The following is a 144179-nucleotide window of genomic DNA, read 5'->3' on the forward strand; positions in this document are numbered from 1 at the left end:
AGTAGGAGGTTGGGGGTGAGTAGGAGGGGTGGGGGTGAGTAGGAGGGTGGGGGTGAGTAGGTGGGTGGGGGGTGAGTAGGACGGTGGGGGTGAGTAGGTGGGTGGGCGTGAATAGGAGGGTGGGTGAGTAGTAGGGTAGGGTGAGTAGGAGGGTGGGGGTGAGTAGGTGGGTAGGGGTGAGTAGGAGGGTGGGTAGGCGTGAGTAGGAGGGTAGGAGTGAGTAGGTGGGTAGGGGGTGAGTAGGAGGGTGGGGGTGGATAGGCGTGAGTAGGAGGGTAGGGGTGAGTTGGTCGGTACCGTGAGTAGGTGGGTGGGGGTGAGTAGGTGGGTGGGGGTGAGTAGGAAGGTGGGGGTGAGTAGGAGGGTGGGGGTGAGTAGGAGGGTGGGTAGGCGTGAGTAGGAGGGTAGGAGTGAGTAGGTGGGTAGGGGTGAGTAGGAGGGTGGGGGTGGATAGGCGTGAGTAGGAGGGTAGGGGTGAGTTGGTCGGTACCGGTGAGTAGGTGGGTGGGGGTGAGTAGGTGGGTGGGGGTGAGTAGGAGGGTGGGGGTGAGTAGGAGGGTGGGGGTGAGTAGGAGGGTGGGGGTGAGTAGGTGGGTGGGGTGAGTAGTTGGGTGGGGGTGAGTAGGAGGGTAGGGGTGAGTAGGAGGGTAGGGGTGAGTAGGTCGGTAGCAGTGAGTAGGTGGGTGGGGGTGAGTAGGTGGGTGGGGGTGAGTAGGAGGGTGGGGGTGAGTAGGAGGGTGGGGGTGAGTAGGATGGTGGGGGTGAGTAGGAGGGTAGGGGTGAGTAGGAGGCTGGGGGTGAGTTGGAGGGTGGGGTGAGTAGGTGGGTGGTGGTGAGTAGGTGGGTGGGGGTGAGTTAGGAGGGTGGGGCGTGAGTAGGAGGGTGGGGGTGAGTAGGAGGGTGGGGGGTGAGTAGGTGGGTGTGGGTGAGTAGGTGGGTGGGGGTGAGTAGGAGGGTAGGGGTGAGTAGGAGGGTGGTGGGGTGAGTTGGAGGGTGGAGGTGAGTAGGTGGGTGGGGGTGAGTAGGAGGGTGGGTGGGGGTGAGTAGGTGGGTAGGGGTGAGTAGGAGGGTAGGGGTGAGTAGGAGGGTGGGGGTGAGTAGGTTGGTGGGGGTGAGTAGGTGGGTAGGCGTGAGTAGGAGGGTAGGGGTGAGTATGTCGGTAGCGGTGAGTAGGTGGGTGGGGGTGAGAAGGAGGGTGGGGGTGAGTAGGAGGGTGGGGGTGAGTAGGTGGGTGCGGGTGAGTAGGTGGGTGGGGGTGAGTAGAAGGGTGGGGGTGAGTAGGAGGGTAGGGGTGAGTAGGAGGGTGGGGGTGAGTAGGTGGGTGGGGTTGAGTAGGTGGGTTGGGGTGAGTACGTGCGTAGGGGTGAGTAGGAGGGTGTGGGTGAGTAGGTGGGTGGGGGTGAGTAGGAGGGTGGGGTTGGAGGATGGGGTTAGAGGGTGGGGGTGAGTAGGTGGGTGGGGGTGAGTATGTAGATGGGGTTGAGTAGGTGGGTGGGGGTGAGTAGGTGGGTAGGGGTGAGTAGGAGGGTGGGGGTGAGTAGGTGGGTGGGGGTGAGTAGGAGGGTAGGGGTGAGTAGGAGGGTGGGGGTGGGTAGGCGTGAGGTAGGAGGGTAGGGGTGAGTAGGTCGGTAGCAGTGAGTTAGGTGGGTGGGGGTGAGTAGGTGGGTGGGGGCTGTGAGTAGGTGGGTGGGGGTGAGTAGGTGGGTGGGGGTGAGTAGGTGGGTGGGGGTGAGTAGGTGGGTGGGGGTGAGTAGGTAGGTAAGGGTGAGTAGGTGGGTGGGGGTGAGTAGGAGGGTGGGGGTGAGTAGGAGGGTGGGGGTGAGTAGGAGGGTGGGGGTGAGTAGGTGGGTGGGGGTGAGTAGGAGGGTGGGGTGAGTAGTAGGGTAAGGTGAGTAGGAGGGTAGGGTGAGTAGGAGGGTAGGGGTGCGTAGGAGGGTGGGGGTGAGTTGGAGGGTAGGGGTGAGTAGGTAGGTGGGGGTGAGTAGGAGGGTGGGGGTGAGTAGGTGGATGGGGGTGAGTAGGAGGGTGGGGTGAGTAGTAGGGTAGGGTGAGTAGGAGGTTGGGGGTGAGTAGGAGGGTAGGGGTGAGTAGGAGGGTGGGGGTGAGTAGGAGGGTGGGGGTGAGTAGGTGGGTGGGGGGTGAGTAGGACGGTGGGGGTGAGTAGGTGGGTGGGCGTGAATAGGAGGGTGGGTGAGTAGTAGGGTAGGGTGAGTAGGAGGGTGGGGGTGAGTAGGTGGGTAGGGGTGAGTAGGAGGGTGGGTAGGCGTGAGTAGGAGGGTAGGAGTGAGTAGGTGGGTAGGGGTGAGTAGGAGGGTGGGGGTGGATAGGCGTGAGTAGGAGGGTAGGGGTGAGTTGGTCGGTACCGGTGAGTAGGTGGGTGGGGGTGAGTAGGTGGGTGGGGGTGAGTAGGAAGGTGGGGGTGAGTAGGAGGGTGGGGGTGAGTAGGAGGGTGGGTAGGCGTGAGTAGGAGGGTAGGAGTGAGTAGGTGGGTAGGGGTGAGTAGGAGGGTGGGGGTGGATAGGCGTGAGTAGGAGGGTAGGGGTGAGTTGGTCGGTACCGGTGAGTAGGTGGGGTGGGGGTGAGTAGGTGGGTGGGGGTGAGTAGGAGGGTGGGGGTGAGTAGGAGGGTGGGGGTGAGTAGGAGGGTGGGGGTGAGTAGGTGGGTGGGGGTGAGTAGTTGGGTGGGGGTGAGTAGGAGGGTAGGAGTGAGTAGGAGGGTAGGGGTGAGTAGGTCGGTAGCAGTGAGTAGGTGGGTGGGGGTGACTAGGTGGGTGGGGGTGAGTAGGAGGGTGGGGGTGAGTAGGAGGGTGGGGGTGAGTAGGATGGTGGGGGTAAGTAGGAGGGTAGGGGTGAGTAGGAGGCTGGGGGTGAGTTGGAGGGTGGGGTGAGTAGGTGGGTGGTGGTGAGTAGGTGGGTGGGGGTGAGTAGGAGGGTGGGCGTGAGTAGGAGGGTGGGGGTGAGTAGGAGGGTGGGGGTGGTAGGTGGGTGGGGGTGAGTAGGTGGGTGGGGGTGAGTAGGAGGGTAGGGGTGAGTAGGAGGGTGGGGGTGAGTTGGAGGGTGGAGGTGAGTAGGTGGGTGGGGGTGAGTAGGAGGGTGGGTGGGGTGAGTAGGTGGGTAGGGGTGAGTAGGAGGGTAGGGGTGAGTAGGAGGGTGGGGGTGAGTAGGGAGGGTGGGGGTGAGTAGGAGGGTGGGGGTGAGTAGGAGGGTGGGGGTGAGTAGGTGGGTGGGGGTGAGTAGGAGGGTGGGGTTGGAGGGTTGGGATTAGAGGGTGGGGGTGAGTAGGTGGGTGGGGGTCAGTATGTGGATGGGGGTGCGTAGGTGGGTAGGGGTGAGTAGGAGGTTGGGGGTGAGTAGGTGGGTAAGGGTGAGTAGGAGGGTAGTGGTGAGTAGGAGGGTGGGGGTGAGTAGGTTGGTGGGGGTGAGTAGGTGGGTAGGCGTGACTAGGAGGGTAGGGGTGAGTATGTCGGTAGCGGTGAGTAGGTGGGTGGGGGTGAGTAGGTGGGTGGGGGTGAGTAGGAGGGTGGGGGTGAGTAGGAGGGTGGGGGTGAGTAGGAGGGTGGGGGTGAGTAGGAGGGTGGGGGTGAGTAGGTGGGTGGGGGTGAGTAGTTGGGTGGGGGTGAGTAGGAGGGTAGGGGTGAGTAGGAGGGTAGGGGTGAGTAGGTCGGTAGCAGTGAGTAGGTGGGTGGGGGTGAGTAGGTGGGTGGGGGTGAGTAGGAGGGTGGGGGTGAGTAGGAGCGTGGGGGTGAGTAGGATGGTGGGGGTGAGTAGGAGGGTAGGGGTGAGTAGGAGGGTGGGGGTGAGTTGGAGGGTGGGGTGAGTAGGTGGGTGGGGGTGAGTAGGTGGGTGGGGGTGAGTAGGAGGGTGGGCGTGAGTAGGAGGGTGGGGGTTAGTAGGAGGGTGGGGGTGAGTAGGTGGGTGGGGGTGAGTAGGTGGGTGGGGGTGAGTAGGAGGGTAGGGGTGAGTAGGAGGGTGGGGGTGAGTTGGAGGGTGGAGGTGAGTAGGTGGGTGGGGGTGAGTAGGAGGGTGGGTGGGGGTGAGTAGGTGGGTAGGGGTGAGTAGGAGGGTAGGGGTGAGTAGGAGGGTGGGGGTGAGTAGGAGGGTGGGGGTGAGTAGGAGGGTGGGGGTGAGTAGGAGGGTGGGGGTGAGTAGGTGGGTGGGGGTGAGTAGGAGGGTGGGGTTGGAGAATGGGATTAGAGGGTGGGGGTGAGTAGGTGGGTGGGGGTCAGTATGTGGATGGGGGTGCGTAGGTGGGTAGGGGTGAGTAGGAGGTTGGGGGTGAGTAGGTGGGTAGGGGTGAGTAGGAGGGTAGTGGTGAGTAGGAGGGTGGGGGTGAGTAGGTTGGTGGGGGTGAGTAGGTGGGTAGGCGTGAGTAGGAGGGTAGGGGTGAGTATGTCGGTAGCGGTGAGTAGGTGGGTGGGGGTGAGTAGGTGGGTGGGGTGAGTAGGAGGGTGGGGGTGAGTAGGAGGGTGGGGGTGAGTAGATGGGTGCGGGTGAGTAGGTGGGTGGGGGTGAGTAGAAGGGTGGGGGTGAGTAGGAGGGTAGGGGTGAGTAGGAGGGTGGGGGTGAGTAGGTGGGTGGGGTTGAGTAGGTGGGTTGGGGTGAGTACGTGGGTAGGGGTGAGTAGGAGGGTGTGGGTGAGTAGGTGGGTGGGGGTGAGTAGGAGGGTGGGGTTGGAGGATGGGGTTAGAGGGTGGGGGTGAGTAGGTGGGTGGGGGTGAGTATGTAGATGGGGTTGAGTAGGTGGGTGGGGGTGAGTAGGTGGGTAGGGGGTGAGTAGGAGGGTGGGGGTGAGTAGGTGGGTGGGGGTGAGTAGGAGGGTAGGGGTGAGTAGGAGGGTGGGGGTGGGTAGGCGTGAGTAGGAGGGTAGGGGTGAGTAGGTCGGTAGCAGTGAGTAGGTGGGTGGGGGTGAGTAGGTGGGTGGGGGTGAGTAGGTGGGTGGGGGTGAGTAGGTGGGTGGGGGTGAGTAGTTGGGTGGGTGTGAGTAGGTGGGTGGGGGTGAGTAGGTGGGTGGGGGTGAGTAGGTAGGTAAGGGTGAGTAGGTGGGTGGGGGTGAGTAGGAGGGTGGGGGTGAGTAGGAGGGTGGGGGTGAGTAGGAGGGTGGGGGTGAGTAGGTGGGTGGGGGTGAGTAGGAGGGTGGGGTGAGTAGTAGGGTAGGGTGAGTAGGAGGGTAGGGGTGAGTAGGAGGGTAGGGGTGCGTAGGAGGGTGGGGGTGAGTAGGAGGGTAGGGGTGAGTAGGTAGGTGGGGGTGAGTAGGAGGGTGGGGGTGAGTAGGTGGGTGGGGGTGAGTAGGAGGGTGGGGTGAGTAGTAGGGTAGGGTGAGTAGGAGGTTGGGGGTGAGTAGGAGGGTAGGGGTGAGTAGGAGGGTGGGGGTGAGTAGGAGGGTGGGGGTGAGTAGGTGGGTGGGGGGTGAGTAGGACGGTGGGGGTGAGTAGGTGGGTGGGGGTGAATAGGAGGGTGGGGTGAGTAGTAGGGTAGGGTGAGTAGGAGGGTGGGGGTGAGTAGGTGGGTAGGGGTGAGTAGGAGGGTGGGTAGGCGTGAGTAGGAGGGTAGGAGTGAGTAGGTGGGTAGGGGTGAGTAGGAGGGTGGGGGTGGATAGGCGTGAGTAGGAGGGTAGGGGTGAGTTGGTCGGTACCGGTGAGTAGGTGGGTGGGGGTGAGTAGGTGGGTGGGGGTGAGTAGGAGGGTGGGGGTGAGTAGGAGGGTGGGGGTGAGTAGGAGGGTGGGGGTGAGTAGGTGGGTGGGGGTGAGTAGTTGGGTGGGGGTGAGTAGGAGGGTGGGGGTGAGTAGGAGGGTGGGGGTGAGTAGGTGGGTGGGGGTGAGTAGGTGGGTGGGGGTGAGTAGGAGGGTGGGGGTGAGTAGGAGGGTGGGGGTGAGTAGGAGGGTGGGGGTGAGTAGGAGGGTGGGGGTGAGTAGGAGGGTGAGGGTGAGTAGGAGGGTGCGGGTGAGTAGGAGGGTGGGGGTGAGTAGGTGGGTGGGGGTGAGTAGGAGGGTGGGGTTGGAGGGTGGGGTTAGAGGGTGGAGGTGAGTATGTGGGTAGGCGTGAGTAGGAGGTTGGGGGTGAGTAGGTGGGTAGGGGTGAGTAGGAGGGTGGGGGTGAGTAGGTGGGTGGGGGGTGAGTAGGAGGGTAGGGGTGAGTAGGAGGGTAGGGGTTAGTAGGTGGGTGGGGGTGGGTAGGCGTGAGTTGGAGGGTGGGGGTGAGTAGGAGGGTGGGGGTGAGTAGGTGGGTGGGGGTGAGTAGGAGGGTGCGGTTGGAGGGTGTGGTTAGAGGGTGGGGGTGAGTAGGTGGGTGGGGGTGAGTATGTGGATGGGGGTGAGTAGGAGGGTGGGGGTGAGTAGGATGGTGCGGGTGAGTAGGAGGGTAGGGGTGAGTAGAAGGGTGGGGGTGAGTTGGAGGGTGGGGTGAGTAGGTGGGTGGGGGTGAGTAGGTGGGTGGGGGTGAGTAGGAGGGTAGGCGTGAGTAGGAGGGTGGGGGTGAGTAGGAGGGTGGGGGTGAGTAGGTGGGTGGGGGTGAGTAGGTGGGTGGGGGTGAGTAGGAGGGTAGGGGTGAGTAGAAGGGTGGGGGTGAGTTGGAGGGTGGAGGTGAGTAGGTGGGTGGGGGTGAGTAGGAGGGTGGGTGGGGGTGAGTAGGTGGGTAGGGGTGAGTAGGAGGGTAGGGGTGAGTAGGAGGGTGGGGGTGAGTAGGAGGGTGGGGGTGAGTAGGAGGGTGGGGGTGAGTAGGAGGGTGGGGGTGAGTAGGTGGGTGGGGGTGAGTAGGAGGGTGGGGTTGGAGGGTGGGATTAGAGGGTGGGGGTGAGTAGGTGGGTGGGGGTCAGTATGTGGATGGGGGTGCGTAGGTGGGTAGGGGTGAGTAGGAGGTTGGGTGTGAGTAGGTGGGTAGGGGTGAGTAGGAGGGTAGTGGTGAGTCGGAGGGTGGGGGTGAGTAGGTTGGTGGGGGTGAGTAGGTGGGTAGGCGTGAGTAGGAGGGTAGGGGTGAGTATGTCGGTAGCGGTGAGTAGGTGGGTGGGGGTGAGTAGGTGGGTGGGGGTGAGTAGGAGGGTGGGGGTGAGTAGGAGGGTGGGGGTGAGTAGGTGGGTGCGGGTGAGTAGGTGGGTGGGGGTGAGTAGAAGGGTGGGGGTGAGTAGGAGGGTAGGGGTGAGTAGGAGGGTGGGGGTGAGTAGGTGGGTGGGGTTGTGTAGGTGGGTTGGGGTGAGTACGTGGGTAGGGGTGAGTAGGAGGGTGTGGGTGAGTAGGTGGGGGTGAGTAGGAGGGTAGGGGTGACTAGGAGGGTGGGGGTGAGTAGGTGGGTAGGGTTGAGTAGGTGGGTTGGGGTGAGTACGTGGGTGGGGGTGAGTAGGTGGGTGGGGGTGAGTAGGAGGGTGGGGTTAGAGGGTGGGGGTGAGGACGAAGGTGGGGGTGAGTAGGAGCGTGGGGGTGAGTAGGTGGGTGGGGGTGAGTAAGAGGGTGGGGGTGAGTAGGTGGGTGGGGTTGAGTAGGTGGGTGGGGGTGAGTAGGAGGGTAGGGGTGAATAGGAGGGTGGGGGTGAGTAGGTGGGTAGGGGTGAGTAGGAGGGTGGGGGTGAGTAGGTGGGTGGGGGTGAGTAGGAGGGTAGGGGTGAGTAGGAGGGTGGGGGTGAGTCGGAGGGTGGGGGTGAGTAGGTGGGTGGGGGTGAGTAAGAGGGTGGGGGTGAGTAGGTGGGTAGGGGTGACTAGGAGGGTAGGGGTGAGTAGGAGGGTGGGGGTGAGTAGGAGGGTGGGGGTGAGTAGGAGGGTGGGGGTGAGTAGGTGGGTGGGGGTGAGTAGGAGGGTGGGGTTGGAGGGTGGGGTTAGAGGGTGGGGGGTGAGTAGGTGGGTGGGGGTGAGTATGTGGATGGGGGTGAGTAGGTGGGTAGGGGTGAGTAGGAGGTTGGGGGTGAGTAGGTGGGTAGGGGTGAGTAGGAGGGTAGGGGTGAGTAGGAGGGTGGGGGTGAGTAGGTTGGTGGGGGTGAGTAGGTGGGTAGGGGTGAGTAGGTGGGTGGGGGTGAGTATGTCGGTAGCGGTGAGTAGGTGGGTGGGGGTGAGTAGGTGGGTGGGGGTGAGTAGGAGGGTGGGGGTGAGTAGGAGGGTGGGCGTGAGTAGGTGGGTGTGGGTGAGTAGGAGGGTAGAGGTGAGTAGGAGGGTGGGGGTGAGTAGGTGGGTAGGGGTGAGTAGGAGGGTGGGGGTGAGTAGGTGGGTGGGGTTGAGTAGGTGGGTTGTGGTGAGTACGTGGGTAGGGGTGAGTAGGAGGGTGGGGGTGAGTAGGTGGGTGGGGGTGAGTAGGAGGGTAGGGGTGAGTAGGTGGGTGGGGGTGAGTAGGAGGGTGGGGGTGAGTAAGTGGGTGGGGTCAGAGGGTGGGGGTGAGTAGGTGGGTAGGGGTGAGTTGGAGGGTAGGGGTGAGTAGGTAGGGTGGGGGTGAGGAGGAGGGTGGGGGGGAGTAGGAGGGTGGGGGTGAGTAGGTGGGTGGGGGTGAGTAGGAGGGTGGGGGTGAGTTGGAGGGTGGGGGTGAGTAGGTGGGTGGGGGTGAGTAGGAGGGTGGGGGTGAGTAGGAGGGTGGGGGTGAGTAGGTGGGTGGGGGTGAGTAGGAGGGTGGGGTGAGTAGGTGGCCTGGGGTGAGTAGGAGGGTGGGGGTGAGTAGGAGGGTGGGGGTGAGTAGGAGGGTGGGGGTGAGTAGGTGGGTGGGGGTGAGTAGGTGGGTGGGGGTGAGTAGGAGGGTGGGGGTGAGTAGGAGGGTGGGGGTGAGTAGGAGGGTGGGGGTGAGTAGGTGGGTGGGGGTGAGTAGGAGGGTGGGGGTGAGTAGGTGGGTGGGGGTGAGTAGGAGGGTGGGGGTGAGTTGGAGGGTGGGGTTAGAGGGTGGGGGTGTGGAGGAGGGTGGGGGTGAGCAGGAGGGTGGGGGTGAGTAGGTGGGTGGGGTCAGAGAGTGGGGGTGAGTAGGTGGGTAGGGGTGAGTTGGAGGGTAGGGGTGAGTAGGAGGGTGGGGGTGAGTAGGTGGGTGGGGCTCGAGGGTGGGGGTGAGTAGGAGTGTGGGGGTGAGTAGGTGGGTAGGGGTGAGTAGGAGGGTGGGGGTGAGTAGGAGGGTGGGGGTGAGTAGGAGGGTGGGGGTGAGTAGGAGGGTGGGGGTGAGTAGGAGGGTGGGGGTGAGTAGGAGGGTGGGGGTGAGTAGGAGGGTGGGGGTGAGTAGGAGGGTGGGGGTGAGTAGGTGGGTGGGGGTGAGTAGGTGGGTGGGGCTAGAGGGTGGGGGACGTCATCACACAGCGACGCTGTGTGATGACGTCTGAGGCGAGACGGGAAAGGCGGTAGAGTGAGGGGAGAGAGTGAGTGGTGGTGAGTGTGTGGTGAGTTGGTGGTGAGTTGGTGGTGAGTGAGTGAGTGGTGAGTGAGTGGTGAGTTGGTGGTGAGTGAGTGGTGAGTGAGTGGTGGTGAGTGAGTGAGTGGTGAGTTGGTGGTGAGTGAGTGGTGAGTGAGTGGTGAGTGAGTGAGTGGTGGTGGTGAGTGAGTGAGTGGTGAGTTGGTGGTGAGTGAGTGGTGAGTTGGTGGTGAGTTGGTGGTGAGTGAGTGGTGGTGAGTTGGTGGTGAGTTGGTGGTGAGTGAGTGGTGGTGAGTTGGTGGTGAGTTGGTGGTGAGTGAGTGGTGAGGTGGTGGTGAGTGGTGAGTTGGTGGTGAGTTGGTGGTGAGTGAGTGGTGAGTTGGTGGTGAGTGAGTGGTGAGTTGGTGGTGAGTTGGTGGTGAGTGAGTGGTGAGTTGGTGGTGAGTGGTGGTGAGTGAGTGAGTGGTGAGTTGGTGGTGAGTGGTGAGTGAGTGGTGAGTTGGTGGTGAGTTGGTGGTGAGTTGGTGGTGAGTTGGTGGTGAGTGGTGAGTGAGTGGTGAGTTGGTGGTGAGTGAGAGGGCCATGGGCCGCAAGGTGACGCTGGCGAGCTGTGCGCTCTCGCAATGGGCGCTCGACTTCCAGGGCAACACGGAGCGCGTGCTCACCAGTAAGATTCCTCACCACTCCTCACCACTCACTCCTCACCGCTACCTCATCACCAGTGAGACTCCTCACCAGTGAGACTCCTCACCAGTGAGACTCCTCACGACTCCTCACCACTCCTCACCACTCACTGCTCACCGCTACCTCATCACCAGTGAGTCTCCTCACCAGTGAGATTCCTCACCACTCCTCACCACTCACTCCTCACCGCTACCTCATCACCAGTGAGACTCCTCACCAGTGAGATTCCTCACCACTCCTCACCAGTGAGACTCCTCACCACTCATCACCAATTACTCCTCACCACTCATCACCACTCACCACTCATCACCAATCACTCCTCACCACTCATCACCACTCATCACCAATTACTCCTCACCACTCATCACCACTCCTCACCAATCTCTTTACCACTCCCTCACCAATCACTCTTCACTACGCCCTTCTCACCACGCCCTCCTCACCACTCCTCACCAATGACTAATTATCGCTCCCTCATCACCAATCACTCCTCACCACTTCTTACGACTCCTCACCAATCTCTCCGGTTAACGCCACAGTGGCTGAGATGTTGACTACCTCGCCTGGTGTACAGGAGGTCGTGGGTTCAATCCCAACCCCTGACGATGCCTGCTGCTGCTGTAGATTTGGAGTTTGCTCCTCTCGACATCATAGTGGCTGAGATGTTGACTACCTCGCCTGGTATACAGGAGGTCGTGGATTCAATCCCAACCCCTGACGATGCCTGCTGCCTGCTGCTGCTGTAGATTTGGAGTTTGCTCCTCTCATCATCACAGTGGCTGAGATGTTGACTACTTCGCCTGGTGTACAGGAGGTCGTGGGTTCGACCACGACTCAGACGCCTGCTGCTGCTGTAGATTTGGAGTTTGCTCCTCTCAACATCACAGTGGCTGAGATGTTGACAACCTCGCCTGGTATACAGGAGGTCGTGGATTCAATCCCAACCCCTGACGATGCCTGCTGCTGTAGATTTGGAGTTTGCTCCTCTCATCATCACAGTGGCTGAGATGTTGACTACTTCGCCTGGTGTACAGGAGGTCGTGGGTTCAACCACGACTCAGACGCCTGCTGCTGCTGTAGATTTGGAGTTTTCGTGTCTCTCTCTAACCCATGGTCGCGTGGATTTTTCTCCGGGCCCTCGGCTCCGTGTTTCAAATCAACGTCGCGAGCTTAGAGAATTTGGTTGCTGCTATAAATGTCGACGTGTTGACGATGAGCCACTTTTTTCTCATTGGTTCTTTCGGTAGAAGTTATTTATTTCTACCTACGAAAGCTTCAAATCAAGATTAATGATGAGCCACTTTGTTGAGCTGTCATTTGTGATATAGCCAGGATCGCTTTTGACAAAGAGCTACACAGCTCAGTGAGGCCTTACCTGGTCAAATAAAAATTAGTTTTAGTGAACCTAAATCGCGCAAATTAGACGCAATCAAGGAAATGTGGTTATAGGAAGCACGCAATCTTACGTCTGCACATTTCAACGGTTACAATAACACATTTACAATACTTCCATCCGTTTATTAGAGATGGTGACAGCCTATTTAAGGAAAGAAAATGAAAAAATTAAGTAAAACAACAGCTATTTGAAACACGTTAGTGAGACACTTGAGTGTGGCTACAACGTGCTAGGGCTGGTGGAGAGTGGCACGCCAGGAGATGCCGACTGATGATGCTGCTGCCCGTCCATGCGGTGGTTGTGGTTAGTACAGGGACTCCTCTACTTACCAACGAGATAGGTTCCGGAGGTTTGTTCGCAAGTCGATTTGTACGCAAGTTCAACTTTACTCCTGTCGATTCCAAACGTGTTGTACGGCATCTACACTAAATACTTCAAAAGCCGTACAATCTACTGTAGGTGTAGATGCCACTGGTTCTTCATGTTCTGTAGATGTAGATGCCACTGGTTCTTCATGTTCTGTAGATGTAGATGCCACTGGTTCTTCACGTTCTGTAGATGTAGATGCCACTGGTTCTTCACGTTCTGTCAACGTAGATGCCACTGGTTCTTCACGTTCTGTAGATGTAGATGCCACTGGTTCTTCACGTTCTGTCAACGTAGATGCCACTGGTTCTTCACGTTCTGTAGATGCCACTGGTTCTTTACGTTCTGTAGATGTAGATGCCACTGGTTCTTCACGTTCTGTAGATGTAGTTGCCACTGGTTCTTCATGTTCTGTAGATGTAGATGCCACTGGTTCTTCACGTTCTGTAGATGTAAATGCCACAGGTTCTTCACGTTCTGTAGATGTAGATGCCACTGGTTCTTCACATTCTGTAGATGGAGATGCCACTGGTTCTTCACGTTCTGTAGATGTAGATGCCACTAGTTCTTCATGTTCTGTAGATGTAGAGGCCACTGGTTCTTCACGTTTTGTCGATGCAGATGCCACTGGTTCTTCATGTTCTGTCAACGTAGATTCCACTGGTTCTTCACGTTCTGTAGATGTAGATGCCACTGGTTCTTCACGTTCTGTAGATGTAGATGCCACTGGTTCTTCACGTTCTGTAGATGTAGATGCCACTGGTTCTTCACGTTCTGTAGATGTAGATGCCACAGGTTCTTCATGTTCTGCAGATGTAGATGCCACAGGTTTTCACGTTCTGTAGATGTAGATGCCACTGGTTCTTCACGTTCTGTAGATGTAGATGCCACTAGTTCTTCATGTTCTGTAGATGTAGAGGCCACTGGTTCTTCACGTTTTGTTGATGCAGATGCCACTGGTTCTTCACGTTTTGTCAACGTAGATGCCACTGGTTCTTCACGTTCTGTAGATGTAGATGCCACTGGTTCTTCACGTTCTGTAGATGTAGATGCCGCTGGTTCTTCACGTTCTGTCAGCGTAGATGCCACTGGTTCTTCACGTTATGTCAACGTAGATGCCACTGGTTCTTCACGTTCTGTAGATGTAGATGCCACTGGTTCTTCACGTTCTGCAGATGTAGATGCCACTGGTTCTTCACGTTCTGTAGATGTAGATGCCACTGGTTCTTCACGTTCTGTAGATGTAGATGCCACTGGTTCTTCACGTTCTGCAAATGTAGATGCCACTGGTTCTTCACGTTAAGGAGATGTAGATGCCACTGGTTCTTCACGTTCTGCAGATGCAGATGCCACTGGTTCTTCACGTTCTGCAGATGTAGATGCCACTGGTTCTTCACGTTCTGCAGATGTAGATGCCACTAGTTCTTCACGTTCTGTAGATGTAGATGCCACTGGTTCTTCACGTTCTGTAGATGTAGATGCCACTGGTTCTTCACGTTCTGTAGATGTAGATGCCACAGGTTCTTCACGTTCTGTAGATGTAGATGCCACTGGTTCTTCACGTTCTGTAGATGCCACTGGTTCTTCACGTTCTGTAGATGTAGATGCCACTGGTTCTTCACGTTCTGTAGATGTATATTCCACTGGTTCTTCACGTTCTGTAGATGTAGATGCCACAGAGCAGCAGACCATGCATGGTCTGCTGCTCTTTCCCACCTGATTTTGGACGCTTGTGTTGCACCCGAAACGTCGTGATTTATTTTATTTTCAACCTATGTGACTTTACCGAAAGAACCAAAGAGTATGGATCTTTGCCTTTGTTTTTTTGTGATGGGGATCGATAGTGCAGTGGTTTGTGCGCTGCGCTACCGACACCTGGATACCTGAGTTTGATTTCCGGTTCATGGCCACCAAAACCAGTGATGATTATCTGAACTGTTCCTGGGCCTCTCCCTAGGTCGACTCAGCCTAAAATTAGTACCTGGTGTGGAGTGTAAACATCGCCACTGGGGATGCAAAGGCAGCCGGGCATGGTGCTAGCCACGCACCCCCTCGTGTGCAGTGTCGGCCGTCATCGGCGCTACTCGCTAACAGCACTTGCCCCAACAGTCTGTTACAGGCTATACGGGGGATATTTGTGTTGTGCTCTATATCTGTGTGTCTGTCTGTGTGCTGTCAGGCATTGAGGCTGCCAAGGCCAAGGGAGCTCGCTATCGTCTGGGATCAGAGTTGGAAATTTGGTAATTATCCGCATGATTCCCCTGCTTTAACCCAGTTAAGCTAAACTATAAATGCAACAATTTTTTTTTTCCTTACGAGGTAAGGCTCAATGAGCTGTGTAGCTGCTTATCAGAAGTGGCCTGGCTATCGCAAATGATAGCCCAACAAAAAGTGGCTTATCACGTGGCAATTTATATCGGCCACATACTTGGAATGCCTGACGTTGATTCTGAATGTGGAGGGGAAAACCGGTGGACCTGAAAAAAAGTCCACACGAACCACGGGGAGAGAGAGAGAAACACGCAAACTCCAAATTTTACAGCAGGTGTCAGGGTCGGGATCGAACCACGACGTCCTCCACATACGAGGCGAGGTAGTTACCATCTCCTGGCAACCGCGGCACCCCAAAGCCTCGCTGAGTCTCAAGACTCATTTTGAGGAGGGTCCTGCAAAGTTTTACGCAGTCGGTTGGGGAAGCGATGTTGCTGCTGCTACTGCTGTTTCGTGATCCTGATGGATTTAACTGGGCAGGGTATTCCTCAGCGTTGTTGGGAATGTGGTTTTGGCCGATAGCAGTTGCACTGTGAGTGTTGGTTTAGCTACGGGGAGGAGGAAACCGGAGAAGCCGGAGGGAACCCCACACAGAGAAGGGGGGAGATCATACAGACTCACGGTAGAGAAGGCACCCGAATCGGGAAATCAACCCATGGGTTCTCACTGCAGCCCTGTGTTGACTGTAGTGACTGTAGTGACTACGGCTGTGTGTGTGGTTCGATCCCGACCCTGACACCTGCTGTGTGTTATCTGTAGTGACTACGGCTGTGTGTGTTATCTGTAGTGACTACGGCTGTGTGTGTTGTCTGTAGTGACTACGGCTGTGTGTGTTGCCTGTAGTGACCACAGCTATGTGTTGTCTGTAGTGACCACGGCTGTGTGTGTTGTCTATAGTGACTATGGCTGTGTGTGTTGCCTGTAGTGACCACAGCTGTGTGTTATCTGTAGTGACTACGGCTGTGTGTGTTATCTGTAGTGACTACGGCTGTGTGTGTTGTCTGTAGTGACTACGGCTGTGTGTGTTGTCTGTAGTGACTACGGCTTTGTGTGTTGTCTGTAGCGACTACGGCTGTGTGTATTGTCTATAGTGACTATGGCTGTGTGTGTTGTCTGTAGTGCCCACGGCTGTGTGTGTTGTCTGTAGTGACTATGGCTGTGTGTGTTGCCTGTAGTGACCACAGCTGTGTGTTGTCTGTAGTGACCACGGCTGTGTGTGTTGTCTGTAGTGACTATGGCTGTGTGTGTTGTCTGTAGTGACTACGGCTGTGTGTGTTGTCTGTAGTGGCTACGGCTGTGTGTGTTGTCTGTAGTGACTACGGCTGTGTGTGTTGTCTATAGTGACTACGGCTGTTTGTGTTGTCTGTAGTGACTACGGCTGTGTGTGTTGTCTGTAGTGACCACGGCTGTGCGTGTTGTCTGTAGTGACTATGGCTGTGTGTGTTGTCTGTAGTGACCACGGCTGTGTGTGTTGTCTGTAGTGACTATGGCTGTGTGTGTTGTCTGTAGTGACCACGGCTGTGCGTGTTGTCTGTAGTGACTACGGCTGTGTGTGTTGTCTGTAGTGACTACGGCTGTGTGTGTTGTTTGTAGTGACTATGGCTGTGTGTGTTATCTGTAGTGACTACGGCTGTGTGTGTTGTCTGTAGTGACTACGGCTGTGTGTGTTGTCTGTAGTGACTACGGCTGTGTGTGTTGCCTGTAGTGACCAGAGCTGTGTGTGTTGTCTGTAGTGACTGGCTGTGTGTGTTATCTGTAGCGACTACGGCTGTGTGTGTTATCTGTAGTGACTACGGCTGCGTGTGTTGTCTGAAGTGACTACGGCTGTGTGTGTTGTCTGTAGTGGCTACGGCTGTGTGTGTTGTCTGTAGTGACCACGGCTGTGCGTGTTGTCTGTAGTGACTACGGCTGTGTGTGTTGTCTGTAGTGACTACGGCTGTGTGTGTTATCTGTAGTGACTACGGCTGTGTGTGTTGTCTGTAGTTACTACTGCTGTGAGTGTTGTCTGTAGTGACTATGGCTGTGTGTGTTGTCTGTAGTGACTACGGCTGCGTGTGTTGTCTGTAGTGGCTACGGCTGTGCGGATCACTTTCTGGAGGGCGACACACTACTGCACTCGTGGGAGGCCTTGGGGCAGCTGCTGGTGGCGCCGGCCACGAGCGACATCATCTGTGACGTGGGCATGTGAGGCCGCGAGTGCGGACACACACACATACACACACACACAACACATACACACACAACCCATACACACACACAACCCATACACACACACAACCCATACACACACACACACAACCCATACACACACACACAACCCATACACACACACACACACAACACATACACACAACACTTACACACACACACACAACCCACACACACACACACAACCCATACACACACACACAACACATACACACACAACACATACACACACACACACGCGACCCTGACACACACACAACCCATACACACACACGCAACACATATACACACACACAACCCATACACACACACACGCGACCCTGACACACACACACAACCCATACACACACACACACAACAACAACCGCCATTACCACTGAGTGGCGGTGACGTCACCACGACGCTTGTGCCAGGCTATGTGCACCCTGAGGCCACGTGAAGTGTCGAACGCCCGCTGGCAGGAGGTCACGGGGCAGACCCAGGTGCCACGGGTCGACTGACTGAGATGACCTGCTGATGCACCACCTGTGCCCCCTATTGTGCCAACCTGCTGTGCATTAGCCACCCGGCGCTCCGCTTGCTGTTGTGAGCGTCGTTCCTCCGCCCTCCGTTGTTGTTGGAGGGCGACTGCCTCCAACTGCCCAGTAGCGTCCTTCACGATCCTCCTCCACAGAGGCCGATCTTGACACCGCTGGTACCAGTCATCGGCAAGTCCACTCAGCTCCACGTCCTTCTGTACCACATCACTCCATCTCTTCTCTAGCACAACCCATACACACGCGACCCTGACACACACACACACAACAACAACAACAACCGCCATTCGCCACTAAGTGGCGGTGACGTCACCACGGCGCTTGTGCCAGGCTTTGTGCACATTAAGGTCACGTGAAGTGTCGAACGCCCGCTGGCAGGAGGTCACGGGACAGACCCAGGTGCCATGGATTGCTGACTGAGATGACTGGCTGATGCGCCACCTGTGCCCCCTACTGTGCCAACCTGCTGTGCTTTAGCCACCCGGCGCTTCGCTCGTTGTGAGCGTCGCTCCTCTGCCCTCCATTGTTGCTGGATGGCGACTGCCTCAAATTGCCCAGTAGCGTCCTTCACGAGCCTCCTCCACAGAGGCCGATTTTGACACCGCTGGTACCAGTCATCGGCAAGTACACTCAGCTCAACATTCTGCTGTACCACATCGCTCCATGTCTTCTCTAGCCCATGTCGCGCCTGTTTAGCCCCCTCTATCCAGCCGAACAAAAGTTGTTGAGGCATGCGGTGGCCAAGCATGCAGGCTACATGACCCAGATGTCCAGATCTTTCAAGGTTTTGTGAGCTACTCGCACAATCCAACCTGGTTAAACCCAGGATGGATCATAGGCAGGCCAGGCAGCCTCTAAATGTTTATAATCGGTGAAAATGTTCCATTAGGGGAGTCCACGTTTCACAAGCATAGAGAAGGAACGGAATGACTGGCCGAGAAAACCTGAAGCTTTGTGTGGAGCAACAGGCCAGGTAGCTTCCACACAGCGTTATGCAGCCGATTAAAAGATAATGCCGCTCAGCTGATTCAGAGTAAGACCTCTGCTGTTAAACCGGAGCCAAACATGAGCACACTGCCCAGTAATGGAAAACGCTCCACTCTCTCCAATACTGCCCCATCACCAATTGGGAGCTGAGGGGGTGGAGTGTTTCATGGCACAAAATACCCAGGCAGGTGCTTAGGTTTGGCAGGGCTGATGGTAAGGCCCCATTTCTTAGTGGCAAGCTCCAGGATCAGCAGCAGCGCCTCCAACTCCTCCTCTTAGTTAGCAATTACCAGATCATAGGCGTACATAACATGGTTGACCAATAGGGAGCCATCCCTTAACCGCACCCAGGCATCGATCAGCCTCCCAATGTATCTGTACCAGATCTAAATTCCACTGGTACACCCATCAAAGGTTTCACCAACTACGTGGTTGAAATCGATGTTAAATAATGTGGGAGCCAGAGGACATCCCTGTCGCATCCCAAGGTTAACAGGAAATGGCTCCGACACCTGGCCACGTAGTTTTACCCGGGCCTGCCATCATTATGAAGGTCCTTAATGATTGTGAGCAGAGTCAGGGACTCCGAAAGCACCAAGAACAACCCATAGCTCAGCCGACTGATGCTATCATAGGCCTTGACCAGATCAATGAAACAGAGGTGTAGGTCCTTTTGGAATTCCCTACACCTCTGCTGTAGCAGACAGACAGAAACTATGACATATGTGCAGGACCGCCCTCTCCTGAAACCGCATTAGGGCTCCGCAAGCCTCTCCTCAGCGTGCCTGGCAAGGCGATGTTAAGTAAAACAAATGCGAAGTATTCGGGAGACATCAACATTAAATATTGACAAGCTTTGCAGCCAGTCGCTCTCAAAACGAACATGAAAGGGGCGCGAGGGCTGCTGAATCTCCACTGAAGGGAGCGCTCCGATTGGCCGAAATTTGCGGCTCCGTGTGATATTGTAAAACAGAATTTATTCGAAACATGTATCTTTTAATAAACACGATCGGGAGAGGACCCTACGGGTAGGCAGATCGTTCATTGAAATATCGTTAATCAATGGCATCGTAAACCGAGGGACTGTCGTATTTTCCCCGGGAACGTCCTCGGCAAAAGGAAGTGGATTCTTGATGGATTGTTGGGTTCACCTCCGACGTCGCGTTGTGGTAGACTGGGAGCGTGACGGGACGCACGCACGCTCACGCACGCACGCGCACACACACGGACGCACCCATGTGCACGTACACACACGCACGTACACGCACGTACACACACGCACGCGAGTTGTGTACCCGCAGAGTCATGCTGTAGGGAGCTGTGTGGTGAGTTTCTGCCTTATCCACATTACCAGGCCGGTGATGCACAAGAACGTGCGCTACAACTGCCGCGTCATCTTCCTTAACCGGTGAGGCCACGCGTGTGCATGTGTGAGGCCACACGTGTGCATGTGTGAGTCCGTGTGTGTGCATGTGTGAGTCCGTGTGTGTGCGTGTGTGAGTCCGTGTGTGAGTCCGTGTGTGTGCATGTGTGAGTCCGTGTGTGAGTCCCTGTGTGAGTCCCTGTGTGGGCGTGTGTGAGTCTGTGTGTGAGTCCGTGTGTGTGCATGTGTGAGTCCGTGTGTGAGTCCCTGTGTGAGTCCCTGTGTGGGCTTGTGTGAGTCTGTGTGTGAGTCCGTATGTGTGCGTGTGTGTGTGAGTCCCTGTATGAGTCCGTGTGTGTGCATGTGTGAGTCCGTGTGTGAGTCCCTGTGTGAGTCCGTGTGTGTGCGAGTGAGTTTATGGTCGTGTAGTGGTTAGCGCTACGCTACGCTACAAACCCGGAGTCCCGAGTTCGATTCCCGCTCACGGCCAACACCAGTGACGATTATCTGAACTGGTCCTGGGCCTCCCCTAGGTCGACTCAGCCTCAAATGAGTACCTGGTGTGGTGTGTAAACATCGCCACTAGGGAGACAAAGGCGGCCGGGCGTGGTGCTGGCCACCCACCCCCTCGTGTGCCGCGTTGCCTTTCATAGGTGCTCGCGAACAGCTCTTGCCCTAACAGTCTGTTTAGGCTATACGGGGGATCTTTGTCTTTTTGGTGCGTGTGTGAGTCCGCGTGTGTGCGGGTGTGTGGGTGTGAGTCCGTGTGTGGGCGTGTGAGTCCGTGTGTGTGCGTGTGTGAGTCCGTGTGTGTGAGTCCGCGTGTGTGCGTTTGTGAGTCCGTGTGGGTGCGTGTGTGAGTCTGTGTGAGTCCGTGTGTGTGAGTCCGTGTGTGTGAGTCCGCGTGTGTGTGTGTGAGTCCGTGTGGGTGCGTGTGTGAGTCCGCGTGTGTGTGCGTGTGTGAGTCCGCGTGTGTGCGTGTGTGAGTCCGCGTGTGTGCGTGTGTGAGTCCGCGTGTGTGCGTGTGTGAGTCTGTGTGAGTCCGTGTGTGGGCGTGTGAGTCCGTGTGTGTGTGTGGGGAAGGTAGTCCAGCAGTTCGCGTGCTTTGATGACTATGTCTGATGAATTAATTAATCTTGAGCTGGAGTTGAACTCGGGTTGCAACGGAGCTGCCCGTGCCTGACTCTGACTCTCACTGCCACGCAGGAAGATTCTGCTGATCCGACCCAAGATGGTGCTGTGCAACCACGGCAATTACCGCGAGCTGCGCTGGTTCACTCCGTGGGCTCGCGAGCGGTGAGCCATGCCGACTCACACCATTGTCCTCGTCACCATCATCATTACCATCATCACCGTCAGCAACATCACCATCACCGTCGTCATCAGCAACGATGGTGATGATGTTGTGTGAGGGATTGATGTGAGTGGTTATTAACACTGTTGTGTGAGTGGTTAGTTACACTGTGGTGTGAGTGGTTAGTAACACTGTGGTGTGAGTGGTTAGTAACACTGTGGTGTGAGTGGTTAGTGACACTGTGCTGTGAGTGGTTAGTGACACTGTGGTGTGAGTGGTTAGTGACACTCTGGTGTGAGTGGTTAGTGACACTGTGCTGTGAGTGGTTAGTAACACTGTGCTGTGAGTGGTTAGTGACACTGTGGTGTGAGTGGTTAGTAACACTGTGGTGTGAGTGGTTAGTAACACTGTGGTGTGATTAGTTAGTAACACTGTGGTGTGAGTAGTTAGGGACACTGTGTTGTGAGTGGTTAGTAACGCTGTGGTGTGAGTGGTTAGTGACACTGTGGTGTGAGTGGTTAGTGACACTGTGGTGTGAGTGGTTAGTAACACTGTGGTGTGAGTGGTTAGTAACACTGTGGTGTGAGTGGTTAGTAACGCTGTGGTGTGAGTGGTTAGTAACACTGTGGTGTGAGTGGTTAGTAACACTGTGGTGTGAGTGGTTAGTAACGCTGTGGTGTGAGTGGTTAGTAACGCTGTGGTGTGAGTGGTTAGTAACGCTGTGGTGTGAGTGGTTAGTAACACTGTGGTGTGAGTGGTTAGTAACACTGTGGTGTGAGTGGTTAGTAACACTGTGGTGTGAGTGGTTAGTAACACTGTGGTGTGAGTGGTTAGTGACACTGTGCTGTGAGTGGTTAGTGACACTGTGGTGTGAGTGGTTAGTAACGCTGTGGTGTAATTGGTTTGTAACACTGTGGTGTGAGTGGTTAGTGACACTCTGGTGTGAGTGGTTAGTGACACTGTGCTGTGAGTGGTTAGTGACACTGTGGTGTGAGTGGTGAGTAACGCTGTGGTGTGAGTGGTTAGTAATGCTGTGGTGTGAGTGGTTAGTAACGCTGTAGTGTAAGTGGTTAGTAACACTGTGGTTTGAGTGGTTAGTAACACTGTGGTGTGAGTGGTTAGTAACACTGTGGTGTGAGTGGTTAGTAACACTGTGGTGTGAGTGGTTAGTAACACTGTGGTGTGAGTGGTTAGTAACGCTGTGGTGTGAGTGGTTAGTAACGCTGTGGTGTGAGTGGTTAGTAATGCTGTGGTGTGAGTGGTTAGTAACACTGTGGTGTGAGTGGTTAGTAACACTGTGGTGTGAGTGGTTAGTGACACTGTGGTGTGAGTGGTTAGTAACACTGTGGTGTGAGTGGTTAGTGACACTGTGGTATGAGTGTTTAGTAACGCTGTGGTGTTAGTGGTTAGTAACACTGTGGTGTGAGTGGTTAGTAACACTGTGCTGTGAGTGGTTAGTAACACTGTGGTGTGAGTGGTTAGTAACACTGTGGTGTAAGTGGTTAGTAACACTGTGGTGTGAGTGGTTAGTAACACTGTGGTGTGAGTGGTTAGTAACGCTGTAGTGTTAGTGGTTAGTAATGCTGTGGTGTGAGTGGTTAGTAACGCTGTGGTGTGAGTGGTTAGTAACACTGTGGTGTGAGTGGTTAGTGACGCTGTGGTGTGAGTGGTTAGTAACACTGTGGTGTGAGTGGTTAGTAACACTGTGGTGTGAGTGGTTAGTAACACTGTGGTGTGAGTGGTTAGTGACACTGTGGTGTGAGTGGTTAGTAACACTGTGGTGTGAGTGGTTAGTAACACTGTGGTGTGAGTGGTTAGTAACACTGTGGTGTGAGTGGTTAGTAACACTGTGGTGTGAGTGGTTAGTAACACTGTGGTGTGAGTGGTTAGTGACACTGTGCTGTGAGTGGTTAGTGACACTGTGGTGTGAGTGGTTAGTAACGCTGTGGTGTAATTGGTTTGTAACACTGTGGTGTGAGTGGTTAGTGACACTCTGGTGTGAGTGGTTAGTGACACTGTGCTGTGAGTGGTTAGTGACACTGGTGTGAGTGGTGAGTAACGCTGTGGTGTGAGTGGTTAGTAACCTTGTGGTGTGAGTGGTTAGTAACGCTGTAGTGTAAGTGGTTAGTAACGCTGTGGTGTGAGTGGTTAGTAACGCTGTAGTGTAAGTGGTTAGTAACGCTGTGGTGTGAGTGGTTAGTAACACTGTGGTGTGAGTGGTTAGTGACGCTGTGGTGTGAGTGGTTAGTAACACTGTGGTGTGAGTGGTTAGTAACACTGTGGTGTGAGTGGTTAGTAACACTGTGCTGTGAGTGGTTAGTGACACTGTGGTGTGAGTGGTTAGTAACACTGTGGTGTGAGTGGTTAGTAACACTGTGGTGTGAGTGGTTAGTAACGCTGTGGTGTGAGTGGTTAGTGACACTGTGGTGTGAGTGGTTAGTAATGCTGTGGTGTGAGTGGTTAGTAACGCTGTGGTGTGAGTGGTTAGTAACACTGTGGTGTGAGTGGTTAGTAACACTGTGGTGTGAGTGGTTAGTAACACTGTGGTGTGAGTGGTTAGTAACGCTGTGGTGTGAGTGGTTAGTAACGCTGTGGTGTGAGTGGTTAGTGACACTGGTGTGAGTGGTTAGTAACGCTGTGGTGTGAGTGGTTAGTAACGCTGTGGTGTGAGTGGTTAGTAACGCTGTGGTGTGAGTGGTTAGTAACGCTGTGGTGTGAGTGGTTAGTAACACTTTGGTGTGAGTAGTTAGTGACACTCTGGTGTGAGTGGTTAGTAACACTGTGGTGTGAGTGGTTAGTAACACTGTGGTGTGAGTGGTTAGTAACACTGTGGTGTGAGTGGTTAGTAACGCTGTGGTGTGAGTGGTTAGTAACGCTGTGGTGTGAGTGGTTAGTAACGCTGTGGTGTGAGTGGTTAGTAACGCTGTGGTGTGAGTGGTTAGTAACGCTGTGGTGTGAGTGGTTAGTAACGCTGTGGTGTGAGTGGTTAGTAGCACTGTGGTGTGAGTGGTTAGTAACACTGTGGTGTGAGTGGTTAGTAACACTGTGGTGTGAGTGGTTAGTAACGCTGTGGTGTGAGTGGTTAGTAACGCTGTGGTATGAGTGGTTAGTAACGCTGTGGTGTGAGTGGTTATTAACACTGTGGTGTGAGTGGTTAGTAACGCTGTGGTGTGAGTGGTTAGTGACACTGTGGTGTGAGTGGTTAGTGACACTGTGGTGTGAGTGGTTAGTGACACTGTGGTGTGAGTGGTTAGTGACACTGTGCTGTGAGTGGTTAGTGACACTGTGGTGTGAGTGGTTAGTAACACTGTGGTGTGAGTGGTTAGTAACGCTGTGGTGTGAGTGGTTAGTGACACTGTGGTGTAATTGGTTTGTAACACTGTGGTGTGAGTGGTTAGTGACACTGTGGTGTGAGTGGTTAGTAACGCTGTGGTGTGAGGGGTTAGTAACGCTGTGGTGTGAGTGGTTAGTAATGCTGTGGTATGAGTGGTTAGTAACACTGGTGTGAGTGGTTAGTAACGCTGTGGTGTGAGTGGTTAGTAACGCTGTGGTGTGAGTGGTTAGTAACGCTGTGGTGTGAGGGGTTAGTAACGCTGTGGTGTGAGTGGTTAGTAATGCTGTGGTATGAGTGGTTAGTAACACTGTGGTGTGAGTGGTTAGTAACACTGGTGTGAGTGGTTAGTAACGCTGTGGTGTGAGTGGTTAGTAACACTGTGGTGTGAGTGGTTAGTAACGCTGTGGTGTGCACTGCTGTGGTTCACGCAGGGAGGTAGAGGATCATTATCTGCCACGCATCATCCAGGAGATCACTGAGCAGGTAACCCATGGAGGGGCGGGGTGCCAGCATTGTCGTCTGCTGCGCCTACCTCGGTACTTTAGTGCTGCTGTCATGTTTGTGTGTCACTAGACGTGACACTAGTGGTAACACAGTGACACTTATGGTGACGCTAGCAGTGACACAGTGACACTCATGTTGACAATCACAGTGACACTCACAGTGACACGGTGACACTCACGGTGACACTCAACGGTGACACTCACGGTGACACTCACGGTGACACTCACAGTGACACTCACAGTGACACGGTGACACTCACGGTGACGCTAGCGGTGACACTCACGGTGACACTAGCGGTGACACTCATGGTGACACTAGCTGTGACACTAGCGGTGACACTCACGGTGACACTCACGGTGACACTCACGGTGACACTAGCGGTGACACTCACGGTGACACTCACGGTGACACTAGCGGTGACACTCACAGTGATACTCACGGTGACACTCACGGTGACACTCACAGTGACACTAGCGGTGACACTAGCGGTGACACTCACGGTGACACTAGCGGTGACACTCAGAGTGACACTCACGGTGACACTCACGGTGACACTAGCGGTGACACTCACTGTGACACTCACGGTGACACTCACGGTGACACTCACAGTGACACTCACAGTGACACTGTGACACTCACGGTGACGCTAGCGGTGACACTCACGGTGACACTAGCGGTGACACTCACAGTGATACTCACGGTGACACTCACGGTGACACTCACAGTGACACTAGCGGTGACACTAGCGGTGACACTCACGGTGACACTAGCGGTGACACTCAGAGTGACACTCACGGTGACACTCACGGTGACACTAGCGGTGACACTCACTGTGACACTCACGGTGACACTCACGGTGACACTAGCGGTGACACTCATGGTGACACTAGCTGTGACACTAGCGGTGACACTCACGGTGACACGGTGACACTCACGGTGACACTAGCGGTGACACTCACGGTGACACTCACGGTGACACTAGCGGTGACACTCACAGTGATACTCACGGTGACACTCACGGTGACACTCACAGTGACACTAGCGGTGACACTAGCGGTGACACTCACGGTGACACTAGCGGTGACACTCAGAGTGACACTCACGGTGACACTCACGGTGACACTAGCGGTGACACTCACTGTGACACTCACGGTGACACTCACGGTGACACTCACAGTGACACTCACAGTGACACTGTGACACTCACGGTGACGCTAGCGGTGACACTCACGGTGACACTAGCGGTGACACTCACAGTGATACTCACGGTGACACTCACGGTGACACTCACAGTGACACTAGCGGTGACACTAGCGGTGACACTCACGGTGACACTAGCGGTGACACTCAGAGTGACACTCACGGTGACACTCACGGTGACACTAGCGGTGACACTCACTGTGACACTCACGGTGACACTCACGGTGACACTCACAGTGACACTCACAGTGACACTGTGACACTCACGGTGACGCTAGCGGTGACACTCACGGTGACACTAGCGGTGACACTCATGGTGACACTAGCTGTGACACTAGCGGTGAGACTCACGGTGACACACACGGTGACACTCACGGTGACACTAGCGGTGACACTCACGGTGACACTCACGGTGACACTAGCGGTGACACTCACAGTGATACTCACGGTGACACTCACGGTGACACTCACAGTGACACTCACAGTGACACTAGCGGTGACACTAGCGGTGACACTCACGGTGACACTAGCGGTGACACTCAGAGTGACACTCACGGTGACACTCACGGTGACACTAGCGGTGACACTCACTGTGACACTCACTGTGACACTAGCGGTGACACTAGCGGTGACACTCACGATGACACTAGCGGTGACACTCACTGTGACACTAGCGGTGACACTCACGGTGACACTAGCGGTGACACTCACAGTGACACTCACGGTGACACTCACAGTGACACTCACAGTAACACTCACGGTGACACTAGCGGTGACACTCACGGTGACACTCACGGTGACACTCACAGTGACACTAGCGGTGACACTCACAGTGACACTCACGGTGACACTAGCGGTAACACTCACGGTGACACAGTGACACTAGCGGTGACACTCACGGTGACACTCACGGTGACACTCACGGTGACACTAGCGGTGACACTAGCGGTGACACTAGCGGTGACACTCACAGTGACACTAGCGGTGACACTCACGGTGACACTCACGGTGACACTCACGGTGACACTAGCGGTGACACTCACAGTGACACTCACGGTGACACTCACGGTGACACTCACGGTGACACTAGCGGTGACACTCACGGTGACACTCACGGTGACGCTAGCGGTGACACTCACAGTGACACTAGCGGTGACACTCACGGTGACACTAGCGGCGACACTCACGGTGACGCTAGCGGTGACACTCATAGTGACACTAGCGGTGACACTCACGGTGACACTCACGGTGACGCTAGCGGTGACACTCACAGTGACACTAGCGGTGACACTCACGGTGACACTAGCGGCTACACTCACGGTGACACTAGCGGCGACACTCACGGTGACACTCACGGTGACGCTAGCGGTGACACTCACAGTGACACTAGCGGTGACACGTTGACACTCACGGTGACACTAGTGGTGACACTCACGGTGACACTCGCGGTGACACTAGCGGTGACACTTGCGGTGACACTCACGGTGACACTCACGGTGACGCTAGCGGTGACACTCACGGTGACGCTAGCGGTGACGCTAGTGGTGACACTAGCGGTGACACGCACGGTGACACTAGCAGGTACACACATACTACACACCACACACACACTACACACCATACACACACCATACACACACCACACACACACACACCACACACACCACACACACCACACATACCACACACCATACACACACCATACACACACCACACACACACCACACACCACACACACACTGCACATCATACACACACCACACACACCAAACACACACATCATACACACACCACACACACCAAACACACACACACCACACACACACACCACACACACTACACACCACACACACCAAACACACACACCACACACACACACTACACACCACACACACCAAACACGCACAGCGCAACTTGCTATCGGCCAAAACCACATCCCCCAACAATGCTGACAAATCAACTGCAGAACCACCCGATCTGGATCACGCAGTGGCCGCAGTAACAGCAGCAGCAGCAGCGACATGCCCCCCCCTCCGCCTGCTGCGACTAAACCTAGCGTGAGCCTCTTGAGTGAGATTCTGGAGGCTCAGCCCGCCGGTGACGATCGTTCTCGGTGGCTGTGGGGTTTCACCGCGCCAGGTGACGGTGCCGATGGGTGACGCCGTGCTCGCCACGCTGGACACCTGCATTGGGAGCGAGAGCTGTGAGGAGCTCTGGGCCCCCCAAAGGTAGCAAAACAAAGGGGGGGGGAGGGGCGCGTTATCAGTGGTGGTGGTGGTGATGTCGGTAGTTGTGGTGGTCGTTGTGGTGGTGGTAGTGGTATTGGTGGTGGTGGCGGTGGTGGTGGTAGCGCTGTTGGTGGTGGTGGGAGTTGTGGTGGTGATACCGGTGGGAGTTGTGGTGGTGGTGGGAGTTGTGGTTGTGGTGGGAGTTGTGGTGGTGATATCGGTGGGAGTTGTGGTGGTGGTGGGAGTTGTGGTGGTGGTGGGAGTTGTGGTGGGAGTTGTGGTGGTGATATCGGTGGTTGTGGTGGTGGTGGGAGTTGTGTTGGTGGTAGTGGTATTGGTGGTGGTGAGGGTGGTGGTGGTAGCGCTGTTGGTGGTGGTGGGAGTTGTGGTGGTGATACCGGTGGGAGTTGTGGTGGTGGGAGTTGTGGTTGTGGTGGGAGTTGTGGTGGTGATATCGGTGGGAGTTGTGGTGGTGGTGGGAGTTGTGGTTGTGGTGGGAGTTGTGGTGGTGATATCGGTGGTTGTGGTGGTGGTGGGAGTTGTGGTGGTGGTAGTGGTATTGGTGGTGGTGAGGGTGGTGGTGGTAGCGCTGTTGGTGGTGGTGGGAGTTGTGGTGGTGGTGGGAGTTGTGGTTGTGGTGGAAGTTGTGGTGGTGATATCGGTGGGAGTTGTGGTGGTGGTGGGAGTTGTGGTTGTGGTGGGAGTTGTGGTGGTGATATCGGTGGTTGTGGTAGTGGTGGGAGTTGTGGTGGTGGTAGTGGTATTGGTGGTGGTGAGGGTGGTGGTGGTAGCGCTGTTGGTGGTGATGGGAGTTGTGGTGGTGATACCGGTGGGAGTTGTGGTGGTGGTGGGAATTGTGGTTGTGGTGGGAGTTTTGGTGATATCGGTGGGAGTTGTGGTGTTGGTGGTGGTTGTGGTGGTGGTTGTGGTGGTGGTGGGGGTTGTGGTGGTGGTGGTGGTGGTTGTGGTGGTGGTGGTGGTGGGAGTTGTGGTGGTGGTGGTTGTGGTGGTGGTGGTGGTGGGAGTTGTGGTGGTGGTGGTTGTGGTGGTGGTGGTGGTGGGAGTTGTGGTGGTGGTGGTTGTGGTGGTGGTGGTGGTGGGAGTTGTGGTGGTGGTGGTGGTGGGAGTTGTGGTGGTGGTGGTTGTGGTGGTGGTGGTGGGAGTTCTTGGTGGTGGTCCTGTGTGCGTGTTGCAGCCCGCACGTGGCTATGGGTCTGGACGGGGTGGAGATCTTCACCAACGGCTCCGGTAGTCACCACGAGCTGCGCAAGGCTCACGTGCGAGTCGACCTCGTGAGGTCGGCCACCACCAAGGTGGCAGACTTGCACCACACACTCACCGCACACACACCACACACTCACCACACTCACCGCAGACTCACCGCAGACTCACACCGCACACTCGCACCACAGACTCGCACCACAGACTCACCACAGACTCACCACACACTCACCACACACTCACACCACAGACTCACCACAGACTCGCCACACACTCACACCACAGACTCACCGCAGACTCACCACACACTCACCACAGACTCACACCACACACTCGCACCACAGACTCACACCACAGACTCACCACAGACTCACCACAGACTCGCCGCAGACTCACCACAGACTCACACCGCACACTCACCACAGACTCACCACAGACTCACACCGCACACTCACCACAGACTCACCACAGACTCACCACAGACTCACCACACACTCACCACAGACTTGCACCACAGACTCACTGCACACTCACCACACACTCACACCACAGACTCGCACCACAGACTCACCGCAGACTCACTGCACACTCACCACACACTCACCACACACTCACACCACAGACTCACCACACACTCACCATAGACTCACCGCAGACTCACCGCAGACTCACCACAGACTCACACCACACACTCACACCACAGACTCACACCACAGACTCACCGCAGACTCACACCACAGACTCACCGCAGACTCACCACACACTCACCACAGACTCACCACAGACTCACCACACACTCACCACAGATTCACACCACAGACTCACCACACACTCACCGCAGACTTACCACAGACACACCGCAGACTCTCACAGCAGACTCACACCACACACTCACACCACAGACTCACCACAGACTCACACCACACACTCACACCACAGACACACTGCAGACTCACCACAGACTCACCGCAGACTCACCACAGACTCACACCACACACTCACACCACAGACTCACCACAGACTCACCACAGACTCACATCACAGACTCACACCACAGACTCACCGCAGACTCACCGCAGACTCACTGCAGACTCACCACAGACTCACCGCAGACTCACCACAGACTCACTGCAGACCCACCACAGACTCACCACACCCTCACAGCAGACTCACTGCAGACTCACCACAGGCTCACCGCAGACTCACCACAGACTCACCACAGACTCACACCAGACTCACACCACAGACTCACACCGCAAACTCACCACAGACTCACCGCAGACTCTCACCACAGACTCGCACCGCAGACTCACACCACAGACACACACCACAGACTCACACCGCAGACTCAAACCACAGACTCACACAAGAGACTCACACCACAGACTTCACCGCAGACTCACCACAGACTCACCACAGACTCGCACCGCAGACCCACACCACAGACTCACCCCGCAGACTCACACCGCAGACTCACACCACACACTCGCCACAGACTCACACCACAGACTCACACTGCAGACTCACACCACAGACTCACACCGCAGACTCACACTACAGACTCCCACCACAGACTCACACCGCAGACTCACCACAATTCTATACAAAGGCATTGCCAATCTAATCATGAGCTGATCAACTTTTCTGCTGAGTTTTTCAGATTTACTCCAATCTACACCCGTCCTTGGACTGGCAAACAAGCTCGTTACTACTATAATGAGCCAATAATGTGGCAATAATGTGCGTGCGTGTGTCCCGCGTGACGTCACTCCACATGCCGCACCCCTCCACTCATTAATAATCATGAGCCGGTGACGTCACTCTACATGCCGCACCCCTCCACTCATTAATAATCGTGAGCCGGTGACGTCACTCCACATGCCGCACCCCTCTACTCATTAATAATCGTGAGCCGGTGACGTCACTCCACATGCCACACCCCTCCACTCATTAATAATCATGAGCCGGTGACGTCACTCCACATGCCGCACCCCTCCCCTCATTAATAATCATGAGCCGGTGACGTCACTCCGCATGGGGCAACCCCCTCCCACCTAATTAATAATCGTGAGTTGAACAATGTTTCTATTTAATATTTAAGATTTACTGCAATCTACACCCGTCCTTGGACAGGCCAACAAGCTCGATGTCCACAAGGGTTTTTGTTTGGTGGGTGAGATGGCGTCTGTATGAATGTTGTTCAACCCGCCACTACCCAACGGCACAGCCAATTACCAGCAAGGGGCTTTGTGACGTCAACAACACGTGGGCAATTCGTTACCACTCCAGCACTAGCGGGTTGCCGTGTTTTGGAGAGTTCAACCCACAACAGCGATTACGATTCGAGTAGCTGGTGACGTTTCGCTGGTGATTAGAACAACAACAACAACCACAACAACAATCACAAACTACAACAACCACGTCAACAATCACATCAACGAGAAGCAGCCTCACTGGGCGACAGAACAGAGTGGACTTGTGCCCGTTGCGTGCAGAGCGGTGGCGTCTACGTCTTCTCCAACCAGAAAGGCTGCGATGGAGACCGCCTCTACTACGACGGCTGCGCCATGATAGCCGTCAACGGGAGGCTACTGGCGCAGGGATCACAGTTCTCACTCGACGATACGGTGAGCACAGGCGCCACTCACCACTCAACACCACCACCACCCACCACCACCCCAGCGGCGTGTGGGCTTCACGGGAACCCGTGCTTGCGTGTGCGTGCGGTGTGTGTGTGCCTGTGTGCGTGTGTGCGTGTATGCGTGTGTGTGCGTGCGTGTGTGCGGTGTGTGTGTGCGTGCGTGTGCATGCGTGTGTGTGCGGTGTGTGCGTGCATGCGTGCGTGCATGCATGTGTGGTGTGTGTGCGCGTGCGTGCGTGCATGTGCGTGCATGCGTGTGCGCGTGCGTGCATGCGTATGTGTGTGTGCGTGTGCGTGCATGCGTATGTGTGTGTGCGTGCATGCGTGTGTGGTGTGTGTGCCTGTGCGTGCATGCGTGTGTGCATGCGTGCGTGTGCGTACATGCATGTGTGTGTATTGAAGGCGATCCGGAGTCTGAGACCAGGAAAGGCAGCGGGCAGAGATGATCTCCCAAGCGAAATGCTGAGGGAGGGTGGCGTTTGTGCACAGGCTGCCCTATATGACATCATAACAACAGTCTGGACCACTGGACGGGTTCCGCAGGATTGGAAGGATGCCCTGGTGGTCCCCCTCTTTAAGAAGGGGGACCGCAAAGACTGTAACAACTACAGGGGCATCTCACTTCTCAGTGTGCCGGGAAAGGTCCTGGCAAGGATTATTCAACATCGCCTCGCCAGGCACGCTGAGGAGAGGCTTGCGGAGCCCCAATGCGGTTTCAGGAAAGGGCGGTCCTGCACAGATGCCATATTTTCTGTCCGTCTGCTACAGCAGAGGTGTAGGGAATTCCAACAAGACCTACATCTCTGCTTTATTGACCTGGTCAAGGCCTATGATACCATCAGTAGGCCTGGGCTCTGGGTCGTTCTTCGTGCTTTTGGAGTCCCTGACCATCTGCTCACGATCATTAAGGACCTTCATGATGGTGAGCGGGCCCGGGTAAAACTACGTGACCGGGAGTCAGAGCCATTCCCTGTACACCTTGGAGTGCGACAGGGATGTCCTCTGGCTCCCACATTATTTAACATCTATTTTGACCACGTAGTTCGTGAAGCCTTCAATAGCTGTAACGGGGGAATCTCCATTTGGTACAGATATAATGGGAGGCTGATCGATGCCCGGGTGCGGTCAAGGGATGGCTCCCTATTGCTCAACCACATTATGTATGCTGATGATTTGGTAATAGCTACTCATTCAGAGGAGGAGTTGTAGACGCTGCTGCTGAGACTGGAGCGTGCCACTAAGAGATGGGGCCTTACCATCAGCCCCACCAAAACTAAGCACCTGCCTGGGTATTTTGTACCATCGGACACTCCACCCCCACAACTCCCAATCGGTGATGGGGCAGTTGTGGAGAGAGTGAAGAGTTTCCCATACCTGGGCAGTGTGCTTATGACCGGCTCCAGTTTAATAGCAGAGGTCTCACTCCGAATCAGTCGAGCGGCAATATCTTTTCATTGGTTGTGTAACGCTGTGTGGAAGCTACCTGGTCTGTCGCTCCGCACTAAGCTTCAGGTCTTCTCGGCCACGGTCATTCCCTCCCTTCTCTACGCTTGCGAAACGTGAACCCCCTTATTGGAGCATCTTTGCCTGTTGGAAACATTTAGGCTGGCCTGCCTACAATCCATCCTGGGTTTAACCAGGCGGGATTGTGTGAGGAGCTCAAAAATCCTTGAAAGATCTGGGCAAGGTCCCATCGGTGAGCTCCTCCGGCAGGCAAGGCTGCGATGGCTGGGTCATGTAGCCCGCATGCCCAGCCACCGCATGCCGAAACAGCTTTTGTTTGGCCGGATCGAGGGGGCTAAACGGGCGCGGCACGGGCTAGAGAAGAGATGGAGTGATGTGGTACAGGAAGACGTGGAGCTGAGTGGACTTGCCGATGACTGGTACCAGCGGTGTCAAGATCGGCCTCTGTGGAGCAGGCTTGTGTAGGACGCTACTGGGCAGTTGGAGGAAGCCGCCCTCCAACAACAACGGAGGGCGGAGGAGCGACGCTCACAACAACGAGCGGAGTGCCGGATGGCTAAAGCACAGCAGGTTGGCACAGTAGGGGGCACAGGTGGTGCACCAGCCAGTCACATGGTGCATCAGCCAGTCACAAGGTGCACATGGCCTGGCGCAAGCGTCGTGGTGACGTCACCGCCAATTAGTGGCGAATGGCGGTAGTTGTTGTCACCTGGGTCTGTACCGTGACCTCCTGCCAGCAGGCGTTCGACACTTTTGGTGGCCATAACATGTACATAGCCTACCACAAGCACCATCGGGATGTCACCGCCACTTAGTGGCGAATAGCGGTTGTTGTTGTGTGCAAGCGTGTACGTGTATGTGTGTGGGTAGCGGTAGTGTAGCGGTTAGCACGCTGTGCTATGAACCTGGCGACCCAGGTTTGATTCACGCTCACGGCCAACACCAGTGATGATTATCTGAACCGGTCCTGGGCCTCCCCTAGGTCGACTCAGCCTCAAATGAGTACCTGGTGCGGTGGATAAAAACATTGCCACTGGGGAGACAAAGGCGGCCGGGCGTGGTGCTGGCCACCCACCCCCTCGTGTACCGTTCCGGCCTTCATAGGTGTTCGCTAACAGCGCTTGCCCCTACAGTCTGTTAAGGCTATACGGGGGATCTTTGTCTTCATCTTTGTGTGCGGTGTGTGTGTGTGTGCCTGTGCGTGCATGCGTGTGTGCGTGCGTGTGTGTGCCTGTGCATTCATGCGTGTGTGTGCTTGTGTGTGCGGTGCGTGTGCATGTGCCTGTGTGTGTGGGTGTGTGTGTGTGTGCGTGCAGTCCGGCAAAACAACCCCCTACCTCCTCGCGGTGCCGGACGGGCAACTCTGTCGTGGACAGTGCTGTGGGGGGAGATCCAATTTTGATTGGCTCCTCCCCTCATGGCATATGTGTCCACCACAGGGGCTAAACGGGGGCTCTGGACGGGTGCGAGGGGCTGGTAACCCCTCCACCTTTCAATTAATTACCACGAAACCACGAGTTAAACTGAAATATGTAACTAATAAGCTTGTGCCGGTGTCCCCGGGGGGGCAGGCGTCTATGACGTCTCCTGGCCAAACCCCAATTGGCGGAGCCAGGAGATTGAATACCTACCCTCGGGGCTACTCCAGAAACAACGAAAAGCCACTACGGGTGGCCACGTGGAATGTTCGAACGCTCACTGCAGAGGAGAGGCTGCCACTCCTCTGTCGGGAGCTGGACCGGTACCGCCTGGATCTATGCGGCATTCAGGAGGTCCGGTGGACCGGCTCTGGCTCCTGCCACCATGAGGGGTGGATAGTCCTCTACTCGGGGCAGCAGACTGCCAAACAACAGGGTGTGGGTCTTCTTTTGAACAAAAGAATGAAGGGGGCGTGGGAGCGTGGCGGTGAGGTGTGGGAAGCTGGAAGCCCCAGGCTACTTTGGGCTCGCCTTCCCATCAACCGGAGGCGAGGAATGGTGGTCGTGGTTACTTATGCCCCCACCGAAGATGAACATCCGTGGAGGGATGCAGGCAAAGCCGATGAGTCAGATGCCTTCTATGACCTCCTGTCACAGGTGCTGGCTAAAGTGGCCCCTCGGGATAGAGTCATCATGTTGGGTGACTTCAATGCCCGAGTTGGTCATGATACTGGCACCTGGTCTGGGGTGATTGGAGGGCATGGGCCAGATCAGCTCAATAACAATGGTAGGAGGCTGCTAGATTTTTGTGCAGCCCATGGGCTTGTAATTACCAACACGCTGTTCCGGCATCGGCGCATCCACACAACATCATGGATGCATGCCGGGTCCAAGCAAGAACATCTGCTGGACTACATAGTGACGGCCCAGCGAATGCGAGCCCATGTCCTTGACACCAGGACCTACCGTGGAGCTGATCTGCCCTCTTACCATCGACTAGTCATCTGTAAGATGCGCCTGCCATTCTTCCACTCCGGTGGTGGGTGTACACCCAGGACCCCATTCCAACATAAAGTGGCCTGGTCTCAGTTATCTGATGAAAGTTGCAAGCGAGAATTTCATCATCGCTTGCGGCTGGGATTGGCATCGTCCCCGACTCCTCCTGATGTCGAGGGTAATTGGGCGAGGTTTAGGACTGTGACTCATGCAGCTGCAATGGCTGCTTTGGGTACGCGGTCCAGACCTCCCCAGAGTCCCTGGCTGACAGAGGAGGTGTTCAGGATGGTTGAGAAAAAGCGACAGGCCCACTGTCATCGGCTACAGAATCCCACGTCAAAGAATGAGGAGGCTTACCGCAGCCTTCGCTCGGAGGTTCGGAGAGCCGTGAGGCGCTGCAAGGATGTGTGGTGGTCGCGGGTTGCTGAGGAGATGGAGTCTGCCTCAGTGGCCCGTGATCACAAATCTCTATTTAACTCCATCAAAAAAGTAACCTGCAGCGCCACACCTATTACCATCATTAGGGGAAAAAACGGTGATCCAATCTCCGACCCCCAAGAACAGGTTCGCAGATTTGCTGAGCATTTCTGTGAGGTCCTGGGGGAGGGAAAATCCCTCACAAAGTGAGTATGACCCTGCTGAGGCTGCGGTGCCTCAAATATTGGAAGAAGTCACCCCCTGTGAGTGGCTGGCTGAGGTGCCATCTGCTGAGGAAGTATTGAAGGCGATCCGGAGTCTGAGACCAGGAAAGGCAGCGGGCAGAGATGATCTCCCAAGCGAAATGCTGAGGGAGGGTGGCGTTTGTGCACAGACTGCCCTATATGACATCATAACAACAGTCTGGACCACTGGACGGGTTCCGCAGGATTGGAAGGATGCCCTGGTGGTCCCCCTTTTTAAGAAGGGGGACCGCACAGACTGTAACAACTACAGGGGCATCTCACTCCTCAGTGTGCCGGGAAAGGTCCTGGCAAGGATTATTCAGCATCGCCTTGCCAGGCACGCTGAGGAGAGGCTTGCGGAGCCCCAATGCGGTTTCAGGAAAGGGCGGTCCTGCACAGATGCCATATTTTCTGTCCGTCTGCTACAGCAGAGGTGTAGGGAATTCCAACAAGACCTACATCTCTGCTTTATTGACCTGGTCAAGGCCTATGATACCATCAGTAGGCCTGGGCTCTGGGTCGTTCTTCGTGCTTTTGGAGTACCTGACCCTCTGCTCACGATCATTAAGGACCTTCATGATGGTGAGCGGGCCCGGGTAAAACTACGTGGCCGGGAGTCAGAGCCATTCCCTGTACACCTTGGGGTGCGACAGGGATGTCCTCTGGCTCCCACATTATTTAACATCTATTTTGACCATGTAGTTCGTGAAGCCTTCAATAGCTGTACCGGGGGAATCTCCATATGGTACAGATATAATGGGAGGCTAATCGATGCCCGGGTGCGGTCAAGGGATGGCTCCCTATTGCTCAACCACGTTATGTATGCTGATGATTTGGTAATAGCTGCTCAGTCAGAGGAGGAGTTGGAGACACTGCTGCTGAGACTGGAGCGTGCCACTAAGAGGTGGGGCCTTACCATCAGCCCCACCAAAACTAAGCACCTGCCTGGGTATTTTGTACCATCGGACACTCCACCCCCACAACTCCCAATCGGTGATGGGGCAGTTGTGGAGAGAGTGGAGAGTTTCCCATACCTGGGCAGTGTGCTTATGACTGGCTCCAGTTTAACAGCAGAGGTCTCACTCCGAATCAGTCGAGCGGCAATATCTTTTCATCGGTTGCGTAACGCTGTGTGGAAGCTACCTGGTCTGTCGCTCCGCACTAAGCTTCAGGTCTTCTCGGCCACGGTCATTCCCTCCCTTCTCTACGCTTGCGAAACGTGGACCCCCCTAATGGAACATCTTCGCCGGTTAGAAACATTTAGGCTGGCCTGCCTACGATCCATCCTGGGTTTAACCAGACTGGATTATGTGAGGAGCTCACAAATCCTTGAAAGATCTGGGCAGGGTCCCATCGGTGAGCTCCTCCGGCAGGCAAGGCTGCGATGGCTGGGTCATGTAGCCCGCATGCCCAGCCACCGCATGCCGAAACAGCTTTTGTTTGGCCGGATTGAGGAGGCTAAGCGGGCGCGGCACGGGCTAGAGAAGAGATGGAGTGATGTGGTACAGGAGGACGTGGAGCTGAGTGGACTTGCCAATGACTGGTACCAGCGGTGTCAAGATCGGCCCTCCAACAACAATGGAGGGCGGAGGAGCGACGCTCAGAACAACGAGCGGAGCGCCGGGTGGCTAAAGCACACAAGGTTGGCACAGTAGGGGGCACAGGTGGTGCATCAGCCAGTCATCTCAGTCAGTCGACCCGTGGCACCTGGGTCTGCCCCGTGACCTCCTGCCAGCGGGCGTTCGACACTTCACGTGGCCTCAGGGTGCACATGGCCTGGCACAAGCGTCGTGGTGACGTCACCGCCACTTAGTGGCGAATGGCGGTTGTTGTTGTGTGCGTGTGTGTGTCTGCGCGCGTGTCTGTGTGGGTGTGTGTCTGTGTGTGTGCGTGCTTGCGTACTTGTGCGCACCACGGGAGCGCAGGAGGTGATCACGGCCACCGTGGACCTGGAGGACGTTCGCAGCTACCGCGGGGAGAGGTCCTCCAGGAACCTGGCCGTGAGTGGCGCAGCAGCGCCGACCGCCCTCACCGACACCGCTTCTCCCCCCTCCCCCGCAGCCGTGCGCCGAGGTAACGGTTTGATGGGCGGTGGCGGCGGTGGTGGTGAAAGCTTTGTCTTTGTGTGCAGGCGGCGCGGGGCGGGCGCTACCCGCGCGTCCGCGTCCCCTTTGCGCTCTCCTCGCACGATGACCTCACGGTGACCCCCAGCCCGTACCTCGAGTGGAGCTACCACTCAGCGGAGGAGGAGATCAGGTGAGGCCTACTCTGAAGCCTCCTCCTAGGCCTGAGCAGCCCCACGATTCCATCCATCAGCCCCCCACGGTTCCATCCATCATCCCCCCACGGTTCCGTCCATCAGCCCCCCACGCTTCCACCCATCAGCCCCCCACAGTTCCATCCATCAGCCGCCCACGTTTCCATCCATCAGCCCCCCACGGTTCCGTCCATCAGCCCCCCACGCTTCCATCCATCAGCCCCCCACGGTTCTATCCATCAGCCCCCCACGGTTCCATCCATCAGCCCCCCACGGTTCCATCCATCAGCCCCCCACGGTTCCATCCATCAGCCCCCCATGGTTCCATCCATCAACCCCCCACGGTTCAATCCATCAGCCCCCCACAGTTCCATGCATCAGACCCCCACGCTTCCACCCATCAGCCCCCCACAGTTCCATCCATTAGCCCCCCACGTTTCCATCCATCATCCCCCCACGGTTCCGTCCATCAGCCCCCCACGCTTCCACCCATCAGCCCCCCACAGTTCCATCCATCAGCCACCCATGTTTCCATCCATCAGCCCCCCACGGTTCCGTCCATCAGCCCCCCATGCTTCCATCCATCAGCCCCCCACGGTTCCATCCATCAGCCCCCCACGGTTCCATCCATCAGCCCCCCACAGTTCCATCCATCAGCTCCCCACGCTTCCATCCATCAGCCCCCCACAGTTCCATCCATCAGTCCCCCACAGTTCCATCCATCAGCCCCCCACGGTTCCATCCATCAGCCCCCCACGGTTCCATCCATCAGCCCCCCATGCTTCTGCAGCGAATGGGATTGTCACCGTGTGGTGCTCGGCCTGCGAGGCCACGGCGGGATGTCTCCTGCTGTGTGTACACCTCGACCACACGGGGTGTGGCACCAGCCCTAGGGGGCTTGGGTGAGCACCGGGCAAGCGCGGTGGCACCACGCACAGCGTGTGTGTGGGGGCTCCCGTTGAGAGAGAGAGCGAGAGAGCGTCAGCCTGCTGCGTTACGTTGGGGGCACGGTACTCTGGCTGACCAGTGGACACGTGACTGGATGATACTGGAGGGGGCCAATGGGTGGTCACGTGGTCCGAGAGAGATCGAGAAGGTGGGCGGGGCGAGAGGCGGAGCCGGCCCCAGCCCGGCCCGCTATAAGGGACCCGGCTCGTGGTCCGGACCGTGATAGCGGAACCGCATCTTGTTCCGCCATAGCGTGGTTAGTTGGGTGATCACCACCCGGGAGTGTGTTGTGTTAATAGCCCTAGGAGTGTGTTGTGTTAATAGCCCTAGGAGTGTGTTGTGTTAATAGCCCTAGGAGTGTGTTGTGTTAAGAGCCCTAGGAGTGTGTTGTGTTAATAGCCCTAGGATTGTGTTGTGTTAATAGCCCTAGGAGTGTATTGTGTTAATAGCCCTAGGAGTGTGTTGTGTTAATAGCCCTAGGAGTATGTTGTGTTAATAGCCCTAGGAGTGTGTTGTGTTAATAGCCCTAGGAGTGTGTTGTGTTAATAGCCCTAGGAGTATGTTGTGTTAATAGCCCTAGGAGTATGTTGTGTTAATAGCCCTAGGAGAATGTTGTATTAATAGCCCTAAGAGTATGTTGTGTTAATAGACATAGGAGTGTGTTGTATTAATAGCCCTAGGAGTATGTTGTGTTAATAGCCCTAGGAGTGTGTTGTGTTAATAGCCCTAGGAGTGTGTTGTGTTAATAGCCCTAGGAGTGTGTTGTGTTAATAGCCCTAGGAGTGTGTTGTGTTAATAGCCCTAGGAGTGTGTTGTGTTAATAGCCCTAGGAGTGTGTTGTGTTAATAGCCCTAGGAGTGTGTTGTGTTAATAGCCCTAGGAGTGTGTTCTGTTAATAGCCCTAGGAGTGTGTTGTGTTAATAGCCCTAGGAGTGTGTTGTGTTAATAGCCCTAGGAGTATGTTGTGTTAATAGCCCTAGGAGTGTATTGTGTTAATAGCCCTAGGATTGTGTTGTGTTAATAGCCCTAGGAGTGTGTTCTGTTAATAGCCCTAGGAGTGTGTTGTGTTAATAGCCCTAGGAGTGTGTTGTGTTAATAGCCCTAGGAGTATGTTGTGTTAATAGCCCTAGGAGTGTATTGTGTTAATAGCCCTAGGATTGTGTTGTGTTAATAGCCCTAGGAGTGTATTGTGTTAATAGCCCTAGGAGTGTGTTGTGTTAATAGCCCTAGGAGTATGTTGTGTTAATAGCCCTAGGAGTGTGTTGTGTTAATAGCCCTAGGAGTGTGTTGTGTTAATAGCCCTAGGAGTATGTTGTGTTAATAGCCCTAGGAGTGTGTTGTGTTAATAGCCCTAGGAGTGTGTTGTGTTAATAGCCCTAGGAGTGTGTTGTGTTAATAGCCCTAGGAGTATGTTGTGTTAATAGCCCTAGGAGTGTGTTGTGTTAATAGCCCTAGGAGTGTTGTGTTAATAGCCCTAGGAGTGTGTTGTGTTAATAGCCCTAGGAGTGTGTTGTGTTAATAGCCCTAGGAGTGTGTTGTGTTAATAGCCCTAGGAGTGTGTTGTGTTAATAGCCCTAGGAGTTTGTTGTGTTAATAGCCCTAGGAGTGTGTTGTGTTAATAGCCCTAGGAGTGTGTTGTGTTAATAGCCCTAGGAGTATGTTGTGTTAATAGCCCTAGGAGTGTGTTGTGTTAATAGCCCTAGGAGTGTGTTGTGTTAATAGCCCTAGGAGTGTGTTGTGCTAATAGTCCTAGGAGTGTGTTGTGTTAATAGCCCTAGGAGTGTGTTGTGTTAATAGCCCTAGGAGTGTGTTGTGTTAATAGCCCTAGGAGTGTGTTGTGTTAATAGCCCTAGGAGTATGTTGTGTTAATAGCCCTAGGAGAATGTTGTATTAATAGCCCTAGGAGTGTGTTGTGTTAATAGACATAGGAGTGTGTTGTATTAATAGCCCTAGGAGTATGTTGTGTTAATAGCCCTAGGAGTGTGTTGTGTTAATAGCCCTAGGAGTGTGTTGTGTTAATAGCCCTAGGAGTGTGTTGTGTTAATAGCCCTAGGAGTGTGTTGTGTTAATAGCCCTAGGAGTGTGTTGTGTTAATAGCCCTAGGAGTGTGTTCTGTTAATAGCCCTAGGAGTGTATTGTGTTAATAGCCCTAGGAGTGTGTTGTGTTAATAGCCCTAGGAGTGTGTTGTGTTAATAGCCCTAGGAGTGTGTTGTGTTAATAGCCCTAGGAGTGTATTGTGTTAATAGCCCTAGGAGTGTGTTGTGTTAATAGCCCTAGGAGTGTGTTGTGTTAATAGCCCTAGGAGTGTGTTGTGTTAATAGCCCTAGGAGTGTGTTGTGTTAATAGCCCTAGGAGTATGTTGTGTTAATAGCCCTAGGAGTGTGTTGTGTTAATAGCCCTAGGAGTGTGTTGTGTTAATAGCCCTAGGAGTATGTTGTGTTAATAGCCCTTGGAGTGTGTTGTGGTAAGAGCCCTAGGAGTGTGTTGTGTTAATAGCCCTAGGAGTGTGTTGTGTTAATAGCCCTAGGAGTGTGTTGTGTTAATAGCCCTAGGAGTATGTTGTGTTAATAGCCCTAGGAGTATGTTGTGTTAATAGCCCTAGGAGTATGTTGTATTAATAGCCCTAGGAGTGTGTTGTGTTAATAGCCCTAGGAGTGTGTTGTGTTAATAGCCCTAGGAGTGTGTTGTGTTAATAGCCCTAGGAGTGTGTTGTGTTAATAGCCCTAGGAGTGTGTTGTGTTAATTGCCCTAGGAGTCTGTTGTGTTAATAGCCCTAGGAGTATGTTGTGTTAATAGCCCTAGGAGTGTGTTGTGTTAATAGCCCTAGGAGTGTGTTGTGTTAATAGCCCTAGGAATGTGTTGTGTTAATAGCCTTAGGAGTGTGTTGTGTTAATAGCCCTACACTTCCATCCATCAGCCGCCCCCCCCCCACGCTTCCATCCATCTAGAGTGTTCCAGACGGCCGCGTCCTCAACATCACCACCACCATCATCATTATCACCACCACCATCACCACCACCAGCATACTGTAACGTCGACCGTCTTTCGCACCACCGTACGATAGAACAACCGTGCCAATCGGTGGTGCGGGGGGAGGTGGGGGACAAGAAACTGAATTCCAATAAGGCGGAGTGAGTCGGCTGTTGCAGGGCTGCGCCTCTACTCCACGCTCTGTCTTGCAGCCTGGGCCCCGCCTGCTGGCTCTGGGACTTCCTGCGGAGGAGCAACCAGGTGACACCGCACAGCCACTCACAGTACAGCCACTCACAGCCACACACAGCCACACACAGCACAGCCCGACACAGCCACACACAGCACAGCCACACACAGCCACACACAGCACAGCCACACACAGCCACATACAGCACAGCCACACAGCCACACACAGCCACACACAGCACAGCCAGACACAGCCACACACAGCCACACACAGCCACACACAGCCACACACAGCACAGCCACACAGCCACACACAGCACAGCCAGACACAGCCACACACAACACAGCCACACACAGCCACACACAGCCACACACAGCACAGCCACACAGCCACACACAGCACAGCCAGACACAGCCACACACAGCACAGCCACACACAGCCACACACAGCACAACCACACACAGCACAGCCACACACAACCACACACAGCACAGCCACACACAGCACAGCCACACAGCCACACACAGCACAGCCAGACACAGCCACACACAGCACAGCCACACACAGCCACACACAGCACAGCCACACACAGCCACACACAGCACAGCCACACAGCCACACACAGCACAGCCAGACACAGCCACACACAGCCACACACAGCACAGCCACACTGCCACACACAGCACAGCCAGACACAGCCACACACAGCACAGCCACACACAGCCACACACAGCACAGCCACACACAGCACAGCCACCCACAGCCACACACAGCACAGCCACACACAGCCACACACAGCCACACACAGCACAGCCAGATTCCACACAGATTCCCCTGTGCGGTAATCGTGCGGTGATCGTGTGGTGATCACGTGGTGATCATGCGGTGATCGTGTGGTGATCGCGTGGTGATCGCGTGGTGATCGCGTGGTGATTGCGCGGTGATCGTGCGGTGATCGTGCGGTGATGGTGTGGTGCTCGCGTGGCGGTTGCAGGGAGGGTTCTTCCTGCCGCTGAGCGGAGGCATCGACTCTGCGGCCACCGCCTGCATCGTCTACTCCATGTGCCGCCTCGTGTGCCGGGCCGCCCTGCAGGGCAGTGAGTGCCCTGCTCCCGCTGGCATGGCCGTTGGCGCCGGACACCCTCCCTCCGCCGCTGGATGACGGCTCGATCCAGCACTTCCCCAGGCCTCGCCCGGCGGCGTGTTCTTGCCGGAGTGAATCCGCGAGCGGAGATCCCAGCGGCGGTAACCCTTGGTAGTTAGCGGTAGACGATCGACCGGGTGAGCGAGCGCACGGGTGCCGCGGTGGCCAGGAGATGTTAACCACCTCGCCTAGTATGCAGGAGGTCGTGGGACCGATCCCGACCCTGACGATGCCTGTTGCTGCTGCCGCTGTATATTTGGAGTTTGCGTCTCTCTTTCTCTCTCTGTCCCCGTGGTGGTCACGTGGATTTTTCCGGTGTTTCCCTCCACATTAGAATCAACATCACGCGTTTAGAGTTATTTGGCCGCTGCCATAAATTTCCACGTGATGATAATAAGCCACTTCATTGAACTACGATTTGTGATAGCTCAGTGGGGCATTACCTGGTAAAATAAAAAGTGTTCACTTTAGAGTGGGTGAGCGAGTGAGCGAGTGGGTGAATGAACGAGTGAGTTAGCGAGTGAGAAAGTGGGTGAATGAACGAGTGGGTGTGTGGGTGAGCGAGTGGGCGAGTGGGTGAATGAACGAGTGGATGTGTGGGTGAGCGAGTGAGTGAATGAACGAGTGGGTGAGTGGGTTAGCGAGTGGGCGACTGGGTGAATGAACGAGTGGGCGAGTGGGTGAGCGTGTAAGCAAGTGGGTGAATGAACGAGTGGATGTGTGGGTGAGCGAGTGAGCGAGTGAGCGAGTGAGCGAGTGGGTTAATGAACGAGTGGGTATGTGGGTGAATGAACGAGTGGGCGAATTAACGAGTGGGTTAGCAAGTGGGCGAGTGGGTGAATGAACGAGTGGGTGTGTGGGTGAGCGAGTGGGCGAGTGGGTGAATGAACGAGTGGGTGTGTGGGTGAGCGAGTGAGCAAGTGGGTGAATGAACGAGTGGATGTGTGGGTGAGCGAGTGAGCGAGTGGGTGAATGAACGAGTGGGTGTGTGGGTGAGCGAGTGGGCGAGTGGGTGAATGAACGAGTGGATTAGCGAGTGGGTGAATGAACGAGTGGGTGAATGAACGAGTGGGTTAGCGAGTGGGTGAATGAACGAGTGGGTGAATGAACGAGTGGGTTAGCGAGTGGGCGAGTGGGTGAATGAACGAGTGGGTTAGCGAGTGGGTGAATGAACGAGTGGGTGAATGAACGAGTGGGTTAGCGAGTGGGCGAGTGGGTGAATGAACAAGTGGGTTAGCGAGTGGGCGAGTGGGTGAATGAACGAGTGAGTGAATGAGCGAGTGGGTGAATGAGCGAGTGGGTGTGTGGGTGAGCGAGTGAGCGAGTAGGTGAATGAACGAGTGGGTGTGTGGGTGAGCGAGTGGGCGAGTGGGTGAATGAACGAGTGGGTTACGAGTGGGTGAATGAGCGAGTGGGTGAGCGTGTGAGCAAGTGGGTGAATGAACGAGTGGGTGAATGAGCGAGTGGGTTAGCGAGTGGGCGAGTGGGTGAATGAACGACTGGGTGAATGAGCGAGTGGGTGTGTGGGTGAGGGAGTGGGCGAGTGGGTGAATGAACGAGTGGGTTAGCGAGTGGGCGAGTGGGTGAATGAACGAGTGGGTGAATGAGCGAGTGGGCGAGTGGGTGAATGAACGAGTGGGTGAATGAACGAGTGGGTGAATGAGCGAGTGGGTGTGTGGGTGAACGAGTGGGTGTGTGGGTGAGCGAGTGGGCGAGTGGGTGAATGAACAAGTGGGTTACGAGTGGGTGAATGAGCGAGTGGGTGAGCGTGTGAGCAAGTGGGTGAATGAACGAGTGGGTGAATGAGCGAGTGGGTGAATGAGCGAGTGGGTGAGCGAGTGGGCGAGTGGGTGAATGAACGACTGGGTGAATGAGCGAGTGGGTGTGTGGGTGAGGGAGTGGGCGAGTGGGTGAATGAACGAGTGGGTTAGCGAGTGGGCGAGTGGGTGAATGAACGAGTGGGTGAATGAGCGAGTGGGCGAGTGGGTGAATGAACGAGTGGGTGAATGAACGAGTGGGTGAATGAACGAGTGGGTGAATGAGCGAGTGGGTGAATGAACGAGTGGGTGTGTGGGTGAGCGAGTGGGCGAGTGGGTGAATGAACGAGTGGGTTAGCGAGTGGGCGAGTGGGTGAATGAACGAGTGGGTGAATGAACAAGTGGGTGAATGAGCGAGTGGGTGTGTGCGTGCAGACACGCAGGTGATGGGCGATGCGCGACGTCTGCTGGGCGACGCCGACTACACGGCGTGGGAGCCCGGGCGGCTGTGCGGGCTGCTCTTCACCACCTGCTACATGGGCAGCGAGAACTCCTCCGGCGCCACCAAGCGGCGTGCCTCCCAGCTCGCAGCGCAGATCGGCAGGTGAGGCCTGCACTGGCACTCCTCAATCAGCTGCTCGGTCGGCTGCTCGGTCAGAGCTCGATCAGCCACAACCTGGGTGTGTGTATTGACGTGGTGGTGCAGGCCATGTGTAGTTATGGCTGAGTGTGTGTGAGACACAGCCACCACCTGGGTGTGTGTATTGACGTGGTGGTGCATTCCATGTGTAGTGATGGCTGTGTGTGTGTGTGTGACACAGCCACCACCTGGGTGTGTGTATTGACGTGGTGGTGCAGGCCATGTGTAGTGATGGCTGTGTGTGTGTGTGTGACACAGCCACCGCCTGGGTGTGTGTATTGACGTGGTGGTGCAAGCCATGTGTAGTGATGGCTGTGTGTGTGTGTGTGACACAGCCACCACCTGGGTGTGTGTATTGACGTGGTGGTGCAGGCCATGTGTACTGATGGCTGTGTGTGTGTGTGACACAGCCACCACCTGGGTGTGTGTATTGACGTGGTGGTGCAGGCCATGTGTAGTGATGGCTGTGTGTGTGACACAGCCACCACCTGGGTGTGTGTATTGACGTGGTGGTGCAGGCCATGTGTACTGATGGCTGTGTGCATGTGTGTGACACAGCCACCACCTGGGTGTGTGTATTGACGTGGTGGTGCATGCCATGTGTAGTGATGGCTGTGTGTGTGTGTGACACAGCCACCACCTGGGTGTGTGTATTGACGTGGTGGTGCAGGCCATGTGTAGTGATGGCTGTGTGTGTGTGTGACACAGCCACCACCTGGGTGTGTGTATTGACGTGGTGGTGCAGGCCATGTGTAGTGATGACTGTGTGTGTGTGACACAGCCACCACCTGGGTGTGTGCATCGACGCGGCCGTGCAGGCTGTGGTCTCTGTGCTGCGCGTGGCCACGGGGTTGACTCCCCGTTTCCTTGCCCACGGGGGCAGCGCCCGGGAGAACCTCGCCTTGCAGAACGTCCAGGTGACTAGAGATTCACGCTGATCCCCACACGCAGACTCACACGGAGACCCACACGGCGACCGACAGACTCACACAGAGAGCCACACAAAGACCCACATGGAGACTCACACGGATACCCAGACTCGCACGGAGACCCACACGGAGACCCACACGGAGACCGACAGACTCACACGGAGAGCCACACAAAGACCCACATGGAGACTCACACAGATACCCAGACTCACATGGGAGCAAACCGGAGAACCTGGAGAAAACACATTTAGATCAGGGGAAGAACACACAACCTCCACCCACTCATTCAGAATAACACTCGCACACATACACATTCACACAAAGATCCCCCGTATAGCCTGTAACAGACTGTTGGGACAAGTGCTCTTGGTGAGCAACACCTATGAAGGCCGGCACGGCACACGAGGGGGAGGGTAGCCAACACCATGGCCGGACGCCTTTGTCTCCCCAGTGGCGATGTTTTTACGCATCACACCAGATACTCATTTGAGGCTGAATCGGGAAGGACCAGAACCAGTTCAGATAATCGTCACTGGTGTTGGCCTTGAGCGAGAATTGAACTCAGGTCACCGGGTTCGTAGCGCAACTCGCAAACCGCTACACTACCGTTCCCTATCGCACACTCACTGCAGAACAGGGGGAGGGATCACACAACCTCCACTCACTCTCAATCACATTCTCACACACACCCGCACATCAATACCAATACCCGCCTTTCGCCACTAAGTGATGGTGGCATCACCACGGCGCCTTTGCCAGGCCAGGTGCACTCTGAAGCCACGTAAAGTGTCGAAAGCTTGCTTACAGGAGGTCTCGGGACAGACCCAGGTGCCATTGGTTGACTGAATAAGATGACTGGTAGATGCACCACCTGTGTCCCCTACTGTGCCAACTTGCTGCATTTTAGCCGCCCGGCGCTCTTCTCGTTGTTGTGAGCGTCGGTCCGCTACCCTCCGTTGTTGCTGGAGGGCGACTGGTTCCCACTGCCCAGTAGCGTCCTTCACGAGCCTCGATATTGACACCGCTGGTACCAGTCTTCGGCAAGTCCACTCAGCTCCACATCCTTCCGTACCGCATCAGTCCATCTCTTCTCCAGCCCGTGTCGTGCCTGTACAGCCCCCACTATGGGGCCAAACAAGCTGCTTGGGCATTCGGTGGCTGGGCATGTGGGCTACATGACCCAGCCCAGCTCACGAGGCCTTGCCTGCTGGAGGAGCTCACTGATGGAAATGTGTCCAGATCTATTAAGGATTTGTGAGCTCCTCACACAATCCAGCCTGGTGAATCCCAGGATGGATGGTAGGCAGGCCAGCCTGAATGTTTCTAACTAGCACAGATGTTCCATTAGAGGAGTCCATGTTTCACAAGCATAGAGAAGGGAGGGCATGACTGTGGCTGACAGACTTGGTAGCATCCACACAGCATTGCGCAGCCGATGAAAAGATAATGCCGCCCGACTGATTCGGAGTGAGACCTCTGCTGTCAAATCGGTGGTGGTGATGGTTATTTACCTGGTGGTGGCTGTGGTGATGGTTGTTGACCTGGTGGTGGTGATGGTTGTTGACCTGGTGGTGGTGGTGTGACGCGCTGGCAGGCCCGTGTGCGCATGGTCCTCGCGTACCTGTTTGCCCAGCTGGGCCTGTGGGCTCGGGGACGCCCGGGAGGACTCCTCGTCCTGGGGTCGGCCAACGTGGACGAGAGGTGCCGGACTCACCCCACGCACCGCCCTGTAACCCCCAGAGTACCCCTGAGTACCCCCAAGTACCCCCATATACCCCCGAGTGCACGCAAGTACCCCAAGTACCCTCAAGCTCACCACATACCCCTGAGTGCCCTCGAGTTCCCTCGATTATCCTTGAGTACCCCCAAGTTACTCGTGAGCACCCCCAAGTACCCCCATGTCCCCCCACATACCCCCAAGTACCCCCATGTCAGAATCAGAATATTTATTTAGACTGCAGGATGAGGAATCCGAAGAGCTACAAAGCTCTTTGTCACAGATGTCCGGTAGGGGCATGGGGTCAGAACGACGCAATAACAAAACAATACAAAAACATACAAATGAAACTAAGCTATCTTTTTGGTATCTTACCAGGTATGGCCCACTGAGGTATTAACTTTATTTTCAGAAGCGACCTGGCCGCAAATGATAGCTCAAAAAAGTGCCTTATCGTGTGGAAATTTACAGCAGAAAAATAAAGCTGAGTCATCTAAAAATAATAATAATTTCAATGCCCTGTGTACCGCTATCAGCCCTCTCAGCCGCCTGTGTAGCCGTTATAAGTAATAGTGTTTAGTGATGAGAGGTTGTGTGGTACTAACCCTGTGACTTTGTGTGCGTATGTTGAGCTTCTTTCCCACCGTACGTTGCCAACCGCGCTAATCGGCGCTACAGGGGACGGGCAGCATTCTAAAGATAAAAGTTGGTTCTAAATAAATTAGTTTGCCAATGTCACGTAGATGGGTTCGAATTAATAAAAATAAAATAAAAACTACGACGTTTCGATCACAACACAACGGATCCTCATCAGGAGGAAAACGGAGGCGGAAAGCTGCTGAAGGCAGGCTGTTTTTAAAGGTTTAAAATGGGTGTAGCCCAAGGGTCATGCGCGAAGTGGGTGGGGCTAGTGATGTGGTAGTTTATTGTTTATTTGCAGTCACGAAAGCTTTAAGTCAAGATCCCCGGTGGCTTCCTAATATCGGAAGGAAGAGCGTCGCAGACGACCTCAGAAGTGCATCATGACCCTGGCAACCTGTGACCCTGTGACCCTGTGACACTCTTACACTGTGACCCTGTGACACTCTGACACTGTGACACTCTGACACTGTGACCCTGTGACCCTGTGACCCTATGACCCTGTGACCCTGTGACACAGTGACCCTGTGACACTCTGACACTGTGACCCTGTGACACTCTGACACTGTGACACTCTGACACTGTGACCATGTGACCCTGTGACCCTGTGACACTCTGACACTCTGACACTCTGACCCTGTGACCCTGTGACACTCTGACACTGACACTCTGACACTGTGACCCTGTGACACTGTAACCCTGTGACCCTGTGAAACTCTGACACTGTGACACTCTGACACTGTGAAACTGACACTGTGACCCTGTGACCCTGTGACCCTGTGACACTCTGACACTCTGACACTCTGACACTGTGACCCTGTGACACTGTGACTCTGTGACCCTGTGACCCTGTGACAATGTGACAATGTGACCCTGTGACCCTGTGACAATGTGACAATGTGACCCTGTGACCCTGTGACACCGTGACCCTGTGACACCGTGACACCGTGACCCTGTGAACCTGTGACACTGTGACCCTTGACACCATGACCCGTTGACACCGTGACACCATGACCCTGTGAACCTGTGACACTGTGACCCTGTGACACTGACCCTCTGACACTGTGACGCTGTGACACTGTGACACTGACTCTGTGACACCGTGACCATTTGCCACGGTGGCCCTTTGACGCTGTGACCCTGTGACCCTGTGACACTGTGACCCTGTGGCACTGTGGCCATGTGACCTTGTGCACTGACCCTGTGTCATTGTGACCCTGTGACCATGTGACCGTGACACTGACACTGTGACCCTGTGACACTGGACTGTGACCCTGTGACACTGTGAACCTATGACGCTGTGACCCTGTTACCTTGTGCACTGACCCTGTGTCCCTGTGACACTGACACTATGACCCTGTGACACTGTGACCCTGTGACACTTACCCTGTGACCCTGTGACACTTACCCTGTGACACTGTTACCCTGTGACCCTGTGACACTAACACTGGCACAGTGACACTGTGAACCTGTGACACTGTGACCCTGTGACATGGTGACCCTGCGACACTCTGACACTGTGACCCTGTGACACTGTGACACTGTGACCCTGTGACACTGTGACCCTGTGACACAGTTACCCTGTGACACAGTAACACTGTGACCCTGTGACGCTGTTTCACTCTGACCCTGTGACACTAACACTGTGACACTCTGACTCTGTGACACCGTGACCCTTTGCCACGGTGACCCTGTGACACTGTGACACCGTGACACTGTGACCCTGTGACCCTGTGACACTGATACTGTGCACTGATCCTGTGACACTGACCCTGTGACACTGACCCTGTGACAACTGTGACACTGACCCTGTGACCCTGTGACACTGTGACACAGTGACCCTGTGACACTGACACTGTGACCCTGTGACCCTGTGACACTGATACTGTGACCCTGTGACACTGTGACACTTGCCCTCTGACACTGACACTGTGACACTGACCCTGACACTGACACTGTGACCATGTGACCCTGTGACACTGACACTGTGACACTGTGACACTGTTGCCCTCTGACACTGTGACACTGTGACACTGACCCTGACACTGACACTGTGACCCTGTGACCCTGTCACATTGTGACACTGTGACCCTGTGACACTGTGACACTGACACTGTGACACTGACCCTGTGACACTGTGACCCTTTAACAATGTGACCCTGTGACACTGTGACCCTGTAACACTGTGACACTGTGACACAGTGACCCTGACACAGTGACCCTGTGACCCTGTGACACTGTGACCCTCTGACACTGTGACCCTGTGACACTGACACTGTGACCCTGTGACCTTGTGCACTGATCCTGTGACACTGACCCTGTGACCCTGTGACAACTGTGACACTGACCCTGTGACCCTGTGACACTATCACAGTGACCCTGTGACCCTGTGATCCTCTGACACTATGACCCTCTGACACTGACACCGTGACACTGTGACCTTGTGCACTGATCCTGTGACATTGACCCTGTGACCCTGTGACACCGTGACACTGTGACCCTGACACTGATACTGTGATACTGTGACCCTGTGACCCTGTGACGCTGTGACACTGTGACCCTGTGACACTGTGACACTGTGACCCTGTGACAATGTGCCAATGTGACCCTGACACTGATACTGTGATACTGTGACTCTGTGACCCTGTGACGCTGTGACACTGTGACCCTGTGACACTGTGACACTGTGACCCTGTTGACACTGTGACACTGACACTGTGACACTGACCATGTGATACTGTGACCCTGTTACACTGTGACTCTGTGACCCTGTGACACTGACCCTGTGACACTGACACTGTAACCATGTGACACTCTGACCCTGTGACACTGTGACCCTGTGACATTGTGACACTGTGACACTGACCCTGTGACACTGTGACTCTGTGACCCTATGACAGTGACCTTGTGACACTGCGACCCTGTGACACTGTGACCCTGTGACCCTGTGACACCGTGACACCGTGACCCTGTGAACCTGTGACACTGACACTGTGACCCTGTGACCCTCTGACACTGCCCTTGTGACACTGACCCTGTTACGTTGTGCACTGACCCTGTGACCCTGTGACACTGACCCTGTGACACTGACACCCTGTGACCCTGCGACACTGTGACACTGTGACCCTGTTACACTGACACTGTGACACTGACTCTGTGACCCTGTGACACTGTAACCCTGTGACCCTGTGAAACTCTGACACTGTGACACTCTGACACTGTGAAACTGACACTGTGACCCTGTGACCCTGTGACCCTGTGACACTCTGACACTCTGACACTCTGACACTGTGACCCTGTGACACTGTGACTCTGTGACCCTGTGACCCTGTGACAATGTGACAATGTGACCCTGTGACCCTGTGACAATGTGACAATGTGACCCTGTGACCCTGTGACACCGTGACCCTGTGACACCGTGACACCGTGACCCTGTGAACCTGTGACACTGTGACCCTTGACACCATGACCCGTTGACACCGTGACACCATGACCCTGTGAACCTGTGACACTGTGACCCTGTGACACTGACCCTCTGACACTGTGACGCTGTGACACTGTGACACTGACTCTGTGACACCGTGACCATTTGCCACGGTGGCCCTTTGACGCTGTGACCCTGTGACCCTGTGACACTGTGACCCTGTGGCACTGTGGCCATGTGACCTTGTGCACTGACCCTGTGTCATTGTGACCCTGTGACCATGTGACCGTGACACTGACACTGTGACCCTGTGACACTGGACTGTGACCCTGTGACACTGTGAACCTATGACGCTGTGACCCTGTTACCTTGTGCACTGACCCTGTGTCCCTGTGACACTGACACTATGACCCTGTGACACTGTGACCCTGTGACACTTACCCTGTGACCCTGTGACACTTACCCTGTGACACTGTTACCCTGTGACCCTGTGACACTAACACTGGCACAGTGACACTGTGAACCTGTGACACTGTGACCCTGTGACATGGTGACCCTGCGACACTCTGACACTGTGACCCTGTGACACTGTGACACTGTGACCCTGTGACACTGTGACCCTGTGACACAGTTACCCTGTGACACAGTAACACTGTGACCCTGTGACGCTGTTTCACTCTGACCCTGTGACACTAACACTGTGACACTCTGACTCTGTGACACCGTGACCCTTTGCCACGGTGACCCTGTGACACTGTGACACCGTGACACTGTGACCCTGTGACCCTGTGACACTGATACTGTGCACTGATCCTGTGACACTGACCCTGTGACACTGACCCTGTGACAACTGTGACACTGACCCTGTGACCCTGTGACACTGTGACACAGTGACCCTGTGACACTGACACTGTGACCCTGTGACCCTGTGACACTGATACTGTGACCCTGTGACACTGTGACACTTGCCCTCTGACACTGACACTGTGACACTGACCCTGACACTGACACTGTGACCATGTGACCCTGTGACACTGACACTGTGACACTGTGACACTGTTGCCCTCTGACACTGTGACACTGTGACACTGACCCTGACACTGACACTGTGACCCTGTGACCCTGTCACATTGTGACACTGTGACCCTGTGACACTGTGACACTGACACTGTGACACTGACCCTGTGACACTGTGACCCTTTAACAATGTGACCCTGTGACACTGTGACCCTGTAACACTGTGACACTGTGACACAGTGACCCTGACACAGTGACCCTGTGACCCTGTGACACTGTGACCCTCTGACACTGTGACCCTGTGACACTGACACTGTGACCCTGTGACCTTGTGCACTGATCCTGTGACACTGACCCTGTGACCCTGTGACAACTGTGACACTGACCCTGTGACCCTGTGACACTATCACAGTGACCCTGTGACCCTGTGATCCTCTGACACTATGACCCTCTGACACTGACACCGTGACACTGTGACCTTGTGCACTGATCCTGTGACACTGACCCTGTGACCCTGTGACACCGTGACACTGTGACCCTGACACTGATACTGTGATACTGTGACCCTGTGACCCTGTGACCCTGTGACGCTGTGACACTGTGACCCTGTGACACTGTGACACTGTGACCCTGTGACAATGTGACAATGTGACCCTGACACTGATACTGTGATACTGTGACTCTGTGACCCTGTGACGCTGTGATACTGTGACCCTGTGACACTGTGACACTGTGACCCTGTTGACACTGTGACACTGACACTGTGACACTGACCATGTGATACTGTGACCCTGTTACACTGTGACTCTGTGACCCTGTGACACTGACCCTGTGACACTGACACTGTAACCATGTGACACTCTGACCCTGTGACACTGTGACCCTGTGACATTGTGACACTGTGACACTGACCCTGTAACACTGTGACTCTGTGACCCTGTGACAGTGACCTTGTGACACTGCGACCCTGTGACACCGTGACCCTGTGACCCTGTGACACCGTGACACCGTGACCCTGTGAACCTGTGACACTGACACTGTGACCCTGTGACCCTCTGACACTGCCCTTGTGACACTGACCCTGTTACGTTGTGCACTGACCCTGTGACCCTGTGACACTGACCCTGTGACACTGACACCCTGTGACCCTGCGACACTGTGACACTGTGACCCTGTTACACTGACACTGTGACACTGACTCTGTGACCCTGTGACACTGTGACCCTGTGACACCATGACACCGTGAACCTGTGACACTGTGACCCTGTGACACTGACCCTGTGACTCTGTGACCCTGTGACACTGCCCTTGTGACACTGACCCTGTTACCTTGTGCACTGACCCTGTGACCCTGTGACACTGACCCTGTGACACTGACACTGTAACCATGTGACACTCTGACCCTGTGACACAGACAATGTGACCCTGTGACACTGTGACATTGTGGCACTGACACTGTGACACTGTGACCCTGTGACATTGTGGCCCTGTGACCCTGTGACATTGTGACACTGCGACCCTGTGACACCGTGACCCTGTGACCCTGTGACACCGTGACCCTGTGAACCTGTGACACTGTGACACTGTGACCCTGTGACCCTCTGACACTGCCCGTGACACTGACACTGTGACCATGTGACACTCTGACCCTGTGACACTGACAATGTGACCCTGTGACACTGATCTTGACACTGTGACCCTGTGACCTTGACACTGTGACACTGTGACACTGACCCTGTGACACTGACACTGAACCTGTGACACTGACCCTGTGACACTGTGACCCTGTGACACTGATCTTGACACTGACCCTGTGACACTGACCCTGTGACACTGTGACACTGACCCTGTGACACTGTAACCCTGTGACCATGTGACCCTGTGATACTGTTACTGTGACCCTGTGACCTTGTGCTCTGACCCTGTGAAACTGCCACTGTGACCTTGTGACCTTGTGCACTGACCCTGTGACCCTGTGAAACTGTGACACTGACTCTGACACTGTGACACTGTGGTCCTATGACCCTGTAACCCCGAGGCCTTGTGGCCTGTGACACTGTGACCGTGGGACCCCATGACCCTGGGACTCCTCTGTGACCCTGTGGCCGCCCGTGTCTGCGTGGCGCAGCCTGCGCGGGTACCTCACCAAGTACGACTGCTCCAGCGCCGACATTAACCCCATCGGTGGCATCAGCAAGAGCGACCTGCGCTCCTTCGTGCGGTACTGCGAGCGCGAGTTCGGAATCACCGCCCTCGCCAGGTGAGCTTCGGTCTTGCGTAGCAACAATCATCTCCGTCGTCTGTATTTCTGCCTGGGTCACCCGGGAAAGTCTCGTGACGAATCCGGGACATCTGTGGTAAGGCCCCACTCAGCTGCTATGTAGTAGCTGTTTTTCAGAAGCGGCCTGGCTATCACAAAAATGATAGCTCAACGAAGTGGCTTATAATCATCATCATGTGAAAATGTATTGCAGCAGACATATCTTACCTATAAAAGTAATGTTTTGACTGTTTAACACGTAGGCTTTCGCGACCAATATCATCCATAATAGAGGTTTTTGGGTTAGGTCGCGTAAATATATAAATGTGTCGTTATGAATTTTTTGTCTGTCTGTTGTCCGTCTGTCTGTGTGTGTGTGGACACACCTTGTGACACTTTTAACTCACAAACTGCTGGGTATACGTTTCAACAAAATACACACATACGGCACAATAAGCCCCCGACCGACAAATCGCGATTTGTTTTTCCCATCCGTCAAATGTAAAGTAGTTAAATTAACAATGAATGACTATTTATTATTATATTACTATGCTGAGCGAGCGCCAAAGCATGCATCTGTGCATGCACGGAAACGCTGATCCGTGGTTGCCCTAGCAATGCACACCAGACGAGATCCAACTAATACGTTAGAACGTAAGACTTCTGCAATCATTGCAAATTCATTAATCCCTAAGACTGAGCAAAACCAAATTAAACCAAGGGCCTCAAAACCACCTAGACTGTATGGGCTACCAAAGATGAATAAAATCGGCATCCCATTACGACCCGTAGTCAGTACAATTGGCTCTGCCATGTATAAATTAGCAAAATATATAACTAAACAAATACAGCCCAACATCGGTAGGACATCTTCATTCATAAGAAATTCAGAACATCTTGTGAATGGGATTAAAGATATTAAACTTAACCCTAATGATATTCTGGTGAGTTTTGATGTGATTTCTCTATTCACAAAGGTTCCAGTGAACGAGTCGCTTAAATTACTTGCTACACTAGTAAAGAATATAGGTGTGGGACACTGTCTACAAGACGAGCGCTCTGAACTCGCCAAATTGAAAAAGAGAGAGGACATAGTCATCCTCTGAGCCAACAAGGGCAATGCTACTGTAATCATGGATAAAACCACATACAGCAACAAAATCCAGGACCTTCTTAATGATGGAGTTACAGCAAAATTAACAAAGATCCTATCAACTGCCTAGCTACAAAAATCGAACCATTCAAGCGGCTCTCCCTAAAACCTTCTGCTGCTAGATCACCCAGATTCTATGGTCTTCCAAAAATCCATAAAGAAGGTACTCCACTTGGGCCCATCATTTCCACTATCAACTCGCCTACCTACAAACTGGCCCGATTTCTGTCTGAGACCTTGCTTCCATTCATGGGCAAGACTACCTCAGCAGTACATAACTCAGCTGACTTGGTTTCTCTAGTCAAGGGCATCTCACTGTCTCCAGATGATTTGCTCGTCAGCTTTGATGTAATCTCTCTGTTCACCAAGGTTCCTGTACCTGACACCTTAGCAATAATTGAAGACTTGGTCCAACATGGACTGCATCCTGATATACCAACTTTGGTTAGGCACTGCCTTACCAACACTTACTTCACCTGGAATGGTACTTTATACAAACAAAATGAAGGTACCCCCATGGGTTCTCCCTTATCACCAGCGAATGTTTTCATGGAGAAATTTGAAACGGATGCCATCCAGACATCCACCCTATGTCCATCCTTGTGGAAGAGATACATAGATGACACTTTCGTCATTTGGCCACATGGCCTGCCAGCATTGAACCAATTTCTCAACCACATCAATTCTATACACCCATTCATCAAATTCACCATGGAAGTGGAGAAGGATGGTAAGCTACCATTCCTGGATGTTTTGGTTGAGAACCTGACGGCTTGTTGGGGCACTATCTACAGAAAAACCACCCACACAGATTTCTATCTAAAACCTGATTCCCACCACCATCCGGCCCAGAAGAATTCCCTCATCAAAACACTACACCATAGGGCCCACTGCATTTCCAACCAACACCACCTAGCCATTGAACTGGAACACGTACACCAAGCCCTCAAGATGAATGGGTACTCGGACCAGATTATTCGCAAAGCTGTTTTTCCAATCATGGAGAAACAATCTCCTGAGAAGCCAATCAAAACCATCACTTTACCATACATAGCAGGTGTTACCAAAAAGATTTAAAAAATCTTAAACACAAGCTCCAGGTCTGATTCAATACAGAACACAAAATCCCATCTGTGAAGGAGGTCATTCCTGACATGCAATACCCTGGAGTCTACAAACTAAGTTGTACCTGCGGTAGCAGTTACATTGGGGAAACGAAACGACATATATCGGACCGTGTTCGCGAACACAAGGCAAATCTGAAACACGGCAGAACCAATACCTCTGCCATAGCTGACCATTGTTATAACGCTGTGGGCTCTCATGATATTGTTTTTTCCGAGACCAAGGTACTCTGCAAACCTTCGGGCAACTATCCAAGGTTTGTTCATGAAGCCATCCAGATATATAAACAGACATAGCTTCAACCGAAAAGATGGATACAAATTGAACAATCATTGGAAGGGTGTTGTTAACCAGGTAATGCCTTAACTGGTTGTGGTTGAATTTCGATTTAAAGCTTTCGTGACTGCAATGATTCATCTTCTTTGGTTCTTTCAGTAAAGTCACGTAGAATGAGAATAAAATAATAAATTGATAAAATAAAATAACACAATAATATTCTCACGACGTTTCGGCCACAACACAAGCGACCTTCATCAGGTGAAGGGACGAGACTGTCTGGTAGGACAGCGCTGGAGTGAAAGAGCCACGTTCAGATAACGACCTTTAAGCTGTGTGAGAGGAAACAAAGCACCTTGACAAAGGAATTAGCATATAATTTAGCATTGAAATGGCTGAGTGATTAGCTTGTGACTGGTCACAGAAATAGCTATGTTAAAAGTTAAAGCATACACATCTGCTAATTCCTTTATCAAGGGGTGCCTCTGCGGATGTGTATGCTTTAACTTTTAACATAGCTATTTCTGTGACCAGTCACAAGCTAATCACTCAGCCATTTCAATGCTAAATTATATGCTAATTCCTTTGTCAAGGCACTTTGTTTCCTCTCACACAGCTTAAAGGTCATGATCTGAACGTGGCTCTTTCACTCCAGCGCTGTCCTACCAGACAGTCTCGTCCCTTCACCTGATGAAGGCCGCTTGTGTTGTGGCCGAAACGTCGTGAGAATATTATTGTGTTATTTTATTTTATCAATTTATTATTTTATTCTCATTCTACGTGACTTTACCGAAAGAACCAAAGAAGATGGTTGTGGTTGTTTTCATTGTACCTGCCGGTTTACTAGTACATTTTTATTTTTTTCCCCCGTGTCCCACACTCACATTCCAACTTCTAGCCCTGCTCACTTCCCCCCCCCCCCCCAAGCCTCACATCATCTTCCCCTAGCGCTCACGCAGCCCCCTTCCCCTACCCCACACCCTCCCTCCCTCTCTCTCCCCCCTTGCCTCCGCCCTATCTTACCTATATAACTTCTTGCCACGGCAGCTCTCTCACCGACTTCAGCATTTTCTTGCTGTGGTTGTCCCACCTGATGAAGATCGCTTGTGTGGCGATCGAAATGTGATTTGTTTTATTTTATTTCTACCTACGTGACTTTACCGAAAGAACCAAAGAGTATGGATTCCTGCTGTCACAAAAGCTTCAAATCGAGAGAGAGGTGATTTCTTTAAACTAAAGGAAGGAGCTGCAATGGGCTATCCTTTATCTCCTGCTATAGCAAATCTGTACATGGAAAACTTTGAAACAAGAGCACTTGCCTCGAGTACATTAAAACCATAGTTTTGGTTGAGATATGTTGATGACACTTTGCTTGTCTGGCCACATGGTAAAGATACACTTAATGATTTTCTAACTCATCACCATGGAAATGGAGGTGAATAACAGACTCCTGTTCCTAGATATTTTGCATGGACAGCCCAGCCCCAGCCGGCCAAGGTGGCACCCTGGCCGGCTGGGCAATCTAGGCGAGCCCGGTGGCTCTCCATGGGACTAGGCCTCACTGCGGCACTGTGTATAGTTAGTAGATACTGCTATAGAGTCGATATATACTATTATAGAGTCGGTAGATACGAATATAGAGTCGGTAGATACTACTGTAGAGTAGGTAGATACTACTGTAGTGAGTATATACTACTATAGAGTTAGTATATAATACTACTATAGTCAGTATATACTACCGTAGTGATAGTAGATACTACTATAGTCAGTATATACTACTGTAGTGATAGCAAATACTGCTATAGAGTCAGTATATACTGCTACAGAGTCGGTAGATACTACAGTTAGTAGATACTACTATAGTCAGTATATAATACTGTAGTGATAGCAGATACTACTATATAGTTAGTAGATACTACTATAGTCAGTATATACTACTTTAGTGATAGTATATACTACTGTAGAGTTAGTAGATACTACTACAGAGTTGGTAGATACTGCTATAGATTTACTAGATACCACTATAGTCAGTATATACTGCTGTCAAGTTGGTAGATACTACTGTAGAGTTAGTAGATACTACTATAGTCAGTATATACTACTGTAGTGATAGCAGATACTGCTATAGAGTCAGTATATACTGCTATCAAGTTGGTAGATACTACAGTTAGTAGATACTACTATAGTCAGTATATACTACGGTAGTGATAGATGCTACTATAGAGTTAGTAGATACTACTATAGTCAGTATACACTACTGTAGTGATAGTAGATGATTCTATAGAGTTAGTAGATACTACTACAAAGTTGGTAGATACTACTATAGATTTACTAGATACCACTATAGTCAGTATATAATGCTGTCAAGTTGGTAGATACTACTGTAGAGTTAGTAGATACTACTATTGTCAGTATATACTACTGTAGTGATAGCAGATACTGCTATAGAGTCAGTATATACTGCTATCAAGTTGGTAGATACTACAGTTAGTAGATACTACTATAGTCAGTATATACTACGGTAGTGATAGATGCTACTATAGAGTTAGTAGATACTACTATAGTCAGTATACACTACTGTAGTGATAGTAGATGCTTCTATAGAGTTAGTAGATACTACTATAGTCAGTATATACTATTGTAGTGATAGCAGATACTGCTATAGAGTCAGTATATACTGCTATCAAGTGGGTAGATACTACAGTTAGTAGATACAACTATAGTCAGTATATACTACTGTAGAGTTACTAGGTATGACTCTAGTTGGTATATACTACCGTAGTGATAGTAGATACTCTATAGTCAGTATATACTACTGTAGTGATAGTAGATATTACTATTGTCAGTATATACTACTGTTGTGATAGTAGATACTACTATGGAGTTAGTAGATACTATAGAGTTAGTAATTACTACTATAAAGTCAGCAGATACTACTATAGGGTTAGTAATTACTACTATAGAGTCGATAGATACTACTGTAGAGTCAGTAGATACTACTACGGTCAATAGTTACTGCGATACAGTCAGTAGCCACTACTGTGCTCAGTAGATACTACTGTAAGTCAGTAGATACTACTATAGAGTCAATAGATGCTACTATAGAGTCAGTAGCTACTACTGCAGAGCCAGACACTATTGTAGAGTCACTAGATACTACTCTATTGTATGTAGGGTGTGTAGGTATATATGCCTACAGGGGGGTAAACATTTTTTGAGACGGGGTCGACAATTTTCGGAAACCTTTCAGATCAACTATTTACCCGCACTTTCTATTACTTTTTTGACTTCTGCAAGCCTCTTATCATTTTGTTGACGGACAAATGGACAGACAAACGGAACGCCGGGCTTTCACAATAGCTTCATATTTGTGTATGTATATGTTATGCTTTTAAGAGAAGACAAGTTTTTAAATATATTTTTCCCCCGGACAATGCCAGGTACTTACCGCAAGTACTCTGTAAACGCGAGTACTCCTCTGTAAACGCGAGTACTCCTCTGTAAACGCAAGTACTCTGTAAACGCAAGTACTCTGTAAACAAGAGTACTCTGTAAACGCGAGTACTCCTCTGTAAACGCGAGTACTCCTCTGTAAATGCGAGTACTCTGTCAACGCGAGTACTCCTCTGTAAACGCGAGTACGCCTCTGTAAACGCGAGTACTCCTCTGTAAACGCGAGTACTCCTCTGTAAATGCGAGTACTCTGTAAATGCGAGTACTCCTCTGTAAACGCGAGGACTCCTCTGTAAACGCGAGTACTCCTCTGTAAACGCGAGTACTCCTCTGTAAACGCGAGTACTCCTCTGTAAACGCGAGTACTCCTTTGTAAACGCGAGTACTCTGTAAACGCGAGTACTCCTCTGTAAACGCGAGTTCTCTGTAAACGCGAGTACTCCTCTGTAAACGCGAGTACTCCTCTCTAAACGTGAGTACTCCTCTGTAAACGCGAGTACTCCTCTGTAAATGCGAGTACTCCTCTGTAAACGCGAGTACTCCTCTGTAAACGCGAGTACTCCTCTGTAAACGCGAGTACTCCTCTGTAAACGCGAGTACTCCTCTGTAAACGCGAGTTCTCTGTACACGTGTGATGTTGAACCGGAGAAAAATCCACTCGACTACGTGGAGACAGAGACACGCAAACTCCAAATATACAAACAGGTGTCGTGGTCGGGATCGAACCCACGACCTGTTGTATATTATTTCTTATATCACAGTTAGAATGTAGGCTTAGTTTATTTCTTGAAAAGTTTCATGGTCTTGGAAAATTTGGTGTAACATAAGTATAACCCTCAGGTTAACGAAATATTTGGGTTGTGTTTCGGTGGCAAGATGTTAACTTCCTCGCCTAATATAATGAGGTCGTGGGTTCAATCCCGATCCTGACGCCTACTGCATATTTGGAGTTTGTGTGTGACTCTCTCTCTCTCTCCGTGGTCATGTGGATTTTTCTCCGGGTTCTCTGTTTTGTTCGCTCAACATTTTGAATCAACATGCATTTAGCGTATTATAAATTTCCATGCGATAAGCCACTTTGTTGACCTATCATTTGTGATGGCCAGGTCGCTTCTGAAAAAGAGCTAAGTCACTCAGTGGACCTTACCTGGTAAAATAAAATAGTTGAGAATAGCACTGCTGCTATCGTCAACCTTACACCTGGGGCCTTACACCTGGTAAAATACAAAAATAGTTTATAGATTTTAGAAAGTGGGGTGAGCTGACCACTTCTTCTTTCGTACGGCTGATGTAGATGCAGAGGAATAACTACAATTTCACATTCAGGTGGACAAGCCAGATAACCGTGTCAGGAGCAAGCGGAGTAGTCGTGTATCATCATCAACGCCGTGATGTCTCATTCGTATTTGTGGATCAGGGCATTTCTTGTGTATACGCTGTACGGTCTGTTCTATATGACCACAGTTGTACCACTATTCCTGGATAAATTTTGATTGAAAGCTTTCGTGACTGCAGGGATTCATATTCTTGGTTCTTTCGGTAAAGTCACGTAGAAGGGAAACAATAAAATAATAAAAATATAAAACAATTAAATTATCACGACGTTTCGACTGCAACACAAGCAATCATCATCAGGTGTGAAAACCTGATGATGAGTTTTTTAACTTGACATTTGTGCATTAGCTATCCGCATCTGCTGCCATGGTTTGTGCAGTGGATGCAGTTTTGGGTGGACCGTGAGCAGCTTCGTGGAAGATCAAACCCAAGCGATCTTCTGTGTTGAGTCTTTCACGTTGACTGCTGAGCTGCTGTGACAGCAGCAGCTGTAGCAACGTGTCGTGCAAGCGCCGTGAACCAGACCGTGTGGTGTTCCCAGCATCCTAGAGGCACCACCCACGGCTGAGCTGGAACCGCTGGCAGACGGTCACACCACTCAGACGGACGAGGTGAGAGAGAGAGAGAGACTGCACCACCACCACTACACCACCACCACACCACCACCTCTCACCTCGTCGCTGAGCCAGTGACCCATCAGGCAGTCTTAGCGCGTTGAGAGGGGCTTCACGGACAATTAAGAGCGGTACGCGCGCGCCCAGATGCGAGGAAGTCATTGGGGCGAATCCATTTTTTCTTTGACCAGATGTCAGGCACCACGACTGTCGATGTCTTTTTGGGGAAGTGACTTTGGCCATCCCAAATGATCGCCCAACGAGTTGGATTATCGTCGTCGCGTGGACATTTATAGCAGCCTCACACCTGGTAAAATAATACAAACATTGTTTTGAAAAGAGGAGTTTAGTCTCCCACACACCTTACCCACTGGCGTAACCCTCTGCACCGCCTCTGCCGACTTGGGATGAGCTCACACACACACTTCACCGGACACACACACTATTACTGTTAATTATTATTAATTTAACTATTTCAAAACGAAACGATTTTTATTTTATTTTACAAGGTGTAAGGCCCCACTGAGCCGTGTAGCTCTTTATCAGAAGCTACCTGGACATCACAAATGATGGCCCAACAGAGTGCCTTATTTTGTGCAAATTTATATCAGCCAAATACTCTCAATGCACCGGAGACCCCGGAGGACCGTTGTTGGCCAGGGAAGGCCCTACTGAGGCTTTGCGACACAGCTATCCCAAATGATAGCTCAACGAAGTGGGCTGATCGCTATCATCGTCACGTGGAAATGTACAGCAGCGGCCAAATACTCTAAATGCGTGACGTTGATTTTAAACGCGGAGGGGGGAGAGAGAGAGAGAGAACACGCAATCTCCAAATATACAACAGGCATTAGAGTCGGGATGGAACCCTCCTGCATACCAGGTGAGGTAGTTAACATCTCCTAGCCACCAAATCCATGATGCGTAAATTAGGTCAAAGTTAAATTGACGAGAGCAAATGACGATGAACGAATGGATGGGATGAATGAATTTATTGAAATGAGCGGCAGCAATTTTATGAGACCATGAAGAGGGAGCAGGAACGGTGGTGGTGGTGGTGAGGAGGGAGGGGCGATTAAAGGTGGGGGGGGGGGGTGTGGGCAGAGCTAGGGGAACAAAAAGTGAATCTCGAGGGAGGAGCGGAAACTAAGTGACTGCTTCGTATGGAGAGCAGGAAAGTTTGTTGCAATGAAGCCTGGTCTTCGTCATCATCATCATCATCGTCATAATCATCGTCATCATCATTGTCAGCAACATCATCACTATCATCACCGTCATCATTGTCATCATCATCGTTATCATCATCATTATCATCATCATCGTCGTCATCATCATCATTGTCATCATTGTCACCATCGTCATCATCGTCATTGTCGTCGTCGTCATCGTCATCATCGGCATCATTGTCGTCGTCATCGTCATCATCATCATCATTGTCATCATCGTCATCATTGTCACCATCGTCATCATCGTCGTCTTCATTGTCATCGTCGTCTTCATTGTCATCATCGTCATCATCATCGTCATCATCGTCATCATCGTCATTGTCACCATCGTCATCATCGTCGTCATCATCGTCATCAGGCCTCATGGCTTGGAGCTGGCCAAACAAATGTAGGAGCACAGATCTCAGGGAATCGGTGCTTGTGGGTGGGATTGGGTGGCACCTCCTCCCCCTTTGCACCCGTGGGGGAGTTTCTCCGGGCACTCATTGTCATCATCACACCGCTTTTCCTCCCGCACCTGTGGATAACTCGGGCACGGTTTAACGCCCAGCAGTAGTGGTAAGTAGTGGTTCAGGCTTCCGCGACTAATAGTTATCTACGACAGAGGGTCTTTTTTTCTGTTATGGGGTTAGATCGCTGTTGTTGGCTGACGAGGCTGGTTGTTGTTGTAATTACCGGCGAAACGTCACCAGCTACTTGGTTTGTCAATGTTCTTGTGGGTTTACTCTCCCAACACACAACGACCTGATGAAGGCCGCTTGTGTTGTGGCCGAAACGTCGTGAGAATATTATTGTGTTATTTTATTTTATCAATTTATTATTTTATTCTCATTCTACGTGACTTTACCGAAAGAACCAAAGAAGACTGGTTAGTGCTGAACCAAGTAACTTAATTGGCCACGTGTTGTGTTACGTGACAAACCCCCGGGTTCATTGTCTGTATCGGGTGATGGTGTTGGCGACGGGGTTAACGACACAATGTTTATATTTACGCCATCTAACTAAATAATAAAACCTCGTTCACAGATTTGGCCAAAACATTCTAACATAGAGCCGCAACAGGGGGTGGGTGGCCAGCACCACGCCCGGCCGTCTTTGTCTCCCAAGTGGCGATATATATTCGTCACTGCAGGAATCGAACATCGGTCATCGCAGGCGCGTTAACGACTGCACTACCACTCCCCATAACAAACAAAGACAAAGATCCCCTATATAGCCTTAACATACTTGGAGCAAGTGCTGTTAGCGAACAGCACGGCACACGAGGTGGTGGGTGGCCAGCACCACGCCCGGCCGCCTTTGTCTCCCTAGTGGCGATGTTTACACATCGCACCAGGTACTCATTTGAGGCTGAGTCGACCTTGGGAAGGCCCAGGACCGGTTCAGATAATCGTCACTGGTGTTGGCCGTGAGCGTGAATCAAACCCGGGTCGCCAGGTTCATAGCGCTGCACGCTAACCGCTACACTACCGCTACCCACACACACACATGTACACGCTTGCACACAACAACAACCGCTATTCGCCACTAAGTGGCTGTGACATCCCGATGGTGCTTGTGGTAGGCTATGTGCATGTTATGGCCACCAAAAGTGTCGAACGCCTGCTGGCAGGAGGTCACGGTACAGACCCAGGTGACCATTGGTTCACTGACTGAGATGATTGGACGGTGCACCACCTGTGCCCCCTACTGTGCCAACTCGCACACACGCGCACACACACGCGCACACACACGCGCACACACGCACACACGCGCGCACACGCACGCACACGCGCACACACGCACACACACGCGCACACACGCACACATGCACACACGCGCACACACACACGCACACCCACACGCACGCACGCGCACACACGCACACACGCACACACACACACATCCACATGCACACATATGCACACACGCGCAAACGCGCGCACACTCGCGCACACTCACGCACACACACGCACGCACACACACATGCACACACACATGCACACACATGCGCACACACGCGCACGCACACCCATGCACACATGCACACACGCGCACACATGCACACACGCGCGCACACACGCACGCACGCACACACGCGCACACACGCACACACACGCACACCCACGCAGGAGGACATGGGCATGAGCTACGCGGAGCTGTCCGTGTTCGGCCGCCTGCGCAAGATTGACAAGTGCGGCCCCTACAGCATGTTCTGCAAGCTGCTCACGGCGTGGAGCCAGCGCTGCTCTCCAGCGCAGGTCGGTGACGCACCGACACTGCCGCCACAGAGACGGCAGGGCAGCAGCCACGGGGGGCTCGGGGCTCACAGCGCTGGGGGTGGCCACGTGGGGGGCTCGGGGTTCACAGCGCTGGGGGTGGCCACGTGGGGGGCTCGGGGTTCACAGCGCTGGGGGTGGCCACGTGGGGGGCTCGGGGCTCACAGCAATGGGGGTGGCCACGTGGGGGGCTCGGGGTTCACAGCGCTGGGGGTGGCCACGTGGGGGGCTCGGGGCTCACAGCGCTGGGGGTGGCCACGTGGGGGGCTCGGGGCTCACAGCGCTGGGGGTGGCCACGTGGGGGGCTCGGGGCTCACAGCGCTGGGGGTGGCCACGTGGGGGGCTCGGGGCTCACAGCGCTGGGGGTGACCACGTGGGGGGCTCCGGGCTCACAGCGCTGGGGGTGGCCACGTGGGGGGCTCACAGCGCTGTGGGTGGCTCTGGGTGTGTGGGTGGCTCAGGGCTCACAGCGCTGGGGGTGGCTCTGGGTGTGTGGGTGACTCAGGGGTCACAGCGCTGGGGGTGGCTCTGGGTGTGTGGGTGACTCAGGGGTCACAGCGCTGGAGTCACAGCGCTGGATGTGTGGGTGACTCAGGGGTCACAGCGCTGGGGTCACAGCGCTGGGGTGACCACGTGGGGTGCTCAGGGGTCCCTTGTGCTCGCGTGTTGAGTATCGTGTGAGGGCCCGCTGCCCAAAACAAAATAACAATGACTGATGATGAATACAAATATAATGAATATAAGAAAACATTATTAGTAACAAATCTTTAAAATAATAAATAACAGCTCATAATTATTTACATTTATTTGTAAGGTGCCTTGTACGAATCAGGATAAATGAAAGACCAAGAGAGAAGAAGCTAAATAGAAGGAAAGTGAAGGTGGCGTCCGTCGATGATCATCCTCGTTCTTGTTGTGGCTGTGGTCGCGACGACGAAGGTGGCTGAGAGGGTGAAGCACTTCTTCCGCTCGTACGCCCTCAACCGGCACAAGATGACGACGCTGACGCCCGCCTACCACGCCGAGAGCTACGGCCCGGACGACAACCGCTTTGACCTGCGACCCTTCCTCTACAACGTCGCCTGGCCCTGGCAGTTCAACCGCATCGACCGCGAGGTTCCTAACACTACTACCCCTACTACCACTCCTACTGCTACTACCCCTACTACCCCCCGACTACCACTCCTACTGCTACTATTGCTACTACTACCCCTACTACCACTCCTACTGCTACTACCCCTACTACCCCCATACTACCACTCCTACTGCTACTATTGCTACTACTACTACCCTTACTACCACTCCTACTGCTACTATCACTACTACTACTACCCCTACTACCACTCCTACTGCTACTATCACTACTACTACTACCCCTACTACCTCTACTACCACTCCTACTGATACTATCGCTACTACTACTACCCCTACTACCACTCCTACTGCTACTATCGCTACTACTACTACCCCTACTACCCTACTACTGCTACTATCGCTACTACTACCCCTACTACCACTACTACTACTACCCCTACTACCCCTACTACCACTCCTACTACTACTACCCCTACTACCACTCCTACTACTACCCCTACTACCCCTACTACCACTCCTACTGCTACTACCCCTACTACTACTACCCCTACTACCACTCCTACCCCTACTACCCCTACTACTACTACCCCTACTACCACTCCTACTACTATCGCTACTACTACCCCTACTACCCCTACTACCACTACTACCCCTACTACCACTCCTACTGCTACTATCGCTACTACTACTACCGCTACTACCCCTACTACCACTCCTACTGCTTACTATCGCTACTACTACTACCCCTACTACCACTCCTACTGCTACTATCGCTACTACTACTACCCCTACTACCAATCCTACTGCTACTATCGCTACTACTACCCCTACTACCACTCCTACCCCTACTACCCCTACTACTACTACCCCTACTACCACTGCTACTATCGCTACTACTACTACCCCTGCTACCTCTCCTACTGCTACTATCACTACTACTACTACCCCTACTACGCCTACTACCACTACTACCACTCCTACTGCTGCTATCGCTACTACTACTACCCCTACTACCACTCCTACTGCTACTATCGCTACTACTACTACCCCTACTACCACTCCAACTGCTACTATCACTACCCCTACTACCCCTACTACCACTCCTACTGCTACTATCGCTACTACTACCCCTACTACCACTACTACCACTCCAACTGCTACTATCGCTACTACTACTACCCCTACTACCACTCCTACTGCTACTATCGCTACTACTACTACCCTTACTACCACTACTACCACTCCTACTGCTACTATCGCTACTACTACTAGCCTTACTACCACTCCTACTGCTACTATCGCTACTACTACTACCCTTACTACCACTACTACCACTCCTACTGCCACTATCGCTACCCCTACCACCACTACTACCACTACTACCACTCCTACTGCTACTATCGCTACTACTACTACCCTTACTACCACTACTACCACTCCTACTGCTACTATCGCTACTACTACTAGCCTTACTACCACTCCTACTGCTACTATCGCTACTACTACTACCCTTACTACCACTACTACCACTCCTACTGCCACTATCGCTACCCCTACCACCACTACTACCACTACTACCACTCCTACTGCTACTATCATTACTACTACTACCCCTACTACCCCTACTACCACTCCTACTGCTACTATCGTTACTACTACTACTCCTGCTACCCCTACTACCCCTACTACCACTACTACCACTCCTACTGCTACTATCGCTACCCCTACTACCACTCCTACTGCTACTACTGTTACTATCGCTACTACCTCTCCTACTGCTACTACTGCTGCTATCGCTACTATCGCTACCCCTACTACCACTCCTACTGCTTCTACTGTTACTATCGCTACTACCACTCCTACTGCTACTACTTGCTACTATCGCTACTATCGCTACTATCGCTACCCCTACTACCACTCCTACTGCTACTAGTGTTACTATTGCTACTACCACTCCTACTGCTCCTACCCCTACTACCCCTACTACTACTACCCCTACTACCACTCCTACTGCTACTATCGCTACTACTACTACCCCTACTACCACTCCTACTGCTACTATCGCTACTACTACTACCCCTACTACCCCTGCTACCCCTACTACCACTCCTACTGCTACTACTGCTACTATCGCTACTACCACTCCTACTGCTACTATCGCTACCGCTACTCCTACTGCTACTATCGCTACCCCTACTACCACTCCTACTGCCACTACTGTTACTATCGCTACTGCTACTACCGCTACTACTACTACCCCTACTACCACTCCTACTGCTACTACTGCTACTATCGCTACCGCTACTAATGCTACTACCACTACTACCACTACTACTGCTACCACTACTACTGCTACAACTGCTACTATCGCTACCGCTACTAATGCTACTACCCCTACTACCACGCCTACTGCTACTACTGCTACTATCGCTACCGCTACTAATGCTACTACCGCTACTACCACTACGACTGCCACTACTGCTACCACTACTACTGCTACCACTACTACTTCTACTACTGCTACTGCTACCGCTTCTACCACTCTTACTGCTGCTACTATCGCTACCGCTACTACCGCTACTACCGCTACTACTGCTACTACTACTACCCCTACTACCACTCCTACTGCTACTACCGCTACTACTGCTACCATTACTACTACTGCTACCGCACCTACAGCTACTGCTACTACTGCTACCGCTACTACTACTACCACTACAACCGCTACTGCTACTGCTGCTACTACTACTGCCGCTACTGTTACCATTTCTACCGCTACTACTACTGCTGCTACTGCTGCTACTACTGCTACTACTGCTGCTACTGCTACTACTACTGCTGCTCCCACTGCTGCTGCTCCTGCTGCTGCTCCTGTGCGTGATCCCAAGTTGTCACAGGAGGGGATCACAGCTGGTGGTGCATCTGCCAGTAAATCTGAGTCAGCTAACCCACGGCACCTGCTGGGTCTGTCCCGTGACCTCCTTCCTGCGAGCCTTAGGCACTTCACGTGACCTCACAGTGCACCTCGTCTGGCACAGGCCTAGTGGTGACGTCACCGTCACTTTCTCGCAAACAGCGGGTATTGGTATTGGTGATCCCAAATGAATAATTTGCAGGTAATTTTCACAATTGGGGGTTTAGCTACAGGAGGAGGAATCCCGCAGAACAGGGGGAGAATATACGTATATATGTACATTTAACTTCTTTGGTGCCGTACATAGCCAACCGTGATAATCGGAGCGTGTGGGGGAAGGACATCAAACTAAACATGAAAAGCAGTTTTAAAGAAACGAGTTTGTCAATCTCGACGATGATTTAAAAGTGCACAGCTCCCAGTGGCTTTCTAATATCAGAAGGGAAGAGCATTCCAGACGGTCGCAGAAGTGCATCCGAAAGCGATCTTTGTTCAATGACCAGGCAAAAGCCGCTGCTGCGAGGATGACCGGAGTTTGAGTGATGCACACTCCCTTTCACACTGACGAGATAACAAGGGGACGATGATAACAAACTTCACGCAGAAAGCACCCAAGTTGGGCATTGAAGCCAGGTGCTTCCGGCTGCGCAAGTGTCGCTGGAGGTTACTATTAGTGTGGTTAGCTACATACTTACACAGAGACACAGAGACTCACACAGAGAACCATAGACTCGCACAGAGACTCGTGGACTCACACAGAGACCCATAGACTCTCACAGGGACCCGTAGACTCACACAGAGACACAGAAACTGACACAGAGACTCATAGACTCCCACAGAGACCCATAAATTCACACAGAGACCCATAGACTCCCACAGAGACCCATAGAATCACACAGAGACCCATAGACTCACACAGAGACCCATAGACTCGCACAGAGACTCATAGAATCACACAGAGAACAGTAGACTCACACAGAGACTCATAGACTCACACAGAGACCTATAGCCTCACACAGAGACCCATAGACATAGAGGGACCCATAGACACTCACACAGACGCATATACACTCACACAGAGACACATAAACACTCACACTGACCCATAGACTCACACAGAGACCCATAGACTCACACAGAGACCCATAGACTCACACGGAGACCCATAGACTCACACGGAGACCCATAGACTCACACAGAGACTCATAGACTCACACACACACAGACTCACACAGAGACCCATAGACTCACACAGAGACCCATAGACTCACACAGAGACACATAGACTCACACACACACACATAGACTCACACACAGACCCATAGACTCACACAGAGACCCATAGACTCACACACACACATAGACTCACATACACACATAGATTCACACTCTGTGAGTCTATGTGTCTCTGTGTGAATCTATGTGTGTGTGTGAGTCTATGTGTGTGTGTGAGTCTATGGGTCTCTGTGTGAGTCTATGGGTATCTGTGTGAGTCTATCGGTCTCTGTGTGAGTCTATCGGTCTCTGTGTGAGTCTATCGGTCTCTGTGTGAGTCTATGGGTCTCTATGTGAGTCTATGTGTGTGTGTGAGTCTGAGTGTCTGTGTGAATCTATGTGTCTCTGAGACACATAGACTCACACAGAGACCCATAGACTCACACGGATACCCATAGACTCACACACACACGTAGTTTGTTGTCCTTCGTCCGCACTTCCGGTTAGCATAGTTGTCCACGTACTGTGCAAAAGAAGTTTATCATACACACATAGCCCGGTTGGCAACGTATGGTGGGAAAGGATTTCACATACACACATATCACGGTTGACTACGTACGGTGCGAAAGAAGTTCACAGTACGTACACAGCGCCCTTGAACATGAGTGACAAAGCCATTGAGCATGGTCTGTCTGTTGCAGGTGAAGAAGTTGGAGGCAGAACAGAAAGAGACGGAGCCCTGAATGCACCACAGTGGGGACAGTTGCTGTGGTCCGCAGTGACAAGAGCCGGGGTTCTGGAGGTCGTGTGTTCTCCTCCTGTTCTGCGTGGGGTTTCCTCCTCCCATAGCTAAACCCCCACGCCGCACAGTGGCCAAGTTAAATCCTAAAGTTTTTTTATTGCAAATCACTCGATCGGGATCACACATCATAGCAACTTTGTCCCCTACTGCAAAAACTCACACACACACATCTCACACACCCATCTCCCACACACACACCCATCACTCACACACACACACCCCCATCTCATACACACCCATGTCACAGACACCCATCACTCACACACATGTTACAAACACACACCCATGTCACACACACACACACATCTCATACACACCCATCACTCACACACACCCATCTCGCACACACACATCACACCTACAAACCCATCTCACACACACCCATCACACACACCCATCTCACACACACCCATCTCACACACACCGCCATCTTGCACACACACATCACACCTACACACACATCTCATACACACCCATCACTCACACATCCCTTACTCACAGACACATCACTCACACATATCACACCTACACACCCATCTCACACACACCATCTCACACACACACCCATCTCACACACCATCTCACACACGCACCCATCACACTCACACCATCTCACACACGCACCCATCAGACACACACCGATAAGACACACACACACATGTTTACACCCCTATGTCACACACACACAAGCGGAATGATAATAATGTTTTAATATTGGCTCTGTGATCACCCCTGGTGCGTTTTTCTTGATGGCCGTTTTCGCGTCACTCGATGATGAAGGCCTCACAGCGCCGTGTCGGCCGCATGGCGGGGGGTTGGTTTAGCCATACTTCACCACTCTGGTCAGTGCAGGTTGGAGGGAGGGAGTGGAGGTCGTTGTTCAGGTATCGCCGATGTCGGTGATCCGGGGTCGCCAGGTTTCCATTGCGCAGTGCCCCAGCCTCTACGCCACCGCTCCCTGCACACTCAACACAATAATAATAATAATAATTATGATGATGATAATGATAGTGATTTGAAGCTTTCGTGACTGCAGGAATCCATACTCTTTGGTTCTTTCGGTAAAGTGATCACGTAGGTGGTAAAGTCTGCCTCAGCAGCAGACCGCGCTTTCCCACCTGACTATGGATGCTTGTGTTGCGCCCGAAACGTCGTGATTTATTTTATTTGATACCTCGTCACTTTACCGAAAGAACCAAAGAGTAATGATAATAGTCTCTATTTTAAAAAGCGACTTTCTTTTTGAAGTACAGTGGCCCCTTTAACTGTTTTAAGCCGAAACACCGTGAATCGAATATAGGGATTGAATATTAAACTGTTAGAATCCAAACTTTGCTTATAAGTGCACTGGTAGTTTATTGCCATCCTGTATTCATGCTAATCAATAATTCCCTGATTTGGTTGTAGGGCTAATGACTTTACTTCTTTATCATTTTTTTTTACAAATTAAAATTCGGAAGGGCGGAGTAGGGGGAGGGTCATTGCAGTCACTTGGTTAGTTGAAAAACTGCAAGAAGAGAGAGTGAGGATTTTTTTTTTTTCCCCACTGCCAAAAAACATGAAAGGTAGAATGTGAAACGAAGCCATTTGAGGTGTAAACGCGCACTCGCTAACAAACGGGCGTCGCCGATTGGCCGAGGGCGATGCGCTCGGCCCCACTTAACCAACGCTCCGATTGGCCCAAATTGGCGCCGACCGCGTGCGCAGGTAACGTAACACGCGTTACCACGTGACGTAACACGCGTTACCACGTGACGTAACACGCGTTACCACGTGACGTAACACGCGTTACCACGTGACGTAACACGCGTTACCACGTGACGTAACACGCGTTGCCAGGTGACGTAACACGCGTTACCAGGTGACGTAACACGCGTTGCCAGGTGACGTAACATGCGTTACCACGTGACGTAACACGCGTTACCAGGTGACGTAACACGCGTTGCCAGGTGACGTAACACGCGTTACCACGTGACGTAACACGCGTTACCACGTGACGTAACACGCGTTACCACGTGACGTAACACGCGTTACCACGTGACGTAACACGCGTTGCCAGGTGACGTAACACGCGTTGCCAGGTGACGTAACACGCATTACCACGTGACGTAACACGCGTTACCACGTGACATAACACGTTACCACGTGACGTAACACGCGTTACCACGTGACGTAACACGCGTTACCACGTGACGTAACACGCGTTGCCAGGTGACGTAACACGCGTTGCCAGGTGACGTAACACGCGTTACCACGTGACGTGACGCGCAACCACGTGACGTAACGCGTAACCACGTGACGTAACGCGTTACCACGTGACGTAACACGCGGTACCACGTGACGTAACACGTTACCAGGTGACGTAACACGCGTTACCACGTGACAACGCGTTACCACGTGACGTAACACGCGTTACCACGTGACGTAACACGCGTTACAACGTGACGTAACGCGTTACCAGGTGACGTAACACGCGTTACCACGTGACGTAACACGCGTTACCACGTGACGTAACACGCGCTACCAGGTGACGTAACACGCGTTGCCGCGTGACGTAACACGCGTTACCACGTGACGTAACACGCCGTACCACGTGACGTAACACACGTTGCCACGTGACGTAACACGTAACCACGTGATGTAACCCGTAACCACATGATGTAACACGTTACCAGGTGACGTAACACGCGTTACCACGTGACGTAACACGCGTTACCAGGTGACGTGACACGCGTTGCCACGTGACGTAGCACGTAACCACGTGATGTAACACGTAACCACATGATGTAACACGCGTTACCACGTGACATCGACATTCGTGGCGTTGTGAGTTCAAAACTCATGGAGCGGGGTTCCTCTATGGGAGGCGAAACGATAGCTGCAAAAACCATGAACCCGACATGTCACCGATAACCGGTGGACTTAGCGTATCTCAAAGCCCTGTAACGTGAAAATAACGCTACACTCACACATGCAGATGAAATCTAAGTGAAATAGAAAGCCAATAATAGCAGCGATATCAATGACTACTACTCCGGAAATTCCAATAAAATTAAGCACGATGATGAAAGCGAATAAAGTATAAAATAAATTAAATCACGACGTTTCGGACGCAACACAAGTGTCCGTCATCAGGCGGGACAACCACAGCAGGCCTACTTCAGCAAGTAGGCCTACTTCGGCAATTGTTATAATTGCTGAAGTAGGCCTACTTGCTGAAGTAGGCTTACTTCAGCAATTGTTTCTTGCTGTGGTTGTCCCGCCTGATAACCGAAAGAACCACAGAGTAACAATTGAAGGGTAATCCAATCGGACAACATTTTTTTTTATCTTAAGTTACAGGGAAAACGTGCAGTGCAAATAGGTGAGTTTTAAGACGCGATTTAAAAAGCAACAGACTCACTGTGCGTATATTTTGCAGTGATTTGCGTGTCTTTATATTCTTTCCATAATGGAAGTTTGTTTGGGTTAGATCGCACAATTATAAATGTGTTGTTAAACCCGCAACCTCTCGACACAGCCAATCAGTGGCCAATTCGTTACCAGTTCAGCACTAACCATTTGTGTGTTGGAGGGTAAACCCACCACAACATTTACAATTGTAGTGTAGTGTATAGTGTAGTATACTATCTCAGCACTAACCGGTTGTGTATTGGAGAGGAAACCAACCATAACATTTACAATTATAGTGTAGCGTATAGTCGTGTGCAGTGTAGTGTATAGTGTAGTGTTATACTAGTTCAGTACTAACCAGTTGTGTGTTGGAGAGTAAACCCACCACAACATTTACAATTCGAGTACTGCGACGTTTCGCCAGTAATTCGCCAGCATCATCAGGCGACAGCCAGAATTGTCTGCCTATATATTAGTTAAAACAAGAGTCACCGTCAACTAACATTGCACATAGACTTACATTGCCCATAGAATGTTATAATTGTGCCGTTATCAGTAACTAACTGGCCACGTTTCGTTTACGTCACAAACCTGATTGGCTGATTGACTGCGTCGGATGGTGGTGGCAGGTTTCACGACACAACATTTCTATTTACGCATTATAAACCAAACAAAACAAATTATATTATTAGGGAAAATCCTGCAGTACAAAATAGGTGATTTTTAAAGACGCGATTGTAAAAAACGACACGGAATCACTCTGAGTATTCTTTAGCTGTGACTTGTTGTGGATTTACATTCTTTCGGGGATTGGATCTGCATGTGTGTGTCTGTCCCATCCTAAATGGGCGCAGCACGGGCTAGAGCAGAGATGGAGTGATGTGGTACAGGAGGACGTGGAGCTGAGTGGACTTGCCGATGACTGGTATCAGCAGTGTCAAGATCGGCCTCTGGAGGAGGCTCGTGAAGGACGCTATTGGGCAGTTGGAGGCAGTCGCCCTCCAACAACAACGGAGGGCGGAGGAGCGACACAACAACGACCGGAGCGCCGGGTGGCTAAAGCACAGCAGGTTGGCACAGTAGGGGGCACAGGTGGTGCACCAGCCAGTCATCTCAGTCAGTCGACCCGTGGCACCTGGGTCTGCCCCGTGACCTCCTGCCCGCGGGCGTTCGACACTTCACGTGGCCTCAAGGTGCACATGGCCTAGCACAAGCGTCGTGGTGCCGTCACCGCCACTTAGTGGTGAATGGTGGTTGTTGTTGTGTGTGTGTGTGAGATGGGTGTCAATAAAAAAAATCTGGTGGAATAAAGCCTGATAAAATAGTCGTTTAGTGTAGTATGTAACGACTCATATATAATCCCACACATTTATAAATCACCTCACATACCACTCTGGGACACATTGTCACATACTGCACCCACAGGGGAACCGCGTACCCCACCAGTGGAGAACCACTGCAGTATGGATGCAGTGACACAGAATGGGTCACTATGGCGCGTGGTTACTGACAGAGAGAGGGACGTGGCCGTAACGGACGACCTGCCGGCAGAGCGGCTCGTGGCAGCCGCTCTGCCGGCAGAGCAATGCCACGGAGTGGCTCGCTGGGGCGCGTGGCGCTGGCTGCTGGCACAAGGGGACATGAGGATGTGGCACCCCGGCCGGCTGGTGGAGTACGTGATAGGCCGGGGTAAAGGATGTGGGGCCAAAGGTGACCGAGGGGACACGTGAGGTATAGCCCAGAACCTTCTGGTGGGTTCCAGAAGGGGGTGTGGCCAAGGGCGGAGCTAGGCAGGGGACACGTGCAAGGTGGCCCAGAACCTTCTGGTAGGTTCCAGAAGGGGGTGTGGCCAAGGGCAGAGCCAGGCTGGGGACACGTGCAATGTGGCCCAGAACCTTCTGGTAGGTTCCAGATGGGGGCGTGGCCGACGGCGGAGCCAGGCCACGCCGAGGGGCATAAAAGGGAGGTCCCGAGGCTGGATAGGGGCTGTCTGTCGGTGGAATGGAACCCAAGGTCTCTGGCATCGTGGGTCAGACAGAGTGCTGGCTGTTCTGACCCGTTTATAGTTATCCCGTGTGTGAGCAGTGTCCAAAGGTGTAGAATACACGCGTGTTGCCTCCTACTATTTGTGTCTCAGAAGTGATTCACTACATAAATACTCAATCCCATCACGCCCATAGCTGCCTCCATCCACTCCTCCACTCGTCACACCCATCCACTCACTCAGCCACCCACTCATTCAACCATCCATTCATCCACTCATCCACCCACTCAGTCACCCACCCACCCACTCATTCACCCACTCATTCACCCACTAACTCATTCACCCACCCACCAGGGCCGTATTATCCAATAGGCCACAGTAGGAGCTGTGCCTAGGGCCGACGATAACTAAAGGGCCTACCAAAAAAAATGTGACCGTGTTATTTCTTGTATAATGAAAAATGTGACCGTGTTTTTGTTTGCATTTAAGATAAAACAAAGAATGGAGCCAAGATATCTTCTTCAATATGTCTATATAGCACGGTGTATCTACAAAGAGGCAGAGTCTTGTCAATGTAAATCAGTTTTTTCATAAGGTGAGAGAATTTATAACACCGGAGATGAACTTTTTGAAAAATTTTCATTGCAAAATTAGCAAAGAAAATCTTCAAATGGTGATTTTGGCACAATCTCATTCTCAATCGAGAGTAGTGCGAGGGAAGGCGGCGTTGTTGTTGCTGTCCTATGGTTCATCGGATATTTTTTTTCTTTTTCAGTTTTAACTTCTAAACAGAATGCTCCTCTTCACAATTCGTTAGCAAGATGGCAAGATATAGCCCCACAGCGATGTGCTCGATGTTGGTGATCACATCATCAACCACCGACGGCTGAACAACAACAGCTTTCTTTGCCAGCTGTGCCGTGCCCATGCAACTCACGGAATCATTCCTTGAGCTATGCAACACATTTCCTAGCCACCGTCAACATTTCCTCGCCACCGTAGCGTCCTGACTCCACCAAGCGCTCGCTAGCTCACATACCGGCTGGTCATTCGCCTCCTTGACACTCTTGCTACCGCTACCATCAGCAGTGAAGGCTCGCTTCAAGCAATACTGTTGACCTGCCGAATGTCTGTAGCCAAGGAGTACCCCCTCTCTGTTGGATACGTTGTTCGAGATGGTTAAACCGACATTGGTTCAAAGAAGCCCAACTGCTGATGAGACCCCAAATGGTGTTGGAACCAATGCTGGTGAAATATCACCTCTCAGAAGGCTGTGTGGCTAAGTGGGAATGTGTTTGTGTATATATTTTGTTTTATGTGGAGGGACAGCTACTGCAGCTAACGAGGTAACTTGCCTGCCCAGTTATCCTGGTAATGTTCTTGCAGCGACATATAAGCATAGAGCAGGAGTCGGAAACCCCTCCAAAGAAGAAGAGGCGCCATTGTTATTTTTTGTCTTTGAACAAAATATTTCGCAGTTCGACTGGTGTGCATGTTGTCGTCACCAATTCATACCGTACCTGTCAACCCATTACCAGTGCCTACTTTGTTACAATCTGGTGAGATGTTATCTTCCTCGCCTGCTATACAGGAGGTTCGGGAGTTTGATCCCGACCCTGACGATGCCTGCTGCTGCTGCGTATTTGGAATTTGCGGTGTCCTCTGGATTTTCCCTCCACATTTAGAATCATGCATGGAGATGATGTAGATTCATTTGCTGCTGTAAATGTCCCAATGTAGGGCCACTTTGTTGAGCTATCATTGGTGGAGGTCACTTCTGATAAATCAGTTTATACCTCAGCGGCCTTTGGGGCCGTCCATAAATGACGTCACGCACCTAGGGAGGGGGGTCAGACATTTGTGACGATGTGTGACGAGGGTGGGGGGGTGTTTGAGAAATGTGACGTCACATCAAAATGCGCAACTTTAAATAAATATAAACACGGTCTACTTATTCATTAGACATCCTTTGCCAGTACCAAAACATAATAGGGGTTTTCCCCTTTTTTTTCTGGCAACAAAACTGAAATCTTTTTACAAGGATTCATACCTGCAGTCAAAATACAAACAAAACACATACTATGATAATATATGCATTGTCCTTGAAACTGATTGGTCCACACCAAGGGACGGCTTTCTTTTGAGCCTCGACCCAATTGGTGCTCGACCAGATGACGCCGTGCCGGCCTTCACAGGTGCTGCTCGCTAACAGCACTTGCCCCTACAGTCTGTTAAGGCTACACGGGGGATCTTTATCTTAGTTTTGCCCCCCACGCCTCCTGTAATTTGCATATTCATGAGCGCGCGAGCGGTGAGGAGAGCGGTGCCAGCCAATGGGGGTGAGGGGGTGGGCAAGCGAGGAGCTCGCGCGCCAGAGTCACGTGGGGCGGTCGGGCGGGCCGTCCTCGTTGACCCCGCCCCCTCCTCCTCGACCGCTAGCCCCGCCCCCATCACAGCATCAGCCCCGCCTCCCTGACAAGAACTCAGCCGCAGACGGCGGAGGAGAGACAAAGGCGCGCGTGGAGACAAGCGGGAGACACGCGGGAGACACGCGTGGAGACACGCGTGGAGACAAGCGGGAGACAAGGGGGAGACAAAGAGGAAGGCGAAGCAGGTGAGAGAAGAAAGCGCAGCTCGCGTGCGTCTTCATATTATTGACGACTCCCATTGAGTCAGTGCTGCTTGTTGCTGGCCGGCCCCAACATTGTCAAGCTCGTATCGTCATAATAATAATAAATAATAATAATGGTGATGCGGAGAATCTCGCGCAACGCAATCGATCGTGTTGCGTGTTGCTCGCACGCTTGGCGATTTGTGGTCCTTGCGGGCTTAGCAACTGCAGTGATGGGTGATGGGAGCGTGTGATGGGAGTGATGGGTGATGGGAGTGGTGGGTGATGGGAGGGTGTGATGGGTGATGTAAGTGGTGGGTGATGGGAGGGTGTGATGGGTGATGTAAGTGGTGGGTGATGGGAGGGTGTGATGGGTGATGGGAGCGTGTGATGGGTGATGTAAGTGGTGGGTGATGGAAGCGTGTGATGGGTGATGTAAGTGGTGGGTGATGGGAGGGTGTGATGGGTGATGGGTGCGTGTGATGGGGTGATGGGAGTGATGGGAGCGTGTGATGGGTTATGTAAGTGGTGGGTGATGGGAGGGTGTGATGGGTGATGGGAGCGTGTGATGGGTGATGTAAGTGGTGGGTGATGGGTGATGGGAGGGTGTGATGGGTGATGTAAGTGGTGGGTGGTGGGTGATGGGAGGGTGTGATGGGTGATGGGAGCGTGTGATGGGTGATGTAAGTGGTGGGTGATGGGTGATGGGAGCGTGTGATGGGTGATGGCTGGGAGTGATGGGAGCGTGTGATGAGTGATGGATGCGTCTGATGAGTGATGGGAGCGTGTGATGGGTGATGTAAGTGGTGGGTGATGGGTGATGGGAGCGTGTGATGAGTGATGTGAGCGTGTGATCGGTGATGGCTGGGAGTGATGGGTGCGTGTTTAAACTATAAATATTGACAGAGTGAATGTGTGTGTGTTTTAGGATGAGATGTGTGTGTGTAATTGTGTGGCATGTGTGAGATGTGTGTGTGAGATGTGTGTGTGAGATGTGTGATGTGTGTGAGATGTGTGTGTGTGATGTGTGTGTGTGAGATGTGTGTGTGTGATGGGTGTGTGTGATGGGTGTGTGTGAGATGTGTGTGTGTGATGTGTGTGTGTGATGGGTGTGTGTGATGGGTGTGTGTGAGATGTGTGTGTGAGATGGGTGTGTGTGAGATGAGTGTGTGATGGGTGTGTGTGTGATGGGTGTGTGTGAGATGTGTGTGAGATGGGTGTGTGTGATGGGTGTGTGATGGGGGGTGTGAGATGTGTGTGTGTGATGGGTGTGTGTGAGATGTGTGTGTGTGTGAGATGTGTGTGTGTGATGGGTGTGTGATGGGGGTGTGTGAGATGTGTGTGTGTGATGGGTGTGTGTGAGATGTGTGTGTGTGTGTGATGGGTGTGTGTGAGATGTGTGTGAGATGTGTGTGTGTGTGTGTGATAGATGTGTGTGTGAAGTGGGTGTGTGATGGGTGTGTGTGTGTGATGTGTGTGAGATGGATGTGTGTGTGAAGTGGGTGTGTGTGAGTTGGGTGTGTGATGGATGTGTGTGGTGTGTGTGTGTGAGATGGGTGTGTGTGTGTGAGATGTATGTGTGTGAGATGTGTGTGAGATGTATGTGTGTGAGATGTGTGTGGTGTGCTAGGGGGGAGCTTTGCCTTTGTGTTGAATGCAACCTCCCGGAGTTCCACGCGCACGTGCACACAGCGGGGGCTGGGGACGTGGGGGGGGGGTCTGAGAGCCCGGGCCGGCAGATGGAGAGAGGTTGTGAGTCTGTGGGTCTCTGTGTGAGTCTATGGGTCTCTGTGTGAGTCTATGGGTCTCTGTGTGAGTCTATGAGTCTCTGTGTGAGTCTATGGGTCTGTGTGAGTCTGTGGGTCTCTGTGTGAGTCTATGGGTCTCTGTGTGAGTCTGTGGGTCTCTGTGTGAGTCTGTGGGTCTCTGTGTGAGTCTGTGGGTCTCTGTGTGAGTCTGTGGGTCTCTGTGGGAGTATATGGGTCTCTGTGTGAGTCTATGGGTCTCTGTGTGAGTCTATGTGTCTCTGTGTGAGTCTGTGGGTCTCTGTGTGAGTCTGTGGGTCTCTGTGTGAGTCTGTGGGTCTCTGTGTGAGTCTGTGGGTCTCTGTGTGAGTCTATGGGTCTCTGTGTGAGTCTATGGGTCTCTGTGTGAGTCTATGGGTCTCAGTGTGAGTCTATGGGTCTCTGTGTGAGTCTATTGGTCTCTGTGTGAGTCTATGGGTCTCTGTGTGAGTCTATGGGTCTCTGTGTGAGTCTGTGGGTCTCTGTGTGAGTCTATGGGTCTCTGTGTGAGTCTAGGGGTCTCTGTGTGAGTCTGTGGGTCTCTGTGTGAGTCTATAGGTCTCTGTGTGAGTCTATGAGTCTCTGTGTGAGTCTATGGGCCTGTGTGAGTCTGTGGGTCTGTGTGTGAGTCTATGGGTCTCTGTGTGAGTCTGTGTCTCTGTGTGAGTCTGTGGGTCTTTGTGTGAGTCTGTGGGTCTCTGTGTGAGTCTGTGTCTCTGTGTGAGTCTGTGGGTCTCTGTGTGAGTCTGTGGGTCTCTGTGTGAGTCTATGGGTCTCTATGTGAGTCTATGGGTCTCTGTGTGAGTCTGTGTCTCTGTGTGAGTCTGTGTGAGTCTGTGGGTCTCTGTGTGAGTCTGTGGGTCTCTGTGTGAGTCTATGGGTCTCTGTGTGAGTCTATGGGTCTCTGTGTGAGTCTATGGGTCTCTGTGTGAGTCTGTGGGTCTCTGTGTGAGTCTATGGGTCTCTGTGTGAGTCTATGGGTCTCTGTGTGAGTCTGTGGGTCTCTGTGTGAGTCTATGGGTCTCTGTGTGAGTCTATGAGTCTCTGTGTGAGTCTATGGGTCTGTGTGAGCCTGTGAGTCTGTGTGTGAGTCTATGGGTCTCTGTGTGAGTCTGTGTCTCTGTGTGAGTCTGTGGGTCTCTGTGTGAGTCTATGGGTCTCTGTGTGAGTCTATGGGTCTCTGTGTGAGTCTGTGTCTCTGTGTGAGTCTGTGGGTCTCTGTGTGAGTCTGTGGGTCTCTGTGTGAGTCTATGTGTCTCTGCGTGAGTCTATGGGTCTCTGTGTGAGTCTATGGGTCTCTGTGTGAGTCTCTGGGTCTCTGTGTGAGTCGATGGGTCTCTGTGTGAGTCTATGGGTCTCTGTGTGAGTCTATGGGTCTCTGTGTGAGTCTTTGGGTCTCTGTGTGAGTCTATGGGTCTCTGTGTGAGTCTATGAGTCTCTGTGTGAGTCTATGGGTCTCTGTGTGAGTCTATGGGTCTCTGTGTGAGTCTATGGGTCTCTGTGTGAGTCTATGGGTCTCTGTGTGAGTCTATGGGTCTCTGTGTGAGTCTGTGGGTCTCTGTGTGAGTCTATGGGTCTCTGTGTGAGTCTGTGGGTCTCTGTGTGAGTCTGTGGGTCTCTGTGTAAGTCTATGGGTCTCTGTGTGAGTCTATGGGTCTCTGTGTGAGTCTGTGGGTCTCTGTGTGAGTCTGTGGGTCTGGCTGAGCCGACTCCTGGCTGAGCTGGCTCACGGCTGAGCCGACTCACTAGTGAGCTGTCTCCTGGCTGAGCTGACTCACTAGTGAGCCGTCTCCTGGCTGAGCTGACTCACTAGTGAGTCATCTCCTGGCTGAGCCGACTCCTGGCTGAGCTGGCTCACAGCTGAACCGACTCACTAGTGAGCTGTCTCCTGGCTGAGCTGATTCACTAGTGAGCCATCTCACGGCTGAGCCGACTCACTAGTGAGCCGACTCCTGGCTGAGCCGACTCCTGGCTGATCTGACTCACTAGTGAGCCGACTCCCTGCTGATCTGAGCAGTGGGGCCCTTACACCTGGCAAAATAAAATAAAAATACTTTAATAGTTTTTTATAATATAAATATTCACGACTGGTCGTGACGTAGCGCGCACCCAGCACGGCGGGGAGCGGTGCCGCACTGCGCCACGAACCTGGCGACCCAAGTTTGATCCCCGTCGCTGGGCCACCAACACCCGTGCCGATTATCTGAAGCGGTCCTCCTGGGCCTCCCCTAGATCGCCTCGGCCTCAAATGAGCACCTGGCGTGGTATACAGTAAACATCGCCACTCGGGGGAGACAAAGGCGGCCCGGCGTGGTGCTGGCCACCCACCCCTGCGTGTGCCATTCCGGCCTTCATAGCCACTACTCGCTACAGCACTTGCCCCAACAGTCTGTTCAGGCTACACGGGGGATCTTTGTCTTTGTTCGTGATAATGTGTTTCTGTTATTTTGCGCCGTATGTAGCCCACCGTGTGAATCAGAGGTGCGGGGGGGGGGGACAACGAACTAAACCCAAAAAGCAGTCCTAAAGTAATGAGTTTGTCAATCTATATGATTATTTAAAAGTTCAGCACAGCTCCCAGTCAGCTTCCTAATATCGGAAGGAAGAACGTTCCAGACGGCCACATAATCATCTGCAAGCACCGTGCGGTGATGGGGTGACCACCGTCTTTTTGTTTGATGGCTGAGCCAAAAGCCACTGCTGCTGCGAGGTTGAGCGGAGGGTTGCATGATGATGGTTTATGCTCCGTGTGCTGCAGCAATAGCAGTGGTGGTGGTGGCGGTGGTGCGGGTGGTGGCGGTAGTGGTGATTGTGGTGGCAGTGGTCAAGGTGGTGGCGGCGGTGGTGATGGTGGCGGTGACAGTGGTGGTGGCAGCGGTGGTGGTGGTGGTATTGGCGGTGGTGATAGTGGCGGTGGTGGTAGTGGTGGTGGTGGTAGTGGTGGTGGTAGTAGTGGTGGTGGTAGTGGCAGTGGTGGTAGTGGCGATGGTGGTGGTGGTATTGGCGGTGGTGGTTGTGCCTGTGGTGGTTGTGGCGGTAATGGTAGTGGCGGTAGCGGTGGTAGCGGTGGTGGTAGTGGCGGTGGTGGTAGTGGTGGTAGTGGTGGTAGTGACGGTGGTGGTAGTGGCGGTGGTGGTATTGGCGGTAGTGGCGGTGGTGGTAGTGGCGGTGGTGGTAGTGGCGGTGGTGGTAGTGGTGGTAGTGGCGGTGGTGGTAGTGGTGGTAGTGGCGGTGGTGGTGGTAGTGGCGGTGGTGGTAGTGGTGGTGGTAGTGGTGGTATTGGTGGTGGTAGTGGCGGTGGTGGTGCCTCAGTAACTGCTCCCTGGGGCTGGGCGCCCTCTGATTCGCTGATTAGATCCCCAGCGTTATCTCCTCGGGTTCAAAGAGCAACCCACTTGGTTCATAGAAGCAAGGTCACCTCGTTGGTGTAATTTATTTATTTATGATGAAGCGTGCTTACCAAGGAGAGCCTCACCGAGTCTCAAGATCCTCGTTGTCCAGGAGGGTCCTGGCCACATTAACGCAGGAGGTGGTGATGCTGCTGCTGTTGAGTTTGATCCCAATTGAGACATTTGCAACTGAACGAAATTGTTATTTATTTCACCAGGTAAAGGCCCCAAACGAGCTATTCAGTAGCTCACAAATGATAGTTCAACGAAGCACCTTATCGTCATCGTCACTTGGCACATGCTCTAAACGCGTGATCTTCAATCTATACATGTGGAGGGGAAAACCGGAGGACTCGGAGAAACATCAACGCAAACCACCAGGGGGAGAGAGAGAGACACGCAAACTCCAAATCTACAGCAGCTGCAGGCATCATCAGGGTTTGGGATCGAACCCACGACCTCCTGTACACCAGGCGATGTAGTTTACATCTCCTAGAAACTGTGATGATGATGATGAGAGAGAGAGAGAGACCATCAAACTCCAAATATACAGCAGCGGGCATCAGGGTCGGGATCGAACCCACGGCCTCCCGTATACCAGGCGAGGTAGTCAACATCTCGGCACAGATGCAGAGCAGCAGCTGCAATGTCACATTCAGGTGGTCAAGCCGCAGGCAAGCACGTCATGAGCAAGCGGAGTATAGTAGTAGCGTGTCGTCGTCATCGTCGTCGTCGCCGCTGCCGTGATGATGCCCGCCCTGTGTTTGTCGATCCAGGGTGGTGTTGTGTTGTTGCCCCCTCGTGCTACGGGTGCCTGGGCCACGTGAGCTCGGTCGCTGCGCTGCTGGGAGGGTTTTTAATCTTTCAGTTTGAGTGCATCAGGTATCAGCCACAGCTACTGCGTGTGTGTGCGTGTGTGTGCGCGTGTGTGTGTGTACGTGTGTGTACGTGTGTGTGCGTGTGTGTGCGTGTGTGTGTGCGTGTGTGTGTGCGTGTGTGTGCTCACAAATCCTTGAAAGATCTGGACAAAGTCCCATCGGTGAGCTCTTGCATTGGCTGGGTCATGTAGCCCGCATGCCCAGCCACCGCATGCCGAACCAGCTTTTGTTCGGCCGGATTGAGGGGGCTAAGCGGGCGTGGCACGGGCTAGAGAAGAGATGGAGTGATGTGGTACAGGAGGACGTGGAGCTGAGTGGACTTGCCGATGACTGGTACCAGCGGTGTCAAGATTGGCCTCTGTGGAGGAGGCTCGTGAAGGACGCTACTGGGCAGTTGGAGGCAGTCGCCCTCCAACAACAACGGAGGGCGGAGGAGCGACGCTCACAACAACGAGCGGAGCGCCGGGTGGCTAAAGCACAACAAGTTGGCACAGTAGGGGGCACAGGTGGTACATCAGCCAGTCATCTCAGTCAGTCGACCCGTGGCACCTGGGTCTGCCCCGTGACCTCCTGCCAGCGGGCGTTCGACACTTCACGTGGCCTCAAGGTGCACATGGCCTGGCACAAGTGTCGTGGTGACGTCACCGCCACTTAGTGGCGAATGGCGGTTGTTGTTGTTGTGCGTGTGTGCGCACACACGCGGTAGTGTAGTGGTTAGCGCTACGCTGCGCTATGAACCCGGCGACACGGGTTCGATTCCCGCTCACGGTCAACACCAGTGACGATTATCTGAACCGGTCCCAGGCCTACCCTAGGTTGACTCAGCCTTAAATGAGTACCTGGTGCGGTGTGTAAACATCGCCGCTGGGGAGACAAAGGCGGCCGGGCGTGGATCTGGCCACCTCCACCCCCTCGTGTGCCGCGCCGGCCTTCATAAGTGCTCGCTAACAGCACTTGCCCCTACAGTCTGTCAAGGCTATACGGGGGATCTTTGTGTGCGTGTGCCCGCGTGTGTGTGTGCGTGCGTGCGTGTGCGGCTGTGATGATAAGCAGCAGAGTGGACTTTCATATCCAAAGGTCGCCGGTTCGATTCTATCTCCAGGCGAGGCAGGTGAAGAGCGTTGGGGGTGGGGGTTGGGAAACGTTGCAAACCCACACCCCACTCTGTACCATCTGACTAGACCCATAGACTCACACAGAGACCCATAGACTCACACAGAGACCCACAGACTCACACAGAGACCCACAGACTCACACAGAGACCCACAGACTCACACAGATACCCATATACTCACACAGAGACCCACAGACTTACACAGAGACCCATAGACTCACACAGAGACCCACAGACTCACATAGAGACCCACAGACTCACACAGAGACCCACAGTCTCACAAAGAGACCCATAGACTCACACAGAGACCCACAGACTCACACAGAGACCCATAGACTCACACAGAGACCCACAGTTTGTTTTACTTCCCCCGAACCTCTGATTAGCACTGTTGGCTACGTACGGTGCGAAAGAAGTTCACACACAGCACGTACATCACACGTGACGACCACCACCACCTCCGCCCCTCCAGCCAACAGCAGCAGCAGCGGCCATAGGCGTGTCACTGGCGTCACCGCTGCGGTTACAGCAGCGGGCAGGTTGCAGCAACAGGCAGGTTGCAGCAGCAGGCAGGTTGCAGCAGCAGGCAGGTTGTAGCAGCAGGCAGGTTGCAGCAACAGGCAGGTTGCAGCAGCAGGCAGGTTGTAGCAGCAGGCAGGTTGCAGCAGCAGGCAGGTTGCAGCAGCAGGCAGGTTGCAGCAACAGGCAGGTTGCAGCAGCAGGCAGGTTGTAGCAGCAGGCAGGTTGCAGCAACAGGCAGGTTGCAGCAACAGGCAGGTTGTAGCAGCAGGCAGGTTGCAGCAACAGGCAGGTTGCAGCAGCAGGCAGGTTGCAGCAACAGGCAGGTTGCAGCAACAGGCAGGTTGCAGCAACAGACAGGTTACAGCAGCAGGCAGGTTACAGCAACAGGCAGGTTGCAGCAACAGGCAGGTTGCAGCAGCAGGCAGGTTGCAGCAACAGGCAGGTTGCAGCAACAGGCAGGTTGCAGCAACAGACAGGTTACAGCAGCAGGCAGGTTACAGCAACAGGCAGGTTGCAGCAACAGGCAGGTTGCAGCAACAGGCAGGTTGCAGCAACAGGCAGGTTGCAGCAGCAGGCAGGTTGCAGCAGCAGGCAGGTTACAGCAACAGGCAGGTTACAGCAACAGGCAGGTTGCAGCAACAGACAGGTTGCAGCAGCAGGCAGGTTACAGCAACAGGCAGGTTGCAGCAACAGGCAGGTTACAGCAACAGGCAGGTTACAGCAACAGGCAGGTTACAGCAGCAGCAGGTTACAGCAGCAGGCAGGTTGCAGCAACAGGCAGGTTACAGCAGCAGGCAGGTTACAGCAGCAGGCAGGTTGTAGCAGCAGGCAGGTTACAGCAACAGGCAGGTTACAGCAACAGGCAGGTTGCAGCAACAGGCAGGTTACAGCAACAGGCAGGTTGTAGCAGCAGGCAGGTTACAGCAACAGGCAGGTTGCAGCAACAGGCAGGTTACAGCAGCAGGCAGGTTACAGCAGCAGGCAGGTTACAGCAACAGGCAGGTTACAGCAACAGGCAGGTTGCAGCAACAGGCAGGTTGCAGCAACAGGCAGGTTGCAGCAGCAGGCAGGTTGCAGCAGCAGGCAGGTTGCAGCAGCAGGCAGGTTACAGCAACAGGCAGGTTATTACAACAACAACGACTCACACCACGACCGAGAGAGAGGGCCTTGACCTTCGCTTCTGGGCAGTTTGTCAGCAGTGGTTCAAGGGAGACAGATTTTTTGATGAGTTTCTCTCTCACCTGTTGATGTAGTTGATGTAGTTGATGTTGCTGTTGTCGATGTTGATGTAGTTGATGTAGTTGATGTATATTCTTGGTTCTTTTGGTAAAGTAGCGTAGAAGGGAAACAATAAAATAAAAATATAAAACAATAAAATTCTCACGACGTTTCGACTGCAACACAAGTAATCATCATCAGGTGTGAAAACCATAGCAAGTAAATTTGAAAAAAGTGGCGGGTTTTTTTTAACGTTAGCATCACGGAGAGCGATTTTACAGTTATTCAGATGGACGAGTCCATCTATGTTCGGAAAAGAGGAGGGGGGAGACTAAAATAATGGTTGCGGTCTGAAAGCCACCATAAGCGTGAACAATCAATTAAGACCCGACGTGGTTTATCAAATCCTTCCAATTATTGCTAAGCCAGAATCCATCTTCTCGGTTGAAATTGTCTCTGTGTTTGTATATGTGGATAGCCTCATGAACGAATCTCTCATGGTAGCCAGATGGCTTGCAGAGAACCTCTGTCTTGGAGAAGTCAATGTCATGTGAGCCTACTGAATTATAACAGTGATCTGCCACAGCCGAGGTGTTGGTCCTACCGTGTTTAGGTCTGCTTTGTGTTCACGAATGCGGTCCGAGACATGTCGTTTGGTTTCTCCAATGTAACTACTACCACAGAGGCAACTTAGTTTGTAGACACCAGGGTACTGTATGTCCGGAATCACATCTTTTACAGACGGATCCAGATCACGGATTTTATGTAATGTGTTGAATCGGACCTGGATCTTGTGTTTATTCAAGATATTAGAGATCTTTTTTGTGATCCCTGCAATGTAGGGTAAAGTGATGGTTTTGAAAGGCTCCTCAAGAGGGTCCTTCTTCATGGTTGGAGTGATAGCTTTGCGGATTGTGTAGTCGGAGTAACCATTAGCCTTAAGAGCTTGGTGTACGTGCTTGAGTTCACTGCCTATGTGTTCCTGGTCGGATATACATTGGGCTCTATGGTGCAGAGTCCTGATGAGGGAATTCTTCTGTGATGGATGGTGGTGGGAATCCGGTTTCAGGTAAGCATCCATATGGGTAGCTTTCCTGTAGACAGAGTGGCTCATTGAACCATCGGGTCTCTTTTTTATTAGGGCTTCAAAAAAGGTAGCTTGCCATCTTTTTCGACTTCCATGGTAAATCTGATGGCTGGGTCTATGGAATTGATGTGGTCGAGGAATTGGTCTAGAGCAGGCCGGCCATGTGGCCAGATGACAAAAGTGTCATCCACGTACCTCTTCCATAAGGTTGGGCGCAGAGTGGCAGTCTGGATGGCATCAGTCTCAATTTTCTCCATGAAAATGTTGGCTACAGCCGGAGATAGGGGGGAGCCCATTGGGGTGCCCTCAGTTTGTTTGTAGAAAGTTCCATTCAAAGTGAAGTATGTATTGGTTAAGCAGTGTCTCACCAGGGGGGTACCTCAGTGTTTAGTCCTTGATGAACCGAGTCTTCAATGATTGTGATGGTGTCAGGTACAGGAACTTTGGTGAATAAGGAAACTACGTCAAAACTGATAAGCAGGTCGTCTGGGGACAGGGAAATTGTCGATACCAGGTGAATAGAATTTTGTACCGCAGAGGTGGTTTTTCCAGTGAAATGCCGCAGGATTTCAGACAGAAAACGAGCCAGTTTGTAGGTGGGGGAGTTGATAGTAGAGACGATGGGACGAAGGGGTGTATCTACTTTATGTATTTTTGGTAAGCCATATAATCTTGGTGGCCTGGCAGCAGAAGGTTTCAATGAGAACTGGTTGGTTTGATCAATTAATGCGGTTGAATCAGAAATGATTTTGTTGCTTTGTATGACGAGGCTGTTGGTGGGATCTCTTTATTTTTGTATAGTTGCCATCGTTGAGTAATTCTTGAATTTTGTTGTTATGTTCTATTTTATCCATAATGACAGTGGCATTGCCCTTGTCGGCTGAGAGGTTGACAATGTCATCCCTCTTTTTTAATTTATATAATTCAAAACGCTCATCTTTGATGAGGTTTGCTAGCTGGCATCTTAGCGTTTTTGTAGTTGATGTAGTTGATGTTGCTGTTGTCGATGTTGATGTAGTTGATGTAGTTGATGTTGCTGTTGTCGATGTTGATGTAGTTGATGTAGTTGATGTCGTGACTTTTGTTGTTGTTGCTGTTGTTGCAGGGAGTGATGGCTGCCGGCAACGCTGCGACGGTGAGGAGGAGGCCCAAGGCTGGGAACCCGGACGGCGTTGGGGCTGCTGACATTGCGGACGCAGCCTGTGGAGCCGGACAGTGGGGACGTGCCTGGTGAGATCACACACCACACACACACACCACACACCACACACACCACACACACACCACACACACACCACACACACCACACACACACCACACACACACACCACACACACCACACACACCACACACACACCACACACACCACACACCACACACACCACACACACACCACACACACACCACACACACCACACACACACACACCACACACACACACCACACACACACCACACACACACACCACACCACACACACCACACACCACACACACCGCACACACTGTGCACACCGCATCACCGTACACACAGCATCGTACACACCGCACCTCAAACACCGCAGTGTACACACCGCACCACCGCACACACCACAGAACACACACCACACCACACTATACTGCCCCACAAACACCACACAACACACACCACACACCACACACACACCACACACACACACCATACACCACACCCACACACACCACACACACACACCACACACACACACCACACACACCACACACACCACACACCACACACACACCACACACACACCACACACACCACACACACACCACACACACCACACACACACCACACACACACCACACACACCACACACACCACACACACACACCACACACACACACACACCACACACACACCACACACACCACACCACACACACCACACACACACACCACACACCACACACACACCACACACACACCACACATACACCACACCCACACACACACCACACACACACCACACACACACCACACACCACACACACACACACCACACACACACACCACACACACACACCACACACACACCACAACAACAACAACCGCCATTCAACACTAAGTGGCGGTGACGTCACCACGACGCTTGTGCCAGGCCATGTGCACCTTGAGGCCACGTGAAGTGTCTAACGCCCGCTGGCAGGAGGTCACGGGGCAGACCCAGGTGCCACGGGTCGACTGACTAAGATGACTGAGATGACTGGCTGATGCACCACCTGTGCCCCCTACTGTGCCAACCTGCTGTGCTTTAGCCACCCGGCGCTCCGCTCGTTGTTGTGACTGTCGCTCCTCCGCCCTCCGTTGTTGCTGGAGGGCGATTGCCTCCAACTGCCCAGTAGCATCCTTCACGAGCCTCCTCCACAGAGGCCGATCTTGACACCGCTGGTACCAGTCATCGGCAAGTCCACTCAGCTCCACTTCCTCCTGTACCACATCACTCCATCTTTTCTCAAGCCCGTGCCGCGCCCGTTTAGCCCCCTCGATCCGGCCAAACAAAAGCTGTTTCGGCATGCGGTGGCTGGGCATGCGGGCTACATGACTCAGCCAATGCTGCCTTGCCTGCCGGAGGAGCTCACCGATGGGACCTTGCCCAAATCTTTCAAGGATTTGTGAGCGCCTCACACAATCCAGCCTGGTTAAACCCAGGATGGATCGTAGGCAGGCTAGCCTAAATGTTTATAACCGGCGAAGATGTTCCATTCGGGGGGTCCACATTTCGCAAGCGTAGAGAAGGGAGGGAATGACCTTGGCCGAGAAGACCTGAAGCTTAGTGCGGAGCGACAGACCAGGTAGCTTCCACACAGCGTTGCGCAACCGATGAAAAGATATTGCCGCTCGACTGATTCGGAGTGAGACCTCTGCTGTTAAACTGGAGCCGGGCATAAGCACACTGCCCAGGTATGGGAAACTCTCCACTCTCTCCACAACTGCCCCATCACCGATTGGGAGTTGTGGGGGTGGAGTGTCCGATGGTACAAAATACCCAGGCAAGTGCTTAGTTTTGGTGGGGCTGATGGTAAGGCCCCATCTCTTAGTGGCACGCTCCAGTCTCAGCAGCAGCGTCTCCAACTCCTCCTCTGAATGAGCAGCTATTACCAAATCTTCGGCATACATAACGTGGTTGAGCAATAGGGAGCCATCCCTTGACCGCACCCGGGCATCGATCAGCCTCCCATTATATCTGTACCAAATGGTGATTCCCCCGGTACAGCTATTGAAGGCTTCACGAACTATGTGGTCAAAATTGATGTTAAATAATGTGGGAGCCAGAGGACATCCCTGTCGCACTCCAAGGTGTACAGGGAATGGCTTTGACTCCCGGCCACGTAGTTTTACCCGGGCCCGCTCACCATCATGAAGGTCCTGAATGATCGTGAGCAGAGGGTCAGGGACTCCAAAAGCACGAAGAACAACCCAGAGCCCAGGCCTACTGATGGTATCATAGGCCTTGACCAGGTCAATAAAGCAGAGATGTAGGTCTTGCTGGAATTCCCTACACCTCTGCTGTAGCAGACGGACAGAAAATATGGCATATGTGCAGGACCGCCCTTTCCTGAAACCGCATTGGGGCTCCACAAGACTCTCCTCAGCGTGCCTGGCAAGGCGATGTTAAATAATCCTTGCCAGGACCTTTCCCGGCACACTGAGGAGTGAGATGCCCCTGTAGTTGTTACAGTCTGTGCAATCCGCATTCTTAAAGAGGGGGGCCACCAGGGCATCCTTCCAATCCTGTGGAACCCGTCCAGTGGTCCAGACTGTTGTTATCATGTCATATAGGGTAGTCTGTGCACAAAGGCCACCCTCCCTCAGCATTTTGCTTGGGAGATCATCTCTGCCCGGTGCCTTTCCTGGTCTCAGACTCCGTATCGCCCTCAGTACTTCCTCAACAGATGGCACCTCAGCCAGCCACTCACAGGGGGTGACTTCCTCCAATATTTGAGGCACCGCAGCCTCAGCAGGGTCATCCCCACTTTGTGCTATGATGTTTTCCTGGCTGAGGGATTTCCCCTCCCCCAGGACCTCACAGAAATGCTCAGCAAATCTGCAAACCTGTTCCTGGGGGTTGGAGATTGGATCACCGTATTTTCTCCTAATGATGGTAATAGGTGTGGCGCTGCAGGTTACTTTTTTGATGGAGTTAAATAGAGATTTGTGATCGCGGACCACTGAGGCAGACTCCATCTCCTCAGCAACCCGTGACCACCAACCATCCTTGCAGCGCCTCACGGCTCTCCGAACCTCCGAGCGAAGGCTGCGGTAAGCCTCCTCATTCTCTGACGTGGGATTCTGTAGCCGATGACATTGGGCGTGTGGCTTTTTTTCAACCATCCTGAACACCTCCTCTGTCAGCCAGGGTCTCTGGGGAGGTCTGGACCGCATACCCAAAGCAGCCATTGCAGCTGCATGAGTCACAGTCCTAAACCTCGCCCATTTACCCTCGACATCAGGAGGAGTGGGGGATGATGCCAACCCCAGCCGCAAGCGATGATGAAATTCTCGCTTGCAACTTTCATCAGATAACTGAGACCAGGCCACTTCAGGTTGGAATGGGGTCCTGGGTGTACACCCACCACCGGAGTGGAATAATGGCAGGTGCATCTTACAGATGACTAGTCGATGGTCAGAGGGCAGATCAGCTCCACGGTAGGTCCTGGTGTCAAGGACATGGGCTCGCATCCGCTGGTCCGTCACAATGTAGTCCAGCAGATATTCTTGCTTGGACCCGGCATGCATCCATGATGTTGTGTGGATGCGCCGATGCCGGAACAGCGTGTTGGTAATTACAAGCCCATGGGCTGCATAAAATCTAGCAGCCTCCTACCGTTGCAATTGAGCTGATCTGGCCCATGCCCTCCAATAACTCCAGACCAGGTGCCAGCATCATGACCAACTCGGGCATTGAAGTCACCCAACAAGATGACTCTATCCCGAGGGGCCACTTTAGCCAGCACCTGTGACAGGAGGTCATAGAAGGCATCTGACTCATCGGCTTTGCCTGCATCCCTCCACGGATGTTCGTCTTCGGTGGGGGCATAAGTAACCACGACCACCAGTCCTCGCCTCCGGTTGATGGGAAGGCGAGCCCAAAGTAGCCTGGGGCTTACAGCTTCCCACACCTCACCGCCACGCTCCCACGCCCCCTTCATCAAAAGAAGAGCCACACCCTGTTGTTTGGCAGTCTGCTGCCCCGAGTAGAGGACTGTCCACCCCTCATGGTGGCAGGAGCCAGAACCGGTCCACCGGACCTCCTGAATGCCACAGAGATCCAGGCGGTACCGGTCCAGCTCCCGACAGAGGAGTGGCAGCCTCTCCTCCGTAGTGAGCGTTCGAACATTCCAGGTGGCCACACAAAGTGGCTCTGCGTTGTTTCTGGAGGAGCCCCGAGGGTAGAGATTCAATCTCCTGGCTCCGCCAATTGGGGTTTGGCCAGGAGACGTCATAGACGCCTGTCCCCCCCAGGGCCTCCGGCACAAGCTTATTAGTTTAAAAAAAATGTATTATTCGTGGTTTCGTGGTAAAAATGTTGAAGGTGGAGGGGTTACCAGCCCCTCGCACCCGTCCAGAGCCCCCGTTTAGCCACTGTGGTGGACACAGACGCCATGAGGGGAGGAGCCAATCGGAATTAGCCCTCCCCCCACAGCACTGTCCACGACAGAGTTGCCCGTCCTGCACCGCGAGGAGGTAGGAGGTTGTTTTTGCCGGACATACACCACACACACACCACACACACAGAGCACCCACCACACACACACCACACACACCAAACACACAGCACACACACAGCACACACACACACCACACACACACACCACACACACCACACACACACCACACACACCCCACACACACAGCACACACTACACACACACCACACACACCACACACACACCACACACACTACACACACACTACACACACACCACACACACACCACACACACACACCACACTACACACATCACACACACACACCACACACATACACACTACACACACCACACACTACACACACACCACACACACCACACACACACCACACACACACACTACATACACCACACACACCACACACGCCACACACCACATACACACCACACACACTACACGGGTCTGCACATGTAGTGCCTCATCATCAGATCAGGAGCCATATCTAAGAGATATGGGCCTTCCTTACGAGCGTCGGGCTGTTCACCGGCATTGCGTCTCGCAAGCCTGACTGAATTTAGGTCGGAGGTGGACTGTGTGTGGGTGACTCAGTGAGGTGGACTGTGTGTGAGTGACTCAGGGAGGTGGAATGTGTGTGTGTCACTCAGGGAGGTGGACTGTGTGTGGGTGACTAGGGAGGTGGACTGTGTGTGGGTGACTAGGGAGGTGGACTCTGTGTGTGTGACTCAGGGAGGTGGACTGTGTGTGGGTGACTCAGGGAGGTGGACTGTGTGTGGGTGACTCAGGGAGGTGGACTGTGTGTGGGTGACTAGTGAGGTGGACTGTGTGGGTGACTCAGGGAGGTGGACTGTGTGTGGGTGACTAGGGAGGTGGACTGTGTGTGTGGGTGACTAGGGAGGTGGACTGTGTGTGGGTGACTAGGGAGGTGGACTGTGTGTGGGTGACTAGGGAGGTGGACTGTGTGTGGGTGACTCAGTGAGGTGGACTGTGTGTGGGTGACTAGTGAGGTGGACTGTGTGTGGGTGACTCAGGGAGGTGGACTGTGTGTGGGTGACTAGGGAGGTGGACTGTGTGTGGGTGACTCAGGGAGGTGGACTGTGTGTGGGTGACTAAGGGAGGTGGACTGTGTGTGGGTGACTAGGGAGGTGGACTGTGTGTGGGTGACTAGGGAGGTGGACTGTGTGTGTGTGACTAGGGAGGTGGACTGTGTGTGTGTGACTAGGGAGGTGGACTGTGTGTGGGTGACTCAGGGAGGTGGACTGTGTGTGTGATTCAGGGAGGTGGACTGTGTGTGGGTGACTCAGGGAGGTGGACTGTGTGTGGGTGAATAGGGAGGTGGACTGTGTGTGGGTGACTCAGGGAGGTGGACTGTGTGTGTGTGACTCAGTGAGGTGGACTGTGTGTGTGGGTGACTCAGTGAGGTGGACTGTGTGTGTGTGACTCAGGGAGGTGGACTGTGTGTGGGTGACTCAGGGAGGTGGACTGTGTGTGAGTCACTCAGGGAGGTGGACTGTGTGTGGGTGACTAGGGAGGTGGACTGTGTGTGGGTGACTAGGGAGGTGGACTGTGTGTGGGTGACTAGGGAGGTGGACTGTGTGTGGGTGACTAGGGAGGTGGACTGTGTGTGGGTGACTAGGGAGGTGGACTGTGTGTGGGTGACTAGGGAGGTGGACTGTGTGTGGGTGACTAGGGAGGTGGACTGTGTGTGGGTGACTAGGGAGGTGGACTGTGTGTGTGACTCAGTGAGGTGGACTGTGTGTGTGGGTGACTCAGTGAGGTGGACTGTGTGTGAGTGACTCAGTGAGGTGGACTGTGTGTGGATGACTCAGGGAGGTGGACTGTGTGTGTGTGACTCAGGGAGGTGGACTGTGTGTGAGTGACTCAGTGAGGTGGACTGTGTGTGAGTGACTCAGTGAGGTGGACTGTGTGTGGATGACTCAGGGAGGTGGACTGTGTGTGGGTGACTCAGGGAGGTGGACTGTGTGTGTGGGTGACTATGGAGGTGGACTGTGTGTGGGTGACTCAGGAGGTGGACTGTGTGTGGGTGACTAGGGAGGTGGACTGTGTGTGGGTGACTCAGGGATGTGGACTTTTGTGGGTGACTCAGGGAGGTGGACTGTGTGTGGGTGACTAGGGAGGTGGACTGTGTGTGGGTGACTAGGGAGGTGGACTGTGTGTGGGTGACTAGGGAGGTGGACTGTGTGTGGGTGACTCAGTGAGGTGGACTGTGTGAGTGACTCAGTGAGGTGGACTGTGTGTGTGTGACTCAGGGAGGTGGACTGTGTGTGGGTGACTCAGGGAGGTGGACTGTGTGTGAGTCACTCAGGGAGGTGGACTGTGTGTGGGTGACTAGGGAGGTGGACTGTGTGTGGGTGACTCAGGGAGGTGGACTGTGTGTGGGTGACTAGGGAGGTGGACTGTGTGTGGGTGACTAGGGAGGTGGACTGTGTGTGGGTGACTAGGGAGGTGGACTGTGTGTGGGTGACTAGGGAGGTGGACTGTGTGTGGGTGACTAGGGAGGTGGACTGTGTGTGTGATTCAGGGAGGTGGACTGTGTGTGGGTGACTCAGGGAGGTGGACTGTGTGTGGGTGACTCAGGGAGGTGGACTGTGTGTGGGTGACTAGGGAGGTGGACTGTGTGTGGGTGACTAGGGAGGTGGACTGTGTGTGGGTGACTAGGGAGGTGGACTGTGTGTGGGTGACTAGGGAGGTGGACTGTGTGTGGGTGACTAGGGAGGTGGACTGTGTGTGTGATTCAGGGAGGTGGACTGTGTGTGGGTGACTCAGGGAGGTGGACTGTGTGTGGGTGACTCAGGGAGGTGGACTGTGTGTGGGTGACTAGGGAGGTGGACTGTGTGTGGGTGACTAGGGAGGTGGACTGTGTGTGGGTGACTAGGGAGGTGGACTGTGTGTGGGTGACTAGGGAGGTGGACTGTGTGTGGGTGACTAGGGAGGTGGACTGGCTGTCCCTGTCTGCGGTGGTGCTGCTGCTGCTGTGCGCCCCGCTGCTGGTCTTTGCGCTGGTGACGGCCTGCGACCAGTTCCAGTGCTCACTCGCTGAGCCGTTACTCCACCTCTACTCGGGCCGCTCCACCCTCCGAGACATCTGGGCACGCTCGCCCCCCATCACGTCCACCGCTGGTGTTATCTACGTCCTGTGGGTCGCCTTCCAGGTGAGGGTGAGCGAGTGAGCGAGTGGGGGGTGATCACCTGACAGGTGAGGGTGAGTGAGTGGGGGGTGATCACCTGACAGGTGAGGGTGAGCGAGTGAGTGGGGGGTGATCACCTGACAGGTGAGGGTGAGTGAGTGAGTGGGGGGTGATCACCTGACAGGTGAGGGTGAGTGAGTGAGTGAGCAGGGGGTGCGTGGAACAGATGGAGATTAGTCCACACTCTGTGCGTGGAACAGATGGAGATTAGTCCACATGCTGTGTGTGGAACAGATGGAGATTAGTCCACACGGTGTGTGTGGAACAGATGGAGATTAGTCCACACTCTGTGTATGGAACAGATGGAGATTATTCCACACGCTGTGCGTGGAACAGATGGAGATTAGTCCACACGCTGTGCGTGGAACAGATGGAGATTAGTCCACACTCTGTGCCTGTGTGTGACCACGTGTGACCTTGTGTGATCTTGTGTGACTTTGTGTGACCTTGTGTGCCCACGTGTGACTTTGTGTGACCTTGTGTGCCCACGTGTGACTTTGTGTGACCACGTGTGACTACGTGTGATCTTGTGTGACCACGTGTGACCACGTGTGACCACGTGTGATCTTGTGTGACCACGTGTGACCACGTGTGACCGCTTGTGACCACGTGTGACCGCGTGTGACCGCTTGTGACCACGTGTGACCGCGTGTGACCACGTGTGATCTTGTGTGACCACGTGTGACCACGTGTGACCACGTGTGATCTTGTGTGACCACGTGTGACCACGTGTGACCGCTTGTGACCACGTGTGACCGCGTGTGACCGCTTGTGACCACGTGTGACCGCGTGTGACCACGTGTGATCTTGTGTGACCACGTGTGACCACGTGTGACCACGTGTGATCTTGTGTGACCACGTGTGACTACGTGTGACCACGTGTGACTGCTTGTGATCACGTGTGATCTTGTGTGACCACGTGTGACCACGTGTGACCACGTGTGACCACGTGTGATCTTGTGTGACCACGTGTGACCACGTGTGACCGCGTGTCACCACGTGTGACCACGTGTGACCACGTGTCACCACTTGTGACCACTTGTCACCACGTGTGACCACGTGTGACCACGTGTCACCACTTGTGACCACGTGTCACCACGTGTGACCACGTGTGACCGCGTGTGACCACGTGTGACCGCGTGTGACCGCGTGTCACCACGTGTCACCACGTGTGACCACGTGTGACCGCGTGTGACCACGTGTGACCACGTGTCACCACGTGTGACCACGTGTCACCACTTGTGACCACGTGTCACCACGTGTCACCACGTGTGACAACGTGTCACCACTTGTGACCACGTGTCACCACGTGTGACCACCTGTGACCACGTGTGACCACGTGTGACCACGTGTGACCACCTGTGACCACGTGTCACCACGTGTCACCACTTGTGATGACGTGTCACCACGTGTGACCACGTGTCACCACGTGTCACCGCGTGTGACCGCGTGTGACCACGTGTGCCGGCGTGCCTGCTAGGCGTTCCTCTACCGCTGCCTGCCTGATGTTTGCCACAAGATGATCCCCGGCTACGCGGGCGGGGTCCAGGAGGGGGCGCGCACACCCGCAGGTCGCCGCACGGCGCCACGCCGCTCACGACGACGACGACAAAAACAAACAACAACGACAAACATGGCGACAGATAACACAACAACAACAACAAACATGGCGACAGATAACACAACAACAATAACGACAAACATGGCGACAGATAACACAACAACAATAACGATAAACATGGCGACAGATAACACAACAACAATAACAACGACAAACATGGTGACAGATAACACAACAACAATAACGACAAACATGGCGACAGATAACACAACAACAACAACAAACATGGCGACAGATAACACAACAACAATAACGACAAACATGGCGACAGATAACACAACAACAATAACAACGACAAACATGGCGACAGATAACACAACAACAATAACAACGACAAACATGGCGACAGATAACAACAACAACAACGACAAACATGGCGACAGATAACACAACAACAACAACGACAAACATGGCGACAGATAACACAACAACAATAACGACAAACATGGCGACAGATAACACAACAACAATAACAACGACAAACATGGCGACAGATAACACAACAACAATAACGACAAACATGGCGACAGATAACACAACAACAACAACAAACATGGCGACAGATAAACAACAACAATAACGACAAACATGGCGACAGATAACACAACAACAATAACGACAAACATGGCGACAGATAACACAACAACAATAACAACGACAAACATGGCGACAGATAACAACAACAATAACGACAAACATGGCGACAGATAACACAACAACAATAACGACAAACATGGCGACAGATAACACAACAACAATAACGACAAACATGGCGACAGATAACACAACAACAATAACGACAAACATGGCGACAGATAACACAACAACAATAACGACAAACATGGCGACAGATAACACAACAACAATAACGACAAACATGGCGACAGATAACACAACAACAACAAACATGGCGACAGATAACACAACAACAAACAACAGATAACACAACAACAATAACGACAAACATGGCGACAGATAACACAACAACAACAACAAACATGGCGACAGATAAACAACAACAATAACGACAAACATGGCGACAGATAACACAACAACAATAACAACGACAAACATGGCGACAGATAACAACAACAATAACGACAAACATGGCGACAGATAACACAACAACAATAACGACAAACATGGCGACAGATAACACAACAACAATAACGACAAACATGGCGACAGATAACACAACAACAATAACGACAAACATGGCGACAGATAACACAACAACAATAACGACAAACATGGCGACAGATAACACAACAACAACAACGACAAACATGGCGACAGATAACACAACAACAACAAACATGGCGACAGATAACACAACAACAAACAACAGATAACACAACAACAATAACGACAAACATGGCGACAGATAACACAACAACAATAACGACAAACATGGCGACAGATAACACAACAACAATAACGACAAACATGGCGACAGATAACACAACAACAACAACAAACAACAGATAACACAACAACAACAAAGAATGCAACAAACAACAACAACAAACAACAACCACCAGTGAATGCACAAACTAAATCCTCACATCGCACTGCACCAACTGCACACTCACTCACGCACCCACACTCACTCACACACACTCACACTCATTCACACTCACCCACACACTCACCCACACACTCACACTCATTCACACTCACCCACACACTCACCCACACACTCACCCACGCACACCCACACTCACTCACGCACACACACTCACTCACACTCAACCACACACTCACCCACACACTCACCCACACACTCACCCACACACTCACACTCATTCACACTCACCCACACACTCACCCACACACTCACCCACACACTCACCCACGCACACCCACACTCACTCACACTCACGCACACACACTCACTCACACTCATTCACACTCACCCACACACTCACCCACACACTCACCCACACACACTCACACTCACTCACACTCACCCACACACTCACCCACACACTCACCCACACTCACCCACACGCTCACCCACACTCACCCACGCACACACACTCACACTCACTCACACTCACCCACACACTCACCCACACACTCACCCACACGCTCACCCACACTCACCCACGCACACACACTCACACTCACTCACACTAACCCACACACTCACCCACACACTCACCCACACACTCACCCACACTCACTCACGCACACACACTCACCCACACACTCACCCACACACTCACCCACACGCTCACCCACACTCACCCACGCACACACACTCACACTCACTCACACTCACCCACACACTCACCCACACACTAACCCACACACTCACCCACACTCACCCACATGCTCACCCACACTCACCCACGCACACACACTCACTCACACTCACCCACACACTCATCCACACACTCACCCACACACTCACCCACACACACTCACACTCACTCACACTCACCCACACGCTCACCCACACTCACCCACACTCACTCACACACACTCATTCACACTCACCCACACACTCACCCACACACTCACCCACACACTCACACTCATTCACACTCACCCACACACTCACCCACACACTCACCCACACTCACACTCATTCACACTCACCCACACACTCACCCACACACTCACCCACGCACACCCACACTCACTCACACTCACGCACACACACTCACTCACACTCATTCACACTCACCCACACACTCACCCACACACTCACCCACACACACTCACACTCACTCACACTCACCCACACACTCACTCACACTCACCCACACACTCACCCACACACTCACCCACACTCACCCACACGCTCACCCACACTCACCCACGCACACACACTCACTCACACTCACCCACACACTCACCCACACACTCACTCACACACTCACCCACACTCACCCACACGCTCACCCACACTCACCCACGCACACACTCACACTCACTCACACTCACCCACACACTCACCCACACACTCACCCACACACTCACCCACACTCACTCACGCACACACACTCACTCACACTCACCCACACACTCACCCACACACTCACCCACACACTCACCCACACGCTCACCCACACTCACCCACGCACACACACTCACACTCACTCACACTCACCCACACACTCACCCACACACTTACCCACACACTCACCCACACTCACCCACATGCTCACCCACACTCACCCACGCACACACACTCACTCACACTCACCCACATACTCATCCACACACTCACCCACACACTCACCCACACACACTCACACTCACTCACACTCACCCACACGCTCACCCACACTCACCCACAACAACAACAACCGCCATTCACCACGACGCTTGTGCCAGGCTATGTGCACCCTGAGGCCACGTGAAGTGTCGAACGCCCGACCCACCCGGCGCTCCGCTCGCTGTTGTGAGCGTCGCTCCTCCGCCCTCCGTTGTTGTTGGAGGGCGACTGCCTCCAACTGCCCAGTAGCATCCTTCACGAGCCTCCTCCACAGAGGCCGATCTTGACACCGCTGGTACCAGTCATCGGCAAGTCCACTCAGCTCCACGTCCTCCTGTACCACATCACTCCATCTCTTCTCTAGCCCGTGCCGCGCCCGCTTAGCCCCCTCAATCCGGCCAAACAAAAGCTGTTTCGGCATGCGGTGGCTGGGCATGCGGGCTACATGACCCAGCCATCGCAGCCTTGCCTGCCGGAGGAGCTCACCGATGGGACCCTGCCCAGATCTTTCAAGGATTTGTGAGCTCCTCACACAATCCAGTCTGGTTAAACCCAGGATGGATCGTAGTCAGGCCAGCCTAAATGTTTCTAACCGGCGAAGATGTTCCATTAGGGGGGTCCACGTTTCGCAAGCGTAGAGAAGGGAGGGAATGACCGTGGCCGAGAAGACCTGAAGCTTAGTGCGGAGCGACAGACCAGGTAGCTTCCACACAGCGTTACGCAACCGATGAAAAGATATTGCCGCTCGACTGATTCGGAGTGAGACCTCTGCTGTTAAACTGGAGCCAGTCATAAGCACACTGCCCAGGTATGGGAAACTCTCCACTCTCTCCACAACTGCCCCATCACCGATTGGGAGTTGCGGGGGTGGAGTGTCCGATGGTACAAAATACCCAGGCAGGTGCTTAGTTTTGGTGGGGCTGATGGTAAGGCCCCACCTCTTAGTGGCACGCTCCAGTCTCAGCAGCAGCGTCTCCAACTCCTCCTCTGACTGAGCAGCTATTACCAAGTCATCAGCATACATAACGTGGTTGAGCAATAGGGAGCCATCCCTTGACCGCACCCGGGCATCGATTAGCCTCCCATTATATCTGTACCATATGGAGATTCCCCCGGTACAGCTATTGAAGGCTTCACGAACTACGTGGTAAAAATAGATGTTAAATAATGTGGGAGCCAGAGGACATCCCTGTCGCACCCCAAGGTGTACAGGGAATGGCTCTGACTCCCGGCCACGTAGTTTTACCCGGGCCCGCTCACCATCATGAAGGTCCTTAATGATCGTGAGCAGAGGGTCAGGTACTCCGAAAGCACGAAGAACGACCCAGAGCCCAGGCCTACTGATGGTATCATAGGCCTTGACCAGGTCAATAAAGCAGAGATGTAGGTCTTGCTGGAATTTCCTACACCTCTGCTGTAGCAGACACACTCACCCACACTCACCCACACTCACTTACACTCACCCACACTCACTCACACTCACCCACACTCACCTACATTCACTCACACTCACCCACTCTCACCCAAACTCACTCACACTCACCCACACTCACCCACCCACACTCACCCACACTCACTCGCACTCACCCACACTCACCCACACACACTCACACTCACCCACACACACTCTCACTCACTGTCACACTCACTCACTCACTGTCACACTCACTCACTGTCACACTCACACACTCACTCACTGTCACACTCACTCACACTCACTCACTGTCACACACTCACTGTCACACACTCACTCACACTCACTCACTGTCACACACTCACTGTCACACACTCACTCACTCACACTCACTCACTGTCACTCACTCACTGTCACTCACTTACTGTCACACTCACTGTCACACACTCACTCACACTCACCCACACTCCACACTCACCCACACTCACCCACACTCACCCACACTCACCCACACTCACTCACACTCACTCACTCACTCACTGTCACACTCACTCACTGTCACACTCACTCACACTCACTCACTCACTGTCACACACTCACCACACTCACTCACTCACTGTCACACTCACTCACTGTCACACTCACTCACACTCACTCACTCACTGTCACACTCACCGTCACACTCACTCACTCACTGTAACACACTCACTCACACTCACTCACTGTCACACACTCACTCACACTCACTCACTGTCACTCACTGTCTGTCACACTCACACTCACTCACTGTCACACACTCACTCACTGCCACACTCACTCACTGTCACACTCACTCACTGTCACACACTCACTGTCACTCACTCACTCACTGTCACACACTCACTGTCACTCACTCACTCTCACTCACTGTCAAACACTCACTGTCACACTTACTGTCACACACTCACTCACTGTCACACTCACTCACTGTCACACTCATTGTCACACACTCACTCACACTCACTGTCACACACTCACTGTCACACACTCACACTCACTCACTGTCACACTCTCACTGTCACTCACTGTCACACACTCACTCATTGTCACACACACTCACTGTCACACACTCACTGTCACACTCACTCACACTCACTCACTCACTGTCACACACTCACTTTCACACTCACTGTCACACACTCACTGTCACACTCACTCACTCACTGTCACACTCACTCACTGTCACACACTCACTGTCACACTCACTGTCACACTCACTGGCACACACACTGTCACTCACTCACTGTCACACTCACTCACACTCACTCACTGTCACACACTCACTGTCACACTCACTCACACTCACTGTCACACACTCACTGTCACTCACTCACTGTCACACTCACTGTCACACTTACTCACTGTCACACTCACTGTCACACTCACTGTCATACTCACTGTCACACTCACTCTCACTCACTCACACTCACTCACTGTCACTCACTCACTGTCACACTCACTCACTCACTGTCACACTCACTGTCACACACACTCACTGTCACACACACTCACACTCACCATGAGAACACCCAGACTCCACACATGCTCCTGAGTCAGGATTCGAACCCAGGCTCTTCTCGCCGCAAGGCCCTAGTCTCACCACTCTGCCACCATCCTACCGCCCTGATCCACTCTCATCACCATCATCACCGTGGTCACCACCACCATCACCACCACTACCACCATCACCGTGGTCACCACCACCATCACCGTGGTCACCACCACCATCACCACCTCCACCATCATCACCACCACCACTACCACCATCACCGTGGTCACCATCATCACCACCTCCACCATCATCACCACCACCACTACCACCATCACCGTGGTCACCACCACCATCACCGTGGTCACCACCATCACCACCTCCACCATCATCACCATGGTCACCACCACCATCACCATTACCACCATCACCGTGGTCACCACCATCATCACCACCTCCACCATCATCACCGTGGTCACCAACTCCACCATCACCACCACTACCACCATCACCGTGGTCACCACCATCACCACCATCACCACCACTACCACCATCACCATCACCGTGGTCACCACCATCACCACCACTACCACCATCACCGTGGTCACCACCATCACCACCACCACCATCATCACCGTGGTCACCAACTCCACCATCATCACCACCACCACCACCACTATCATCTTGGTCAACACCACCATCACCATGGTCACCACCTCCACCATCATCACCGTGGTCACCAACTCCACCATAATCACCACTACCACTACCACCATCACCGTGGTCACCACCATCACCACCTCCACCATCATCACCGTGGTCACCAACTCCACCATCACGACCACCACCACTACCACCATCACCGTGGTCACCACCACCATCACCGTGGTCACCACCACCATCACCACCTCCACCATCATCACCACCACCACTACCACCATCACCGTAGTCACCACCACCATCACCACCTCCACCATCATCACCACCACCACTACCACCATCACCGTGGTCACCACCACCATCACCGTGGTCACCACCATCACCACCTCCACCATTATCACCGTGGTCACCACCACCATCACCACCACCATTACCACCATTACCGTGGTCACCACCACCATCACCACCTCCACCATCATCACCGTGGTCACCAACTCCACCATCACCACCACTACCACCATCACCGTGGTCACCACCATCACCACCATCACCACCACTACCACCATCACCGTGGTCACCACCTCCACCATCACCACCACCACCACTACCACCATCACCATCACCGTGGTCACCACCATCACCACCACTACCACCATCACCGTGGTCACCACCATCACCACCATCACCACCACCACCATCATCACCGTGGTCACCAACTCCACCATCATCACCACCACCATCATCTTGGTCAACACCACCATCACCATGGTCACCACCTCCACCATCATCACCACCACCACTACCACCATCACCGTGGTCACACCACCATCACCACCTCCACCATCATCACCGTGGTCACACCACCATAATCACCACTACCACCATCACCGTGGTCACCACCATCACCACCTCCACCATCATCACCGTGGTCACCAACTCCACCATCACGACCACCACCACTACCACCATCACCGTGGTCACCACCACCATCACCGTGGTCACCACCACCATCACCACCTCCACCATCATCACCACCACCACTACCACCATCACCGTAGTCACCACCACCATCACCACCTCCACCATCATCACCACCACCACTACCACCATCACCGTGGTCACCACCACCATCACCGTGGTCACCACCACCACCACCACCATCCCTGTGGTGATGGGTGTCTGCTGCTCCCGCCGTGGTGCAGGTGCGGTGGTGCTGTACCAGGTGAACGGCCTGCAGGCCTGGCTGCTGACCCACCTGCTGTGGGCTGCCAACGCGAGCTACTTCCACTTCTTCTCCCCCACCATCGTCTTCGACCACTGGGGGTCGCTGCTGTGGTGCGCCAACCTCCTGGGGTACGGCGTCTCGGCCTTTGCCATGCTCAAGGCCTACGCCTTCCCTAGCAACGCCGCGGACTGGTGAGTCGCTGGCTCGGTGAGTCGCTACGTCACCACTCCTAACAGAGACCCATTGACTCACAGAGACCCATTGACTCACACAGAGATCCACAGACTCACACGGAGAACCCACAGACTCACACAGACACATAGATTCACACAGAGACCCACAGACTCACACAGAGACACGTAGACTCACACAGAGACCCACAGACTCACACAGAGACACGTAGACTCACACAGAGACCCATAGACTCACACAGAGACCCATAGACTCATACAGAGACCCATAGACTCACACAGAGACTCGTAGACTCACACAGAGACCCACAGACTCACACAGAGACCCATAGACTCACACAGAGACTCGTAGACTCACACAGAGACTCATAGACTCACACATAGACCCACAGACTCACACAGAGACCCGTAGACTCACACAGAGACCCACAGACTCACACAGACCCATAGATATACACAGAGACCCATAGACTCACACAGAGACCCACAGACTCACACAGAGATCCATAGACTCACACAGAGACCCACAGACTCACACAGAGACCCGTAGACTCACACAGAGACCCGTAGACTCACACAGAGACCCATAGACTCACACAGAGACCCATAGACTCACACAGAGACCCATAGATTCACACAGAGATCCATAGATTCACACAGAGATCCATAAACTCACACAGAGACCCATAGACTCATACAGAGACCCATAGATTCACACAGAGACCCATACACTCACACAGAGACCACACAGAGACCCGTAGACTCACACAGAGACCCATAGACTCACACAGAGACCCATATACTCACAGAGACCCATTGACTCACACAGAGTTCCACGGACTCACAGAGAGACCCACAGACTCAAACAAACCCATAGACTCACACAGAGACCCGTAGACTCACACAGAGATCCATAGACTCACACAGAGACATGTAGACTCACACAGAGATCCATAGACTCACACAGAGATCCATAGACTCACACAGAGACCCACAGACTCACACAGAGACCCATAGATTCACACAGAGATCCATAGATTCACACAGAGACCCATAGACTAACAGAGACCCATACACTCACACAGAGACCCATAGATTCACACAGAGACCCATAGATTCACACAGAGACCCATAGACTCACACAGAGACACACAAGCTCACACAGAGACCCATAGACTCACACAGAGACCCACAGACTCACACAGAGACCCATAGACTCACACAGAGACCCATAGACTCACACTAGGACCCGCAGACTCACACAGAGACCCATAGACTCACACAGAGACACATAGACTCACACCGAGACCCGTAGACTCACACAAAGAAACAGACTCACACAGAGACCCATAGACTCACACAGAGACCCATAGACTCACACAGAGACCCATAGACTCACACTGAGACGCATAGACTCACACAGAAACACATAGGCTCACACAGAGACCCATAGACTCTCACAGAGAGCCATAGACTCACACAGAGACCCATAGACTGACACAGAGACCCGTAGACTCACACAGAGACCCGTAGACTCGCACAGAGACCCATAGATTCACACAGAGACACACAGGCTCACACAGAGACCCATAGACTCACACAGAGACCCACAGACTCACACAGAGTCCCACAGACTCACACAGAGACCCACAGACTCACACCGAGACCCGTAGACTCACACAGAGACCCATAGACTCACACAGAGACACATCGACTCACACCGAGACCCGTAGACTCACACAGAGACCCATAGACTCACACAGAGACACATAGATTCACACAGAGACCCGTAGACTCGCACAAAGACACATAGATTCACATAAAGACTCGTAGACTCACACAGAGATCCACAGACTCACAGATCCTCGCTCGGTTGTTTGTGTTGTTGTTTGTGTTGTTGTCCATTGGTTGTGTAATTGTCCATGTTGTTGTTAATGTTGTTGTTGTCGTTGTTGTTTCCCGCTGGCAGCAAGTTCACGGGCAACGTGTTCTACGACTTCATGATGGGCATCGAGTTGAACCCTCGCATCGGCCGCTGGTTCGACCTCAAGCTCTTCTTCAACGGTCGCCCGGGCATCGTGGCCTGGACGCTCATCAACCTCTCGTTTGCTGCCAAGCAGCAGCAGTTGCACGGACACGTCACCAACTCCATGGTGCTCGTGAACGTGCTGCAGGTAGGGACACGTGGGGAGACACGCGGGGAGACACGTGGGGAGACACGCGGGGAGACACGTGGGGTGACACGTGGGGTGAGACGCGGGGTGACACGCTGTGAGACACGCTGTGAGACACGCGGGGAGACACGTGGGGTGACACACGGGGTGACACGCGGGGAGACACGTGGGGAGACACGCGGGGTGACACGTGGGGTGAGACGCGGGGAGACACGCGGGGTGACACGTGGGGAGACACGCGGGGAGACACGCGGGGTGACACGCGGGGAGACACGCGGGGTGACAGGTGGGGTGACACGCGGGGTGACACGTGGGGTGACACGTGGGGAGACACGCGGGGAGACACGCGGGGTTACACGTGGGGAGACACGCGGGGTGACACGTGGGGTGACACGTGGGGTGACACGTGCGGTGACACGTGGGGTAACACGCGGGGTGACACGTGTGTGGTGTACATTGCTGTGCATTGCACTACTGTCATGTTTGTGTGTATTGTGTTGTTGCTGATACGTTCTGACCCCGTGCCCCTACTGGACGTCTGTGACAAAGAGCTTTGTAGCTTATCGGATTCCTCCTCCTGCAGTCTACATAAATATTCTGATTCTGAAATAAACAGCAGCAGCAGGCATCGTCAGGGTCGAGATCGAACCCACGACCTCTTGTGTGCCAGGTGAGGTAGTGAGGGAAACAAGTATTTGATCCCCTGCTGATTTTGTACGTTTGCCCACTCGCAAAGAAATGATCAGGCTATAATTTTAATGGTTGGTTTATTTGAACAGTGAGAGACAGAATAACAACAACAAAATCCAGAAAAACGCATGTCAGAAATGTTATAAATTGATTGGCATTTTAATGAGGGGAATAAGTATTTGACCCCTCTGTAAAACATGACTTAGTACTTGGTGGCAAAACCCTCGTTGGCAATCACAGAGGTCAGACGTTTCTTGTAGTTTAAATGCAAATCAATTTATAACATTTTTGACATGCGTTTTTCTGGATTTTTTTTTGTTGTTATTCTGTCTCTCACTGTTCAAATAAACCTACCATTAAAATTATAGACTGACCATTTCTTTGTCAGTGCGCAAACATACAAAATCAGCAGGGGATCAAATACTTTTTTCCCTCACTCTATGTAGTAGTGTATAGTGTATTGTTTAGTAGATTTGAAGCTTTCGTGACTGCAAGGATCCATACTCTATGGTTCTATTCGGTAAAGTCGCGTAGGTACAAAAAATAAAACAACAAAAATCACGACGTTTCGGCCACAACACAAGTAGCCTTCTTCAGGTGAAGGAACAGAACTGTCGGGACGACAGCGCTTCAGTGACCGCTGCTAAGATGCGCAGCGTTTTTTAAGCTCGGTGGGCGGAGCAGGGCACCTTGACAAAGGAGTTTACGTAAAGATATGCTGGCCTTAAACAGAATCTGTTTCGAATTCGGTGAGGATACAGCAGCAGAAGTGAGTGTGAAGGCGATGGGTATTACCTTGTCGCGACATCCTTTGAGGAAGGTCAGCGTCTTGATGAGCTGTGACTTCTTGTCCCGTTGTCTGTTGAAAGCTCTCACAGATAGGTGAAAGCCCTCCCCGCAGAGGTTATCAATTCTAGATTTGAAGATTTCGTGACTGCAAGGATCCATACCTACGTGACTTTACCGAATAGAACCAAAGAGTATGCATCCTTGCAGTCACGAAAGCTTTAAATCTACTAAACACTAAACTATACACTACTACATAGAGTGAGGGAGAAACGTATTTGATCCCCTGCTGTATTTGTAGTAGTATATAGTGTAGTGTATAGTAGTATGTATATAGTAGTGTATAGTGTATTGTATAGTAGTCTGTATATAGTAGTGTATAGTGTAGTATATAGTAGTTTGTATACAGTAGTATAGTAGTGTATAGTGGAGTGTATAGTAGTTTAGTATATAGTAGTGTAGTGGTGTATAGTGTAGTGTATAGTAGTTTGTATATAGTAGTCTAGTGGTGTACAGTGTAGTGTATAGTAGTTTAGTATATAGTAGTGTATAGTGTAGTGTATAGTAGTTTAGTATATAGTAGTTTAGTAGTGTATAGTGTAGTGTATAGTAGTTTAGTATATAGTAGTGTATAGTGTAGTGTATAGTAGTTTAGTATATAGTAGTGTAGTAGTGAATAGTGTAGTGTATAGTAGTTTGTATATAGTAGTGTAGTAGTGTATAGTGTAGTGTATAGTAGTTTAGTATATAGTAGTGTATAGTGTAGTGTATAGTAGTTTAGTATATAGTAGTTTAGTATATAGTAGTGTATAGTGTAGCGTATAGTAGTTTGTATGTAGTAGTGTATAGTGTAGTGTATAGTAGTTTGTATATAGTAGTATAGTAGTGTATAGTGTAGTGTATAGTAGTTAGTATATAGTAGTGTAGTAGTGTATAGTGTAGTGTATAGTAGTTTAGTATAAAGTAGTGTAGTAGTGAATAGTGTAGTGTATAGTAGTTTGTATGTAGTAGTGTATAGTATAGTGTATAGAAGTTTAGTATATAGTAGTGTAGTAGTGTATAGTGTAGCGTATAGTAGTTTAGTATATAGTAGTATTGTAGTGTGTATTAGTTTGTATATAGTATATAGTAGTGTATAGTGTAGTGTATAGTAGTTTGTATATAGTAGTGTATAGTGTAGTGTATAGTAGTTTGTATATAGTATATAGTAGTGTATAGTGTAGTGTATAGTAGTTTGTATATAGTATATAGAGGTGTATAGTGTAGTGTATAGTAGTTTGTATGTAGTAGTATAGTAGTGTATAGTGTAGTGTATAGTAGTTTGTATATAGTAGTGTAGTAGTGTATAGTGTAGTGTATAGTAGTTTGTATATAGTAGTGTAGTAGTGTATAGTGTAGTGTATAGTAGTTTAGTAGTGTATAGTGTAGTGTATAGTAGGTTAGTATATAGTAGTGTATATCGTGTAGTGTATAGTAGTTTAGTATGTAGTAGTGTAGTAGTGTATAGTGTAGTGTATAGTAGTTTAGTATATAGTAGTATAGTAGTGTATAGTGTAGTGTATAGTAGTTTGTATATAGTAGTGTAGTAGTGTATAGTGTAGTGTATAGTAGGTTAGTATATAGTAGTGTAGTAGTATATATAGTGTAGTGTATAGTAGTTTGTATATATTAGTGTAGTAGTGTATAGTGTAGTGTATCGTAGGTTAGTATATAGTAGTATATATAGTGTAGTGTATAGTAGTTTAGTATGTAGTAGTGTAGTGTATAGTAGTTTAGTATATAGTAGTGTAGTGTATAGTGTCGTGTATATAGAGTAGTGTATAGTGTAGTGTATAGTAGTATATAATGTAGTGTATATAGTGTTGTGTATATAGTGTAGTGTATATAGAGTAGTGTATAGTGTAGTGTATAGTAGTTTAGTATATAGTAGTGTCGTGTATATAGAGTAGTGTATAGTGTAGTGTATATTAGTATATAGTGTAGTGTATATAGAGTAGTGTATATAGAGTAGTGTATATTGTAGTGTATAGTGTAGTGTATAGTGTAGCATAGCCAACCGCGCTAATCGGAGGTACGGGGCGGGAGGACAGCAAACTAAACACTCATAATAAGCCTACGTGTTAAACAATCTCGACACTAAACACATCAACAACAGGCCGCATCTACGGCAGTGAGTAGCGTTGACACGGACTACCTGGTTTGCTTTTCTCCGCCCAGGCCATTTACGTGCTGGACTTCTTCTGGAACGAAGCGTGGTACCTGAAGACCATAGACATCTGCCACGACCACTTTGGCTGGTACCTGGGCTGGGGTGATTGCGTCTGGCTGCCCTACCTCTACACGCTGCAGGTGCCCAGCCAGCGCTCGCTACGCAGCACGCGCGCTCGGAGCGTCTGCGCGTGCATCCGTCTGTCCGTGCATTCCGTCCGTGTGTCTGTCGGTCTGTCCGTGCTTCCATGCCATCCGTCCATCTCTCTGTCTGTGTGTCTGTCCGTGTGTCTGTGCGTGTGTCTGTGCGTGAGTCCATCCGTGTGTCTGTGCGTGAGTCCATCCGTGTGTCTGTCCTTGTGTCCGTGCGTCCGTGCGTTCCATCCGTGTGTCTGAACATCTGTCCGTAAGTCCATCCGTGTGTCTGTCCGTGTGTCCGTTCGTGCTTCCATCTGTCTGTTCGTCCCATCCACGTGTCCTTTCGTCTGTCTGTGCATTCGTGCGTTCTGTCCGTGCTTCTATGCATCCGTCTGTCTGTGCATCCAGCCTTGTGTCCGTCCATCTGTCCGTGTGTCCCTGTGTCTGTCCATCCGTGCGGCCATCCGTGCGTCCATGTGTGCGTCTGTCGGGCTAACAGCGACCGTCACGGTCGTTATTCACGGTGGGAAATGAGTAACCCGCTCAGAGCTCGTGAAACGAACCTCGCTCGACTCCACCTGGAATCTGAAGCCACAATGGCAGCATGTAGACTTAAGCGACCAATCACTGTAGCGGTCGAAGCGTTCGTTCACGACGGGGCAACGCGATTGTCTCTGCCTGCCGCTCGGTGGTGGAGGGCCGTGATCACCGCCCGCCGATGGTCGCCCGAGAGAGGAGCTGGGCGCGATTGTTGGCCGTGCTGGGCTGGTGGGTGGCCTCAGAGGGTTGGCGAATCGCAGCTCAGCAGTCGACGTCACTGGATGTTGAATTGTGGCAGCCTCAGGCAGTGACGACCCCTAATCTCTAACCCCTAACCCCTCACGCCTCACCCCTACCACTTCCACTATCCCTGCGGCTACCCCGATCCCTGCTCCCTTCTGCTAACCCAGCCCGCTATCATATTTTAATAATTGTTTTGCTACTTATTTTTTATTGTTACCAGGTAAGGCCCCAGTGCGCTGTGTAGTTCTTTTACAGCCGCGACCCTGGCTATCACACGCAATGATAGCTCAGCGAAGCAGCTGATCATCGTCGTCATCGTCGCGTGGTAATTCATAGCGAGAGCCGAATCCTCTAAACGAGTCATGTCGATTCTCAATGTGGAGGGGAAAAACTGGAGGACATGGAAAAGAAAAATCCACGTGACCACGGGGAGAGAGAGAGACACAAACTCCAAATATACAGCAGCAGCAGGCTTCAGGGTGGGGATCAAACCCACGACCTCCTGCGTACCAGGCGAGGTAGTTAACATCTCCTAGCCACCGTGGTGATGATGAGAGAGAGACGCAAACTCCAAGTATACAGCAGCAGCAGGCTTCAGGGTGGGGATCAAACCCACGACCTCCTGCGGACCAGGCGAGGTAGTTAACATCTCCTAGCCACCGTGATGATGATGAGAGAGAGACACGCAAACTCCAAGTATACAGCAGCAGCAGGCTTCAGGGTGGGGATCAAACCCACGACCTCCTGCGTACCAGGCGAGGTAGTCAACATCTCCTAGCCACCGTGGTGATGATGAGAGAGAGACGCAAACTCCAAATATATACAGCAGCAGCAGCAGGCTTCAGGGTGGGGATCAAACCCACGACCTCCTGCGTACCAGGCGAGGTAGTCAACATCTCACTACCCCTACTGCCACCTCCTATCCCCCCCCCCAACCCTTCCCGTGCTCCTGCAGGGTCTCTACCTGGTCTACAACCCCGTGCGGCTGTCCACTCCGGCGGCGGTGGGCGTGCTGCTGCTGGGCCTGTCGGGGTACTTTGTGTTCCGAGTGAGCAACCACCAGAAGGACCTCTTCCGGCGCACGGACGGCCGCTGCCTCATCTGGGGGTCCGCCCCGCGCTCCGTCGAGTGCTCCTACGCCTCCGCCGATGGGCGGCGCCACCGCAGCCGCCTGCTGGCGTCGGGCTTCTGGGGGCTGGCGCGTCACTTCAACTACACGGGCGACCTGATGGGGGCGCTGGCGTACTGCCTGGCGTGCGGCGGGGGCCACGCGCTGCCGTACTTCTACGCCGCCTACCTCGGGGTGCTGCTCGTGCACCGCTGCGTGCGCGACGAGCACCGCTGCTCGGCCAAGTACGGCGCCGACTGGCGGCGCTACACGGACGCCGTGCCCTACCGCATGGTGCCGTACATCTTCTAGAGTCGCCACCGGAGGGCCGTGCCGCACGATGCCTCTGCTGGAGTCACGCCGCTGTGTGCCGTACCTCTTGGAGACTCGCGGTGCTCAGCCTCTTCCCGGGCTGTCGCAGTGGTGGCGGTGGTGGCTGTGGCGGTGATGGTGGTGGCGGCGGTGGCGGTGGTGGCGGTGGTGGCGGCGGTGGCTGTGGCGGTGATGGTGGTGGCGGCGGTGGCGGTGGTGGCGGTGGTGGTGGTGGCGGTGGTGGTGGCGGTGGTGGCGGTGGCGGTGGTGGTGGCGGTGGTGGCGGTGGCGGTGCTGGCGGTGCTGGCGGTGCTGGCGGTGGTGGTGGTGGTGCTGGTGGTGGCGGCGGTGGTGGTGGTGGCGGTGGTGGCGCTGGCGGTGGTGGTGGTGGTGCTGGTGGTGGTGGTGTTGGTGGTGGCGGTGGTGGTGGTGGGGGGATGCTGCCGCCTCGTGGTGAGAAGTGGCACGAGTTTGATTCCGGACCCGGTGCCGGCTTTCTGTCTGGAGTTTGTGCCCACCCCCACCCCCTCGTGCTCTCCCCTGTTCTGTGGAGTGAGTGTCAGTGAGTGAGTGTGGGTGTGAGTGAGTGAGTGTGAGTGAGTAGATGTGAGTGAGTGAGTGGGTGTGGGTGTGAGTGAGTGGGTGTGAGTAAGTGTGGGTGTAAGTGAGTGGGTGTGAGTGAGTGTGGGTGTGAGTGAGTGGGTGTGAGTGAGTGTGGGTGTGAGTGAGTGTGGGTGTGAGTCAGTGGGTGTGAGTGAGTGTGGGTGGGTGTGAGTGAGTGTGGGTGTGAGTGTGGGTGTGAGTGGGTGTGTGGGTGTGAGTGGGTGTGGGTGTGAGTGTGAGTGAGTGTGGGTGTGAGTGAGTGTGGGTGGGTGTGAGTGAGTGTGAGTGTGGGTGGGTGTGAGTGAGTGTGGGTGTGAGTGAGTGTGGGTGTGAGTGAGTGGGTGTGAGTGAGTGGGTGTGAGTGAGTGGGTGTATGTGTGTGATTGAATGAGCCAGTTAAATTCAAGCTGGCCCTGCCTACGATCCATCCTGGGTTTAACCTGCAGGCTGGATTGTGTGAGAAGCTTATAGATCTGGACAAAGTCCCATCGGTGAGCTCCTCTGGCAGGCGAGGCTGCGTTTGCTGGGTCGTGTAGCCTGAATACCCAGACATCACATGCCCAAGCAGCTTGCCGATGACTGGTACCAGCGGTGTCAAGATCGGCCTCTGTGGAGGAGGAGGCTCGTGAAGGACGCTGCTCCTGGGCAATTGGAGGCAGTCACCCCCCAACAACAACGGAGGGCGGAGGAGCGAGGCTCACAACAACGAGCGGAGCGCCGGGTGGCTAAAATACGGTAAGTTGGTGTTGGTATAGTTGGGGGTACAGCTGGTGTGCATCTGCCAGTCATCTCAGTCAACCAACCCATGGCACCTGCTGGGTCTGTTCCTGTGGTGTCTTGCCAGCAGCGAGCCTTCGACACTTCACGTGGTGGCCTCAAATTACACCTGGCCTGGCACATGCGCCTCTATGTGACGTCACTGTCACATAGAGGCGAATGGTGGGTATTGGTGTTGGTAGGGGTGTGCGAGTGAATCTGAATGTGAGAGATTGTGAGAGAGTGTGACAGTGTGAGAATGAGTGTGTGTGTGAGAGAGTGTGACAGTGTGAGAATGAGTATGCGTGTGTGTGTGCACGTGTGTGCGCACGTGTTCGTTTGTATGCGCGTGTGCGCGCGTGTGTGTGCGTGTGTGTGCGCGTGTGTGTGTGCGTGTGTGCGTGCGTGTGTGCGCACGTGTGCGCGTGTGTGCGCACGTGTTCGTGTGTGTGTGCGCACGTGTGCGTGTATGCGCGTGTGTATGTGCACGTGTATGCGCGCGTGTATGTGCACGTGTGTGTGCACGTGTGTGTGCACGTGTGTGCGCACGTGTGCACGTGTGTGTGTGCGCACATGTGTGTGTGCGTGTGTGTGCACGTGTGTGCGCACGTGTGCACGTGTGTGTGTGCGTGTGTGCGCACGTGTGCGCGCACGTGTGCGTGTGTATGCGCGTGTGCGCGCGCGTGTGTGTACGCACAGTGGCTACGTTCTCCCCTTGTTCTTTGTGGGTTGCCCAGAGCTAAGGTATCGACCGCACACCGAGGAAGCGCCTTTGCTCATGGGGATATTCCGTGCTGAGGAATAACCCCGGGCCAATGACTCGATCGTGGTGACAGCAGCAGCAGCATCATCGCCACCCCCTTACCTGTGAAGCAGGACCCTCCTGCAAGGGGGTCTTGAGACTCGGTGAGACTTACCTGAATCAAAATAACGATAAAATAACAACCCAAAAGCACATTGAATCTAAACGCAACTGTTGTGTTGATGTTAACAGGTGTAAGGCCCCACTGTAGTAGTTCTTTATCAGAAGCGACCTGCCCATCACAAATGATAGCTCAGCCAAATTGGGCTCATCATCGTCATCATAATCATCATCGTCATCATCATCATCGTCGTCATCATCATCATCGTCATCATCATCATCATCGTCGTCATCATCGTCATCATTGTCATCGTCATCATAACCATCGTCAATATCGTCATCATCGTCATCATCATCGTCATCATCGTCGTCACGTGGAAAGTTTACAGCAGCAGCCAAGTAGCTGTGAACGTGTGGTGACGTTGATCCTCAACGTGGAGGGGAATGAACCTGCAGGACACGGAGAGAAAATCCACGCCACCGCGGGGAGAGAGAGACACGCAGAGTCCAAATTATACAGCGGGCAGGCGTCAGGGTCGTGATTGAACCCACGACCTTCTGCATACCGGGGAAGGTAATTAACATCTCACCACCGTAATGATGATAATGAGAGAGAGACGCAGGAATAGAAAATAATAAAAATTAAATAAAAGCACACGATGTTTCGATTGCAACACAAGCCATCATCATCAGGTACAAATGAAAGAGAGAACAACCCTAGTAAATTTTGATTTAAAGCTTTAGTGACTGCAGGGATTCATATTCTTGGTTCTTTCGGTAAAGTCACTACGTAGAAGGGAAACAATAAAATAATAAAAATATATACATATTGTTTTATATTTTTATTATTTTATTGTTTCCCTTCTACGTGACTTTACCGAAAGAACCAAAATATGAAACCTAGTAAACTTAGAAATGTAATGCAATACAACACAGAGAGTCGGCTAACATTTGTACCTGATGATGATTGCTTGTGTTGCAATCGAAACTTCGCGTGCATTTATTTAATTTTTATTATTTTCTCCTTCTACGCGACTTGGTAACGAAATAACCAAATAGTGATTCCTGCAGTCACGAAAGCTTCAAATACAAATAGTCAGCAGGCAGCAGCAGCAGGCAGCAGCAGGCAGCAGCAGGCAGCAGCAGCAACAGGCAGCAGGCAGCAGGCAGCAAGCAGCAGGCAGCAGGCAGCAGCAGGCAGCAGCAGCAGGCAGCAGCAGCAGGCAGCAGCAAGCAGCAGGCAGCAGGCAGCAGCAGGCAGCCAGCAGCAGGCAGCAGCAGCAGTAGCAGGCATCAGCAGGTAGCAGCAGGCAGCAGCATGCAGCAGGCAGCAGCAGGCAGCAGCAAGCAGCAGCAGGCAGCAGTAGCAGCAGCAGGCAGCAGCAGGCAGCAAGCAGGCAGCAGCAGCAACAGGCAGCAGCAGCAGGCAGCAGCAAGCAGCAGCAGGCAGTAGCAGCAGGCAGCAGCAGACAGCAGCAGGCAGCAGCAGCAACAGGCAAAATCAGGCAGCAGCAGGCAGCAGCAAGCAGCAGCAGGCAGCAGCAGACAGCAGCAGGCAGCAGCAGCAGGCAGCAGCAGCAACAGGCAGCAGCAGGCAGCAGCAGCAACAGGCTTTGCCAGGGTCGTGATCGAACCCACGCCCTCCTGCGTACCAGCCGAGGTGGTCAACATCTCCTCGCCTCCACGGCGACCCCAGTTGACGTCGGAGCGACGGACGGATACCAGTCGTACCCATGTGGGCGTGACTCGCACCTCTTTGGCCTACTCTCCCATGTGGAAGAGTAGGCCAAATACCCCGTCTTCTGCCAGCAGTGGCTCCTGCAGCTTGGGTGTGACATGGGTGTGACGTGGGGGTGACGTGGGAGTGCGCGGGACAGACGTTTGTGTGGAGTCGATGTTTCACGTGGCAGTTCCAATCATAATAATTATAATAATACAATTATTATTGTTATGATGATGATGGTGGTGGTGTTGATGAATTTCCTAATCAAGTGTAACTGCTTTCGGATAAACGTTTTAGATTTTGGAAAATTTCCACGACGGTGTCGTGTGGTGTGTGTTGTCATTTTTTTAATCCGGATTTTCAATTAATGTACACGGTGTTGTCACGGTGTCGTCACAGTGTCGTCACAGTGTCACGGTGTCGTCACGGTGTCACAGTGTCACGGTGTCACGGTGTTGTCAGTGTCACAGTGTTGTCACTGTGTCGTCACGGTGTCGTCACGGTGTCGTCACTGTGTCAGTGTCGTCACGGTGTCACGGTGTCGTCACAGTGTCACAGTGTTGTCATGGTGTCACGGTGTCACACTGTCACAGTGTCGTCACAGTGTCGTTACAGTGTCGTCACAGTGTCACGGTGTCGTCACGGTGTTGTCACAGTGTCACCACAGTGTCACAGTGTCGTCACAGTGTCACAGTGTCGTCACAGTGTCGTCACGGCATCATCATGGTGTCATGGTGTCGTCACAGTGTCATCATGGTGTCACGGTGTCGTCACGGTGTCACAGTGTCACAGTGTCATCATGGTGTCATGGTGTCGTCACGGTGTCATCATGGTGTCACGGTGTCACGGTGTCGTCACAGTGTCATCATGGTGTCATGGTGTCGGCACGGTATCATCATGGTGTCACGGTGTCGTCACGGTGTCATCACAGTGTCACAGTGTCATCATGGTATCGTCACGGTGTCGTCATGGTGTCGTCACAGTGTCATCATGGTGTCACGGTGTCACAGTGTCGTCACGGTGTCGTCACAGTGTCATCATGGTGTCATGGTGTCGTCACGGTGTCATCACTGTCACAGTGTCATCACGGTGTGATGTTGTCGTCACAGTGTCACGGTGTCACAGCGTCACAGTGTCGTCACAGTGTCACAGTGTCATCATGGTGTCATGGTGTCGTCACCGTGTCATCATGGTGTCGTCACGGTGTCGTCATGGTGTCGTCACGGTGTCATCATGGTGTCATGGTGTCGTCACGGTGTCATCATGGTGTCATGGTGTCGTCACGGTGTCATCATGGTGTCATGGTGTCGTCACGGTGTCATCATGGTGTCATGGTGTCGTCACGGTGTTATTACGGTGTCACAGTGTCACAGTGTCATCACGGTGTCATGGTGTTGTCACGGTGTCATCACGGTGTCGTCACGGTGTCGTCACAGTGTCACGGTGTCATCACGGTGTCACAGTGTTGTCACGGTGTCACGGTGTCACAGTGTCGTCACAGTGTCACAGTGTCATCATAGTGTCACGGTGTCACGGTGTCGTCACAGTGTCACAGTGTCATCATGGTGTCATGGTGTCGTCACGGTGTCATCATGGTGTCATGGTGTCGTCACGGTGTCATCATGGTGTCATGGTGTCGTGACGGTGTCACAGTGTCACAGTGTCATCACGGTGTCACGGTGTCATCACGGTGTCACGGTGTCGTCACAGTGTCGTCACGGTGTCACAGTGTCACAGTGTCGTCACAGTGTCGTCACGGTGTCATGGTGTCACAGTGTCACAGTGTCATCACGGTGTCGTCAGAGTGTCGTCACGGTGTCGTCATGGCGTCACAGTGTCATCACGGTGTCACGGTGTCGTCACAGTGTCATGGTGTCACGGTGTCGTCACGGTGTCATCATGGTGTCATGGTGTCGTCACGGTGTCATCATGGTGTCATGGTGTCGTCACGGTCTTATTACGGTGTCACAGTGTCACAGTGTCATCACGGTGTCATGGTGTCGTCACGGTGTCATCACGGTGTCGTCACGTTGTCGTCACAGTGTAACGGTGTCGTCACGGTGTCATCATGGTGTCATGGTGTCGTGACGGTGTCACAGTGTCACAGTGTCATCACGGTGTCACGGTGTCATCACGGTGTCACGGTATCGTCACAGTGTCGTCACGGTGTCACAGTGTCACAGTGTCGTCACGGTGTCGTCACGGTGTCATCATGGTGTCACAGTGTCACAGTGTCATCACGGTGTCGTCAGAGTGTCGTCACGGTGTCGTCATGGCGTCACAGTGTCATCACGGTGTCACGGTGTCGTCACAGTGTCATGGTGTCACGGTGTCGTCACAGTGTCGTCACAGTGTGTCGTCATGGCGTCACGGTGTCGTCACAGTGTCACGGTGTCGTCATGGCGTCATGGTGTCGTCACGGTGTCACAGTGTCATCATGGTGTCATGGTGTCGTCACAGTATCATCATGATGTCATGGTGTCGTCACAGTATCATCATGGCGTCACAGTGTCGTCACAGTGTCGTCACAGTGTCGTCACGGTGTCATCATGGTGTCACTGTGTCGTCACGGTGTCGTCATAGTGTCGTCACAGTGTCGTCATGGCGTCACAATGTCGTCACAGTGTCGTCACGGTGTCATCATGGTGTCACGGTGTCATCACGGTGTCGTCACAGTGTCACAGTGTCGTCATGGCGTCACGGTGTCGTCACGGTGTCGTCACGGTGTCACGGTGTCGTCATGGCGTCATGGTGTCGTCACGGTGTCACAGTGTCGTCACGGTGTCACGGTGTCGTCACAGTGTCACAGTGTCGTCACGGTGTCACGGTGTCGTCACAGTGTCACAGTGTCGTCACGGTGTCACAGTGTCACGGTGTCGTCACAGTGTCACAGTGTCACGGTGTCGTCACGGTGTCACGGTGTCGTCATGGCGTCACGGTGTCGCCACAGTGTCACGGTGTCGTCACAGTGTCACGGTGTCGTCACAGTGTCACAGTGTCACAGTGTCGTCATGGTGTCACGGTGTCACAGTGTCACAGTGTCGTCACAGTGTCGTCACTGTGTCACAGTGTCGTCACAGTGTCACGGTGTCGTCACAGTGTCACAGTGTCGTCATGGTGTCACGGTGTCACAGTGTCATCACAGTGTCGTCACAGTGTCACGGTGTCGTCACGGTGTCGTCACAGTGTCACCACAGTGTCAGTGTCACAGTGTCGTCACAGTGTCACAGTGTCACAGTGTCACGGTGTCGTCACGGTGTCACGGTGTCGTCATGGCGTCACGGTGTCGCCACAGTGTCACGGTGTCGTCACTGTGTCCTCATGTCGTCACGGCATCGTCACGGTGTCGTCACGGTGTCACTGTGTCGTCACGGTGTCGTCACGGTGTCGTCACGGTGTCGTCTCGGTGTCACAGTGTAGTCATGGTGTCACGGTGTCGTCACGGTGTCTTCACAGTGTCACAGTGTCACGATGTCAGTGTGTCACGTTAACGTTGGTGAGTGAGTGGGTGAGTGTAAGTTGGTGAGTGGATGAGTGAATGGGTGAGTGAGTGAATGGGTGAGTGAGTGGGTGAGTGAATTGATGAGTGAGTGGGTGAGTGAGTGGGTGAGTGAATGGGTGAGTGAGTGGGTGAGTGGGTGGGTGAGTGACACTCACCCACTCACTCACCCAATCGCTCACTCACTTGAGGGCAGTGCAGCCAGGCTTTATCACCCGGTCTCCACGCATGTGTGCGTGACTGGCGTGATCGCAACCGCTCGTTGGCCTTCTGCCGAGAGCTAGAGTTTTGGGCGGCTGCCTCTCGCGCCTCGGTCAACCTTAGGATATTAAATTTAACATGGTCGGCCAATTTCGATTTCCTGTTGGATTCCGAGACACGCAACCGAGTCGCAATAGGTGGATCAACATCGCGACCGTACATCAGAAAGAACGGCGAGAAGCCGATTGCCGCGTGAGGAGCCATTCTATAGGCAGCTAAAACACCCGGGATCTGAAAGTCCCAATCGGTCTGGGAGTCACACACCTGGTGACACAACATAGATGTGAGGGTCCTATGCAGGCGCTCCACCATGCCATCCGTTTGCGGGTGATAGGGGGAAGTTCGAATTTTTTTCGTACCAAGAATCGCACACACCTCGTGCAGAAGGATGCCAGAGAAGTTCTTCCCTTGGTCAGTCAGCAGCCGTTCGGGAGCACCTTTGTCGAGGACATAGCCCTGGACAAAGGCCTCGGCAATGGTTGCTGCTGACTGGTTGGCGAGGGAACATGCCATAGACCATCGAGTGAAGTATTCTACGCCAACCAGCAGCTACTTGTTACCCCTAGGGGTCGCAGGGAAGGGCCCCAATATTTTGAGTGCGACAAGTTCATTAATCCGAGAAACCGTGATAGACTGTATCGGCGGGCAGGCGCCCCTTGCTGGTGGCTTCCGTTGAGCGTACTGAGTACATGCACCCAGGAGGTCATCCACATCCCTTGCCATGCCCGGCCAGAAGAAATCCAGCTGGAGCATGGCAAGGGTCTTGTGGGTCCCTAGGTGCAAAAGTCGCTCGTGAGCAGCCCACACGGCCTTACCTGGCAGAGCGGAAGGCACCACCAGCCTGCGACGGATCTCGAGCCATCGGGACAATTGCCCTGAAGGCTGCTCTACCCGCAAGGCATATTGTAATGCGGCATGGTCCGTATGGACGGTGAAATGCCGTCCGTACAGGTATGGGCAATACTGTTGTATAAAAAATACAATGGCCAACAGCTCCCGACGCGTGACACAGTATCTCTGTTCCGCCGGAGACAAAACCCTACTGCCATAAGCCACGACGCACTCCACACCACCGATCACCTGTGAGAGCACACCCCCAATACCCGTATTGCTGGCGTCCGTATCGAGCAGGAAGGGTTCAGAAAAATCGGGGTAGATCAATGGTGGGGCCCGCACAAGAGCATCGCGAAGGGAATGGAAAGCGACCTCCTTGTCCTGGCCCCAGTGAAATTTCACTCTCTTTGCCATCAGAGCGTGTAAGGGCTTAGCAACGGTCGCAAAGTCCGCAACGAACCGCCGGTAATAAGATGTAAATCCAATGAAACTCCTGACCTCAGCCACGAGGTGGGGGTCGCCCAGGAGCTGACACACTGCGTCTTTGCGGGATCGGTGGATATGCCCGAGCGGCTGACGATGTGCCCCAAATAGCGTACGGATTCTGGGAGCAGGTGGCACTTTTGTGGTTTAAATTTCAAATTTGCAGCGCGCATTTTGAGGAACACGGCGACCAACCACAAAAGGTGTTCATCAAACGTTTTGCTGAACACGATTACATCGTCCAGATAGATCAGAAAAACGTCCCATTGTAAGCCAGCCAAAACCAGTTCCATAAGGCGCTGAAATGTCGCCGGAGCGGAGTGCAATCCCATAGGTAACCGGTTAAATTGGAATAGGCCGTGTGGTGTACGAAACGCAATCTTTGGCTTGGACTCATCATCCAATGGAAGTTGCCAGAATCCGGACAACAAGTCCAATGTAGAAAAAAAACGTGCGCCTGCCAGAGATTCGTCCATCCGGGGAAGTGGATATGCATCAGCCACCGAGATTTTATTAAGGCGGCGAAAATCCACACAGAATCTCAAGGACCCATCGTGCTTTTTGACAAGCACTATGGGTGCTCCCCATGGGCTGGTGGAAGGAGATATCATCTCTGCAGCCAGCATGTCATCCACTGCCAATTTGACATGATCCTTTTCTGCAGGACTTAACCGAAAAGGATTCTGGCGTACCGGGGCATGGTCACCCGTGTCGATGTGGTGTCGCAACAACTTCGTGCACCCAATATCATATTTGTGCTTACTAAAGACGTCAGATAATTCAGTCAGAAGGGTGCGTAAGCCGGCACGCTGGGAGTCGGATAGATTGCTCGTTCCCGAACATAGTGCGTCTATCCAACTATCGTCCTCCCCAGAATGTGGTTGAGTCAGAGGATCGGTCCCCACATTACCCATAACCGTTTCTACCACGGGTATCGGCGTCGCGTGTGCAAGCACGGTCCCCTGAGGAACGACGGCCGTCTGCACTCCAACGTTAAGGACCAGGATAAACGGGTCATCGCTCCTCTTAACAATCTTTTGAGCGGCCACCAGATCCAGTCCGTTTTCCCCAGCCCTCGAGGGCCCTAACAGAATACCCTGGTCCGGAACACCGGGCGCGAAAGGCCGACGCAACCGAAGAGGCACAAGCATTTGCGCGCCGGGTGGTAGACGCACTGTACGAGTGACGAACGCCTGTATCGTTGTGCATGCTGCCCTTGAGGTGACAGGGGAGGGCAGGAACGTTACACGTCGGCCCGAAGGAAGCTCGATGCATCCCTGATCAATTAAAGTTTTAATCGGCATTTTGGCCAAAAAGTCCGTCCCCAACAAGCATGGAACCGCCAGCGAGGATGAGACTAATATCGGCCCGGATAGTTTGATATCGCCAATGCAAATATGTGCCCGGATTTGGCCTATGATACCCAACGAACCCCCGTTTGCTGCATAACACGGAACGGTGACTGGCAGCAAGGGGCAGCTTTGAACGGGTGGGATATTATAAATCAAATCCTATACAATAGTTGACGAAGCTCCCGTATCGACGAGGATACGCACCTCAACCCCGTCAATGCGACCCACGACCACGGACGAACCCGCCGACGCAGCAACAACTCGGTGAGCCAATTCAGTCCACTGCCCCGGCCCGAGCGCCCTCTTGACCCCGCCGCAACCCGACAAACCGACGGTCGCACCCCGAGGTCCGTACACCGAAGCGCGCGAGGTGGGGACAGATGTGTGCATGGGCCGAGCACGTGGGGTGCCGCGACTTGCCGGGTTTCGACGCGGAGGTTTGTAGGCTGGAGCGCCGTCCAGCCGGGGTCCCGGCGGTCGTTGTCGCGGCGCCCGGCATCCTGCAGCTACGTGGCCCTTGCGGCCACAGTTGTAGCAGGTGATGAGTGCTTTAGGGTGTTCCTGGCGATCCGATGTTGCCCGAGCCGGCCTCCCTCCGGATCTCCACTCCGCCGGGCGACCCGCCGCGAAGACCTCCTCGGAGGAGGGGATGGTTGGCGTCCCAGCGCACGCCGCAGCTGCACCGTTGGGGACGAGAGGTGGTCGGCGCTGTGATAGCAGATGCACGTGTATGTGCCTTGCTGCCCGCAAGGAACACATGTCCGCGTCGTCTGCTGCGACGATGACGATCTGTAGCTCCTGGGCCAACGCCAGGAGTTTCTCTGTCACCATAGCGTCCACCCCTTCGCCGTCCATACACGGGAAAGCCGCTTTTGCAAGGGCCAGGAGAGCCGTGCGATACGCCAGCGGCGACTCTTTGTGGCCCCTGCACCGCTCGTGGAACAGTTGGTGACAGTCCGATGGTGGCCCGTAGACCGTGGCGAGGAGTCGGAGTGCCGACTGCAGCGTAGCGCGCGCCGACTTGGGAGTCGTGATGAGCGTGGCGAGGGCGTCATCGTCCAGCGTGGCCGGCAGTGCGCGCAGCGCCTCGTTGTCCGTCCAGCCGGACATCTCCTGATGAGCGAGGAAGTGACGCTCAAAGGCCCCCTAGTCGCCTCCGTCGGATACAAATTCCTTCAACACTGGCAGGCGTTGTTGAAATGACGGCTCCGTCTCCGACAGGTGCTGCGCGCAGTTCCCGGCATCTCCGTCGGCATTGGAGGGGTAGACTAGAGGCAGCATTATTTATTGAACAAGGGGGAAACACTGGAAGGGGTAGAGGCCCCTTCACCCGTATAAACTCAGGGATAACCCCAGGCTATCTAGCCTAAGCCCTAGGCTCCCGAATCCTCCGGCTATAGGCACTAGAGGAGGCTATCTGATCTGGCCCTGGTCAGACACAGATCTCGGCACCCCACCCACCAGACCAGCCCTTAAAAGGACTCCGGCTCTGGAAAGTCCCAGGGTCTATCCTAGTCGGCCTTCCTTCTTCACTGGCGCTTCAGTCTTGGCCCCAACACACTGCCCCGAGCTCTCTGGCTCCCCGCCCTTTGTACCCACTGAAGGTGGAGCCATAGCGGACGTTGTTGTAGCCACCAAGGTGTGGGTGTGCCACACCTTCCTACACAATGTTTCTTCCCCATAGCACCCCTACACATGTGGCACTTTAATCCACCACATGTGGCACTTTAATCCACCACATGCGGAACTTTAATCCACCACGTGTGGCACTTTAATCCACCACATGCTGCACTTTAATCCACCACATGCGGCACTTTAATCCACCACATGTGGCACTTTAATCCACCACATGTGGCACTTTAATCCACCACATGCGGCACTTTAATTAAAGAGCCCTGTGTGGTGAATTAAAGAGCCCTGTGTGGTGAATTAAAGGGCCCTGCGTGGTGAATTAATGAGTCCTGTGTGGTGAATTAAAGAGCCCTGTGTGGTGAATTAATGAGTCCTGTGTGGTGAATTAAAGAGCCCTGTGTGGTGAATTAAAGAGCCCTGTGTGGTGAATTAAAGAGCCCAGCATGGTGAATTAAAGAGCCCTGTGTGGTGAATTAAAGAGCCCCGTGTGGTGAATTAATGAGTCCTGTGTGGTGAATTAAAGAGCCCCGTGTGGTGAATTAATGAGCCCCGTGTGGTGAATTAATGAGCCCTGTGTGGTGAATTAAAGAGCCCAGCATGGTGAATTAAAGAGCCCCGTGTGGTGATTTAATGAGCCCTGTGTGGTGAATTAATTAGCCCCGTGTGGTGAATTAAAGAGCCCTGTGTGGTGAATTAAAGAGCCCTGTGTGGTGAATTAAAGAGCCCCGTGTGGTGAATTAAAGAGCCCAGCATGGTGAATTAAAGAGCCCCGTGTGGTGAATTAAAGAGCCCTGTGTGGTGAATTAAAGAGCCCCGTGTGGTGAATTAAAGAGCCCTGTGTGGTGAATTAAAGAGCCCTGCGTGGTGAATTAATGAGCCCCGTGTGGTGAATTAAAGAGCCCCGCATGGTGAATTAAAGAGCCCTGTGTGGTGAATTACAGAGCCCTGTGTGGCGAATTAAAGAGCCCTGCGTGGTGAATTAATGAGTCCTGTGTGGTGAATTAAAGAGCCCTGTGTGGTGAATTAAAGAGCCCTGTGTGGTGAATTAATGAGTCCTGTGTGGTGAAATAATGAGCCCTGTGTGGTGAATTAATGAGCCCTGTGTGGTGAATAAAAGAGCCCCGTGTGGTGAATTAAAGAGCCCTGTGTGGTGAATTAAAGAGCCCTGTGTGGTGAATTAAAGAGCCCTGTGTGGTGAATTAATGAGCCCTGTGTGGTGAATAAAAGAGCCCCGTGTGGTGAATTAAAGAGCCCTGTGTGGTGAATTAAAGAGCCCTGTGTGGTGACTTAAAGAGCCCTGTGTGGTGATTTAAAGAGCCCCGTGTGGTGAATAAAAGAGCCCCGCATGGTGAATTAATGAGCCCCGTGTGGTGAATAAAAGAGCCCCGCATGGTGAATTAAAGAGCCCTGTGTGGTGATTTAAAGAGCCCCGTGTGGTGAATAAAAGAGCCCCGCATGGTGAATTAATGAGCCCCGTGTGGTGAATAAAAGAGCCCCGCATGGTGAATTAATGAGCCCTGTGTGGTGAATTAATAAGCCCTGTGTGGTGAATAAAAGAGCCCCATGTGGTGAATTAAAGAGCCCTGTGTGGTGAATTAAAGAGCCCTGTGTGGTGAATTAAAGAGCCCTGTGTGGTGAATTAAAGAGCCCTGTGAGGTGAATTAAAGAGCCCTGTGTGGTGAATTAATGAGCCCCGTGTGGTGAATTAAAGAGCCCCGTGTGGTGAATTACAGAGCCCTGTGTGGTGAATTAAAGAGCCCTGTGTGGTGAATTAATGAGCCCCGTGTGGTGAATTAAAGAGCCCTGTGTGGTGAATTAAAGAGCCCCGTGTGGTGAATTAATGAGCCCCGTGTGGTGAATTACAGAGCCCTGTTTGGTGAATTAAAGAGCCCTGCGTGGTGAATTAAAGAGCCCTGTGTGGTGAATTAAAGAGCCCCGTGTGGTGAATTAATGAGCCCTGTGTGGTGAATTAAAGAGCCCTGTGTGGTGAATTAAAGAGCCCTGTGTGGTTAATTAATGAGCCCTGTGTGGTGAATTAAAGAGCCCTGTGTGGTGAATTAACGAGCCCTGTGTGGTTAATTAAAGAGCCCTGTGTGGTGAATTAAAGAGCCCTGTGTGGTGAATTAAAGAGCCCCATGTGGTTAATTAATGAGCCCCGTGTGGTGAATTAAAGAGCCCTGTGTGGTGAATTAAAGAGCCCTGTGTGGTGAATTAAAGAGCCCTGTGTGGTGAATTAAAGAGCCCAGCATGGTGAATTAAAGAGCCCCGTGTGGTGAATTAATGAGCCCTGTGTGGTGAATTAAAGAGCCCTGTGTGGTGAATTAAAGAGCCCTGTGTGGTTAATTAATGAGCCCCGTGTGGTTAATTAATGAGCCCCGTGTGGTGAATTAAAGAGCCCTGTGTGGTGAATTAAAGAGCCCTGTGTGGTGAATTAAAGAGCCCCGTGTGGTGAATTTATGAGCCCCGTGTGGTGAATTAAAGCGACCCGCATGGTGAAATAAAGCGACCCGCATGGTGAATTAAAGTGACCCGCATGGTGAATTAAAGCGACCCGCATGGTGGATTAAAGAGCCACGTGATGGAATAAAGAGCCTTGTGTAGTGGATTGAAGAGTAGTGCGCAGTGGATTACCGAGCCCCGTGTGGTTCATTAAAGTGTTGTGTCTGGTCGATTGAAGAGCCGCGTCTGGTGGATTAAATAGCCACGTGCGGTGGATTAAAGTGTCGCATGTTGTAGATTACAAAGCCCCATAAGGTAGATTTAAAAGCCACAGGTGGTGGATTAAAGAGTCGCACGTGGTGGATTAAATAGCCTATGTGGTGGATTAAACAGTCATGTGTCATGGATTAAAGAGCCACAGGTGGTGGATTAAAGACCCATGTGCAGTGCATAAAATGTCGCATGTTGTAGATTAAAGAGACACGTGTGGTTGATTAAAGAGCCGTGTGCAATTCTAGATTTGAAGCTTTCGTGACTGCAAGGATCCATACTCTTTGGTTCTATTCGGTAAAGTCACGCACCGAATAGAACCAAAGAGCCGTGTGCAGTTGATTAAAGATCTTCATTCGGTGGATTAATTAGCTGTGCGCGGTGAATTAAAGAGCCGTATGTGGTAGATTAAAGAGCTACGTCTTTTGGATTAAATATCGCATGTAGGGGGATTAAAGAGCCCCGCATGGTGGATTAAAGCGCCACGTGTAGTGGATTAAAGAGACACGTGTTGTGAATTAAAGAATCGAGTGTCATGGATTAAAGAGCTGCGTGCGGTGAATTAAAGAGCTGTATGATGGATCAAAAGCCAAGTGTGGTGGATTAAAGGGTCGCGTGTAGTGGATTAAAGAGTCCTGCGTAGTGGATTAAAGAGCCGCATCTGGTGGATCAAAGAGCCGTGTTGGATATGAGCCTTTTCCAAAATTGATATTAACAATCATATCTGCCGATATATGTAATATATATTTTTTAATAATAATAAACAGAAATAATGCATAAAACACACAAACCCAAAAACACGCAAACACAGATGGAAATCGTAAAAAGGCCATAAAATATATAAACAATGATACACTCCCGGGCCAAAGAGAGGTGACGTTGTCTGCGAATCACCAAACCGGTTTGATGGACACAGCCTTCAGGGTCACCAAGAGGGGAGGGGAAGTTAACTCAAAAGCAGCCAGAGATAGAGGTACTCCCGGGCGCCTTTGTATCTCCCGCCGAGCGCGAGGAAGGAATTTCACGCCAGAGCAAAAATATTGTTATCGCAAAATCCATCTGCACATTCGACGCAGGCTTAATAATGGCCCCACCCCACAACCACGCCAGCGTAAGCCAGGCGAACGAGTTTTAAGTTAAAAGAAAATCGCAATACATCTATATGGTGATAAGACACACAGAATGATGAAAATAAATAAACTAAGAGCCAAGGTAACGGGGTGGATAAAACTAGTTGAATATAAAATCGGAATGATATTTGAGCGATGTCAACTCAAAGTATAGAGAGATAGAAACCCCGACCACCTTTGTCTCTCCCCGCAGCACGTGACAAGAATATGCATACTCGAGAGAACATCTGCGCTTGGAAATAAATCAAATACTATGAATCACAAGCAGGATCATAACTGTGTATGATAAGAACCATTTCTTTGTGCGTCGGAAACGTGTACGATAAGTCGGGGGGACCCGCCCCTCCCTCTGGATGAACAGCGTGGACAGACGGACGTCTTCGAGATGAATCGAAGCGTCTGTTTCCTTGATGATTTATGGCTTGAGGAAGACCCGAACAGAACCATCTCATAAATGCCACACACACACACACAGACCACGCCCCCCCCCCCCCTGTTGTATATGTGGGTGTGTGAAAATTGATGAAAAATAATGAAAATTAAATGAAATTCGAAATTTGCATAATTAATCCGAAATTATGTTAATTCGTGTAATTATGCATAAAACTATGCTAATTAGAGAGGTAATCGTATTAATTTATACGAGTGGGTGTGGTTGTGTTAATGATAGCCTTTATGATAATCAGGCCCCGCCTCGTTGACGAGGTGGGGTTATCAATCAGTATAACGCAATCAATCGTGTGCAGTTACGCTAGTGTCAATTCGGCCTCGTTGTCTAACTTCGTATTATTGATCAGCATAATACAATGATCCTCGCTTTAACACTCCCCGAGTGTTCATATTTTAGGTCCCAAGTTCATATCATTCGCTTTAAAGTTTAATGAGTGTGGATTGGTGTGTTTATAGTTTAGGTTCCCGAGTTCATATCTCATCGCAGGATACAGATCTTATGCAGAAATTTCAGGGAAGAATCACACGACCACTTCTGTATTAATCAATGTATTTCTAATTAAACCTCAACTATAATATGTATGTGACTCTCAATCTCGGAACTTCAACACGGTATCCACACGGTATCAAGACAGTATCATCAACGACTGTACGATTTCACATTGAGAACACATGGACCCCGCATAAAGCGATTGCTGTTAGTGAGAGAGAGAGTCAGGACATGCAAATGCTATGCTACACAAAAGCTTAGACATTATAATATGAACGATCATTATGCTTGAAATGGTCAGCACATTATCACAGGCGATTGATTAACCTGCAACGGTATTCATATAAAAAGACAATCAAACAGTTATTATTTCCAAAGGCATAAATGTAACAACAGATCCACCGGACAGACTATAAGATTACCGAAATGGCTTAGTGTGAGGGTATGCGGCGGAACGTGTTATCTCACGGGAGATTAATTAATTCGTGAATAATATTGTATGATCAGAAAATCGGTTTAGCACGATTCCTCCCTTGAGTGTTCGCTTCTGGTTAAGGACCCGTGTGTGTTTGAGTGATATGAATTGTTTTGAATAGTCAGTGTTTGGAATTAATTCTTTGCGTTAACATACGCCGAAGTTGGCATCGCTTGTAGGAGAAGTAGCCTCGCTCCCTTTAGAGCGGTGAGTGTGCGTGGGGGTGCATCATACGTATCGGCGTTCCCTCCTCCGCACAGCAGCCAGCCTCTGTCCACGGGGGAGAGTTGCTTGATCGCTCTCAGTGCTGCTCAGTGGACACCTCTCTCCACTGCTGGATGAGCTGCGCGATCACGCTCGTGCTGGTTCGCTGACAGCAGTTTCTCTCCGCTGCTGGATGAGCTGCATCGGCACGCTCCCTCTCTCTCTGGGCGGAGAACTCGAACGTGCTCGTTGCTGGTTTGCTGAAAGCAGGTTTTTCTCCACTGCTGGATGACTCAAGTCGCACGCGCTCTTGCTCTGGTTTGCAGAAGCTCTTGCTTGGTGCGTCGGTCGCTGTGCAGCTGGACTCAATGTAGAATAAACTTTCAGCAATACGCTGTCTTTCAGCTCTTTTAAAATCACACTCGGTGGCGCCTCACTACCCTGCGAGTCTTGCCAACGTCAGTGGGTAGCGACGGGGCCACTTTGGCCTCTGCTCGCCGCCCCCTGCTCTGCAGCTCACCGGCTGGCGACCTGTTGCTCTCGTTCCCGATTTGAACTGCTCCTGAGCTGACCCACTGGTCGAACTCTCTCGCGAGTCGAACTGCCCCGAGTTCCGACCCCCCTGGTCGAACTCCCCGAGTTCCGACCTCCGAGTCGAACTGTCTCCCGAGAGTCGACCCCCCGGTCGAACTCTGGTGAGCCAACCCCCCCCCCCCCCCCCGGTTGAACTGAGGTTTCAATGCTCAGGATCCTCTTTTTATGCCCAAAAATCCCTTCACTCGGATCCTGCCCACAAGGCGGGGTTTCTTTCGATTTTTGCTGTGTCAGGATTTGTCCGTATGTATCTGCGTCCGTGTGTGTGTCCGTACGTGTGTCAGTGTGTGTCCTTGTGTGGATCACCCACGGTATATTCCGTTGTCATACTCCTACCATAAAACCCACAAGTAAAACAATCAAATGTTATAAATTGTCTCGAAGGCGCCTCTCTGTCTGGGTGCACAACCTGGAGGGAGGGCGATATTCCCTCCGACTTTCACCGACGCACAAAGAAATGGTTCAAAAGTTTTAAGTTAACATTTAATTTAATCAGAGTTCTACAGTTATGATTCTGTATTAATCCAAGGTCTGGGTCAGCTTCCCGTTGTGGTGTTTGACTCGTGTTTCCCCGAGCGTATACACACTCCTACCCCGCGCTGCGGGGATACAAAGACGGCCGGGATCTTCCTTTCTCTCCGACCCTGGGTTTAACATCGCCCTTTGCTTACGTTGCAGTTTTGCTGTGCGCTTGCATTTCTTTTCCTCTCTACTCTTACTTTAACCCTGCTTATTATTTGCATATGGGTGGATTAGAGCATTCATGTTGACTTAGGAAAACCTGATTGTTATAGGCTTCAGGTCAAGTCGTATAGAAATTATTAAAATATGTAAATACATTTCATATTAAATTAATAGACGGGTAATGGTTACATTGACGTAGCTTGTGGCAGGGTTCAATTGAAGTGGGTGTGAAGATCAATAACTTTAGCCTACCCTGTCGTTAAATTCCGACTTTAAGTTACTTTAATAGTAATGCAGAACCAATTAGCTTTTTTGACTTAACTAGATCTAGGCTAACGCAAACTCCCAGTGACCCTGGCTTGGTGTGTTTACGTCAGCCCCTTGCAATCCGCTGTGCTCTGCGCTCTATCTGCTCCCTCTGACCCTGGGAGGGCTCTGAACATCAAAATCGTGTTAGTGGGTCAAGGTAAATATGACCTCCACATGCCATGCTGAGGCCTGGTTTGGTGTTTTTATTCATTATTAAAATTTTTAAAAAACAATAGAAATATGTATCTATATGTATTGAAAAATTACTTGTTAATATTAAGATGGAAAGGGGGCATATACAACACCCCCCCCCCCCCCCCCCCCCCCACAAAGAGGAGGAGAATGTTTTTTGATATAACGGCTAAGTCAGTCAAGACAGATCAGCGATTCAAGACGTCCACAGGACGAGCATTCGCATGGAACGGCTGGCTCCGAGCCTCGCTGAGTAGCGAGGATCGCTGAGTCACGATGTATCAACTAAAGTGAGTCATACAGCAGTGGAGGAAACCTGCTGTCAGCGAACCAGCACGGGCGCGTTCGCGCACTTCAACAGAGAGAGCGCGTGCGACTCAACTAACTCAACAGAAGAAAAAGCTTGGCCAGCCACCAACAAAGTGTCAGTGTGATTAAGGCCATTAGAAGTATTTCAGGCGAACGCTTTAATTGCATAATCGTTTATGAATCAATGAACGAACATCGCCGTGGTACTGTGCTGACGATTTCAAGCATAATAATTTCGCGTATCAGAATGTGTTAAGGATTGGATACGAATCAAAGACCGAGTGCCGTGTTGTGTAACAGTTCAAATACGAATTTGCATGTGATAAAGCTAAGGCTTTTGATAGTATAGTTGCATGTTTTAATCTCTCTATCAACAACCGATCGATTGCGTTACGCGTCGGGAATAAACCACAGGTGCCGTTATCAAAGTGAAACAACGCAATTGTGATGGTCACCGCGTCAATGTTGTGTTAAAATCCCGAGATTGAGTTTTCATATTATCCAAAAATTAAAGTTTAGCTAGAAAATAACATTGATTAAAGCAGACGGTTTGTGTGTGATTCTTCCTGAAATTCTGCGTAATATTGTTCTGCATATGAGATCTGAACCTTGAGGGGACCTATCATAAGCACACTATCACCACACATAATCCATAACACACATAATTCATAATGTTCAATCGAGAGTAATCGTATCCTTATCGATAATACGGAATTAAATAGCAGAGTCGAATCGACTCTCTCTCATTCATGCTCACAACACCTGCAGAACTGCATTCAATCAATTGCGTTACTCCAATTCATAACCCAATCCTCGTCACCGAGGCTCGACCTGATAATCCATAACGACCTGCATTATCATAACCACACCCACTCGCATAAATTAATACAATTATCTCTCGAATCAGCATAATTTATGCAAATTTATTTAATTTTCATTATTTTCATCAGTTTCCATAACAACCACATATACAACAGCCGCGTGAAGTGGATTAAAGAGCTCCGTGTGGTGGATTAAAGAGCCCTGCGTGGAGCATAAAAAATGTCACGTGTGGTGGATTAAAGCGCCCCATGTTGTGGATTAAATAGTTGCGTGGAGTGAATTAAAGAGCCGCATGGGGTTGATTAAATAGCTCCGTGCAGTGGATTAAAGAGCCGCATGCGGTGAATTAAAGAGTCACGTTTGGTGTATTAAAGATCCAGTGTGGTGTATTAAAGATTCGTATGTCGTTAATTAATGAGCCGCATCTGGTGGATTAAAGAGCCGCGTGCAGTGGATTAGAAAGCCACACGTGGTGTATTAACGAGCCCTGTGTGGTGGATTAAAAAGTGAGGTGTCACGTTTAAAGAGCCACGTGTGGTGGATTTAAGAGCCCCGTAGTGGTGGATTAAAGAGCCTCGCATGATGGATTAAAGCGCCACGTGTAGTGGATTAAAGAGCCCCGCGTGGTGGATTAAAAAATCACACGTGGTGGATTAAAGAGCCCTGCGTGGTGAATTAAAGAGTTGCGTGCGGTGAATTAAAGAGCCGCATGGGGTTGATTAAATAGCCCTGTGCAGTGGATTAAAAAGTCGCATGCGGTGGATTAAAAAGTCATGTCTGGTGGATTAAAGAGCCGTGTCTAGTGGATTAAAGAGCCACGTGCGGTGGATTAAAGTGTCGCGTGTGGTGGATTATAAAGCCCCGTGCAGTGGATTAAAGAGCCACAATCGGTGGATTGGAGAGCCACACGTGGTGGATTAAAGAGTCACGTGCGGTAGATTAAAGAGCCTCTCGTGGCGGATTAAAGAGCCTCCCGTGGAGGGTTAAAGAGCCGCGTCTGGGGGATTAGAAAACCACATGCAGTAGAATAAAAAGCCACACGACGTTTCCGCCACAACACAAGCGGCCTTCATCAGGTGAAGGGACCAGACTGTCTCGAGGACAGCGCTGGAGTGAAACACAGGCAAGCTCAGACCGCGACCTTTAAGCTATGTGAGAGTAATTAAGGTGCCTTGACAAAGGAATTAGCATAAAATTTTGCATTTAATAGGCGGACTTAGCATGATGAAAGGTGGGGAGGGGGTGAACATGTGCAGGCTGGCGAGAGGGCAAGGTAGAGTCCACATTCTGGTGGTGTGAAAAGGGAATTTTAAGAAGCTGCGAAAGTTTGGGGTACCACTACTTGAAAAAATATACTGTACCATTGAAAATGAGTTTAATGCGTGGTTCGATTTAGAACATCTTTCCAATGGTTGCTTAATTTGAAACCATCTTCTCGGTTGAAATTGTGTCTGTGTTTGTAGATCTGAATTGCCTCGTGAACAAATCTCTGATAAAAACCCGTGGGTTTGCAAAGAACCTTGGTATCGGAGAAAATTATATCGTGATCACCTACAGCGTTGTGCAGTAGATTAAAGTGCCACACATGCTGGATTAAAGAGCAACGTGTGGTGTCTAAGAGAGCCGTGTGTGGTGGATGAAAGTGTCGCACGTGGTGGATTTAAAAGCCCTGCGTGATGGATTAAAAAAATGTTTGTTGTGGATTAAAGAGCCGCATGTGGTGGATTAAAGAGCTGCATGCGGTGGATTATAGAGCCCCGAGTAGTGGATTAAATAGCCACGTGCGGTGGATTATAGAGCCCCGAGTGGTTGATTAAAGAGCCCCGTGTGGTGGGTTAAAGATCAGCGTATTGTGGATTAAAGCGCCGCTTTTGGCGGATTAAAGTGCCCCTTGTGGTGGATTAAAGAGCCGCGTGCGTGATGACAGGTTTCCCTGATAAGGAATCTGGATCCTCCAAAACTCTGCAATGGGACTCGGCTCTGCGTGAAACGAGCTACTTCCACATGTCACTGAGGAAACTACAATGGCAGGGTGTGCCAAGGCAGAAGATGTCTTTATTCCTCGCATGCCACTCATACCCACTGATGTCCCTTATGAGTTCACATTGTTACAGTTCTCCTGTCCGGCTGTCCTTTGTAATGGCACAAGGAGAGTCGCTACAGTTTGCAGGGGGTAGACCTCCTAACTCCCTCTTTCTCAAATGGGAAGCTTTACATTGCATGCTAAATCGACTCACATCCAGCGACTCACATTTTAAATCAGAGGATAGACAGCCACATAGAGATTAGAGCAGAGACAGCCAGACAGAGGTCAGAGCAGAGACATCCAGATAGAGATTAGAGCTGAGATATCGTAAATGTTGTGGGTTTACTGTCCAACACACACACTGGTTAGTTCTGAACTAGTAAACTAATTGGTCACGTTTTGTGTTACTTGACAAACCCCTCACTCATTGGCTGTGTTGGGTGGTGATGGTGGTGCTGGGTTTAATGACGCAACACTTCTACCTGACGCAATCTGTCCCCCACCAACAATACAACATAAACTTATTTTGTGTCGATTCATTTTTTTATCCTGGGGAGTGGCGTTTCCGAGGATCTCTTAGGTGAGTTGCGACAGAACCGTGATAAATTCCGTGACGGATGTGGCGGATGGAGGAGGGGGGGAGGAGGTCCGGGTTGAAACTGGATAGGATGACGAAGGGTCACCACATATTTCCCAGAATCGGTGCCACGCGTTCTGGGAAGCAGCAGGGAATACCCACGGTGGGGTTTGCATGTGCGTGCATGTGTCTGTGTGTGTTAGTTCTGAACTAGTTAACAACCTCCTCGTTGATGCAGGACGGCAAAGCTGTGGTGGGCAGTGCCGTGGGGGGAGGGCCAATTAAGATTGGCCTTGAGCTCATGGCGCTTGTAACCACCACAGTGGTCAAATGGGGGATCTGGACGGGTGCGAGGGGCTGGTAACCCATCCACCAAACCACGATTAGTTAAGCCACGACTTACATATATAATTAATAAGCTTGTGCCAGAGGCCCCGGGGGGACAGGCGTCTATGACGTCTCCTGGCCAAACCCCATTTGGCGGAGCCAGCAGACTGAATCCCTACCCTCGGGGCTCCTCCAGAAACAATTTAAAGCCGCTGCAGGTGGCGACGTGGAACGTTCAAATGCTCACTGTCCTCTCCCCTTTTATTTGGCTCCTGCCACCATGAGGGGTGGACAGTCCTCTACTCGGGGCAGGAAACTGCCAAACAATAGGGCGTGGCTCGTCTTCTGAACAAAAGAATGAAGGGGGCGTGGGAGCGTGGTGGTGAGGTTGGGAAGCTGTAAGCCCCATGCTACTTTGGGCTCGCCTCCCCATCAACCAGAAAAGAGGAGTGGTGGTCGAGGTTACTTATGCCCCCATTGAAGACGAACATCTGTGGAGGGATGGAGGCAAGGCCGATGAGTCAGATGCCTTCTATGACCTCCTGTCACAGGTGCTAGCAAAAGTGGCCTCTCGGGATAGAGTCATCTTGTTCGGCGACTTCAATGCCCGAGTTGGTCATGATGCTAGCACCTGGTCTGGAGTGATGGGAAGGCATTGGCCAGATCAGCTCAATAACAATGGTAGGAGGCTGCTAGATTTTTGTACAGCCCATGGGCGTGTAATTACTAACACGCTGTTCCGGCATCGGCGCATCCACACAGCATCATGGATGCATGCCGGGTCCAAGCAAGAACATCTGCTGGACTACATAGTGATGGAACAGCAGATGCGGGCCCATGTCCTTGACACCAGGACCTACCGTGGAGCTGATCTGCCCAATGACCATCGATTTGTCATCGGTAAAATGTGCCTGCTATTTTTCCACTCCGCTGGTGGGTGTACAACCAGAACCCCATTCAAACCCATAGTGGTCTGGTCTAACCTAGCTGATGAAAGTTACAAGCGAGAATTTCATCATCGCTTGCGGCTGGGGTTGGCATCGTCCCCCACTCCACCTGATGTCGAGGGGAAATGGGCCAGGTTTAGACTCACACAGAGACCCACAGACTCACACAGATACCTATATACCCACACAGAGGCCCAGAGACTAACACAGAGAACCATAGACTAACACAGAAACCCACAGACTGACACAGAAACCCATATACACACACAAAGACCCACAGACTGACACAGATACCCATAGACTCACACAGAGACCAACAGACTGACACAGAGACCCATATACACTCACTCTGAGACCCATAGACTCACATAGAGAGACAAAGAATCACACAGAGACCCACAGACTCACACACAAACCTATATACTCATACAGAGACCCATAGAGTCACACAGAGACCCATAAACTTGACACAGAGACTCACTGACTCACACAAAGACCCATAGACACACAGAGACTCAGACTCACACAGAGACCCATAGACTGACACAGACCAATAAACGCACAAAGAGACTCATCGACTCACACAGAGCCCCACAGACTCACACAAATAGATAACTATTTCTACTCTTTGGTTTTATTCGGTAAAGTCACGTAGGTAAAATAAAATAAACGAAAACAATTAAATCACGACGTTTCGGAGGCAACACAAGCTTCCGTCTTCAGGTGGAATAGTCACAGCAGAAAATCTGTGCTAAGAAAATCTGTGACTATTCCACCTGAAGACGGAAGCTTGTGTTGCCTCCGAAACGTCGTGATTTAATTGTTTTCTTTTATTTTACCTACGTGATTTTACCGAATATAACCAAAGAGTATGAATCCTTGCAGTCACGAAAGCTTAAAATCTAGATAACTATTTACCCACCCCGAGGCCCAGAGACTCACGGAGAGACTTGTAGACTCACAAAGAGACCCACAGATTTACAATGGAGATCCATCGATTCACATAGAGACCCATTGACTCACAGATACACAGAGACCCGTAGACTCACACAGAGACCCGTAGACTCACACAGAGACCCACAGACTCGCACAGAGACCCATAGACACTCACACAGAGTCCCACAGACTCACAGAGACCCATAGAATCACACAGGGCCCCACAGACTCAGAGATCCATAGACCCACACAGAGCCCCTTATACTCACACAGAGAAACATAGAGTCACACAGACGCATCGACTCACACAGATACCTATATACCCACACCGATGCCCAGGAACTCGCAGAAAGACCCATAGATACTTCCACAAAAATCAACAGACTCACACAGACCAATAAACTCACACAGAGACTTACAGACTCACACAGAGACCCATAACCTCACACAGAGACTTACAGACTCACATAGGGGCCCATAGACACACACAGAGACCCATAGACTGACACCGAAACCCATACTCATATAGAAACCCATACACTCACACGCAGACAGATCTATGACTAACCGTCCTGTTTATATTTTATAACATAATCATGTGGGCTCAGTGTGGGCAGGCGAC

The 144179-nt window shown here is 52.4% G+C and overlaps 2 protein-coding genes and 1 long non-coding RNA gene across 7 annotated transcripts; all 3 read left to right on the plus strand.

Annotated features, from left to right (window-relative positions):
• The first annotated feature begins 9266 nt into the window (after positions 1 to 9266).
• NADSYN1 (NAD synthetase 1) lies at positions 9267 to 78150 on the plus strand. 5 transcript variants are annotated; one of them, XM_032977968.2, is made up of 21 exons: positions 9267 to 9962; positions 13921 to 13981; positions 16080 to 16196; positions 19098 to 19151; positions 20313 to 20402; positions 24166 to 24217; positions 27578 to 27666; positions 28862 to 28979; positions 31383 to 31514; positions 37994 to 38068; positions 38200 to 38324; positions 42424 to 42505; positions 43429 to 43531; positions 45771 to 45939; positions 46757 to 46892; positions 48499 to 48605; positions 55830 to 55961; positions 63845 to 63914; positions 67255 to 67383; positions 68341 to 68517; positions 73327 to 78150. In XM_032977968.2, the coding sequence occupies exons 1-21, from the start codon at positions 9878 to 9880 to the stop codon at positions 73366 to 73368; spliced, it is 2145 nt and encodes a 714-aa protein (XP_032833859.2). In that variant the 5' UTR covers positions 9267 to 9877; the 3' UTR covers positions 73369 to 78150. The 5 variants fall into 5 exon arrangements, 4 of the variants coding, with proteins under 4 accessions (XP_032833859.2, XP_032833860.2, XP_032833861.2 ...); XM_032977969.2 differs by having other exon boundaries at positions 42457 to 42505; XM_032977970.2 differs by lacking the exon at positions 13921 to 13981.
• A 3073-nt stretch (positions 78151 to 81223) lies between these two features.
• On the plus strand, positions 81224 to 118531 carry DHCR7 (7-dehydrocholesterol reductase). The gene is made up of 8 exons (XM_032978154.2): positions 81224 to 81418; positions 92513 to 92637; positions 100049 to 100271; positions 101788 to 101878; positions 109959 to 110172; positions 112142 to 112346; positions 116040 to 116171; positions 117907 to 118531. Exons 2-8 carry the CDS (start codon positions 92519 to 92521, stop codon positions 118369 to 118371), a joined length of 1449 nt encoding a protein of 482 aa, XP_032834045.2. The 5' UTR covers positions 81224 to 81418; positions 92513 to 92518; the 3' UTR covers positions 118372 to 118531.
• Positions 118532 to 118733: 202 nt separating this feature from the next.
• LOC142906457 (uncharacterized) lies at positions 118734 to 122623 on the plus strand. Its single transcript, XR_012930293.1, has 2 exons — positions 118734 to 120305; positions 120430 to 122623. It is a non-coding gene; the product is annotated as an uncharacterized LOC142906457 (long non-coding RNA).
• The last annotated feature ends 21556 nt before the right edge of the window (positions 122624 to 144179 follow it).

This window comes from Petromyzon marinus, chromosome 65, assembly GCF_048934315.1.
Source record: "Petromyzon marinus isolate PM22_M1 ecotype Great Lakes invasive population chromosome 65, UKy_Petmar_22M1.pri1.0, whole genome shotgun sequence".
In the NCBI taxonomy this organism is placed as follows: Eukaryota; Metazoa; Chordata; class Hyperoartia; order Petromyzontiformes; family Petromyzontidae; genus Petromyzon; species Petromyzon marinus.

Excerpts from the sequence above, each read along its gene's own strand:
- NADSYN1 (XM_032977968.2), top strand. The coding sequence starts at position 9,878 with ATGGGCCGCAAGGTGACGCTGGCGAGCTGTGCGCTCTCGCAATGGGCG. Across the intron at positions 28,980-31,382 it reads TGAGGTCGGCCACCACCAAG|AGCGGTGGCGTCTACGTCTT; the intron begins GTGGCAGACTTG and ends CGTTGCGTGCAG. Across the intron at positions 45,940-46,756 it reads CTCGCAGCGCAGATCGGCAG|CCACCACCTGGGTGTGTGCA; the intron begins GTGAGGCCTGCA and ends TGTGTGACACAG.
- DHCR7 (XM_032978154.2), top strand. The coding sequence starts at position 92,519 with ATGGCTGCCGGCAACGCTGCGACGGTGAGGAGGAGGCCCAAGGCTGGG. Across the intron at positions 100,272-101,787 it reads TCCTGTGGGTCGCCTTCCAG|GCGTTCCTCTACCGCTGCCT; the intron begins GTGAGGGTGAGC and ends CGTGCCTGCTAG. Across the intron at positions 101,879-109,958 it reads GGGGGCGCGCACACCCGCAG|GTGCGGTGGTGCTGTACCAG; the intron begins GTCGCCGCACGG and ends GCCGTGGTGCAG.